Source organism: Mytilus edulis, chromosome 11 (assembly GCF_963676685.1).
Source record: "Mytilus edulis chromosome 11, xbMytEdul2.2, whole genome shotgun sequence".
Taxonomy (NCBI): domain Eukaryota; kingdom Metazoa; phylum Mollusca; class Bivalvia; order Mytilida; family Mytilidae; genus Mytilus; species Mytilus edulis.
Genome location: NC_092354.1, coordinates 4,581,600 through 4,725,778, shown reverse-complemented (window position 1 = coordinate 4,725,778; position 144,179 = coordinate 4,581,600). Strand labels below are relative to the sequence as shown.

General features: G+C 32.4%; 1 protein-coding gene across 1 annotated transcript; it reads left to right on the top strand.

Annotated features, from left to right (window-relative positions):
* The first annotated feature begins 34,784 nt into the window (after nucleotides 1-34,784).
* LOC139493903 (uncharacterized) lies at nucleotides 34,785-124,117 on the top strand. Its single transcript, XM_071282065.1, has 20 exons — nucleotides 34,785-34,880; nucleotides 46,684-46,867; nucleotides 48,039-48,062; nucleotides 50,521-50,607; nucleotides 56,825-56,923; nucleotides 57,554-57,652; nucleotides 58,426-58,527; nucleotides 79,520-79,597; nucleotides 89,421-89,496; nucleotides 94,220-94,462; nucleotides 94,946-95,425; nucleotides 103,175-103,281; nucleotides 105,472-105,925; nucleotides 112,017-112,789; nucleotides 113,420-113,450; nucleotides 116,442-116,710; nucleotides 118,899-118,926; nucleotides 120,029-120,355; nucleotides 121,947-122,231; nucleotides 123,297-124,117. The coding sequence occupies exons 3-20, from the start codon at nucleotides 48,045-48,047 to the stop codon at nucleotides 123,629-123,631; spliced, it is 3,891 nt and encodes a 1,296-aa protein (XP_071138166.1). The 5' UTR covers nucleotides 34,785-34,880; nucleotides 46,684-46,867; nucleotides 48,039-48,044; the 3' UTR covers nucleotides 123,632-124,117.
* Nucleotides 124,118-144,179: the final 20,062 nt, after the last annotated feature.

Below are 144,179 nucleotides of genomic sequence, written 5' to 3'. Positions count from 1 at the left end.
CCTGTCCTAAGTCAGGAATCTGATGTACATTAGTTGTCGTCTGTTTATGTATTTCATACGTGTTTCTCGTTTCTCGTGTGTATATAGATTAGACCGTTGGCTTTGCCGTTTGAATGGTTTTACACTAGTAATTATTGGGGCCCTTTATTGCTTGCTGTTCGATGTGAGCTAATGCTCCGTGTTAAAGGCCATACCTTGACATATAATGGTTTACTCTAATGAATTGTTACTTGGATGGAAAGTTGTCTCATTGGCACTTCTACCACATTTTTCTATATCTTATAAGAAAATATTATACTGAAACAAGAAAAAAACAGAAACATAACTGAAATAATGCTGTTAACAGTAAAGAATTTAAATACGTGTAAACGAATGGCGTTAAAATCCCTTGAACAAATGAAATAATGGATTCAAAACCCTTGTTTGATAAGTTCTCAAAACAAGTTGTGTTTATAGATGTAGCATATGGTAATAACCTTTTATTTTCATAGTACCCCTTGATAAATTAAAAATGCACTACACTCATAATAAAATGTATTGAAAAGTACAATATATAAGGTTAAAATTAGCTTTTGTATAGAATATAACGTGTCTACTTTAAACCTACGGATGATGTCAAGTGTAAATCTCTAGATTTACAACCTATGTCTTCCTGTTATGACGAGTCAACATTCAACTTATAATGTTATCACGGAGTACTTATCCTGCTTACATTTACAACCTTGTGTTCAAGGTCGAACTTAATGTAATATGAGAGAATATATGAAAATATACTTTTAAATTACCCGAGTAGTCATTTGTAGATTGGCCGAGTGTCATCATCTATATGTCCGAGTTATTGGTCGAGTTTATAAAATATACAACATGAGTAGTCATCCCGTAGATTTGCAAATAGTTATCTTAATTATTGCTCGAGTGTTGTTTTTTTTTGTGTAGATTAGTTGAATGCTATCTAATGTATTACCTAAGTAATATTTTTTGGTATATTTGCCGAGGTTTATCTGATTTTTTTCCCAAGGGGTTAATTTGCAGATTGACAGAGTATTGTCTATTAAATTACCCAAGTGGTAATCAGGGAGATTGAAAGACTGTTATCTATTACATTACCCAAGTGGCCATTTTATCAGATTGGCCACTGCTCATCTTATTTATTACGAAAGTGGTAATTGTTTAGATTGGCCGATTGTGATTTTTGTAGATTTGCCAAGTTTGACTTATATATTACCGAGTAGTCAAATGTTATCTTACATATTGCATGACTGGTTTTTTTTGCATTTTGGGTGTTGTCTAATATATAACCTACGTGGTTGTTTTACAGATGACAACGTGTTGCCGTATATAGATATCAGACTTAAATCGACATCCGGTCTCTAATCGACGTCCGGTCTCTAATCGACGTCCGATCATCAAATCGATGTCCAAATCTGACGTCACAATAAAATAACATTGCAAATCGACGGCCAATTGTATGATCCTCTATTCGACGTCTTTTTTTTTGCTGTTCTCAAATCGTCGTCCAATATTTGGCTTCTTTAATCGACGTCCGTTTTATGGAGTTGTCGCAGTGAAATCACAACTTTATTAAAGGGTTGGTTGAACCTAAAACTCAGAAAGTTGTTGAAAAACAAAAATAATACTTCTCAACAATTGGTTGTACGTTTTTATTGTTTCTATTATTCGAGTCTGTATACTGTCCTCTAAACGTCTTTCGATTATCTTTGTCTTTGACAAAACGAGACAGATAATATAAACAAAGATCAATTCTAATATGACGTTCTTGCCGTACTTTGACCTATATTTGTTTATTATTTTATTTATTGTGACTTGTCACATTGGCACTCATACCACATCTTCTTATGTATATATAGTTTATGTAAGCACTTCACACAAAAAAAAAACGATAAAGATAATATAAAAAGATAAATTTAAAAATAAATGATTGAATGAATTTAAACATCGCGATAAGAGTCTCCTAATCGATGGGACATCGTTTTTAGGATTCATCATGATTCATTACGTCACATTGGATTAGAGGGCTAAAATATTGGACACTGATTTGAGAACGTGACGTCGTATTTGGACGTCGATTTGAGGAACGGGCGTTGATTAGAGTCCGGACGTCGATCTGAGTCTTACATATATTACCAAGCGGTAATTTTGGTAATTGGCCGATAGTTATCAAAAATATAACCTTAGTGGTTGTCTTGCATATTAGAGATTTCCAATAAAATGACTTTACTCGACATAACCGACCTAACTCAACGTATTTCGTCCTACTGCATTGAAGCATGAAGGAGGGGAGCATACAATGCATGCATGTTTTGCTCTTTGAATATGCATTGTTTGCTGGAATATACCTTCAGTAAAACTCAACCCCAACTATTTTTTTTTACTCTTTAAGTATTTTGTCATTAAACTTTGAATGATTTTATTGACACAAATAATATAATGGAACAATTAAATTAGCAACTTGTAATCAAACACACCCATTATTTCTTGTCATTTCACTTGACCCATATTTTAGTTCTTCTCAAATTATGAATTTCAAAAACTACCAAGACGAAATTTAGCATGCAAATATTAAAATAACGAATTCCGAAGCGATAAGGTTGCCTTTTTATTGTTTTAAAAAGATTAAACGTTGAAAGCAGATTCCAACACACCCGAATGTAAAAGGTATACTCGACTTTTAAAACAAAATAGTATTTTTCTATAATTTAATTAAAGATAATTTGATGTGGGCAGAAATTCATATCAATGATATATTTTTCAAAAGTACTTTTTCGTCTTTACCTATACCAAATTATGGGGCAAGGTTTTTGTTTAAGTATACCTAAACTTGCATCCGAGGATACAGGGGTAGAGGGCGTACTCCCCCTTTTCGATGCCTAAATAAGTTTTAAAATCTCATGTTTTCCACAATATCATTTTTAGCGTATAATTGTTTTTTGCATCGCTCCGCTCGTCAGTATAAATTCAATTATCGAAAACTACACCCTCTTTCAAATATCTTGGATCCGGCCATAATCACAAACTGTATTGCACGAAAAAAAACTTATAAATGATTGTCGTTTGACTTTGATAAAGACTTTTTAAAAACAACAATGTCTGAACATTAGGCATCTCGCATGTGATTTAAAAGTTTAAGAATACATACTGAATTGGATTTTTTCCCGTGATTTAGTAGCTCACTGAACACAGAAATGTGATACTGACGTGTAATCTAATGGACACATGGGCACTACATAAAATCTATACAGTTATGACCACTAATGGTCATACAGATACTCTGTACTTTTGACATGACAAAAGGTCTCGCTTTTCTAGACTGTCTATGATTTTTTTATTCTTAATTTGTGATATGTACAATAAAAAAACAAGGTGTAGTATGATTGTCAATGAGACTACTCTTTACAAGAGACCAAATGACACAGAAATTTTAACAACTTTAGTCAAACGAAGGGCTTTCAACAATGTAGTCAGCTATAAGAGGCTCCAAAATGACAAATATAAAACAACTAAAACTAACAGACAAATTAATGTTAAAAAAAATCCACGAAAACACAACAACAAACGATAAGCACTGAATTAAAAGCTTCTGACGTTGGACAGTCACGGCGTAACAAAATAAGAAATGGCTAGCTGTTTTTATGCTTCGTTTCAGTCTCACGAGTCAATCCCTTTCTATCTGTTTTAATTGTGACATGATCGTTTGATAAACATACTTCTATGATCTCCATTGGCTTTAACTTGGATATTTATAAAAACTATGTATCATAGAGATGCATGCGTAAAATAAGTTCTCGACATAAACTGGCTAAAATATCAGATAAGAATTAAGCCTCACGTTATACTTACGACGAAGAAACCTCAAGCTATATATAATACATGTACTTACGACGAAGATTAGGCCTCAAGCTATAGTACATATTATGATGATGATACTGATGTATGTCTTATATCCAGCGACAAATATTACATATATACTGAGGATGATGAAAATTAATTATAATGATGAATACATATACCTTTTTAAACATGCCCGACAATTAAGAGTCGCATTTTCATATGCTAGGTAACAAGAGAGCGTAACCATGCACTATAAAGAAACACTTGTCTTTCTACGAGTAAACCAATACCTGCTCTTACTCGTGAATGCGTCATGATTGGTGGAGAAGCCGAAAAATACAGTCTTCAAGTCATTCGATCAGGGAGTCCAACAAAATAATTGAATTTGTATTCGAGGCTATCCTGCTACCAGTCAATCCCATATACAAGTATATAATTATGAATATAAAATGTTTTTTTTTTGTTTTGAAATGATACTTAATAAAGTATAATGCAATCCCAGTTATCAACTTTAACAGAGACACATTCTGATTAACAGTTTGAGTTCATTTTTTTTCTGAAATTACGACAAAATCTATGTAAATTAATACCCACGGAAATTAAATATTATAAAACATTAAAAATCGAAAAGAAGAATCTATCTGAAAACGACAAACAAAATCAATACAAATATCAAATAATAAAAGGTTCATTAAATTTTACAAAGTATATCTGAAAATCAAAGTCATTGTCAAAACCATGAAAGACAACTCAAATGAATCGTATGATAGGTAAGGATACGTATATATACGTGGTCTTATGACAGTAAGTTTAGGCGGGATTCTCAATAATCACGTGATATATAAAAATCATGATTTCTTTCGTTTTTCAGCATCTTAGAAATATTTGATATTAATAAAATTTATTATGAATGGGTTTCATAGTTTAGGAATACTTAGTTAAAACTTGAGAAACGCATTTAACAAAATTAATTGGTTAGCAATAACCGGTCCCGTTACGTGCGTACGTCGAGTTAGGTACGTATGTCATTTTATTGGAAATCTCTATTGGGCGATTGTGACCGTATATATTACCGAAATGGTCATTTTGTCTATAAGTCAATAACAATCTGCTATTACCCGAGTGGAATTTGTGTTTAAATGACGAGAACTTGCAGATAAAGGGATGAATGATCAAATTAATTCAAGTATTGATATTATTTTCCTAGCTCCTAGTAAAATCTCAAACACGATTCATGATTATTGCTAAAAACTTTACACACTTCTTAATAATATTAATCTAAAGATCTGTATACTTTTTGGTGATGATTCAAAATTTTATTTTAGAGTTATTGAGTTTTTGTAAAGAAATATTTAAATGTTTCATGGAAGGGCAGACTAGAATTTCTCAGAATGAAGACTAGATAACCTAGATAACACGCACAAAATTTAAGATTTTTTACGTTATGCTTTTTAAAGATCCATAAGTAAAGTCTGTTGTCAAGGATTTTTGATAAAGCATTAAGGGGGAGTAAGTGAACGATATGTCACACTTTTCTATTTTTAAATATATTTCATGAATAAAAATAAAAATAAAGTATGCCTAAATTTTATTAAAAATGAGTGAACGAAAAAAAAATATACCAGAATAAGAAATACACTTTTAGTTAAATATTTGTAATAGCACGAGGCTTTTAATTATTGTTTTTCAAACACACCTTCTCTGTAGTAATGACTCGTTACAAAGGTATTTCATTTCACCCATTTATTTCATTTTTTATACTGTGAATTCTCAGTATTATTATATTAACATGTAGCCTTAATATATATTTAAAAAATCGAATCTATAGCCAGATATATCAAACATTTATTATTATTTTACTATTATACGTTTTTAGGACAAAACAATCAACTCAAACACGCCTTGGACGTAAAATATGTACCCGACTGTCTCTTTACGATAATATAATTGCCCATTTTTAGACACACCCCCCCCCCCAACACACCACCAAAAATACTGTTGCCGGGGACACACATGCAAATTAATGCTTTTTAAGATTAATATAAAAAGTAAAAACACAAAAATACCGAACTCCGAGGAAAATTCAAAAAGAAAAATCCAAAATCAAAAGGCAAAATCAAAAGTCCATACACATCAAACGAATGGATAACAACTGTCATATTTCTGACTTGGTACAGGCATTTTCTAATGTAGACAATGGTGGATTGAACCTGGTTTTAAAGCTAGCTAAACCTCTCACTTGTATGACAGTCGCATCAAATTCCATTACCTTGTCAACGATGTATGAACAAAACAAACATACTCAAAGAGTAAAAATGTCAAAAATAGGGGTACAGCAGTCAATATTGTGTTATCATCTTAATATCACTATAAAAACAACAAATGTACCGAAGAATCACAAAAAGGCATACATCAAATTTAACATACTCATTTTGCTTTTCTTGTATCAATTATTTATGTATATAAAAAGTACCCGACTGTCTCTTTACGATAATATAATTACCCATTTTATCTTTTCGTGTATTTTGCAGTTGAATGTATGCTTATGCATCTCAAAAATCCAGAAGTATTTGCACCTACCGAAATCAGCTGTTTTGTTAAATGTGCCTGTAATTAATAAAAACAAAAACAATAAAAAAAAAATATCTCGTAGCTTCATACTACCAATTGAGTATAAACAAGTATATAAGATTCAAAAAATCTTAAATCATACACCTACATTTAACTTTTAAAAGCCATAAAAACAGTTTTAAACAATCCAAATATTCAAACTTTATAAAACTTGGTTTAATTTCAGCTGGTTATCAACCCGTTTCGCTATAAGCTATTGACTTAGCGTCCGTAATTTAAAAAAAAATCTTCTCTGAAATTACTTGACCAAATGATACCAAATGAATTTGTCTGAGTGAATCTAGGAAAAACAATATTTATCAACAAACATGACCACTGTCTGTTAAAATATATTCGAGTTTTCAGTTTATATCGCAAAAGTTCAAGTGGTTAGAGCAAAACTTACCGAGTAAAAATATTCAACAGGCCAATTTCTATCTACCTTGCACTTTTCAGAAAATTCAGATCAGATGCCAAAACTTGGTCTTGCAACATTTATCAGCCTTTAGTTTGTTTAATTACATATGTATATGAATATATAATGGTAGCAGGGTCACCAGAGTGTGAAATCCATGTCATTTGAAAAAAATACTAAGCATAGATCTAGAAATTGACAGATAATAATGACATTTAAAAAAAAATACTATCTTGTATATGAAGTTTTTGCAGTTTTGTTTTGTCTAAACAAATTGACACACAAAATGAATATAGTATTGTGGAATTTTCTTAACTTAAAATGTTCGATACATTGGTAACACTGATTACTAGGATAATAATCCTGTCACGTATGAATTAGGTAAAAAGCTGGAAATGTGAAAGTTTATGGACGTTAGGTGCAACAGGATACCGACAGGTCGCATTGCTCGTCAGTTTGGGAGAGCTAAACAAATGATCCATGAACATTTATTTTAAAACCTTTATTCATTCTAACAAATTAGTGAGATTTAATGGAGGATTATACCATTTACGGCAACAAGAAAACTATCAGAATATAATGAAGATTTAAAGTCTTTCCCAAAAATTACTATCAATTTCTTCTTATCCTATGTTAACCTCCATGCAATCTCCATCCCTTTATGATAAATGAATTGAACTGTAAAAAATAATGCTTAGTATCTTCCACATGCCTTTATAACGTCTGCTGGATACATATGTATGCCAATGACTGTTGTGAACACAAGATTCACTGCACAGTTTTAAAGTTCTGCTAAACCAAAAATTAAAATGTAAACGTTTTGCGTTTGTTTGATGTGTACCGATTGAGTTTTAAATCTCAGAGAAAATGGTTTATCTAATAGTTAAACATGTGGCTTTGAACTAGCTTTCAGTAGCCACGAGTACACGTGGTTCAAAAATGTGTGTCTTTATGTTATTATTTTGTGTGCTAAGTGTTGTGTTGTTACCACTGTACCAATGAAGGGATAAAGGAGGAGGGATTTGGTGGGGTGTGGAGCGCAAACAAATCTGTCAAGCCTTGTCACGAGTGCTCAAAACCAGTGGTTGTCGATGTTTGCTATCTGTAATAATTTTTTTTGGTTCAAAGTTGTATTTTAAATCAGTCCGAATGTCTTCACTTTTTAATCGTTTACATTTTTATAGCTAGTATTCGTTATGGTTTTTGCTCCTTGTTGAAGGTCACACTTTGACTTGAAAATGTTCACATCGTGTTTCAGTGTAGTAAGTGTTTATCAGTCATGTATGAAATGCAAGTATAGGTGGGTTTTTTATTCAGTTAAAATGTATTATAGAAATTAGAGGCACCAGTAGGTAGATCATATAACCTCGTATATTTAACTGAATAATCCAGTCAATAGTTATCAAAAGTACCAGGTTTATAATTTTATACGCCAGACGCGCGTTTCGTCTACATAAGACTCATCAGTGACGCTGAGATCAAAATAGTTTAAAAGTCAAACAAATACAAAGTTGAAGAGCATTGAGGACCCAAAATTCCAAAAAGTTGTGCCAAATACGGCTAAGGTAAATTTACTCCTGGGGTAAGAAAATCCTTAGTTTTTCGAAAAATTCAAAGTTTTGTAATCAGAAAATTTATAAAAAATGACCATATAATTGATATTCATGTCAACACCGAAGTGCTGACTACTGGGCTGGTGATACCCTCGGGGGCGACACATCCACCAGCAGTGGCATCGACCCAGTGGTGTAAACGTTTATTGTCGTTATACATATCGCTTAACCTTAAGCACCTTTTAAAACTGTTTTAGTTATCATATTATGTAGAGAATCATCAATTTTAAGGGCATTTAATATCTTAAATTAAACTAATTAGATATATTTTCATTTGATATTGGACGGAAGATGTTGCCCTTTTATGTAATATACATTTGTAATTTACGATTATTTGAAAACGCTTACTAAACAGCCAGATTGATGCACAAAAGTAAAAATAGGAGTCACAAATTCGATTGTATACAATTATCTGTCCAATTTTATTGATTCTGTAACGATTGTTTCAAATATGCCCAACTGTTTACCCAAAAACACCAGCACAGAACATTCTCTCGCAGGACAACCTTACACACCGTGTATTCGGTTATTGGGACACAGATTGGACATATACCAGTCAGGGGCATTACTGAAACAAGTAACAATTAAAATAACCTATACAAGTAATGTTGAAAACGAGGCTAATTTAAATATAACTTACATAAGTTATTTTTCTGAATATTATTTTTTATAGGTGTCGAATAATACAGATTTTACTAGTTTTAAATAATTTTCACAGTCATCTGGTTATTTTTCCCTTGATGTATAAAACTTAGGCCGTGTTCACACCAAACGCTGTGTACAGTAAACATGTTTACATTTGGTTTAATGTAATGCACACTAGTTTCACATTAAATTTGTTAACATCTATACACCTTGTTTAGCTACCTGTACATAAGTTTTGTTCACACTTGTAAACTATATGTCATTTAAATGTTCATTACGTAGAACAGAATTTAAATTTTCAAACAACTTAGCAGTTCGGGATCGACCATTTGACTTTAAAAAAAAGGGGGGTTATTTTACCGCAATTTGATTTTTAAAAAAATCGGGTCATACAGATGATTAGAATGAACAAATGCTCTGAATCCAAAGTTTGCCCATACATAATAGTGTCAAATATTGAATTTGTGCCATAGAAAAAAAAAATATAAACTTTCGCCCGTTATTTTAACGGACTTGAGATACTGCACAAAAAACAATTAGCCTCACCCGTTTGCAGTAATGCATTTATGAGTGAATCGTTGTTTGAGTAAAGACCAGTGGCAAGTATTTCTGTCATTGTGTACGTCCAGTCGATTCGGGAAGACCTTTTAAAATGAATTATGTGTTCGGCAATGATGATGGATGAGTCTTTTTTGTCTTGATTAGGGGTTAATAAGGCTACGTTAAAAAATTTATAACAAATAAATATATCAAGTTAAGACAAATGTTTCTGCAAAGAACTTTATTAATAAGTGTTATAAGTATCAATTTTATATAAAAATCGCTTCTTTTTAAAATATACATGGGAAAATTAAAGTTCTGAATGCCTAGTTTTGTGTACACTTAACCTACACAAGGCCTACATCCACTATCGACTGCATGTAGACAAAACATGATTTACACTACATGTAAACATTGAGTTTTATCAATGAGAACGTAATGATGTTTAGTTTATGTGTGAGTTACACTAACACAATACCGAGTTAAGGTCAATGTGAACACGGCCTAATTCTTCTGAAACACTAATTAACTTTCTGACCCACAAATCTTTTATACCGACGCTTCTGGGTCAAGTATTGGTCTCTTGGGACTATCAAATTATGATTTTCATCTAAAATCTTGAAGGTAGACTGATATAAATAGATAGATACCTGCGAATTAGTTAGGACCTGAAGTTATTTATAATGTGTAACCCAAATCAATTACCTATGTGCATTAGATAAGTGTAATAGCTATTTTTTTCAAAAATGTATTCAAGTAATATTGTTGTCTTTATTTTTAAAGTAACCCTTTATCGCTATACTCCTCTCAAATCTTATAAATTCGTTGTTTTATGATATAAAATGTTGTTTAAAATCATGAAAACTACATTTCATCTATGTTTCTATTGTAAATTAAAATAACTCTATTAAGTAATTTTATTATTTTTAAAAACAAAAATAACTTATATAAGTAACTAAAAAAATAACTTGTTTAAGTAACGCCCCTGACTGTATACCATGTACACGTGCGTGTTCATTATTTTATTTTGAACTGCCTAAAACCCAGTCTTACGATAAAGATAAATGCCACTAGTCCGACCTTGAACACATGAAGTAGAACTAAAGAAAAGTACTCCCTACGAATCATAAAAGAACAAATATATGGATTAAACATTCAAACCTTATCAAAGTTTCGGAATGAACTACACGCTTCAGTTTTCACTCACATTTTATGCCGATCATGTCGAATGTGTATTTTACATTGATTGATACTTATAATTTTATGTTCACTTGACAACATTAATGAACATAAGCAATCCTAATCATTTAGCATGATTTGGTAACTGTACATTCAGAATTAATTTCAATGTTTTTATTATTGAAATAAATGCAACCGAGTTATTATTGCAACATCTTAAACTCGCATTTTGAAAAATGGTATATGAAGAAAACAGTATTTTTCTCAATATCGCAGAAATTAAAATCAAATGTTAGTGTTAAATAACATAATTACAATAATAAATGTACGCAATGATTTCTGAATTTACAGTATTCAAAGCTTGAATAACGAAAGGTTACACAGGACCTTATAGTATTGAACATAACAATTGAAGTTTAAAACTACATAAATGTTATCTAAATAACCTGGTACTCCTCCTATATAAATAATAATACTCATTTGGCATGCATATCATAATACTTTTACCACATACATCATTATCCCCCTCTCGCTTTTTAATTGTGTTTGCTTACACAAAAAAAATCAGCTTGACCTTTGATGGATAGTGGTTTCGTTTGCAATTCATTTATTTTGTATTGATTATCTTCAGATGCATTTATATGTTGTAAAATGTGAGATATTTTCAAATCCTAACAGTTAATCAAACTTCTGGTTACTTGTTCCAAAATCGATTAGCATCATGTATATAAGGTGTCGGGAAGAGCCTTAGCTTGAATTTGTAACGTTTGATGTCGGCACTATAACAGTTAATTTGGATAACAGTAATATATTATTTTAGTATATTGTTATATTATTTCTTCGTTTTTCAAAGAATTGCGTTAACACACTATGAAACAAAATGATGTTTAGATATGTTTCCTCAATTTTATATACGTAACGTTTTCACTTGAGATCGTCCCTAGTTTTTGGTGGGGTTCGCGTTGTTTATTCTTTAGTTTCCTTTGTTTGTATCATGTGTACTAATGTTTATCTGTTTGTCTTTTTCATTTTTAGCAATGGCGTTGTCAGTTTATTTTCGATTTATGAGTTTGACTGTCCCTTTGGTATCTTTTTTAAGACGCATGCACAAAATTTTAAAATGTTGTTAAATGTTAAAAAAACATGTCACTTAAACATTTCTTTGAACATGTTTCAAATTATGTTGATAACTTAAAGAAACAACATTGCCTAAGAATGATTACTTATAATACTTTGTTAATGTTTCTTGTTTCACAAGTAGAACCTTGTTATCGTACATATAACGCTACCTGTAAATGTATAAACGAGGTTTATCCACTTATTTAGTTACTTATACAGTAGGAAATTCCTGTATTTTTTTTTTAGGATTTTGACAGTTGTTTTCAATTCGTAAATAATATTTGAGCTTCTGCTTTTGCTATTTCATAAATCACTTTTCGATTTGTGAATATGCGTTGGAGTTCGGTATTTTCGTTACTTTGCTTTCTACATAACATCCGATTTTTTTTTAAGAACGATTGAATAAGTAGCCTTATTGACATTTTTTTGAAATATTATACGATTCCCTAGATTTATCAGAGCATACATACGTTGAATACTTAGTTCAAACACTTGCATAGTCTTAAGTAAAAACAAACCCTTCTTTTTATAAATTGTTACTTGGATGGAGAGTTGTTTTATTAGCACTCAAACCGCATCTTCCTATATCTACCTTCTGAATAATTATATAAAAAAACATACTTGCAGTAAATTTTAAGTGTTAATTGGTCATAATCCACTTATTTAGTCAAATGTCGAGTTAATAAAGCTATGTCTGCCTAACTGTTCACCAAAATAACTGTTCATTACCAAATATGTCATGATAAAATGAAATGTACTAACTGCATCATACTGTGTCACGTTAAATAACTTACTTATCTGTACGATACAATTGAATCGAAGACAACTGGCTACATTAAAAAATAGCCCAACTGAACTGATGGAGAATAGTTTATCTGCTGATGCTAAATAAAGATATGTCAACTCGTTCCTCACATGTATAAAAGTTTAATCTTATTAAATTTAATCTTATTAAAAAAAAGACCATCAAAAATTAGTTTAATACCTGTATGTAAAGACATTAAGCACGCAGGACACATAAAATCTGACGAAAGAAATTCCAACTAGCCCCAATAGTTAAAACTTTAGTTATAACAAACAAGATCCAAAACTTGATTTACTAATGACAATTATACAGGTATGCAACCCTTGCTTTTTGAGTTAATGAAGCTATGTCGACCTAACTGTTCACCAAAATATTTGTTCAATGACAAATAGGTCATGATATAATGAATGTACTAACTGCATTATATTGTGTCACGTTAAATAACTGTTCGATACAATTGAACTACAATTGGATACATTGAAAAATCGCCAACATTGAACTGATAGAGAATAGTTTAAATATAGATATGTCAACTCGTCCTTCACCTGCATAAAAGTGTAATGAAATTAAGAAAAAGACCCACTGGTCAAGCTAATACCAGTTTAATACCTAAATGTAAAGACATAAATAGGCAGGACACATAAAATCTGACGAAACAAATGCCAACTAGCCCCAATAGTTAAATATTATTAACCATACTAAACAGGATCCAAACCTGATTTACTAATAAAAAAATTACATGTATGCAACCCTTGCTTTTTTCTAGATATCGAAACATGTTGTGTTTATCACATTGCGTGATTACCGTTATTACTTAAGATTAAAATAAAAACGTGTACAAATTCTCAGCCTCCACCATCCGTAATTTAGTTAATGTATACTACATTCAAAATTGAAAGCACTGAATAATACAATGAAAAAGGTCGAATCAAGCGTATGTAGAGATAATCATGTTTCCACTTGTAACCTCCGGATGATGTCAAGTTCAAATCGTTAATAATCACACCCTTCATCTTCCTGTTATGATGAGTCTACATTCAATTTATACTTTGACCACGTAGTACTTATCTTGTTTATATATATTTTCAAGGTCGAACTAAATTAAAAACAATAACAGAAATGTACCGTCTGACTTATTACATATATTTCCCTAGTGTGGTCTTTTTATTTGGGTGACGGGTCGTGTTTAATTGATGCATTCTGTTGAACTCTTTTAAATACAATTCAGTTGAATACAAAAAATTAGCTATCATTACATGATCATGATAATTAGAAACAACAACGTTTTATTGAGACAGCCCCCCCCCCCCCCCCATCATAATTTTGTTTGCAGAGAAATGTGAACGACACACACCAGCAAAAATTGCAATACTATTATTTCAATAATGTTTTTGATATGAACAAAATTGTTTCACATCAGATGATTTTAAGTATGTATTGATGTATCGAATAGAATTGATATATGTAAGAGGCGGTACCAAATTAATTTGAAAAATTATATACGTAGTGACTAGTTGCTCTTTTTGTCCACGGCAGGGTAATCTTTTATAAAAAATAATTGTATATTTCAAGATGATGATGTAAACTTGCATATGAAGGATACCTCGTTCTAACTAGAATTACCACTGACAACAGGTTTCAGTTGCTTGTTGGTAATTAGGAGATAGCTGTATTGTATTTTAAGTTCGACGGCATCAATTGGTGATTTTATGGTCGCAAATTAAGTTAACTGGTGACATGTTAGTGGAGTATCAAATCACTAATTGATGCCGTCGGCGATTAAAACACATTATTGTTATCTACATTCTTAAGAAAATGATGGAAAACAACGTAAAACCACACATTCAAAATATGTCATACGTTGTCTGATTTTGACGAACGTTTTCGAAGCATCAACTATTAATTGATGCCATAAAAATTGGTGACGTTAACCAATAAAAAACTTTACCCACAATGTTGCATCATTAAAATGTTTGATATACTTTCATTTCGTATGTCTTCCTATCAGTTTAGCCCTATATACAAACCTGCACAAATTGCCGTCTAAACGGTAAATATTTTGTTTTAAATTAAAATTCAGATCATAATATCCCATGATAGACTGCATTGGGGAAACAACCAAACACAAACCCAGCAAATGTTAAAAATGTCACATTTCTACTTGTATATGAAGATGTCAAGTTAAAATCGATTATATTCACAATCTATATCTTCCTGTTTTGATGAGTCAACATTCAAGTCATACTTATTATCACGGTGTACATGTAGTGCTTATATAAAAATATGTTTTCAATATTGTAATTTCAAAAGCAAAATGTAGAGTTGGCCGATTGTTTTTAATCAGAATCTCTTATATTCTTCAATGTTTTTTTTTCTGGTCAGATATATCGCTACATATTACTGCGTGTTGATGCGCCCTGTTGAGATCTTTAATAAATTAATACTTATTACATGCACAATTATTTAAAAATCTATATCTTCCTGTTTTGACGATGCCTGTTGAGATGTTTAAGACGCAACTCTATCAAATAAATTAATTCGACAGTATTGTCCACATTATTATACTTATTACATGCACAGTTATTTAAAAAAAGGGAACATTTAATAATTTATTTTTACGTTTTACTATTTCAAGACTATGCCATGTAAAATAGATGATTGACGTCTTTTAACCGCCACATTGTTGGTGATCCCGTCCATAGTCAGAAGCATGTAGTTCACTGATTATTCATGTTTGTTGCAATTGCTTTTCTTAAAAATTGGTTTGTTATAGATTAAGACAGTCTGAATATTCTGAAAAATGTCATGTAGCGTAGGCAAAGAACACAATTAAAGCCCAGTTGTACATTTATCTGAATATCATAAAGAATGTCACGTAGCGAAGGCAAAGTACATGATGAGAGCCCAATTGAACATTTATCTGAATATTCTAAAGAATGTCATGTAACGTAGGCAAAGTACATGATTAAAGCCCAGTTGTACATTTATCTGAGTATTCATAAGAATGCCGTGTAACGTAGGCAAAGTACATGATTAAAGCCCAGTTGTACATTTATCTGAATATTCTAAACAATGTCACGTAGCTTAGGCAAAGTACATGATTAAAGCCCAGTTGTGCATTTATCTGAATATTCTGAAGAATGTCATGTAGCGGAGGCAAAGTACATGATTAAAGTCCAGTTGTATTTTTATCTGAATATTCTAAAGAATTTCATGTAACGTAGGCAAAGTGCATGATTAAAGCCCAGTTGTATATTTATCTGAATATTCTAAAGAATGTCACGTAACGTAGGCAAAGTACATGATTAAAGCCCAGTTGTACATTTATCTGAATATTTTAAAGAATGTCACGTAGCGAAGGCAAAGTACATGATTAAAGCCCAGTTGTACATTTATCTGAATATTCTAAAGAATGTCACGTAACGAAGGCAAAGTACATGATTAAAGCTCAGTTGTACATTTGTCTGAATATTCTAAAGAATGTCATGTAACGTAGGCAAAGTACATGCTTAAAGCCCAGTTGTACATTTGTCTGAATATTCTAAAGAATGTCATGTAACGTAGGCAAGGTACATGATTGAAGCCCAGTTGTACATTTATCTGAATATTCTAAACAATGTCACGTAGCTTAGGCAAAGTACATGATTAAAGCCCAGTTGTGCATTTATCTAAATATTCTGAAGAATGTCATGTAGCGGAGGCAAAGTACATGTTTAAAGCCCAGTTGTATATTTATCTGAATATTCTAAAGAATGTCACGTAGCGTAGGCAAAGTACATGATTAAAGCCCAGTTTTACATTTATCTGAATATTGTAAAGAATATCACGTAGCGAAGGCAAAGTACATGATTAAAGCCCAGTTGTATATTTATCTGAATATTCTAAAGAGTGTCACGTAGCGTAGGCAAAGTACATGATTAAAGCTCAGTTGTACATTTGTCTGAATATTCTAAAGAATGTCATGTAACGTAGGCAAAGTACATGCTTAAAGCCCAGTTGTACATTTGTCTGAATATTCTAAAGAATGTCATGTAACGTAGGCAAAGTACATGATCAAATACCAACTGTACATTTATCTGAATGTTCTAAAAAATGTCACGATCTGTTTGATTGGATGTTGTAAACCAAGCTGTTTTTTAAAAACTAATTGTTGGAACAGATTTATAGTACTTTTTTTTTTCTTGTTGTCTGGCCTTCAAAAAACTATTTCCGGATTACATTACTGATAGATTAAAAAACATCAAATATATATGACAAAAAGTTCTTGTGCAGAATATTTATTGGCCAGTTGTACATTTTGTCTATTTAGGGTTTTAATAACTTATGTAAGAAATAAATAATTATCTTTTGATAATTTCAAGTTCAAAAATATGAAATTACCTTTCATATTAAAAAAAAAAATCCCACAGTGTTGATTCGGATCTAAACTATTGAATAATTATATTATGTAATCGTTCCGTTTTCTATACAAACTATCATTTGTATATACTATGTAATGGAAAAGTTGAGCACTAAAAAACATGTTTAACCCTGTCACAATCTGTATGTGCCTGTCCCAAGGCAACATGAGCCTGTAGTTCGGTGGTTGTCGTTATTTCATGTCTTATTTGTGTTTATAAATGGCTTTGTTATTAGTATGCTTGCATTGTTTCACATTTGTCATGTCTTGGCCTTTTACAATCGACTATACGATATTGGGTTTTCTCATTGACAAAGGCCACACGGTTGCCTATAATTTTACACATTTGTCATGTCTTGGCCTTTTACAGCCGACTATACGATATGGGTTTTTCTCATTGACAAAGGCCACACGGTTGCCTATAATTTTACACATGTGTCATGTCTTGGCCTTTTACAATCGACTATACGATATGGGTTTTAAATTATTGACAAAGGCCATACGGTTGCCTATAATATTACACATTTGTCATGTCTTGGCCTTTTACAGCCGACTATACGATATGGGTTTTTCTCATTGACAAAGGCCACACGGTTGCCTATAATTTTACACATGTGTCATGTCTTGGCCTTTTACAATCGACTATACGATATGGGTTTTTCTCATTGACAAAGGCCACACGGTTGCCAATAATTTTACACATTTGTCATGTCTTGGCCTTTTACAGCCGACTATACGATATGGGTTTTTCTCATTGACAAAGGCCACACGGTTGCCTATAATTTTACACATGTGTCATGTCTTGGCCTTTTACAATCGACTATACGATATGGGTTTTAAATTATTGACAAAGGCCATACGGTTGCCTATAATATTACACATTTGTCATGTCTTGGCCTTTTACAGCCGACTATACGATATGGGTTTTTCTCATTGACAAAGGCCACACGGTTGCCTATAATTTTACACATGTGTCATGTCTTGGCCTTTTACAATCGACTATACGATATGGGTTTTTCTCATTGACAAAGGCCACACGGTTGCCTATAATTTTACACATGTGTCATGTCTTGGCCTTTTACAATCGACTATACGATATGGGTTTTTCTCATTGACAAAGGCCACACGGTTGCCAATAATTTTACACATTTGTCATGTCTTGGCCTTTTTCATCCGACTATACGATATGGGTTTTTCTCATTGACAAAGGCCACACGGTTACATATAATTTTTAACTTTCACTTCTTTTAAACTCTGGTTGATATCTGTCTCACTGACAATCAACCCACTTCTCCGTATCTTTATACTAAGTACTGTTTACCTGTCTCACTGACAATCAATCCACTTCTCCGTATCTTTATACTAAGTACTGTTTATCTGTCTCACTGACAATCAACCCACTTCTCCGTATCTTTATACTAAGTACTGTTTATCTGTCTCACTGGCAATCAACCCACTTCTCCGTATCTTTATACTAAGTACTGTTTATCTGTCTCACTGGCAATCAACCCACTTCTCCGTATCTTTATACTAAGTACTGTTTATCTGTCTCACTGGCAATCAACCCACTTCTCCGTATCTTTATACTAAGTACTGTTTATCTGTCTCACTGGCAATCAACCCACTTCTCCGTATCTTTATACTAAGTACTGTTTATCTGTCTCACTGGCAATCAACCCACTTCTCCGTATCTTTATACTAAGTACTGTTTATCTGTCTCACTGACAATCAACCCACTTCTCCGTATCTTTATACTAAGTACTGTTTATCTGTCTCACTGACAATCAACCCACTTCTCCGTATCTTTATACTAAGTACTGTTTATCTGTCTCACTGGCAATCAACCCACTTCTCCGTATCTTTATACTAAGTACTGTTTATCTGTCTCACTGGCAATCAACCCACTTCTCCGTATCTTTATACTAAGTACTGTTTATCTGTCTCACTGGCAATCAACCCACTTCTCCGTATCTTTATACTAAGTACTGTTTATCTGTCTCACTGGCAATCAACTCACTTCTCCGTATCTTTATACTAAGTACTGTTTATCTGTCATATGAATTGAATCCTATTTAAACTTGTCGTTTATAATGCAAATGTTGTTTCTATAACTTTCTTGAATTTTTGACAGATTTCAAGTCAGTCAAAGTTCAATGATTAGTTAATATTGACAATAAAAGACCTCCACACAAAATAGGCTGTTGAAAGTACCCCGCCTCTCGGGTCGCGGGATCTGCAAATCCCTTCTTGTTTGGAGGTCTTTTAATGTCAATATTGACTTGCCATTGAAATTTTACTATCAAAGGAAGTTTGCATTTTATCAAGAAAGTAACCTCTTGATTTTAAGTTCACCTCTTTTCTTATGAAATTAATGTTTTGTATCGTATAAGCTAGGTGATCGTGGCGCAGGATTATGATTGAATATTTTACGTGTACATCTTTATTTTAGCCTCCTTACTACTATAACAATGGATGAATTCATATTTAGGAAGAGAACATGTTAATGTGATATGAATATAACCCGTAAAACCCAGTGGGAAATCTAGTGACAAAATATTACCTCCCCTGTAAACACTGAAAGCTACTAGATCTTCTCTATGTTGTCCCATTTTAGCAAGGACGCTATCGATTATGGTATCACAGAAAAACATTCTGGTAAATAGTAAAAATAGAAATTAGTTGAAATAAAAACAAAACTTCCACTCAATGTTATCAGTTTCCTCCTTAAGTAGCAAACGGCAAGTACAGTAGGCTAAAGAAGCGTGGTGTAAAATTGGTTCAAAATGTTGCTAAGCGAATAAATTCTTGGAGTACCTACTTTATTTATTTTTTTGACTGTCTGTTTCTCTCTGGAACAAGCTAATTACTCGTATATATGTAGGACTCGGAGGTGCAACGGGGACGCTAAAGTGCGATTGTCTACGACGAAGTGCGATGGTCCATAAGCTGATGCGCGATGGTCTATATATGTTCTTATTTATAGTTTCATGCTAAATGAGAGATCGTTCTTTTTAACTTTGCTGCATGAGGATATTTGTCGGTGTTAACAGTTTGTCTTGTCCTTGTCCTCATCTGAGATTACTATATGTGTTATAGTACAGATGAGTGCGGTCCTAACCTTGACAAAAGTTAACTTAGATTTAACTTGTTGACCGCTTTTTAAGTTAACTTGAGAATTTTTAAGCAGACCAGCAAGTTAACTTCGTCTACGGTGGACCAGACCTACGGTCCGCTTTTTTATGACTGCTGCAGACCTATCAACGGGTCTGTTCCAGACCAGACCTGTGGACAAGTCTGCTTTTGACCAGTCCTGAGGACAGGTCTGCCCCAGACCAGACCTGTGGACAGGTCTGCTCCTGACCAGACCTGTGGACAGGACTGCTTCTGACCAGACCTGTGGACAGGTCTGCTTCTGACCAGACCTGTGGACAGGTCTGCTTCTGACCAGACCTGTGGACAAGTCTGCTATTGACCAGACCTGTGGACATGTCTGCTTATGAAATGTTATCGTTTTTGCGACTTTTCATATCAGACTTGAGCTTTATTAAAATATGTATAAAAAACTTTCGCATTGTTCTTCCCAAGAAGGCCTCTGATAGCAAATTTCTTTACTCGCTATACTCTACTAGACATTATTAATAACAACACAATTCTTTTTTTTTTTTTTATATATATTCTTATAAACATTAGTCAATTACATAGAGCTATCATATTTTTTTAATTAGAAGGCGGATAGAAATTAGTGTTATCCAACGCATCGGAACAACATTCGTATATCATGGGATATCAACATCTTAAAAAAGTTTGTCGACGTTACTTCGTTCCCCGTTTTTTACCTGTCCCTTCATGATTTTTACTTTACGCATTTATACATGCATGGATATTTCATTGTTATTCTACTTATTTGGATTGGATTTACTATTCTTTTTCCGCAGAATATTCTAACGAAAATTGTGCAGTTGTACAGTGTCCGGATATGTACGATGTGGTAAAACAACCAACAATCTCGTCAAAGTCATCAGATTTGTCGAGAGATTTGTGCACATGAATGAAATAGTTGACGTTTAACTACAAACAAAATCAATCAACCGACATAATAGATTAACAGTATACTATTACCAGAAGAGAACCTCAAATACATTTTTTTATTTATGTCAGTGTTGGTACATGTACTTGGATGATGCGTCCTAATAGTTTCGTTTTACACACCTTAGTGACTGTTCAATATTATGAATACAGAGATGACACGCTGACATTCTCAATGTATGCGGAAAAAAAATTGCATTAATTGTTTTCTTTATTGCTTACATTTCCCGTCCTACTAACATGTTCACAGGAGTGCCAGGAGCAGACATAATTAGGCGCCATCCCAACAACGGCCATTTATTTTATACATTGAATCCAGACATCAAAAATATGGCTGATTTACTATGCGGATATATATAGATTTTTAAATTAAAGTGCACATATGCAGGTCAGTTTTTGGTCGATGCAGTCAAATAATTTTGTTGTATAAGTCAGCATGAGGTATCAAATCTACTGAAATTTTGTTGCGTATCAATATTTTGAATAAAAGGAGGACATGCTGACATCCAAAATAAATGCGAACAAAAATTTGTTGTTATTATACTGCAATATTACTGTCCATTGTATTATACATTGAATCCTGGCATAAAAAATATGGCTTATTTACTATGCGGGTATACATGGTATATAGATTTACAAATTAAAGTGCACATATGGTCAGTTTTGGTCAATGCGGTCAAATCATTTTGTTGTACAAGTTAGCATGAGGTATCAAAACTACTGAAATTTTGTTACATATCAATATTTTGAATGCTGGCACCCTAAATTTATGCGAACAAAAATTTGTTGTTCATGTTGTTATTGTATTGCAATATAGCTGTCCATTGTATTATACATTGAATCCTGACATAAAAAAATATGGCTGATTTACTATGCTGGCATATAGATTTACAAATTAGAGTGCACATATGGTCAGTTTTGGTCTTGGTCAATGCGGTCAAATTATTTCATTGTACAAGTCAGCATGAGGTATCAAAACTATTGAAATTTTGTTACGTATCAATATTTTGAATATAAGGAGGACATGCTGGCACCCTAAATTGATGCGAAACAAAAATTTGTTGTTATCAGCTGGTTATTGTATTGCAATATTGCAATCCATTGTATTATACATTGAATCCTGACATAAAAAATATGGCTGAATTACTATGCGGGTATATATGGTATATAGATTTACAAATTTAAGTGCACATATGGTCAGTTTTGGTGGAAGCGCTCAGAATATGTTGTTGTACAAGTCAGCATGAGGTATCAAAACACTGTAATTTTGATACGTATCAATATTTTGAATAAAAGGAGGACATATGCTAGCACCCTAAATGTATGCGAACACAAATTTGTTGTTATTGTATTGCAATATTGCTGTCCATTGTTTTGTACATTGAATCCTAACACAAAAAATATGGCTGATTTACTATACAGGTATATAACTTTACAAATTAAAGTGTACATATGGTCAGTTTTAGTTCATGCGGTCAAATAATTTTGTTGTACAAGTCAGCATGGTCAGCATGAGGTAACAAAACTACTGAAATTTTGTTACGTATCAATATTTTGAATTAAAGGAGGACATGCTGGCACCCTAAATTTATGCGAACACAAATTTATTGTTATTGTATTGCAATATTGCTGTCCATTGTATAATACATTGAATCCTGACATAAAAAATATGGCTGATTTACTATGCGGGTATATAGATTTACAAATTAAAGTGCACATATGGTCAGTTTTGGTCAACACGGTCAAATAATTTTGTTGCACAAGTCAGCAAGAGGTATCAAAACTACTGAAATTTTGTTACGTATCAATATTTTGAATAAAAGGAGGACATATGCTGGCACCCTAAATTTATGCAAACAAAAAAATGTTGTTATTGTATAGCAATATTGCTGTCCATTGTAATATACATTGAATCCTGACATAACAAATATGGCTGATTTACTTACTATGCTGGTATATAGATTTACAAATTAAAGTGCACATATGGTCAGTTTTAGTTGATGCAGTCAAATAATTTTGTTGTACAAGTCAGTATGAGGTATCAAAACTACTGAAATTTTGTTACGTATCAATATTTTGAATAAAAGGAGGACATTCTAGCACCCTAAATGTATGCGAACACAAATTTGTTGTTATTGTATTGCAATATTGCTGTCCATTGTATTGTACATTGAATCCTAACACAAAAAATATGGCTGATTTACTATACAGGTATATAACTTTACAAATTAAAGTGTACATATGGTCAGTTTTAGTTGATGCGGTCAAATAATTTTGTTGTACAAGTCAGCATGGTCAGCATGAGGTATCAAAACTACTGAAATTTTGTTACGTATTTTTTTTGAATTAAAGGAGGACATGCTGGCACCCTAAATTTATGCGAACACAAATTTGTTGTTATTGTATTTCAATATTGCTGTCCATTGTATTATACATTGAATCCTGACATAAAAAATATGGCTGATTTACTATGCAGGTATATGGATTTACAAATTAAAGTGCACATATGGTCAGTTTTGGTCAACACGGTCAAATAATTTTGTTGCACAAGTCAGCAATAGGTATCAAAACTACTGAACTTTTGTTACATATCAATATTTTGAATAAAAGGAGGACATATGCTGGCACCCTAAATTTATGCAAACAAAAAATTGTTGTTATTGTATAGCAATATTGCTGTCCATTGTAATATACATTGAATCCTGACATAACAAATATGGCTGATTTACTATGCTGGTATATAGATTAACAAATTAAAGTGCACATATGGTCAGTTTTAGTTGATGCAGTCAAATAATTTTGTTGTACAAGTCAGTATGAGGTATCAAAACTACTGAAATTTTGTTACGTATCCAAATTTTGAATAAAAGGAGGACATGCTGGTACCCTAAATTTATGCGAACAAAAATTTGAAAAAATATGGCTGATTTACTATGCGGGTATATAGATTTATAAAAAAAAGTGCACACATGGTCAGTTTTGGTCAACACGGTCAAATAATTTTGTTGCACAAGTCAGCAAGAGGTATCAAAACTACTGAAATTTTGTTAGGTATCAATATTTTGAATAAAAGGAGGACATATGCTGGCACCCTAAATTTATGCAAACAAAAAATTGTTGTTATTGTATAGCAATATTGCTGTCCATTGTAATATACATTGAATCCTGACATAACAAATATGGCTGATTTACTATGCTGGTACATTGTGTATATAGATTTACAAATTAAAGTGCACATATGGTCAGTTTTAGTTGATGCAGTCAAATAATTTTGTTGTACAAGTCAGTATGAGGTATCAAAACTACTGAAATTTTGTTACGTATCAAAATTTTGAATAAAAGGAGGACATGCTGGTACCCTAAATTTATGCGAACAAAAATTTGAAAAAAATATGGCTGATTTACTATGCAGGTATATGGATTTATAAATAAAAGTGCACACATGGTCACTTTTGGTCAACGCGATCAAATAATTATGTTGTACAAGTCAGCATGAGGTATCAAAACGTAACTAAATTTTTTTATGCATCAATATTTTGAATTAAAGGAGGACATGCTGGCACCCTAAATTTATGCGAACAAAAATTTGTAGTCATGTGTTAAAATGATGCTTCACTCTAAAATACATCCTTTCATAGATATACATATAAATAAAGTGCAAATATGGTTGAATTTGATAGGTATTGGAATATATATTCAGTGCCCGTTATCATTGTAACCAAGATCGTTTTTTTAATTTATAGATTGGCAGATCACAGATAAATTTGTGTTTCGAGCAACGTTTTATGCGAACTTTATTTTCAAATATTTGTATTAAATCCTGTTTATATAACGGAAGTATTAGTTTTACTTTATTTTAGATGTTTATAGTACGAAACAAAGATATTATAAAATATTTTTAAAAAATCGATGTAGAGCGGTCCTGGTTACAAGTTAACTTAGTGTTGAGCAGACCAGTCAAAAGTTAACTTGGGAACAGGTCTGGTTTCGATCGGATTTGTCAAAGCAAAAGTTAACTTTGTGGCAGTACTGGTCTCGAAGTTAACTTATGTTAACTTTGTGGCAGGACTGGTTTCGAAGTTAACTTATGTTAACTTTACGGCAGGACTGGTTCGAAGTTAACTTATATCAATAGCGGACCTGTTTCCAAGTTAACTTTTTGGCAGACATAAAACCAGTCCTAGGACCAAGTCTGCTTTTCAAGTTAACTAGATTTTGGTCCTAGGACTGGTCAAAGCAGTCCTAAATTTGGTCACAGGTTAACTTTGACCAGTCCAAATGACTGGTTATCAAGTTAACTTGCTGTACAGGTTAGGACTGCACCCATCTGTACTCTCACCTCAGTCCCAGCTTCCCATTTACCGTAATATCATAACACAAAGAGTATGTCAGCGGACCCATATATAGTTTAAAATTTCCAAGCACAATCGTACGTAAAGGTACTTATTATATTGCGTTTTAAGCTAGTTAGCAGCTATCACATTTTTAGTCATTAAAATGAGCACTAGTTTTGTCCAAAGTCTGAGAGTAAACTTAAACGTTACAATTATGACTTGAAATATTCTTATTTACTTAATAAACAAGAAAGCTTCTGCTAGCACAGATATTTACTTCTTCATCGACATGACATGAAAAACACTCAAAATATGCAATTTATGTAACCCATCGCACTGCAGCGTAACCACCATTGTACTTATGCGTAGTTATCAACAACACAGCGTCAAAATGCCACCATCGCACTTCAGCGTCAAACCATCGCACCTCAGCGTGACCATCGCGGTTTATGTTTACCCCAGAAATTCTTTACCTTCCCGGTGTAGTACTATTCAATAGCTGTTGTTTAGAGCAGAGTCTATAATCTAATCCCTAGACATACAGAACTGCCGAGGCAATAGGTTGGAAAGTGCTCAATGAGTATATTATCAAACTTGACTTTTTCTCCGTGTTACGGACGAAATTTTCGGCCTTTCAGAATGCTTACACCAGAAATTCTTTATCCTCACGTTGTAGTACTATTCAAATGGTAATAATTTGTGGAGCGTCTATAATCCCTAGCCATAAAGAACAAATGAGACAATGGGTCGGAAAGTGGGTGTCCCCAACGCATATTATATCGAATTTGGCCCTATTTCTATGTTTCGAGCGAAGTTGTCGGCCTTACAGAATGCTTTCCTCAGAAATTCTTTACCCTCCCGCTGTAGTACTATTCAATAGCTATTGTTGAGAGTATATTAATACTATGTGCTGATATTTGACATTAGTTTTTATATATAACTTGCAATTGCTTTACTTATATTCTGCATGTGCTATCTATGTATTCATACATATATGTGCTGTCTGTCTGTCTGTATATGTGTGTTGTATGTGTATCTGATGTTATTACATGTATACTTTTTTTTTATTAATATCAGTCGGTGAGTCAGTTAAATTTACTGTCTAATGGTAGGGTGCACGCGAGGGTACAATGTATCTTATCGTCGAGTTGCAAGTTGCGAGTTAGGAAAGTCGAGTAGCGAGTTACAAAGGTCGAGTTGCTATTTACAAAAGTCGAGTTGCGAGTTACAAAAGTCGAGTTGCGAGTTAAGAAAGTCGAGTTGCGAGTTAAGAAAGTCGAGTTGCGAGTTACAAAAGTCGAGTTGCGAGTTACAAAAGTCGAGTTGCGAGTTAAGAAAGTCGAGTTAAGAGTTACGAAAGTCGAGTTACGAGTTACAAAAATATTTTTGAGGATTGATTCACATTTGATAAACAAAGCATTCATGAGTGTACCCGAACTAAGTTATTCCCGTGATGGGGGGATTTGAAAGAGTTACATGTGATACTAATTTACATAAGAGTCTAATATAAGTCAAGTTCTGGAAGTATTTGAAAAAAAAGTGGATCCTTAATGGACGATATCGATCTTATTTAATCCAGTGCGTTTACACTACAACATAAAAATTAAGAACCGGTCTGACCATAAATTATCTTATATTTCGTAAACAAATAATCTTAAAAAAAAGAATAGTAAAGGAAATATTACATCTCGCGCGAACTAAACACACTGCAAGATCTTTGTAGTTTAATTTGAATTTCGTATGGATTTATTACTAATTATTTTGGTTCATACATCACAAGTCATTAAACATGTGTGTAGACTATCGCTAAAAATAACGAACGGTCAATGCGTTTGAAGATGAGGATTTCATGGCGTAGCGACCACTGAAGCAAGGACGCAAGGTTAACAAACGGAATGGCCCAATAAACAATCATAATTAAAATCATAACAGTCAAAGATAGAAAAAGTTCGAATGGCTGTAACTATATATATATATATAGGTGTTTCAATTTGTCAGAAAGGTTTCCGTGTTTTCTATCAGTTTAGTTTTATTGTGCGTACATCGGTATATACAATTTTTAGACCATCTACTAAACGATCTACGAGATCGTCTTGTCAATCTGGAAGAATGTTTTCTTGCCCAGATGCTTCTTCCAAACAATCTGAAAAGTTTGAATCGGGACCATCAAAACTCTCATATTTCGCGCCTACGAGTCCGATCTTCAATCAGAAGATCAGTTTCTTTTCGAAATTAACGGTCTTATTCTTTAAAGCAATATTAGATTCGGTCATAACACACTTGCTTTTTAGACTATGTACATCAGACTCCACGACGTCGTTGCTTACTTTCGTTTTAAGCTCACCAAAGTTAAAAGCTACCATTTTATTTTTATGCGGGGGGGGGGGGGGGGAGGGGGATGAATGTAACATTTTGTTCTACAAATTTTTTTTAGCTGTAATCTCTGTCCTGCCTTTTTATTTTTCAGTCTGTTCGGTCCTGTCTATTTTTTAAAGTTTATCCTGACTTTTTTTTACCTAAATTGTCATCATGACTTTTTTTTAGCAAGTGTCTCATCCTGCCTTTTTATAAACATTTTTTTTCAATATTTCATAAAAATCAAATGGTATCTCCCTTACGTACCATTGTAGTTAGAGTTCTCTTTATCTGTGTGGCTTGTGGCAACCCCCTTTCAGTTGTGGTTAATCGTTCGTTCATTCCAACCATAAGTTGATACACGTTTTCAAGTGTTACACATTCCTTAGCCATACAATACTTCTCTACTTTTATTGCTCAATTCCGCTACTGTGTTTGTAATATCCACTTTCGCACTCGTATAGAGCCTCAAATCGACTCAAATATGGATTGTATTGTTTATGTATTGCAAATACCACGGGGCTCAGGTGGTATAAGGTAAACAATTATGGTATATAAACAAGCACTTTCGGGTATTATCAATAACCTTAAGTAATGTCACAAGATTATCTAAGTTTTCCCCAAAAAATATCGTCTTTCAGGAGAAAGTGAAAACGGGAGCTGGGTCCCACATCCATCGTTCATCATGCTATCAGTGAGCCCACGACACATATATGCAGCGACACGACATAAATTTGGTCAAATCGTGGGTTATCTGTGATCGTCAGTCGCACGATTTTTTCAGCATTGTGGCGCTGTCGTGTGTCGTGGGACGAAAATTGAACATGCACCTGTTTTGCTCTACGATATTTTGTCGTGTCTCTGTCTTGTGGCTGTCGTGTGAGTGTCTTACCACAGCCGTGCGACTGTCGTGCGATAAACACATTGTCGTGGGTACCAAAATAAACCATTAAAATAAAAACAATCATACGACTTTCGCATGACTGTCGCACGACAATCTCGCGACTGCAGCAAGACACTAGTAATACAGTCGCACGATTGTCTCAAGATTACCGTATTTCGTACGATGCTCGCAAAACATTGATTGTCTGTCGTACGACAGTAGTACGTTCGTCGGGCAACATATTTTCGTTTTATTTAGAAAAAATACAATCTGGCGGGAATGTCCACGTCTCCCGTCACAGTGACGATATTATGAGTAGGGTCGTCTCCAGCAGTTTCCGAATCGTCATATGTTTCAGCTTGTGGTAGCGGGTCCTCCGTCTGGACAATATCACCCACGTTTACTGCCACCACATTTCTTTTGTTTCTTTTTTCTTTTCGGGGGCATTCTGGTTTAAATTCGCTGACAGTTATAATATAAACTAAGTATGTTATATACGTATACACATTCATGGATCTACAATCTGTCGATACTTGTAACTTGGCATTGCACAAGGTCATGTTTTTCTCGAACTGTTTATTACGTCTTTACACTAAATCCATTGGATGCTGGATGTGTTCGGATTGATAATTTAGTCTTAGATGCATGCTTTTTTTTTTATTAGTTGTTAGTGGCTTTGAACTAGCTGTCCAATAACTGCAAATACTCTCAGATCTGTTCCTAGTGTTTTTTTGTTGTCGGGATGTACAAGTACCCGGCCACGTCCATTTGTATTTTTGTCCATGTGATGAGTTAAGCCTTTTTCAACTGATTTTTATAGTTCGTTCTTATGTTGTACTGTTATACCAGTGTCCCAAGTTAGGGGGAGGGTTGGGATCCCACTAACATGTTTAACCCCGACACATTATGTATGATTGTGCCTGTCCCAAGTCAGGAGCATGTAATTCAGTGGTGGTCGTCTGTTTATGTGTTACATATTTGTTTTTCGTTCATTTTTTTTATACAAATAAGGCCGTTAGTTTTCTCGTTTGATTTGTTTTACATGATCTTATCGGGGCCTTTTATAGCTGACTATGCGGTATGGGCTTTGCGCATTTATGAAGGCCGTACGTTGACCTATAGTTGTTAATTTCTGTGTCATTTTGGTCTCTTGTAGACAGTTGTCTCTTTGGCAATCATACCACATCTTCTTTTTTATATAATACGAATAACGTCGTTTATTTGGACCAAACTTATGATGACACTGAACAATATTGAAAGCAAATGGCAAATGGCACGCAATAAATCGGGCCTTCTTTATATACTATCAGTTCGGAGTCAAACATACGAGTGACACACGACTGTTGTGCGACAGTCGTTCGACAGTGGCACGACAGTGACACGACGGTAACACGCATATTTCCATGACATGAAAATTTGAAAAAATAGACCCAACAACTCCCGACAGTCGCACGACTTTCACAAGACTCACTTGCGACAAACCCACGACAGTACCGTTACAATTCTTTTTTCCTGTACTGTACCCATCGTGGAAACATCGTAGACATGTCGTAGCTGATGTGACCTCTCGAAATATTTTTTTGGCATTTGATTTTGCACGACAGTGCCACGACAACTTTTTTTATCAATCTTCCACGACAAGAAATCGTACGATCTGTTGTGATCGGGGCTTTACATTTCGAACATCTCTATGGACGTCATGTCAGTATGGCCGTTACATCCTGCATCGGGTGTTATTACAATCTCAAACGTGTGAACACTTTATAATTTTAAACTAAGTGACTCAGTTTTATAAGTTACCCAATACCCAGGAGGGATACTTAAAAAAAAATCTTATTCACGATGTAGGCTAGCACTGAGCATTTTAAATTTTCCAATTAAACCTTACCTGTAAAATGGCGCAAAAGTAGTTTTTACAATAGTATCTTTGACGGCTACATGTATAGACTAAATAATAAAATCGGGGAATGAGTCAAAGAGACAGCAACCCAACCAAAATATGCAATTCAACCGAAGGCCATTTGGTCTTCAACACAGCGAGAAATCACACACCTAGAGGGAGCCCCGAGCAGGCTCCGAAACACAGTGTTATATATCGTTAGATCAAGAATATTTATGCCATTCTATGCTCCTAAATATAATGATGAACCAAAATAAAAAAAATATACAAGAGCAACAAAGGCTGAAGATTCCTGACTTAGTTCAGACACAAAAATGCAGCGGATTTAAACTTGTTTTATGCACGCCCATCATTTCCCCTGTATCTCTAGCCAATGTAGACATATATAATTCTAACGTCCACAATTTTGAGTGTAACTGCCAAAAAATAAATTTTGCGGTCCTAACGATTATTGCCAGTATCGGCAACTCGACTTTCGTAACTCGCAACTCGACTTTCTTTTTCGTAAATCGCAACTCGACTTTCGTTACTCGCAACTCGACTTTGGTAACTCGCAACTCGACTTTCGACTTTCTTAACTAGCAATTCGACTTTCGTAACTCGCAACTCGACTTTCTTTACTCGCAACTCGAATTTCGGAACTCGCAACTCGACTTTCGGAACTCGCAACTCAACTTTCGTAACTCGCAACTCGACTTTTGTAACTCGCAACTCGACCTTTGTAACTCGCAACTCGATACTCAACAACAAGCGAATCTCGGTGCACGCGAGGGTGGACGATCAACGAAGTAACAAGAAAATAATTTCTTAGTATATAAACAGATGATTTGACGTATCAGAAAGTGTTAAGACTTTTGTATGCGGAAGTGAAAATTTCTGCATTTTCCAAGGGAACAGGTTAGTTATTATTTCTTGAAATAAAGCCACCAACAAAAGTTCAAATGCCTGTGTTCGCCACCAACAAAAGTTCACATGCCTGTGTTCGCCACCAACAAAAGTTCACATGCCTGTGTTCGCCACCAACAAAAGTTCACATGCCTGTTTTCGCCACCAACAAAAGTTCACATGTCTGTGTTCGCCAACAACAAAAGTTCACATGCCTGTGTTCGCATACAAGTTGAACTTGTACAAAACAAATGTAATATTCTACACAAAAACATTGCCAATTGACTTTCTGAAATTATATGTGTCCGGTCCTACTAATTAGCGACCGGGAGCGCCCGGAAGAAAGAAAAAGCGTCCGGGGAAGAAAAAACAGCGCCCGGGGAAAAGAAAGGGCGCCAGGGAGAATAAAATAATAATATGTATGATAACAATAAATGTTTTCCTGAATAAAAAAAAATGATCCGTAATATAAATGGGGATTTTACTGAATTATATGCATCATGCACGTGTCACTGAGGTGAATCAGTTTGTAGATACGACACTCCTCCCCAATTCTAGACCCTCACTGAGGTGAATCAGTTTGTAGATACGACACCCCTCCCCCAATTCTAGACCCTCACTGAGGTGACATATGAAAAGATCCTCCTGTTGGGGAAATGGTAGCATTCAGTCAATATTCATTGGCAAATTTATCAGTGACGTAGCTAGGTCATTTTTACGTGTACGCCCGCACTTCGCCAAGGGGTCTGAGGGCCTAAGTCATAGCACCTGTTGGTAGTTGGTTCAACGTGGCGAAACCCCCGTAAGCTAACAGGTTACCAAGAATGAGATACCGTTCCCGTTATTGAAAATTCTCATCAATAGCAACATACTTAAAGAATTTAAATGGTTTATTTTTAATGTTTAGTTTATTCGTGAAATTTTGGAATCTAAAGGTCATTGGATAGCGAAAAGTCTAAAACAGTTTCTTAAAAATATGTTTAAAAGGACGTAGCAGCCATTGGATAATTGTCGTTAATGAACATAAAATAATTAATGTTCGGAAGGTTTCTGTTGAATCCTGGTTCTCGGCTGGAATTGCTTCCCGCGAAAAGTGAATGCATTTATCTATCTTTTATAGGATTTAAAAAAAATGTTTTTACTTTTCTTGGAATATCGACTCAATCCAATTTTAACGAAAATCTATTAAGGTTTATATATCATGTGAAAAAGTTCCAGATCGTTAAATTGCGCAAAGATAAGTCCTTCTGTCAGATTAATACTGAAAGTGGAAGAAAAAAATGCTTTCAAAATTTTGATTCAGACATTAATCAGAAAAAAACCTTCTTCCATCATAAAATCCAAGAAAGGTTTGACAAAGTAATTGATATATAACATCTTTTATCCCAGACTGTATCTACTTGTGCAACAAGATGTTTCTTATTCTAAATATGGCAAAATTAAACAAATAATTTCATCATTATGCATTAGATATATAGTACTCTTTTTGTCATGTATAGCTTCTGTCCAACTTCCATACAAAGGTTTTCTTAAGGTATTGATGTCATGTATAGCTTCTGTCCAACTTCCATACAAAGGTTTGCTTAAGGTATGTCATGTATAGCTTCTGTCCAACTTCCATACAAAGGTTTGCTTAAGGTATGTCATGTATAGCTTCTGTCCAACTTCCATACAAAGGTTTGCTTAAGGTTTTGTCATGTATAGCTTCTGTCAAACTTCTATACAAAGGTTTGCTTAAGGTATGTCATGTATAGCTTCTGTCAAACTTCCATACAAAGGTTTGCTTAAGGTATGTCATGTATAGCTTCTGTCCAACTTCCATACAAAGGTTTGCTTAAGGTATTGTCATGTATAGGTTCTGTCCAACTTCCATACAAAGGTTTGTCATGTATAGCTTCTGTCCAACTTCCATACAAAGGTTTGCTTAAGGTATCGATGTCATGTATAGCTTCTGTCCAACTTCCATACAAAGGTTTGTCATGTATAGCTTCTGTCCAACTTCCATACAAAGGTTTACTTAAGGAATTGTCATGTATAGCTTCTGTCCAACTCCCATACAAAGGTTTGTCATGTATAGCTTCTGTCCAAGTTCCATACAAAGGTTTGCTTAAGGTATTGATATTTAACTTTTTGTCATGTATAGCTTCTGTCCAACTTCCATACAAAGGTTTGCTTAAGGTATTGATATTTAAAATAAACACCTTTTAACCGCACACTTATCATAAAGAGGGGGGGGGGTCAAGAGATACACCACCGACGAAGTTTCGAATCGCATATGTCTTGCTTTTGCAACATATCATGCATATAGAAATGTCACAGGCTCGACAAAAATGCAAACCACATATCGAATCACAGAATATAATGAATTCATTTAAATAAAAGGAAAGTTGGTAGAATTCTCTGAAGATTCACAACTAGTAGATTCAGACTTGGAGAGATAATACACCTTATCGCTAATCCCGGCCAACCCGGCCGCTTGAACTTTTGACGCATTCAACAATCACTTTTCCATTTTGGCATCAATGTTTTGTTTTGTGACGTCAAAATTTTACGGGAACCTGTGTGATATCCAGTAATGGCGGAAAAAATAGCGATAAGGTGTATTTTAACAAATCAATATAATATGATATCTTTTGTTCGAAAAGTAAAATTCGTCACTTTTATTCGCAATTGAAAAAAGATTTACAGGGCTGATGTTCTATTTATAAGTAATTTCTATTTTATTTAGGTAAAATCTTTTTTTTTTATCAAAATTCAAGTGTACGCCCACGGGTACGCGCCTGTTTATGTGAATCAATGGCTCCATTTGACTTAATTTTTTTAATATACATCGGCATGATTAAAACAACGAAATTTTGTCAAAATCATGTTTTAAAAGACAAATCGGTCCGGACCAGTTTTTAAGACAATTAAATAAAATTAATTTGTTTGGACGTTTTTGTACTAAAAATCCCCCCCCCCTTTTCCCCTTAGAATCAACCACTGAGAAGAACCTGAAAAGCGTTCTTAAATGGACCCAATCAGTGTTTCACATTGTTTTGAGGTGTCTTTGAAATTGTTTAGAGTCGATCTTAAATGAGCCCAATCAGTGTTTCAAACTGGTCAGATCGTTCAATTCTTTAAACCTGGTCCGAGTTTTCCTGGTCCGACTTGTCCTAATCCGTCATTCAGTGTCTCGTTTTGACAAAACTTCCTGTTCTCAAACTACAGACAATTATTTTTGATTTTTAACCAAGAAGATGTCATTTCAATGACTTTAAAGGGTAAGTTTTGAATATTTCTGTTATATCTGACTCACGTGAAGAAATGACATAGGTAGCTATGTCAGGAAAAAAATTAAAGTTTACTTTCCATGTATTTTTTCTAAATATTCAATAATGTATGACCTTCACCTGTCTCAAAACACCAAGCAATTTGATTGGTTGTCTCTTGAAACTATTAAATTCCCCTTTCCAAAAATTTGATATCAAAGGGACTTTCCATTCAAAGTGTTTTAGCCAAGAGAGGTAACTCTAATTTGTTTTTGTTCAAATCATTGAATGATTGACACTTTGCTTTTATAGTCTGTTTCTTCAAATTAGTTCTGCAAAGTTAAGGTAACATTTTATTGATAACAATATATATATTGATTGTTTTAAATATATATTGAACAAATATTAAAATATGATTTTTACAATCCTAATTGCGTTTTTTCTTATATTTGAAAAATATGTATCTACATTTTATCACATGATTGAAACCCAACTGTCTTTTTTTAAATACTGGTAGAATATATCTATTTCAATACCCTTTATCATGTTTATAACTAATTGTTCGGTGTGAGCCAAGACTGTGATGAAGAACTTACCTTGACCTATAATGGTTTACTTTTATAAATTGTGACTTTGACAGAGAGTTGTCTCATTTGCACTTATACCACATCTTCTTTGATCTATTATGTTATAATGCACCTTGTATTATAAAAAAGAATGTAAATAAGGAAGCGCCGTTTCTTGTTGTATATCACTTCTGCTTTTTATTTATTATTTTGTACATAAATCAGGTTTATTCTTTTCTTCATTCTTATAAATCATTTTATAAGTATCAATTAAAGGCATTTCAATTACTATGGAGTATGGATTTTCCCCATTGTTGAAGGTGCTATGATAAATTGCTCAATAAATATTGAAACCATGAATTAAAAAATGCAATCACATACATTTTTTCTTTCATTATAGAGGTCTGTTCCTTAATACTGTTTAGTTGAAACGGTTTTGTTATTTAATATAAGCCAGATCTCCAATTATATACTTATAAACGAATGAGAGCTGTGTGGAATTTATGGATTAATGAATAAGTAAAAATAATATTGTATTTTTTTTTACAACATTGACTACACATGAGAGTGTTGCAAATACGATAATACTATAAATATCAACAATAGTGACAGATTAGCCATGCTTGACTTCAATCGGAATATATAAAATACAAGATGTGGTATTATTGCCACGGTGATATATCCACCAGACCCCACAATGTCACAGCTATATTCATTCACAACTGTAGGTTACTATTTTTTTTTTTCATTAACTGTAGGTTACTATAGAGCCTTTAGTTTTCGCAGTAGTGTAGTGTTAAAAAAATCTTAACTCTATATAAAAACATCAAATGTTCCAAAAATTGGTGAGTCAAAAATTTATATATTTCAAAAAAGACAAAAAATAACCAAATGTTGATAAATATTTTCTTGAACCTAATTGTAAATACTACTATTTATTAATTGTTGTGTAATTTATCATAATTAAATATTAGGTTAAATAATTATTAGTATAATTGAAATAACAAGCTTATTCAAGGGAGATAACAATTGCAGTTCTGGTCAATTCTTGTGTAGATTTCGCTCACAATAAATCACAATAAATCTATTCATTCATTAATATTTACATCATGTACTATTATTATTGTTATTGTAACAATTTATTTTTTACACAAACATGTACACCCCCCTCTTTTAACGAGGATCAATTGACAGCTGTTACTTTTGATTAAATAAACACTGTCGTTATTTAAAAAAACAGATTTATATTGACATGATGTGTATTGAAGTTCACTGAATACATGTGTGGTTGAATCAGTATTTGACCCCATACTACACATTACAACCGATGGAGTCACCTAATATATCCACCCCCCTTTTTAAACAAAGCTAGTTACACACACTAGTCTATTCAAATATCTTAAATTATGCTTTCATACTAATATATTAACTGATTACATTAATAAGGTGAGTTGTTATTATATCAAATATATTTCAGCCATTTACACATAACCAAAAAAAAAATAATGGACTATAATGTCAAGGGAGACAACTATCGACATCTTTTTGAAAAAGATTCATTTAGAGATAATTACACATTTTACTTAAAATTAATTGATATGAAATGTCTTAGATCATCATTTAGTACATGTCTTTAAAAGGTTTTTGAAGGGAGAAACGATAAACAAATTAATTTGCCTATATAATTCAACAACGTCACCGTTGATTCATTTCAACAAAAAGTAAACCTTAATAACAACACTTTGACACTTTTGTTTGTTACAAAACATATTTAAATCGTTCATATTATGCTTAAAGATTGTTACAAAAGTGTAATTTTGAGAAAGTATCGCTTGCCTACCTTAGTTTAGTGATCGGTCAAAATATTCCCTGTGGAAAGTAAAACACGTGGTATCGTAAACGGTTCAAGGCCAAATTTGTTATATAGTTATCGTTCTTGAAGAACTCTTTTGTGTACCTCCTTTGGTCTCCTGACGATGCTAACATAGGCCCTACTCATTTTATCTCATTTTAAAAACATTTTGAACACAGTAACAGGTCGATGGAGACATTTCCGGGTTTCTATTTCTCTTCTTCTTTGGACGAAACTTTCTAAATGATGACTGAGAAGAAATTTTCAATTGAACATTTAAATGAGTATTTTTATTTTCTTCGAGGTTAAAGAATTTATGAAACCAAATTTGAAAGTTAAAAGACAGTAAAACTTGGTGCGCTGAATTTGAACTGTTAGTGTTGAAGAGATTTTAGCCACCAGGCGGCGCTGCATGATGTTTGTCAATTTTTTTGTGACAATTATTATACCCCCGCTTTAAAAAGGGGGGGTATACTGTTTTACCTCTGTCTGTCCTTTCGGTCCGTCCCATGAATATTTTTCGTCGCATTTTTCTCAGGAACTACAATTAATACAAGGATTTCTGAAATTTGGTTTCAGGGTTTATCTAAGTCAGCCGGTCTCACTAATTAGCGACAACAAGAATTTTAGCGACAACAAGCGTCAACAAGCCACAACAAGCGTCAACAAGCCACAACAAGCGACAACAAGAATTACTTTAGCGACAACAAGCGACAAGCGACAAGAAACTATTTAGCGACAAGAAAACATTATTTTTTAATGAAAATTAATTATTGCAATAAATATTAAAAGAATATGCGAAAGAAAATTATAATGTACGTCATAAGATCTCATAAAGATTTTGTAAAAACGCAATGAACCCCATATTCGAGAAATATTTGCCACTGATGCTCTCATGAAGCTTAGAAATTGAAATTTGACAATTCTTCACCATACTTTTCATTGATCAAATTGAAAAAAGGATTTTTATTATTAATTCAAAATTGTTTTTGTTCTAGACAATTCCTGTTAATATAAAGCATTTCGTTGTAAATGTTGCCATTAAACATAAGATTTTGAAACAAAAATATACTATTTCATCTATTTATATAGTTCACTATGGTATGGGTTTTGGTCATTGTTCTAGGCAGTTCGATTTCGGAATTCCTCAAGTTTACTTCTGTGTTGTTTGGTCTCTGAGGAGAGTCTAATTACTTACCTTTTATCTTGATTAGAATGTTCTTTTTCTTAAATGGCCATGGAAACCAGAAACGGAAGAATAATATAAAAAAAGAAGATGTGGTATAATTGCCAATGAGACAACTGTCCACAAGAGACCAAAATGACACAGACATATACAACTAAAGGTCACCGTACGGCCTTCAACATTAAGTATTGTCACACTCGGGCCACTGATATATGGCTTGACGTTTGGATTGACAAGCACCTGCGGTTGCTGCTTCTTTTGTAGTTTTTTGCAGTCTTTGCAGCAGAGACGTAGTCATCGTCAGATTTAATATTTGATGCAGTATAATCACTGGGTTAAAGATCAAGAATTGAGATCGCTTTCATCCCAAGATAAAAAATAATCATTGTGAATTTGAAAATAAAAACGACGGCGATTTTTGAGGAACATTTATTCATAATTTTAATTTGTATGGCTTAATTATGTGTAAACTGGCCACATGCTGATTGATACTTCGACATGATTGAAGATTGAAACAACAGCAGGGGTCCAGTTTAGCTTATGTGAATTTATAACCTCTTTTCTGATCTATTACCCAAGGAAATTATTCATTTGACTTTTATAAAGAAATTTTGTGTTTCTACTGTAATTGCCGCAAAATACATTGTTTGCAAAATCTTTATCTAAATTGATTGAATAAGGAAATCTTTGAATTATCATTTATTATCAACTATGAAAGGCATCCTTATTAGCTGAATCTTAAATAGAAAGCAATGACTATATGTGATCAGAAATAAACCGCACCACCTAATGATCAAACCGAAAATAAAAAAAAAGACATAAGAGAAAGGGGGTTGAAACCGAAAAAAATATGGGTTCAAAAATAAAATTTACGTAGGATAATCTGAATGAGGTTCTTGGTGTTTTTTTTTTTATTAACTATAACATGTATAATAAAATATTTGATTTGATTATTTCTGTGTTATTATTCTCTATTCTTTAAATTGTAACACCAAATTAGTTTCTAGTCTCTATTATTTATTTGACAGTCCATTTTTCTCCATTCTCTACATGTTTTTGACTATTGTTAAACCCCATTTATGCCCTCCTGAATCCTACCTCCAGTGCAACGACGGTAATTGACAAGGTTTACTGCAATAAATATGTAACTTGGGTAGTCGTAGTCAGCTGTAAAAATACCTTGTACAAGTATACAAGTTTCAATTGCAATAAACGGAGCCCCGTGTATCTTGATGGCACCCAGCTGTGAAACAAATTCATCTCCCATGCTATTGAGACTACCTGTCTTTACAGGTAAAATTAAATATTTGTATATTAGATACAATTAACGGACCTGTAGCAAAACAATGTACCTAACTTTAAGATGGATAAGATTAATCACATTTGCATTTTCGCCGCATAATTACAATTTATTAACGATCAAACTGATTAAAAAATATCTAGATATGAATAGTGATAACAAAGATATTTATAAATTATTTTCCTTTTCCCTCTAATTCATTTTTGTTTTAAATTTATTTTTAATTATATCCGATACTGAAATAGACAATCAGTAGTCTCGGTGATTAGGTGGTGACATATGTCGTCTGCTACTGATAAATACGAAACTATGGTTAAATACGAAACTACGTTATATTAACGTAGCTGAAAAAGTGGAGACTCACACTACACGATAAATCGGTAGTGACCAATCTCTGTGTTATAGTAGTCTCAGCATGTATATATGTCTCTGTTATGAATAACAGCCAGTATTACGTTTAATTATTGTATTATGAGATTACTTTTCCTTGTGTTTTAGAACATATTATTTATCTTATAATTTGTTTTTTAAAACTCTTTTCGTGCAATATATATTAAGCTTGCAAAATGAATTATTTGTGCATCATTGTCCTGAAAATATTGACACAAATTGTGAAATACAAAGAACTGAAATCAAACAGGAGGAAAAGAAAATTGAAATGTGAATGTTTTCATCTTTTTAATTGTTTATTGCCTCATGAAACGATATTTATCATGTTTATGCATATTGATTGAAGGTGAACATGATGAAAGGAAATTAATGACAATCTTGAGTTTTCAACAGGTGTTCACTATTTACAATGATTGTATATTCTGGCGCGTGTAATTGTATAGTATGATGCGTGTACAAAGTTGAAGGTGTTAATTGGATGTTATTATAGCAATAAAACAGGGGACACGCGACTCGTTAATCTCATTTGATGTTCCACATTCATGACATTGTGTGTACTGTTATTACCTTAGGGTGAAGCCACATCTAATGTTGTTCAAGAACAATGAATTATACTGTTAGAAAGGAAATAATATTTCATGTTTTTCAAAGGAAAGTTGACCTTTTTTTTGTTTTTGTTTCAATTGTATAGCGTGTGCATAGAAAGTTAAACGCAATCCCAGAGTCCACCACTTCAACAGATGGTGGGCTGACAATCCCCAAAACAAGTGCATGTGCACGTAAACCTTGCCAACGGAAACGTATTAAAAATGCTAAAACTATATCTATATAATAAAACATTTTAATTAGACATATCTGCTCGTATATTTAAAAAAAAACATTAAATACAAATTTCTTTATATCTAATAAAAAAACAATGTTTTCTTGTCGCTGAATAGTCTTTTTGTCGCTTGTTGTCGCTAAAATAATTCTTGTTGTCGCTTCTTGTCGCTTGTTGACGCTTGTTGTCGCTTCTTGACGCTTGTTGCCGCTAATTAGTGAGACCCAAGTCAGCTATACCGTGTGATGCGTTTTCAGATTGATCACTTGACAACTTCCTGTTTACCAAACACTTGTATGATTTTTATACCCCCGCTTTAAAAAAGGGGGGGTATACTGTTTTACCTCTGTCTGTCCTTTCGTCAGTCCGTCAGTCAGTCCGTCCGTCCCATGAATATTTTTCGTCGCATTTTTCTCAGGAACTACAATTAATACAAGGATTTCTGAAATTTGGTTTCAGGGTTTATCTAAGTCAGCTATACCGTGTGATGTGTTTTCAGATTAATCACTTGACAACTTCCTGTTTACCGAACACTTGTATAATTTTTATACCCCCGCTTTAAAAAAGGGGGGTATACTGTTTTACCTCTGTCTGTCCTTTCGTCAGTCAGTCCGTCCGTCCCATGAATATTTTTCGTCGCATTTTTCTCAGGAACTACAAGACAAGGATTTCTGAAATTTGGTTTCAGGGTTTATCTTAGTCAGGTATACCATGTGATGTGTTTTCAGATTCATCACTCGACAACTTCCTGTTCACCGAACACTTGCATATTTTTACACTATTTAAATATTATCCACTTGCGGGGGTATCATCAGTGAGCAGTAGCTCGCAGTTTCACTTGTTTTTTTTTATAAAAAGCTTGTCGTGAACCTTTCATTTAGACTTTTATAAATGCATTTAGAATCAAAATTGTGCATACAATATAAACAGGTCATGAATTACCATTAATTGGTGGATTATAACTCAATTCAGGTATAATCTACCATCATGATAGTGACCACTAATGAGTGATGACATGTAATTGATTCTGACACTTCATGCTGCAATTTGTTAGGTTTTTTATACGACCGCAAAATTTGAAAAAATTTTCGTCGTATATTGCTATCACGTTGGCGTCGTCGTTGTCGTCCGAATACTTTTAGTTTTCGCACTCTAACTTTAGTAAAAGTGAATAGCAATCTATGAAATTTTAACACAAGGTTTATGATCACAAAATGAAGGTTGGTATTGATTTTGGGAGTTTTGGTCCCAATATTTTAGGAATTAGGGGCCAACAAAGGGCCCAAATAAGCATTATTCTTGGTTTTCGCACAATAACTTTAGTTTAAGTAAAAAGAAATCAATGAAATTTAAACACAATGTTTATGACCACAAAAGGAAGGTTGGTATTGATTTTGGGAGTTTAGGTCCCAACAGTTTAGGAATTAGGGGCCAAAAAGGGACCCAAATAAGCATTTTTCTTGGTTTTCGCACCATAACGTTAGTATAAGTAAATAGAAATCTATGAAATTTAAACACAAGGTTTATGACCATAAAAGGAAGGTTGGTATTGATTTTGGGAGTTTTGGTCCCAACAGTTTAGGAATAAGGGGCCCAAAGGGTCCAAAATTAAACTTTGTTTGATTTCATCAAAATTGAATAATCGGGGTTCTTTGATATGCCGAATCTAACTGTGTATGTAGATTCTTAACTTTTGGTCCTGTTTTCTTATTGGTCTACATTAAGGTCCAAAGGGTCCAAAATTAAACTTAGTTTGATTTTGACAAAAAATGAATTGGTTGGGTTCTTTGATATGCTGAATCTAAAAATGTACTTAGATTCTTGATTATTGGCCCAGTTTTCAAGTTGGTCCAAATCGGGGTCCAAAATTAAACTTGTTTGATTTCATCAAAAATTGAATAAATGGGGTTCTTTGATATGCCAAATCTAACTGTGTATGTAGATTCTTCATTTTTGGTCCTGTTTTCAAATTGGTCTACATTAAAGTCCAAAGGGTCCAAAATTAAACTTAGTTTGATTTTAACAAAAATTGAAATCTTGGGGTTCTTTGATATGCTGAATCCAAACATGTACTTAGATTTTTGATTATGGGCCCATTTTTCAAGTTGGTCCAAATCAGGATCTAAAATTATTATATTAAGTATTATGCAATAGCAAGTCTTTTCAATTGCAAAGTATTGCACAATGGCAAGAAATATCTAATTGCACAATATTGTGAAATAGCAATATTTTTTTTTAATTAGAGTTATCTTTCTTTGTCCAGAATAGTAAGCAAGAAATATCTAATTGCAAAATATTGTGCAATAGCAAGATTTTTTTTTAATTGGAGTTATCTTTCTTTGTCCAGAATCAACTTAAATCTCTGTTATATACAATATACAATGTATGTTCACTTTTTACTACCAACTGATAAATTAAAATAATCTTTACCATTCAGTGATACCCCTGTGAGATGATAATGAATAATTCATGAATATGCATGAACATTTCATGAACAGTTCATCATATCTTCATGAACATTTGATGAGCAATTCATGAACTGAAAATCGACAGTAATGTTCATGAACTTTAATGTTCATGAACAATTCATGAACAAGAAAGGTTCATGAGCATTTAAATGTTCATGAACAACAATGATCATGAACCCTTTCTTGTTCATGAATTGTTCATGAACTTTGTTCATAAATTGTTCATGAACATTGAAGTTCATGAACACTTAAATGTTCATGAACCTTTCTTGTTCATGAATTGTTCCAGTAGATTCCACTGGAATTATCACTGGTAAATCCACAAACTGATTAACTAATATAAAAATTATGTGTGATATATAAACTTCTCTTCCTTTCTGTAATTCAAAACTTGCTGTCTCTGTATTTCCAACAATAATTGCTGAATAAAGGTATTAAAATGGAGTCTGCATAAAATCTGTTTCATATCATTGCTGGCAGCTCATATTTAATCCCCTAAAAGTACAAAAATATCCACAAAGAATCAATTGTTCAAGAGGTTATGATTGTATGAAGCAATACATTCAATAGAAACAGCATTATGCATCTTAAATTGCATTGGAAGTTTAAGTTAAACTCAAATTTAGTACCCCCCCCCCCTCTTTAACCCTTGAAGATGAAACTGGCGACTTAAATTATTATTAACGTTTCACCAAGTTAATTTACGATGAATATTATTCACACAATTTAATTTCTACATATCAGATTATCATATATACCCATGTACCATTTACATGTCAGATTACGATATGTCTGTTATGAATGTGACAACAATATATCAATTTATCATTCTTCAATAATTTATTGTCTGCCTAAACTTTCTGATGTTTTGCTCAGATTAAAATCCTAAATGTTTTATATTGCCTCAACAAATTGTATTTCATAATCATTATATGTTAAATCAAATACTTATCTGAAAACATCTGCGTTTGGATTCTCCATTTTTGTTATCCAGCGTAATCATATTACGTCATATTTGCAAGTGCGTTTATGTCAAGGTGTCAATCTCGTCCCATATAATATCGGCCCGAAGTTGATTCGTCCCTGTTATGGTATTTCAGTGAACTTCTCAAAATCGGTCGACCGTTGGACTACGGAAACAGCCGATTTGCGGGGTTTACCGGTTTGTAGAAATTTAAAATCACAAGAGTTACTTCCCCTTAATATGGGTGTTTGAGAATGTTTTGAAAATGTATTTCACTTTCATTAAAATATACGTTTTCCTTTAACATTTTTAGTTTTGTATATAATATCTATCTTAAAATACAGCTACAACTTCTATTTCATCTTATTTTATTTTTTTATTTTGCAGGAATAAAAAAAATAAAAACACCATACATTTATGATATTTCACGAATAATTAGGTAAAATGTTCTACTCTTAACAGTCGAAACGGTACCTATGATACTCATTTATACGTGTGATGTAAGTTATAAATGTTACACCTAGTGATTCATCAAAACTTCATGAACATTCATAAATACTTTTAATGAACATTTCATGAATTTTTATGAGCAGCTAGTGATTCATCAAAACTTCATGAACATTCATAAAATACTTTTAATGAACAGTTCATGAATTAAATTCATGAACCTTCATTTATGAATTATTTATGAATTTTCATGTACCATTCATGAACATTCAGGAACCATTCATGATAGTTCATGAAGTCATGAATTTCTTCTCGCCGGGGTAACAAGCATTTTTTTACATCTTAATATTTTATGATGTATTTAAATGAGTAGTTATTGTTGAAAACTCCATTAGAAATTTTAATTGAGATTAGTTTTTGAATAAGGGAAAGGGGGATGTGATTAAAAAAATTGGGTTCAATTTTTCTCATTTGAAATTTCATAAATAAAAAGAAAATTTCTTCAAACATTTTTTTGAGAGGATTAATATTCAACAGCATAGTGAATTGCTCTAAGAGAAAACAAAAATTTTAAGTTCATTAGAACACATTCATTCTGTGTCAGAAACCTATGCTGTGTCAACTATTTAATCACAATCCAAATTTAGAGCTGAATCCAGCTTGAATGTTGTGTCCATACTTGCCCCAACCGTTCAGGGTTCAACCTCTGCGGTCGTATAAAGCTACGCCCTGCGGAGCATCTGGTTTTTAGAGAAACCTAAAAAATAATGTAACCCTCCTTTTCCTACTGATAAATTCTGAGTTTTCATCTATTAAATCTGTAGTCTCTTCCTGTTCATCTCGACTAACAAATTTTAAAGTTAGAACTGATGCAGACTTAAGGAAACCAATTGTGAATATTTTTCAAAACACAGCAGAGGAAGTCAGAAGCAATTACATGTCACTAATGCAGCATTCACGATTAACTTTAGAGTCCACAAGCCCGAAGCTCAATTAAAAAAAAAATTTAGTTGGATTCTGTTGTCTGACAAATGTCTGAAGTCTGAAAGCAATTTTAATTACCAGCCAATGCCGTAGGACTTGTGGTTAAGCGTGAAGACTGCTAATGAGTACTCATCATAGCTTAAGATGGTATATGAAAAAAGATGCTCGTAGGACTTGTGGTTAAGCATGAAGACTGCTAATGAGTACTCATCAAAGGTATATTAAAAAAGATGCTCGAATATCTCTTTAAAATTTTTTTATGATAAAAACTGCATTATACCTCAACATGCATCAGTGACACTCGAATAAAAAAAAAAGTTTAAAAAGGCCAAATAAAGTACGAAGTTGAAGACCATTGAGGACCAAAAATTCCTAAAAGTTTGCCAAATACTGCTAAGGTAATCTATTCCTGAGGTAGAAAAGCCTTAGTATTTCAAAAATTCAAAGTTTTGTAAATTTGGTGTATTTACTGTCTTCTGATTGGTTAAAAGTATTAGTTTTATTTTCAATGTTGTCAATTTTTATGGCGACACGCCCACTCTAACCTTGTGTATTCATACGCCAACATGTGTATACGTTGTTATTGTTAATATAAATAGTATAAAAAGTTCTTTGAACCTTATTTTTGATAGAAATTTATTTATAATCATGATAATGAATGGCAATAATTTATTTTGAATTTATTGAACCATTAAATTAATTTTTGACTCTTTTCACATTTTACATAATCCGCTAAATAAATTCAAAATAAATAATAGCCATTCATTAATTATGACCATATCAATGATAATTTACATGTTTAAGTTAACATTTTATATAAATAAATCTTTATTTGCAGATTCTTATCAGGCTAATTGACTGGTGGCAGATAGGGTAAAAATGTATGTAATATAAAGTGGCATTAAGGCCATGAGGACAGACAGTACAATAAAATGCTGAAGTTGCAGTAAGAGTTTGACGAAGGCCCACGTGTAATCCCTTATTGACAGTTGCAGAACTCTGACCAACAGATTTCACATTGGGTATTTAACATGTTTCATCATTTAATCATATTGATAATTAAACAGAGGCTTTACCTAAACAAGTTTCTTTCAAAACAACGTAAAGGCAAAGTGTACACAATTAACTACTCCACAGAATTTTTTATGCACCGGCCGTAACGGAGGGGGAATTAAGTTTTACCCTTGTCTGTCTGTACGTACGTACGTCCGTACGTCCCAAAGTTGGTTTCCGTTCTCTTACTTTAGTTTGCCTCAACTAAATGTTATGAAACTTATACACAATGCTTATTACCACAAAACACAAATCAAGTATGAGTTTTGGTGGCGTCACTTTAACGGTTCTAGAGTTATGCCCCTTTACAAATGGACAAATTGCTGAATTTTCATTTCCGTTCTGTTACTTTAGTTTGCCTCAACTAAATGTTATGAAACTTATACACAATGCTTATTACCACAAAACACAAATCAAGTATGAATTTTGGTGGCGTCACTTTAACGGTTCTAGAGTTATGCCCCTTTCATGCCTTTACAAATGGACAAATTGCTGAATTTTCATTTCCGTTCTGTTACTTTAGTTTGCCTCAACCAAATGTTATGAAACTTATACACAATGCTTATTACCACAGAACACAGATCAAGTTTGAATTTTGGTTGTGTTGCTTTAACCATTATAGAGTTGTGCCCCTTTACCATGTTTACAAATGGAAAAAATTGCTGAATTTTTCGTTTCCGTTCTCTAACAAGTTAGCCTCAACCGAATGTTATGAAACTTATACACCATGCTTATTCATGTTATTACCACAAAATACAGATCAGGTTTGAATTTTAGGGGTGTCAATATTACTGTTCTACAGTTATGCCCCTTTATAACGTTATATGATATGCAAGCGGGGGCATCATCTGTGTCCCATGGACACATTCCCCATTTATTTAATTATCACATATTTGGATTCTGCTTGTAAAAATACACCAGAAAAATTTTGAATGTGTTTTTCACTGTAATGGTCAAATGTCATGTAGAACCCCCTTTAACAAACTTTAACAAAACAGAACCGATCAAACTTTCATTAATTTTCATGATTATATTTTATGTTTTTTTGTTTCTTTTAGTTAATGCCCCTTAGAAATATTTCTCTTCAAATTACAACTCTTGTGTACAAACATGATAAAATGTTGTGTTTTTCTTTTACAGGATATAATGGCAAGTTGGGATCAGGTAAGATTTTCTTCTTTAAAGTCAATGGTCATGTGACCAGTATGTTGCCTATAAACTGTACATAAAGATACAGGAGTGTAGTATTCTCAGAGTCAGTCAGAGGGAGAATAGGAGAAATTAGATTGACTATAGTTATGGTCATGACAGTGAACAGAATTTCCATATATATACAAATTATCACTATTTTACGAAATTTTCCTTTGATCTTACTAACTGATAATTTCCTTTCTCAGCACTGTAGAGTGATACCAAAAATTATCGATAGATACTAAGGGTGCACATGCCGTTGTCAATGAAATTGTGTTTTTCTTTTACAAGATATAAGGCCAACATTAAAAATATCTTTGTTTCCCCTCTCCCTCTCCCGACTGAGGTTGTTAGAGTATGGGTAGGTAGGTAGGCAAATTATTTTATTTTATTCCTTGATATGGTTTTCTATATTGAATTTGTACAAAATTCAACAGGTAAGGCTCGTCAAGAAAAGTGGGGTATTCCCTGTATTCTAATTCAGTGTACACCACAGTTTTCTGGTGTTCAAAAAACAGTATACAGGGACCTTCTTTTTTTTCCCTATTCATTTAATGTAATGAAATCTACAAAAGCGCACATTCTACTTGTGATAACAATGCTTAATGATAGCAAGTGTTTTTTTAGTTAGAAAATCAAACGTATTTCACGTCTAATTTGATGCATAACTCACAACAAAACAATTCCTTTGTTCACTAATTCATACCTTAATCATCAATTATGAGATGACAAAAAGATACATGTATGTTAATCACTTGGGAATTAAAATTCAATGAATTTAGTTATGTTCAGTTACACCTGGATCATGCAGCTTGGTCAATTGATTTCTAAACAAAGATTTGTATGTACTTTTCGAGTTCTAGAAGAAACAAGGCTTCACTTTATATTCATGTTTTGTATTTCCTAAAATACTTTTAATAAGTATTTACGAATTCTACTGATGCAGTTATAACGTTAAAATGTGTCCTTTTGTAATGTTCATGCCATAAATGAAATCCCATTTAAACTGGTTTTTTTTTACACCAGAAAACAGGGACGTTCCCTAAAAGCAGGGAAAACATGTATCACACATTTCCTGACTTGTGCCCAACCTGTTCAAAGACAAAGTAGATAGATTTTAAAGCACGAGTCAGACCATTTTTACTCAAAGTCTTTAAGATTTTATCCTTTAAACAGGAACAGAGGTTAGACACAAAGCAAATCAAGATGCACTCAGCGGGTTAAAAGATGCTTCAGTTTTTTTTATTTTTAAAAAAAGATCACCCTTGCACACAAACAAATCGTGTGGAAAGCATTTTGTTTGTTTTCCTCGAATCATGTAGACGCTTCAATGCAAAAATACCTTGATTTAAAACGCTCGTTGACTACAGCATCGGTAAGGTATCACCAAAACCCAACGATCGTTGACTACAGCATCGGAAAGATATCACTAATAACCAACATAGCAAAAAAAAATAGTGGACAAGAATGGCCAATAAAATTTTTCGGGTCGCGTTGATTTTACCGGGTCGGTTGTGTGAGGGGTAACAAACAATATTTTATTTTTGGCCTAATGGCAAGTTGGAATAAGGTAAGATTTTCTTCTTAAAAATCAATTGTCATGTGACATATGTTGTCTATAAACTGTACATAAATATAAAGGTGTGTAGTATTCTCAGTCAGTCAGTGGCATGTGACCTATGTCATGCGACCTATGTTGTCTATAAACTGTACATAAAGATACAGGAGTGCAGTATTCCTAGGGGGAAGTCAGTGTCATGTGACCTATGTTGTCTTATAAACTGTACATAAAGATACAGTGTGCAGTATTCTCAGGGGGAGAACAGGAGAAATCAAAAGGACTACAGTGAACAGAATTTCAATATACAAAATTCCAGAAGACAAAAAAAAAGGAACGTAAGATATTGTAGGACAGTCACAACTTTTTAAGTCGAAGAGAATCTGACATCGCCATGGAAAAAAATGAAAAACAATCAAAATTCAACAGTCTACATTAGTCATTTCAGGGCCTTTTATAGCTGACTATGCCATATGGGCTTTGATCATTGTTGAAGGCTGTATGGTGACTTATAGTTGTTATTTTCTGTGTCATTTGGTCTATTTTGTATAATTGTCTCATTGGCAATCATACCACATCTTCTTTTTATATTCAAAACATTACATAGACAACTAAAGACCGAGCAACACAAACCTCAACAAAAACTTAGGCTGATCTCAAAACTGATGCATAATACAATCATGACAATTGTCTACAGACTTTTCTAAAAAAACTCTGAAATTATAGACAACAATTTCACTCCTTCTTGGTAATCACTGTATTTGGTATAAACTGTTGAAACTGTAAAAATGTAGCTTGTTAAATTCAATTATTACATTTATAATACATTTGTATGTTCTAGAGGAAAATGTAAAAGCTTTGTTTTGCTTACAGAAACTTCTTACAGCTGCAGAGGAGGGGAATATAAAAGAGGTGGAGTTATGTGTAAAGAACAGAGCTAACTTGGAATGTAGAGGATTTGTAAGTAAAGTAAAATGTTTAACACATTTACAGATATTTAATGTATAGTACACATAATGTGGATCAGTTAAACACTGCCCTTGTAAGTGTTCAGTGATTCAGTGTACATTCTATTTATTATACCCCATGCAACGGGTTCCGGAGGGTATAATGTTTTTGACCCGTCCGTCCGTCAGTAAAAAAAAATTCTAGGAGTTACGCCCCTTTGAAATTATTTACTTTAATGTACTACTGCAACAGTTTGTCATCGCAACTCCTCTCAAACCACACAACAGAATTTCACGAAACCTTTTCAGAAAATAAGGACATACTATATAGTTGTGCATATCGACAGGAAATTGCGATTCAATTTTTTTTCTAGGAGTTACGCCCCTTTGAACTTATTTACTTTAATGTACTACTGCAACAGTTTGTCATTGCAACTCCTCTCAAACCACACAACAGAATTTCATGATACTTCATATCTGCATACAACTGAAATATTGTGATTTACTTCATTACACTGATGAATACCACTCCAGTTTGTATGTCAAAGAGTTGCTGTCTGATACTTCATAACTGTATACAATTGAAATATTGTGATTTACTTGATTACACGTAACATAGTATTCTACACAAAAAACATTACTTTGGTTAAAAAAAAATCTTGCATGACCATGACTTGAGACATGACACCTGATGATACAACTTTTATTTACCACTCTTGTACTGAACATGACATGTGACACCTGATCATACAACTTTCATTTACCACTCCAGTACTGAACATGACATGTGACACCTGATTATACAACATTCATTTACCACTATTGTACTAAACATGACATGTGACACCTGATCATACAACATACATTTATCACTCCTGTACTAAACATGATGTATGACACCTGATCAAACAACTTTCATTTACCACTCTTGTACTGAACATGACATGTGACACCTGATCATACAACTTTCATTTACCACTCCAGTACTGAACATGACATGTGACACCTGATCATACAACTTTCATTTACCACTCCAGTACTGAACATGACATGTAACACCTGATTATACAACATTCATTTACCACTCTTGTACTAAACATGACATGTGACACCTGATCATAAAACCTGCATTTACCACTCCTGTATTGAACATGACATGTAACACCACATCATACAACATTCATTTACCACTCCTGTACTGAACATGACATGTGACACCTGATCATAAAACATGTGACATACCAATGACACTCTTTACCTCAACACAAACATGTGACATAGCAATGACACTCTTTACCTCAACACCAACATGTGACATAGCAATGACACTCTTTACCTCAACACCAACATGTGACATAGCAATGACACTCTGATAGTCAACACCAACATGTGACATAGCAATGACACTCTTTACCTCAACACCAACATGTGACATAGCAGTGACACTCTTTACCTCAACACCAACCTGTGACATAGCAATGACACTCTGATAGTCAACACCAACATTTGACATAGCAATGACACTCTTTACCTCAACACCAACATGTGACATAGCAATGACACTCTTTACCTCAACACCAACATGTGACATAGCAATGACACTCTGATAGTCAACACCAACATTTGACATAGCAATGACCATATGACACTCTTTACCTCAACATAAACATGTGACATAGCAATGACACTCTTATAGTCAACACCAACAAGTGACATAGCAATGACACTCATATGCTCAACACCAACATGTGACATAGCAATGACACTCATATGCTCGACACCAACATGTGACATAGCAATGACACTCTTATAGTCAACACCAACATGTGACATAGCAATGACACTCATATGCTCAACACCAACATGTGACATAGCAATGACACTCTTATACTCAACATGTGACATAGCAGTGACACTATTATACTCAACACCAACATGTGGCATAGCAATGAAACTCTTTACCTCAACACCAACATGTGACATAGCAATGACACTCATATGATCAACACCAACATGTGACATAGCAATGACACTCTTATACTCAACACCAACATGTGACATAGCAATGACACTCTTTACCTTAACACCAACATGTGACATAGCAATGACACTCTTTACCTTAACACCAACATGTGACATAGCAATGACACTCTTATAGTCAACACCAACATGTGACATAGCGATGACACTCATATGCTCGACACCAACATGTGACATAGCAATGACACTCTTTACCTTAACACCAACATGTGACATAGCAATGACACTCTTATACTCAACACCAACATGTGGCATAGCAATGACACTATTATGCTCAACACCAACATGTGGCATAGCAATGACACTATTATGCTCAACACCAACATGTGGCATAGCAATGAAACTCTTTACCTCAACACCAACATGTGACATAGCAATGACACTCATATGATCAACACCAACATGTGACATAGCAATGACACTCTTATGCTCAACACCAACATGTGACATAGCAATGACACTCATATGCTTGACACCAACATGTGACATAGCAATGACACTCTTATAGTCAACACCAACATGTCACTTAGCAATGACACTCTTATACTCAACACTAACATGTGACATAGCAATGACACTCTTATAGTCAACACCAACATGTGACATAGCAATGACACTCTTATAGTCAACACCAACATGTGACATAGCAATGACACTCTTATACTCAACACCAATATGTGACATAGCAATGACACTCTTATAGTCAACACCAACATGTGGCATAGCAATGACACTCATGATCAACACCAACATGTGGCATAGCAATGACACTCTTATAGTCAACACCATCATGTCTCTTAGCAATGACACTCTTACAGTCAACACTAACATTTGACACATCAATGACACTCTTATAGTCAACACCAACATGTGACATAGCAATGACACTATTTACCTCAACACCAACATGTGACATAGCAATGACACTCTTTACCTCAACACCAACATGTGACATACCATAACACTCTTATAGTCAACACCAACATGTGACATAGCAATGACACTCTTATAGTCAATACCAACATGTGACATAACAATGACACTCTTTACCTCAACACCAACATGTGACATAGCAATGACACTCTTTACCTCAACACCAACATGTGACATATCAATAACACTCTGATAGTCAACACCAACATTTGACATAGCAATGAGCAGATGACACTTTTTACCTCAACATAAACATGTGACATAGCAATGACTCTCTTGTGACATATCAATGCCACCCTTATAGTCAACACCAACATGTCACTTAGCAATGACACTCTTATAGTCAACACTAACATGTGACATATCAATGACACTCTTATAGTCAACACCAACATGTGACATAGCAATGACACTCTTATAGTCAACACCAACATGTGACATAGCAATGACACTCTCATAGTCAACACTAACATGTGACATAGCAATGACACTCGTATGCTCAACACCAACATGTGACATAGCAATGACACTCTTATATTCAACATCAACATGTCACTTAGCAATGACACTCTTATAGTCAACACTAACATGTGACATAGCAATGACACTCTTATAGTCAACACCAACATGTGACTTAGCAATGACACTCTTATAGTCAACACTAACATATGACATATCAATGACACTCTTATAGTCAACACCAACATGTGACATAGCAATGACACTCTTATAGTCAACACCAACATGTGACATATCAATGACACTCTACCTCAACACCAACATGTGACAGCAATGACACTCTACCTCAACACCAACATGTGACATAGCAATGACACTCTACCTCAACACCAACATGTGATATAGCAATGACACTCTTATAGTCAACACCAACATGTGACATAGCAATGACACTCATATGCTCAACACCAACATGTGACATAGCAACGACACTCTTGTAGTCAACACCAACATGTCTCTTAGCAATGACACTCTTATAGTCAACACTAACATTTGACATAGCAATGACACTCATATGCTCAACACCAACATGTGAAATAGCAACCACACTCTTATAGTCAACACCAACATGTCAGTTAGCAATGACACTCTTATACTCAACACCAACATGTGACATAGCAATGACATTCTTATACTCAACACCAGCATGTGGCGTAGCAGTACCTCTCTTTACCTCAACATCAACATGTGACATAGCAGTGACACTCTTATACTCAACACACATATGTATGTGACGTAGCAGTGACACTCTTATACTCAACACACATATGTATGTGACATAGCAGTGACACTATTATACTCAACACCAACATGTGACATAGCAATGACACTCTTATACTCAACACCAACAGGTGACATAGCAATGACATTCTTATACTCAACACCAGCATGTGGCGTAGCAGTACCACTCTTTACCTCAACAACAACATGTCACATAGCAGTGACACTCTTATACTCAACACACATATGTATGTGACGTAGCAGTGACACTCTTATACTCAACACACATATGTATGTGACATAGCAGTGACACTATTATACTCAACACCAACATGTGACATAGCAATGACACTCTAGTACTCAACACTAACATGTGACATAGCAATGACACCCTTATACTCAACACCAAGATGTGACATAGCAATGGCACTCTTATACTCAACACCAACATGTGACATAGCAATGAAACTCTTTACCTCAACACCAACATGTGACATAGCAATGCCATTATTACACTCATCACAAACAAGTGACAGATCACACTTATAGGTAATGCAAACTTTAAAAAAATAAACTTGGCTTATTGCAGTCCTTTACTTATACTCACCACAAACATACGCCATTGCTATATTACCCTTATACTTCACCACAAACATACACCATTGCTATATTACCCTTATACTCACCACACACATACACCATTGCTATATTACCCTTACACTCACCACAAACATACGTCATTGCTATATTACCCTTATACTCACCACAAACATACACCATTGCTATATTACCCTTATACTCACCACAAACATACACCATTGCTATATAACCCTTATACTCACCAGACACATACACCATTGCTATATTACCTTTATACACACCACAAACATACACCATTGCTATATTACCCTTATACTCACCACAAACATACACCATTGCTATATTACCCTTATACTCACCACACACATACACCATTGCTATATTACCCTTATACACACCACACACATACACCATTGCTATATTACCCTTATACTCACCACAAACATACACCATTGCTATATTACCCTTATACTCACCACAAACATACACCATTGCTATATTACCCTTATACTCACCACACACATACACCATTGCTATATTACCCTTATACTCACCACAAACATACACCATTGTTATATTACTCTTATACACAACAACACATATGATATGAAGCAGCTGGTAGACACCCAACATTTTATACGGAAATACCACTAAATATTTTCTAAGCTTTGATCATTATTTTGAAACGACACAAAATACTGTTAATCAGACAGGTTTAATGGACAACAAATATTTGTTAGAATTATATAAAGTGGGGTCTCATTTTATTTGTAACATAGAACTGAATCGGATAGTAAAGGTTTTATTTTGTTTCCTGACGAAAAATTATTTTGTTGACATTTGATTTTAAGAAGTTGATGAGAACGAGTTGTGTTAACATCTTTAGTCAGATAATGTTAATTCTACAGATCTAATGTAAAACATCTTTTAAAAATAACAAATACTTGACAGAATTATATAAAGTGGGGTCTTATTTTTCTTGTCTCTTCGTACTGAATCAGAAAATATAACTCGTTTTAATGTTTCTTGAAATTTTTTTTTTTTCAACTTTTGATCATTCTATGTAATCATTGTTAATCAGACAGATTTAATGGACAACAAATATTTGTTAGAATTATATAAAGTGGGGTCTCATTTTAATTGTCTTGTCCAGCTGAGTCCATTGATATAAATATTGTTTATGTTTCTAGAAAAAACTTGTTTTTTTAACCTGACAGTTCTGATGGAAGTTTTGACATCTCACAATAAAACATGTTGTTTATTTGTTGTTTATGTAGAATATAAATACAAGTGTGACTGGTCATTTTATTCAGTTTTGACCACTGATTCATGTGATATATATTTTGTTTATATTTATTACACAACATTGTCCAGTTTATGACACAAGTTTTGATGTCTGTTATATGTTGATATTACAGATTGGAAGGACACCATTAATGTGGGCGGCTGTGAGAGGACACCTGGAGGTGGTGACTTTCCTAGTTACTCAAGGAAGTCAGTTAGAAGTTACAGACTGGGTAATGATAGAAATAATGACCTTACTATGACCAAACACCACTTTATACACAATCTACACAAAATCATGTTGTTAATCAGACAGGTTTAATGGACAACAAATATTTGTTAGAATTAAATCAAGTGGGGTCTCATTTTATTCGTAACACAGAACTGAATCAGATAGTTAAGGTTTTTTTTTGTTTCCTGACGAAAAATTATTTTGTAAACATCTGATTTTAATGAGAAGTTGATGAGAAAAAGTTGTGTTAACATCTTTAGTCAGATAATGTTAATTCTACAGATCTAATGTAAAACATCTTTTAAAAATAACAAATACTTGACAGAATTATATAAAGTGGGGTCTTATTTTTCTTGTCTCTTCGTACTGAATCAGAAAATATAACTCGTTTTAAGGTTTCTAAAAAAAAGTTTTTTTTTTAACCTGACAGTTCTGATGGAAGTTCTGACATCTCACAATAAAACATGTTGTTTATTTGTTGTTTATGTAGAATATAAATACAAGTGTGACTGGTCATTTTAATCAGTTTTGACCACTGATTCATGTGATATATATTTTGTTTATATTTATTACACAACATTGTCCAGTTTATAACACACGTTTTGATGTCTGTTATATGTTGATATTACAGGGAGGAAGGACACCATTAATGTTGGCGGCTTGGTTTGGACACCTGGAGGTGGTGACTTTCCTAGTCACTCACGGAAGTCAGTTAGAAGCCACAGACCAGGTAATGATAGATATAATATAATTACCTTACTCTGACCAAACATCAGTTTATACAGAATCTACAAAAAATCATGTTGTTAATCAGACACGTTTAATGGACATCAAATATTTGTTAGAATTATATAAAGTGGGGTCTCATTTTATTCGTAACACAGAACTGAATCAGATAGTTAAGGTTTTATTTTGTTTCTTGACAAAAAATTATTTTGTAAACATCTGATTTTAATGAGAAGTTGATGAGAACGAGTTGTGTTAACATCTTTAGTCAGATAATGTTAATTCTACAGATTTAATGTAAAACATGTTTTAAAAATAACAAATACTTGACAAAATTATATAAAGTGGGGTCTTATTTTTCTTGTCTCTTCGTACTGAATCAGAAAATATAACTTGTTTTAATGTTTCTAGAAAAAAGTTTTTTTTCAACTTTGGTCATTCTACTGAATCAGCATAAAATCATGTTGTTTATCATACATGTTAAATGGACAACAAATACTTGTAAGACTTAAATAAAGTGAGGGTTGCTATTATTTGACTTGTTACACATATAATTAAGACTTTACTAATCTTTGTTTACCTTTTTTGTTTCACTGAATCAGAAAATATACATTGAATTTATATATCTTAATCTACCATTTAATAGTTTATACACAAATATAATTGGATATTTTCTTACCCGATGTTATATTTCTTACATTTGGTAAATCCTTTGACTCCTCTCATGATTTTGTTATCACACACCATTAACATGTTTATATTTTTATATTGTTATAGGATGGAGGAACAGCTTTACATCTTGCTGCTCAGTATGGAGGGATTGATGTAACAAAATGGTTAACAGATAAAGGATGCAGTCCTTGGGTGAAAACAATATGGGTAACATTCAGTTTTATTCTTATTAGATAGATAGATATTTTATTCTCTAAAAACTAAATACAAGTCAACAGAGAAAGTACAATTACAATATAAATACAAATACAATAGTTGAGGATAAACAGCTGCAGATAAAATATAATAAAGTACAACTTTTAAGTTTATGATGAAATACCTGTATAATAAACAGGTTAAACTAAATATGAAGAAATTAGTTTGTGCTTAACTTTTACATGGAGGGACAAACCTTTTTACTAATACACTTAATGAATGAGCACAGTTTTCTTAAGGAGGCTTGCGGGTACAAGATTTTCAGAAAAAAATTAAACAATAATTTTTCATTACAAATTTCATTTATTACCTTAAAGGGAAATCACTATTTATACTACTAATAATAATTCATTGAAATTTTGCATGTAGACAGATCATACTTATTACGATATTTTAGGCGGAAAAAATTTTGGGGTCACCGATGTTGTTTTCGAGATATGACGTCATTAAAACTTAAAAGAATCGCGTTATACCAAAATATAGAAATAGCGCTCTAAATTGCTTTAAAATGGCAAAATTATTGAAAAACGATTTTAAACTGAAATATCAAATACAGCCAAATGTTATTTGTACCTTAAACACATTTAATTGTCTCTGTTTCCTTATTTTTGGAGGCCTTTGAACATTTCCCGCCATTTTTAATTGCTATTTATAATAGATTTTTCTTGAAATAAAAAAAATCTACTAATGTTTTTCCCTTCAAACTTATGCATAAGTTGCAGCTTCAGGGAAGATTTTAAAAGCATAAATAAAAAAGGGGGGTCACCGATGTTTTAAATCCGTTAAAAAAGGAAATAATCTTATCATCGAATTTTGGCGGGAACTATAAACTTTTCTGTTAACGTTATAGAACGACGTTGCTGGCATTTTGATAACAGCATTTCTTGCAACGCTTGGGCTGAATTAAAATATAATAACTATATCATGATTGGTATTTTGATTATTCATTAATATTTTTAAAAATCTTTTGAATCGTTAAATATAGATACAGTAACATTTTATTGTAAAGTAATTGTCAAAGTTGAAGTCATCTTTAGTATTTCTTAATTGCATTTGTTGTATGGGAAAAACGAATGTTTGTCTCCGATGATGCCGTATTATGCAAATAAGTTTCGGCTTCCAGGTAAAGAATCTTCTATCTCAGAAGACCGAAGGTATCCGTGCTAAAAAGTAACACGTTCCATTTAGACTGCAGACAGGATAATTTCACGAGCTTGTCCATTCGCACCGTGTAGTTAAACCTGAAATGCCGTGTTTAAAATGCCATAAACTCAAAACGTAAATAAAAACTATTTTCGTAAGGAATTAAAAAATGGTTAACATTTCCGTAATTACACAACGCTTCATAAGTCAGTTATTCGAACTGTGGAAACCAATTTTTTGTCTGAGTTCTATCATCCCGCACCCATTTTTCATACATCGTTTCGTGTTCATTGTACATAATATGTTCAGTGTTCATCGCCTGGGTATGAAAGCTTTATGTATTACTTATATATATATATGATATTTCCGTTCGATTATTCGCGCAACCTTGGTACGTTATGAGAAACTAGTACAATGCATCTGATAATTCAGTGCTATTACATATTGACAATAAAAGACACATTGTTATATTGATATCAGGAACATATAATGTTCCCAGTTGATATGTAATAAAAAAATCTTTTAACTTATAATACAGGGATGATTCCACTATATAGTTTAGGGCCGCTTGGCGGCCCGAAAATTGGCCAGCGGCCCCAAAAAATATTTGTGAATATAAATTCCCAATTCATGAAAATAAAATAAAATTCGGTTTTCCAGGAAAGTTTAGGATTTTATTCGTTATAGGTTGAAAAATATAGGCAAAGTATAGATGTTTACAGTGTCCTATATTTTGACTTTAGTGGACGATTTGATTCTGTCAAAGATATCTATGATTATGTCAACATTTGGTAAACAATTTTAGCAGCCAGATTCAATTGATTAAAATGTTATTGGATTATTTGATCTCGTAAAAGTAGATCGCCTAGCAGGTTGATCATAAACATGTTTGTCAAAATTGGTGTGAAAGCAGACCTCGGCTAAGAGCAAGTTCAAATTTTGATATAATATTGATTAATCCATTTTTATGGGCGCTGATCTCGTAAAAGCAGATCGCCCAGAAGGGCTGCATGGTTATATAATTTGATGAAAATACCGGTAAATTATTTTATATTTGGCTCTATTTCATCAAAAGACAAAAGTTTGAGCGTTTTTGAATAGTAATGTTGATGATTAGACCATTCATGAAATACGATATGTCACCATTTAATATAGAACTGTTTCAAAAGTTATGAAAATGATCCTTTCTTCTTCTTTAGAATACCATCAACTTTTTGAGAATTACTTTCCGGCGCATGCATAAATAGTTTTAAGTTAATTCAAATATTCTTTTATTTATTTATGAAATTTACAATTTTTCCAAATAATTTTAAAGTTCACTGGTCAATTGCTTTAAATATCTTATATATTAAGTATATATATAAACTTTTGTAATTGTCTTTCTGAATACGAGAATGGACCAGTTCAATTTGAAATCCATTTTAATCAAGGTAAACTTATAAAGATGACCTGTTGAAAAATACCAAATGGATGATTTTTTTTTCATTGGTTTATATGGCAAGCCATTTTGCTATTTAATTAAATTTCAAGATATCTTATACACTTTATAAGATATCTTGTATAGTTTATGATATATTATGAAATATCTTACAGATTATATAAGATATCTTATAAAGTTTATGAACTTTACAATTTTTAAAATAATTTCATAAAATGTGTAAGAGATATCTTATAAACTTTATGAAATTTACAATTTTTAAAATAATTTCATAAATTATATGAGATATCTTATAAACTATATGAGATATCTTATTAACTATATAAGATATTTTATAAACTAAATGTATTGTTTATAAGATGTCTTATATGAAAGATGTTCATAAGATATATTAATAACTTTAGGAGATATCTTTAAAAGTATATGAGATATCTATAAAATATATAATTTATAAGATATCTTATATAAATTTCTTTATAAGATATCTTATATAAATTTCTTTATAAGATATCTTATATAAATTTCTTTATAAGATATCCCATAAACTATATAAGATCTCTAAATCTAACTTATCTAAATTATAAAAGATATTTATAAGATATCTCATATACTTTATGAGATCTCTAATAAACTTGACATTTGATTAAATAGTCAAACGGCTTGCCATAGATTTATGTAAGCTGGTATATATGTTTATGTATATGTTATATGCCCAGGTTACTTTGAAGTAAGGCGTCAAAGTAAAAAAAATATAATAGCCTTTCAAGATGTCATAATTATTTGGACTAGTGGATCATGTGCACTGATATTCATGTAATACAACTTCCCTAGTCATGCTAGTCTCAATCCAATAACTTTCAAGTAATCTGGTGATCATATCTATGTGATCAGAATCATATATATCATAATCAGTAGCCCATCCATAATTATTCAAAATGTTACAACTTCTTAAATCAGTGTAGAGGTTAAACTTAATATACATTTCCGTTTTTACAGGAAAATGATATGATTTCGTCTTAGATTTTATGCATAAAAAAAATCCCAATTGAGAAAAAAGTTCCCAATTCGATGTTCAAGGGACCTATTTGAAAACACCTGGAATCATCCCTGTAATAAACGGAACTAGTTTTTTTTTCTTATTCTGTTACATCTTTCCGTGTTTCTGTGGAAAAGTTGATATATTTGATCTAACTCTAGTTTTTTATCAGATGACAAGTGAAGTGTGATAACATTTATAGACATTTTAATGAGTTCGAGTTCCAGTTAGATTTTGAGTTGAAGTTCGAGTATCATTTTGAGTTCGTATATTAACTCGAGTAAGAGTTCTAGATAAAGCTCGAGTTCCGCATAGCCAGAAATTAGTAGTGGTTTTGCTAATTAATATTCATAATATGTAAATGAGAATTGTACCACTTGATAGTACTTTGAACTGGACTGGCTTGATAGGCTTGATATCATTAAAATCTTTAAAACACGGATATTATAAGTTGCCCGTCACAGAGTTCTTATTTACAATCACTTTGATATTTCCGTAGAGTTGTCAGGCGGTCAAAATCAAAACAATGAACGCGAATTTAGTGAATTTTTCGTGCTTCGTGAGTTTATTCTTCTTGAAATAGTGACATTTTAATTGTACGTGGGAACCTAGAGTTGAATGACTACACATACAAGGTTTGGACTTGTTTATTCTTTGGAAATTCAAGTTTCATATTTCACCCCGGCAACCTGTTTTTGTAATGACCTTGTAAGCCAATTTTCAACACGAAGTTTGCAAATTTGACGTTTCAGCCATTTTAGCCTGTATTTTACACTGCAATGTTAAAAGCCTCTCGCTTCGATTTTTAAAATAGCTCAGGAACCTGTATTTTTGCAACAACAGTCATTATGTTTCGTTTAAATGGTGTATATTGTTGTGTATATTCATTTTCTGCCCCGGCAACCTGTCTATCACTTAAATTAAAATTAAAACAGACATTTTTTTCAAAATTCCCTATCATTTTAATGTAATTTCCGTAACCCGTATCCGATTTCTTTAGTATAATATTCAAATAAGCAAAGTGGCGTTGATTCAGTCTGGATATGCGCTTAGAACTTCCAAGTTATAGTATTACTGTGAGATAGTATGAGAAATTTTGGTAAAAGTTAAAATTTTGAGATCCGATATTTAAGAGAAAGATTGCAATTTCTAGTTTCTGTTGGTGCACCTCTTTTTCTTTGAATGCATATTCTTTTATCACATTTATGTTTCAATATGGTATATATACTTTTGTTTCCCAATACGGATTAATAATAGGTAATTTGAAAATAACTGATTAATTGTGTGTGCCATTTTCAGCACTCTGATATATCATGTTGGCCATTATTTTTAAAAGAACCAAGGTATCAAGAGAAAATCAGCTGCCTTTCATATTCCAGTTTAAAAATCGTAAGGGTTCCAAAATAGTTTAAAAAAGTTATTCAGATTTCAAAAACTTTAACCACAGAGTGAATATTTGTGGACGCCGACAGAATGTAGGATCGCTATGTCTCCCTTTTTCGACTAAAGTCGAAGCTCGACAAAAATTGTTGTCCTTTTCAGTCATGATCGGATTCCGACAATCTCTATATGTCACTGTTTTTTGAAAGGCAAGTGATCACATTGAGAGATCTGAACACGCACCTACATCTGAACTACTAGTATTTGTTTTGTTTTTTTCCCCGTCTTTTTCTTAATTTTTGCAAATATTTCAGTGGCAAATATTACACGAAATTCAGCACAAAAACATGTTTCTATATGAGTTGAATACTCTTTTACAAGACGGACCCTGGTGTGATGGTTACAGTTTAGCACTCTGAAAGATATGTTACTCTACATACATACAAGTCATGTATTTGTGTGTTAAATATTTCTCTTGTCGGTGACTTGTAAAGCCAAATATACAGTGTGGAACTTTTGTTGTTGTGATCATCAATAGGCATAGTGTATGATATTCTCATATTGCTATGACGTCTAGCGGTCGTATGTTTTAATCTGCTGGTCGTACAGTTTGCTGCATGTAGCTACAGTTTGAAGAAATACAACAACATATATATTTGGTGCTTAAATTATGTAAGCCTTTACAAAGCATTAAAGAAAGATTGAGTATGATTCATTTTATAATACGGTGCTAAATTTTCATTGATTTCGACAGCAAGCAACCGATGTAAAATTTTGTATGTTTCTTACAGTGATTTTTAAATGGCGTTTTTCTTAAATAACGTTTGATATTTCAACAAATATATGATTACTTTACAAATCACTCATGTTCATGTATTTGTGCTCCACCTCCCCAAAAGATAAAAAAAATAGAGGGAAAGAGAGACGTAAGATACCAAAGGAATATTTTAGGAAAGATGGATGACACTCGGATAATTTCTGTCGTCACATGTGAAATAAATAATATTTCAAACACTTCACACATTAACGGCCAGTGGCAAGTTAAATACATATTCAGAACTAGAACATATTGACTTATGAATTTTGACCCTGCTTTGTATAACCCGACAGACTAAGCCGGATAAATAAAAATGTGAAATTAAGTTTTGATGAATTGTTTATACATGTAGTATAGAAGACTATATAGTAATGACGTTTCATGTGATATGAGAAAACTTACAGTCGACAGAAACTCCTTGTTCTTGTTAACAACTACAAGTTCTGGAAGCTGTACGCTTACATGCTGTTTCTCTTGGTAATAATATATTGTTATTTTTTTCCGGAAAATATACGCTGAATTCCGCATACCGCATCGCGACGATACGCTGCCAACAGCTGGGTTACATTAATGACAGGACGATTGCCGGGATTGTGACAGGATATTCACCGGAACTTTCTTGTTATTTGATAGATTATTTTAATATTTGAATACCTTAGAGATACAAGACTATTTTTTTATGAAAATCTAACAAAAATAGTTTAAAAAGTATTTTTGAGCAACAAAAAAAATGACCGGACGGATTTCACTCTATGTACGCTTTACGTATATTGAACTGATCGACAAAAAGTGTTAATATCTCTTTTGATTTACAATATTTTTTCATACCACTAAGAAATCTGCGAGATTAATAGTTATCTTATATGAAAATTTAAACTTTATAGTAAAACAAATTAATGTTTTTTTCTACAAAAAAAAAATTTGACAATTTACGTGTTGATTATATTGAACTGATCGACAAAAAGTTTTAATATCTCTTTTGAAATTAGCAACCACTGCGACGGAATCGAAAACGGCGACGTCATAATACGACCACGACACTATAGCGGCGCCGAGAGTGATGCGTATAAACAATAGTGTGATTTCCCTTTAAGTAGTTATTACTTTATCATTATGGTACAAGAATCATTCCAAAAAATCAATTGGTGTGGGCCTCAGGTGACTTTTAAAATGTAGATATCATTTGAAAAGTTCCAAATTATCTCCCTTTTGTGCAAAAATGCCATTTTTGGCATTAAAATTGAAATATCTTTTTTAACTCATTGGTGACCTATATTTTTAGCTCACCTGGCCTAAAAGGCCAAGTGAGCTTTTCTCATCACTTGTCGTCCGTCGTCCTTCGTCGTCGTTAACTTTTACAAAAATCTTCTCCTCTGAAACTACTGGGCCAAATTAAACCAAACTTGACCACAATCATCATTGGGGTATCTAGTTTAAAAAATGTGTCCGGTGACCCGGCCAACCATCCAAGATGGCCGCCCTGGCTAAAAATAGAAAAATAGAAGATAGGGGAAAAATGCAGTTTTTGGCTTATAACTCAAAAACCAAAGCATTTAGAGCAAATCTGACATGGGGTAGAATTGTTAAACAGGTGAAGATCTATCTGCCCTGATATTTTCAGATGAATCCGATAACCCGTTGTTGGGTTGCTGCCCCTGAATTGATAATTTTAAGGAAATTTTGCTGTTTTTGGTTATTATCTTGAATATTATTATAGATAGAGATAAACTGTAAGCAGCAATAATGTTCACCAAAGTAAGATTTACAAATAAGTCAACGTGACTGAAATGGTCAGTTGACCCCTTTAGGAGTTATTGCCCTTTTTAGTCCATTTTTAACCATTTTTCGTAAATCTTAGTTATCTTTTACAAAAATCTTCTCTGAAACTACTGGGACAAATTAATCCAAACTTGGCCACAATCATCATTGGGGTATCTAGTTTAAAAAATGTGTGGCGTGACCCGTCCAACCAACCAAGATGGCCGCCATGGCTAAAAATAAAACATAGGGGTAAAATGCAGTTTTTGGCTTATAACTCAAAAACCAAAGCATTTAGAACAAATCTGACAGTGGTAAAATTGTTCATCAGGTCAAGATCTGTCTGCCCTGAAATTTTCAGATGAATCGAACAACCCGTTGTTGGGTTGCTGCCCCTGAATTGATAATTTTAAGGAAATTTTGCTGTTTTTGGTTATTATCTTGAATATTATTATAGATAAAGATAAACTGTAACAGCAATAATGTTCAGCAAAGTAAGATCTACAAATAAGTCAACATGACCAAAATGGTCAGTTGACCACTTTAGGAGTTATTGCCCTTTATAGTCAATGTTTAACCATTTTTCGTAAATCTTAGTAATCTTTTAGAAAAATCTTCTTCTCTGAAACTACTGGGCCAAATTTCACCAAACTTAGCCATGATCATCATTGGGGTATTTAGTTTAAAAATGTGTCTGGTGACCCGGCCAACCAACCAAGATGGCCGCCATGGCTAAAAATAGAACATAAGGGTAAAATGCAGTTTTTGGCTTATAACTCAAAAACCAAAGCATTTAGAGCAAATCTGACAAGGGGTAAAATTGTTTATCAGGTCAAGATCTATCTGCCCTGCAATTTTCAGATGAATCGGACATTCCGTTGTTGGGTTACTGCCCCTGAAGTTGTAATTTTAAGGAAATTTTGCTGTTTTTGGTTATTATATTGAATATTATTATATTATTGGGAGTTTTGGTTCCAACAGTTTAGGAATTAGGGGCCAAAAAAGGGCCCAAATAAGCATTATTCTTGGTTTTCGCACAATAACTTTAGTATAAGTGAATAGATATCTATAAAATTTCAACACAAGGTGTATGACCACAAAAGGAAGGTTGGTATTGATTTTTGGAGTTTTGGTCCTAACAGTTTAGGAATAAGGGGCCCAAAGGGTCCAAAATTAAACTTTGTTTGATTTCATCAAAAATTAAATAATTGGGGTTCTTTGATATGCTGAATCTAACTGTGTATGTAGATTCTTAATTTTTGGTCCCGTTTTCAAATTGGTCTACATTAAAGTCCAAAGGGTCCAAAATTAAACTTAGTTTGATTTTAACAAAAATTGAATCCTTGGGGTTCTTTGATATGCTGAATCTGAACGTGTACTTAGATTATTGATTACTGGTCTTTATGTCAAGTATAAATAAGACCATTCTGCATTGTCTACTTTATATTTGTTGTTGGTTAAGGTTCACTGGTCTTTATGTCAAGTATAAATAAGACTAATCTGCATTGTATACTTTATATTTGTTGTTGGTTAAGGTTCACTGTTCTTTATGTCAAGTATAAATAAGACCATTCTGCATTGTATACTTTATATTTGTTGTTGGTTTAGGTTCACTGTTCTTTATGTCAAGTATAAATAAGACTATTCTGCATTGTATACTTTATATTTGTTGTTGGTTAAGGTTCACTGTTCTTTATGTCAAGTATAAATAAGACTATTCTGCATTGTATACTTTATATTTGTTGTTGGTTAAGGTTGACTGTACTTTATGTCAAGTATAAATCAGACTATTCTGCATTGTATACTTTATATTTGTTGTTGGTTAAGGTTTACTGGTCTTTATGTCAAGTATAAATAAGACCATTCTGCATTGTATACTTTATATTTGTTGTTGGTTAAGGTTTACTGGTCTTTATGTCAAGTATAAATAAGACTATTCTGCATTGTATACTTTATATTTGTTGTTGGTTTAGGTTCACTGGTCTTTATGTCAAGTATAAATAAGACTATTCTGCATTGTATACTTTATATTTGTTGTTGGTTAAGGTTCACTGGTCTTTATGTCAAGTATAAATAAGACTATTCTGCATTGTATACATAATTGTTGTTGGTTTAGGTTCACTGTTCTTTATGTCAAGTATAAATAAGACTATTCTGCATTGTATACTTTATATTCGTTGTTGGTTAAGGTTCACTGTTCTTTATGTCAAGTATAAATAAGACTATTCTGCATTGTATACTTTATATTTGTTGTTGGTTAAGGTTCACTGTTCTTTATGTCAAGTATAAATAAGACTATTCTGCATTGTATACTTTATATTTGTTGTTGGTTAAGGTTCACTGGTCTTTATGTCAAGTATAAATAAGACTATTCTGCATTGTATACTTTATATTTGTTGTTGGTTAAGGTTTACTGGTCTTTATGTCAAGTATAAATAAGACTATTCTGCATTGTATACTTTATATTTGTTGTTGGTTTAGGTTTACTGTTCTTTATGTCAAGTATAAATAAGACCATTCTGCATTGTATACTTTATATTTGTTGTTGGTTTAGGTTCACTGGTCTTTATGTCAAGTATAAATAAGACTATTCTGCATTGTATACTTTATATTTGTTGTTGGTTTGGGTTTACTGGTCTTTATGTCAAGTATAAATAAGACTATTCTGCATTGTATACTTTATATTTGTTGTTAGTTAAGATTCACTGGTCTTTATGTCAAGTATAAATAAGACTATTCTGCATTGTATACTTTATATTTGTTGTTGGTTAAGGTTCGCTGGTCTTTATGTCAAGTATAAATAAGACCATTCTGCATTGTATACTTTATATTTGTTGTTGGTTAAGGTTCACTGGTCTTTATGTCAAGTATAAATAAGACTATTCTGCATTGTATACTTTATATTTGTTGTTGGTTAAGGTTCACTGGTCTTTATGTCAAGTATAAATAAGACTATTCTGCATTGTATACCTTATATTTGTTGTTGGTTAAGGTTTACTGTTCTTTATGTCAAGTATAAATAGGACTATTCTGCATTGTATACTTTATATTTGTTGTTGGTTTAGGTTCACTGGTCTTTATGTCAAGTATAAATAAGACTATTCTGCATTGTATACTTTATATTTGTTGTTGGTTAAGGTTCCCTGTTATTTATGTCAAGTATAAATAAGACTATTCTGCATTGTATACTTTATATTTGTTGTTGGTTTAGGTTTACTGTTCTTTACGTCAAGTATAAATAAGACTATTCTGCATTGTATTGTTTATATTTGTTGTTGGTTAAGGTTCACTGGTCTTTATGTCAAGTATAAATAAGACTATTCTGCATTGTATACTTTATGTCAAGTATAAATAAGACCATTCTGCATTGTATACTTTATATTTGTTGTTGGTTTAGGTTTACTGTTCTTTACGTCAAGTATAAATAAGACTATTCTGCATTGTATACTTTATATTTGTTGTTGGTTAAGGTTCACTGGTCTTTATGTCAAGTATAAATAAGACTATTCTGCATTGTATACTTTATGTCAAGTATAAATAAGACCATTCTGCATTGTATACTTTATATTTGTTGTTGGTTAAGGTTCACTGTTCTTTATGTCAAGTATAAATAAGACTTTCTGCATTGTATACTTTATATTTGTTGTTGGTTTAGGTTTACTGTTCTTTACGTCAAGTATAAATAAGACTATTCTGCATTGTATACTTTATATATGTTGTTGGTTAAGGTTCACTGTTCTTTATGTCAAGTATAAATAAGACCATTCTGCATTGTATACTTTATGTCAAGTATAAATAAGACCATTCTGCATTGTATACTTTATATTTGTTGTTGGTTTAGGTTTACTGTTCTTTACGTCAAGTATAAATAAGACTATTCTGCATTGTATACTTTATATTTGTTGTTGGTTAAGGTTCACTGGTCTTTATGTCAAGTATAAATAAGACTATTCTGCATTGTATACTTTATATTTGTTTTTGGTTAAGGTTCACTGTTCTTTATGTCAAGTATAAATCAGACCATTCTGCATTGTATACTTTATATTTGTTGTTGGTTTAGGTTTACTGTTCTTTACGTCAAGTATAAATAAGACTATTCTGCATTGTATACTTTATATTTGTTGTTGGTTAAGGTTCCCTGTTCTTTATGTCAAGTATAAATTAGACCATTCTGCATTGTATACTTTATATTTGTTGTTGGTTAAGGTTCCCTGTTCTTTATGTCAAGTATAAATAAGACTATTCTGTATTGTATACTTTATATTTGTTGTTGGTTAAGGTTCACTGGTCTTTATGTCAAGTATAAATAAGACCATTCTGCATTGTATACTTTATATTTGTTGTTGGTTTAGGTTCACTGCTCTTTATGTCAAGTATAAATCAGACTATTCTGCATTGTATACTTTATATTTGTTGTTGGTTTAGGTTCTCTGTACTTTATGTCAAGTATAAATAAGACTATTCTGCATTGTATACTTTATATTTGTTGTTGGTTTAGGTTCACTGGTCTTTATGTCAAGTATAAATAAGACTATTCTGCATTGTATACTTTATATTTGTTGTTGGTTAAGGTTCCCTGTTCTTTATGTCAAGTATAAATAAGACTATTCTGTATTGTATGCTTTATATTTGTTGTTGGTTAAGGTTCACTGGTCTTTATGTCAAGTATAAATAAGACCATTCTGCATTGTATACTTTATATTTGTTGTTGGTTTAGGTTCACTGGTCTTTATGTCAAGTATAAATAAGACTATTCTGCATTGTATACTTTATATTTGTTGTTGGTTTAGGTTCACTGGTCTTTATGTCAAGTATAAATCAGACTATTCTGCATTGCATACTTTATATTTGTTGTTGGTTTAGGTTCACTGTTCTTTATGTCAAGTATAAATAAGAATATTCTGCATTGTATACTTTATATTTGTTGTTGGTTAAGGTTCCCTGTTCTTTATGTCAAGTATAAATAAGACTATTCTGCATTGTATACTTTATATTTGTTGTTGGTTTAGGTTCACTGGTCTTTATGTCAAGTATAAATAAGACTATTCTGCATTGTATACTTTATATTTGTTGTTGGTTTAGGTTCACTGGTCTTTATGTCAAGTATAAATAGGACTATTCTGCATTGTATACTTTATATTTGTTGTTGGTTAAGGTTCCCTGTTCTTTATGTCAAGTATAAATAAGACTATTCTGCATTGTATACTTTATATTTGTTGTTGGTTAAGGTTCACTGGTCTTTATGTCATGTATAAATAAGACTATTCTGCATTGTATACTTTATATTTGTTGTTTGTTAAGGTTCACTGTTCTTTATGTCAAGTATAAATAAGACTATTCTGCATTGTATACTTTATATTTGTTGTTGGTTAAGGTTCACTGGTCTTTATGTCAAGTATAAATAAGACTAGTCTGCATTGTATACTTTATATTTGTTGTTGGTTTAGGTTCACTGGTCTTTATGTCAAGTATAAATCAGACCATTCTGCATTGTATACTTTATATATTTGTTGTTGGTTAAGGTTCACTGGTCTTTATGTCAAGTATAAATAAGACTATTCTGCATTGTATACTTTATATTTGTTGTTGGTTTAGGTTCACTGGTCTTTATGTCAAGTATAAATCAGACCATTCTGCATTGTATACTTTATATTTGTTGTTGGTTAAGGTTCACTGGTCTTTATGTCAAGTATAAATAAGACTATTCTGCATTGTATACTTTATATTTGTTGTTGGTTTAGGTTCACTGGTCTTTATGTCAAGTATAAATAAGACTATTCTGCATTGTATACTTTATATTTGTTGTTGGTTTAGGTTCACTGTTCTTTATGTCAAGTATAAATAAGACTATTCTGCATTGTATACTTTATATTTGTTGTTGGTTAAGGTTCACTGGTCTTTATGTCAAGTATAAATAAGACTATTCTGCATTGTATACTTTATATTTGTTGTTGGTTTAGGTTCACTGCTCTTTATGTCAAGTATAAATAAGACTATTCTGCATTGTATACTTTATATTTGTTGTTGGTTTAGGTTTACTGTTCTTTATGTCAAGTATAAATCAGACCATTCTGCATTGTATACTTTATATTTGTTGTTGGTTAAGGTTCACTGGTCTTTATGTCAAGTATAAATAAGACTATTCTGCATTGTATACTTTATATTTGTTGTTGGTTTAGGTTCACTGGTCTTTATGTCAAGTATAAATAAGACTATTCTGCATTGTATACTTTATATTTGTTGTTGGTTAAGGTTCACTGGTCTTTATGTCAAGTATAAATAAGACTATTCTGCATTGTATACTTTATATTTGTTGTTGGTTTAGGTTCACTGGTATTTATGTCAAGTATAAATAAAACTATTCTGCATTGTATACTTTATATTTGTTGTTGGTTTAGGTTCACTGTTCTTTATGTCAAGTATAAATAAGACTATTCTGCATTGTATACTTTATATTTGTTATTGGTTTAGGTTCACTGGTCTTTATGTCAAGTATAAATAAGACTATTCTGCATTGTATACTTTATATTTGTTGTTGGTTAAGGTTTACTGTTCTTTATGTCAAGTATAAATAAGACTATTCTGCATTATATACTTTATATTTGTTGTTGGTTTAGGTTCACTGTTCTTTTATGTCAAGTATAAATAAGAATATTCTGCATTGTATACTTTATATTTGTTGTTGGTTTAGGTTCCCTGTTCTTTATGTCAAGTATAAATAAGACTATTCTGCATTATATACTTTATATTTGTTGTTTGTTAAGGTTCACTGTTCTTTATGTCAAGTATAAATAAGACTATTCTGCATTGTATACTTTATATTTGTTTTTGGTTAAGGTTCACTGTTCTTTATGTCAAGTATAAATAGGACTACTCTGCATTGTATACTTTATATTTGTTGTTGGTTAAGGTTCACTGGTCTTTATGTCAAGTATAAATAAGACTATTCTGCATTATATACTTTATATTTGTTGTTTGTTAAGGTTCACTGTTCTTTATGTCAAGTATAAATAAGACCAGTCTGCATTGTATACTTTATATTTGTTGTTGGTTTAGATTCACTGGTCTTTATGTCAAGTATAAATAAGACTATTCTGCATTATATACTTTATATTTGTTGTTTGTTAAGGTTCACTGTTCTTTATGTCAAGTATAAATAAGACCAGTCTGCATTGTATACTTTATATTTGTTGTTGGTTTAGATTCACTGGTCTTTATGTCAAGTATAAATAAGACTATTCTGCATTGTATACTTTATATTTGTTGTTGGTTTAGGTTCACTGGTCTTTATGTCAAGTATAAATAAGACTATTCTGCATTATATACTTTATATTTGTTGTTTGTTAAGGTTCACTGTTCTTTATGTCAAGTATAAATAAGACCAGTCTGCATTGTATACTTTATATTTGTTGTTGGTTTAGGTTCACTGGTCTTTATGTCAAGTATAAATAAGACTATTCTGCATTGTATACTTTATATTTGTTGTTGGTTTAGGTTCACTGGTCTTTATGTCAAGTATAAATAAGACTATTCTGCATTGTATACTTTATATTTGTTGTTGGTTAAGGTTTACTGTTCTTTATGTCAAGTATAAATAAGACTATTCTGCATTGTATTCTTTATATGTGTTGTTGGTTTAGGTTCACTGGTCTTTATGTCAAGTATAAATAAGACTATTCTGCATTGTATACTTTATATTTGTTGTTGGTTTAGGTTTACTGGTCTTTATGTCAAGTATAAATAAGACCATTCTGCATTGTATACTTTATATTTGTTTTTGGTTAAGGTTTAATATTCTTTATGTCAAGTATAAATAAGACTATTCTGCATTGTATACTTTATATTTGTTGTTGGTTTAGGTTCACTGGTCTTTATGTCAAGTATAAATAAGACTATTCTGCATTGTATACTTTATATTTGTTGTTGGTTAAGGTTCACTGGTCTTTATGTCAAGTATAAATAAGACTATTCTGCATTGTATACTTTATATTTGTTGTTGGTTAAGGTTCCCTGTTCTTTATGTCAAGTATAAATAAGACCATTCTGCATTGTATACTTTATATTTGTTGTTTGTTAAGGTTCACTGGTCTTTATGTCAAGTATAAATAAGACTATTCTGCATTGTATACTTTATATTTGTTGTTGGTTAAGGTTCACTGGTCTTTATGTCAAGTATAAATAAGACTATTCTGCATTGTATACTTTATATTTGTTGTTGGTTTAGGTTGACTGTCCTTTATATCAAGTATAAATAAGACTATTCTGCATTGTATACTTTATGTCAAGTATAAATAAGACTATTCTGCATTGTATACTTTATATTTGTTGTTGGTTAAGGTTTACTGTTCTTTATGTCAAGTATAAATAAGACTATTCTGCATTGTATACTTTATATTTGTTGTTGGTTAAGGTTCCCTGTTCTTTATGTCAAGTATAAATAAGACCATTCTGCATTGTATACTTTATATTTGTTGTTGGTTTAGGTTCACTGGTCTTTATGTCAAGTATAAATAAGACTATTCTGCATTGTATACTTTATATTTGTTGTTGGTTAAGGTTCACTGTTCTTTATGTCAAGTATAAATAAGACTATTCTGCATTGTATACTTTATATTTGTTCTTGGTTAAGGTTTACTGTTCTTTATGTCAAGTATAAATAAGACTATTCTGCATTGTATACTTTATATTTGTTCTTGGTTAAGGTTTACTGTTCTTTATGTCAAGTATAAATAAGACTATTCTGCATTGTATACTTTAGTTCCCTGTTCTTTATGTCAAGTATATATAAGACCATTCTGCATTGTATACTTTATATTTGTTGTTGGTTTAGGTTTACTGGTCTTTATGTCAAGTATAAATAAGACTAGTCTGCATTGTATACTTTATATTTGTTGTTGGTTTAGGTTCACTGGTCTTTATGTCAAGTATAAATAAGACTATTCTGCATTGTATACTTTATATTTGTTGTTGGTTTAGGTTCACTGGTCTTTATGTCAAGTATAAATAAGACTAATCTGCATTGTATACTTTATATTTGTTGTTGGTTAAGGTTTACTGGTCTTTATGTCAAGTATAAATAAGACTATTTTGCATTTTATACTTTATATTTGTTGTTGGTTAAGGTTCACTGGTCTTTATGTCAAGTATAAATAAGACTATTCTGCATTGTATACTTTATATTTGTTGTTGGTTTAGGTTTACTGTTCTTTATGTCAAGTATAAATAAGACTATACTGCATTGTATACTTTATATTTGTTGTTGGTTTAGGTTCACTGGTCTTTATGTCAAGTATAAATAAGACTATTCCGCATTGTATACTTTATATTTGTTGTTGGTTTAGGGTCACTGGTCTTTATGTCAAGTATAAATAAGACTATTCTGCATTGTATACTTTATATTTGTTGTTGGTTAAGGTTTAATATTCTTTATGTCAAGTATAAATAAGACTATTCTGCATTGTATACTTTATATTTGTTGTTGGTTTAGGTTCACTGGTCTTTATGTCAAGTATAAATAAGACTATTCTGCATTGTATACTTTATATTTGTTGTTGGTTAAGGTTTAATATTCTTTATGTCAAGTATAAATAAGACTATTCTGCATTGTATACTTTATATTTGTTGTTGGTTAAGGTTCACTGTTCTTTATATCAAGTATAAATAAGACTATTCTGCATTGTATACTTTATATTTGTTGTTGGTTTAGGTTCACTGGTCTTTATGTCAAGTATAAATAAGACTATTCTGCATTGTATACTTTATATTTGTTGTTGGTTAAGGTTCACTGGTCTTTATGTCAAGTATAAATAAGATTATTCTGCATTGTATACTTTATATTTGTTGTTGGTTAAGGTTCACTGGTCTTTATGTCAAGTATAAATAAGACTATTCTGCATTGTATACTTTATATTTGTTGTTGGTTAAGGTTCACTGTTCTTTATGTCAAGTATAAATAAGACCATTCTGCATTGTATACTTTATATGTGTTGTTGGTTTAGGTTCACTGGTCTTTATGTCAAGTATAAATAAGACTATTCTGCATTGTATACTTTATATTTGTTGTTGGTTTAGGTTCACTGGTCTTTATGTCAAGTATAAATAAGACTATTCTGCATTGTATACTTTATATGTGTTGTTGGTTAAGGTTTACTGTTCTTTATGTCAAGTATAAAGAAGACTATTCTGCATTGTATACTTTATATTTGTTGTTGGTTTAGGTTTACTGTTCTTTATGTCAAGTATAAATAAGACTATTCTGCATTGTATACTTTATATGTGTTGTTGGTTAAGGTTCACTGGTCTTTATGTCAAGTATAAATAAGACTATTCTGCATTGTATACTTTATATTTGTTGTTGGTTAAGGTTGACTGTTCTTTATGTCAAGTATAAATAAGACTATTCTGCATTGTATACTTTATATTTGTTGTTGGTTAAGGTTGACTGTTCTTTATGTCAAGTATAAATAAGACTATTCTGCATTGTATACTTTATATTTGTTGTTGGTTTAGGTTCACTGGTCTTTATGTCAAGTATAAATAAGACCATTCTGCATTGTATACTTTATATTTGTTGTTGGTTTAGGTTTACTGTTCTTTATGTCAAGTATAAATAAGACTATTCTGCATTGTATACTTTATATGTGTTGTTGGTTAAGGTTCACTGGTCTTTATGTCAAGTATAAATAAGACTATTCTGCATTGTATACTTTATATTTGTTGTTGGTTAAGGTTTAATATTCTTTATGTCAAGTATAAATAAGACTATTCTGCATTGTATACTTTATATTTGTTGTTGGTTAAGGTTCACTGTTCTTTATGTCAAGTATAAATAAGACTATTCTGCATTGTATACTTTATATTTGTTGTTGGTTTAGGTTCACTGGTCTTTATGTCAAGTATAAATAAGACTATTCTGCATTGTATACTTTATATTTGTTGTTGGTTAAGGTTCACTGGTCTTTATGTTAAGTATAAATAAGATTATTCTGCATTGTATACTTTATATTTGTTGTTGGTTAAGGTTCACTGGTCTTTATGTCAAGTATAAATAAGACTATTCTGCATTGTATACTTTATATTTGTTGTTGGTTAAGGTTCACTGGTCTTTATGTCAAGTATAAATAAGACTATTCTGCATTGTATACTTTATATTTGTTGTTGGTTTAGGTTCACTGGTCTTTATGTCAAGTATAAATAAGACTATTCTGCATTGTATACTTTATATTTGTTGTTGGTTAAGGTTCACTGGTCTTTATGTCAAGTATAAATAAGACTATTCTGCATTGTATACTTTATATTTGTTGTTGGTTAAGGTTCACTGGTCTTTATGTCAAGTATAAATGAGACTATTCTGCATTGTATACTTTATATGTGTTGTTGGTTAAGGTTCACTGGTCTTTATGTCAAGTATAAATAAGACTATTCTGCATTGTATACTTTATATGTGTTGTTGGTTAAGGTTGACTGTTCTTTATGTCAAGTATAAATAAGACTATTCTGCATTGTATACTTTATATTTGTTGTTGGTTAAGGTTGACTGGTCTTTATGTCAAGTATAAATAAGACTATTCTGCATTGTATACTTTATATTTGTTGTTGGTTTAGGTTCACTGGTCTTTATGTCAAGTATAAATAAGACCATTCTGCATTGTATACTTTATATTTGTTGTTGGTTAAGGTTCACTGTTCTTTATGTCAAGTATAAATAAGACTATTCTGCATTGTATACTTTATATTTGTTGTTGGTTAAGGTTCACTGGTCTTTATGTCAAGTATAAATAAGACTATTCTGCATTGTATACTTTATATTTGTTGTTGGTTTAGGTTCACTGTTCTGTATGTCAAGTATAAATAAGACTATTCTGCATTGTATACTTTATATTTGTTGTTGGTTTAGGTTCACTGGTCTTTATGTCAAGTATAAATAAGACCATTCTGCATTGTATACTTTATATTTGTTGTTGGTTAAGGTTCACTGTTCTTTATTTCAAGTATAAATAAGACTATTCTGCATTGTATACTTTATATTTGTTGTTGGTTAAGGTTCACTGGTCTTTATGTCAAGTATAAATAAGACTATTCTGCATTGTATACTTTATATTTGTTGTTGGTTTAGGTTCACTGTTCTTTATGTCAAGTATAAATAAGACTATTCTGCATTGTATACTTTATATTTGTTGTTGGTTTAGGTTCACTGGTCTTTATGTCAAGTATAAATAAGACCATTCTGCATTGTATACTTTATATTTGTTGTTGGTTAAGGTTCACTGTTCTTTATGTCAAGTATAAATAAAACTATTCTGCATTGTATACTTTATATTTGTTGTTGGTTTAGGTTCACTGGTCTTTATGTCAAGTATAAATAAGACTATTCTGCATTGTATACTTTATATTTGTTGTTGGTTTAGGTTCACTGGTATTTATGTCAAGTATAAATAAGACCATTCTGCATTGTATACTTTATATTTGTTGTTGGTTAAGGTTCATTGTATAGATAAAATTGATCCTATTACTTTATTATTTATTGCATTATACATGTTATATAGGTAACATTAATGCAACAACTACCTATTATTTATCGTTTTACATTGTACATGTTGTATAGGTAAAATTTATTCAACAGTTACCTATTATTTATTGCATTATACATGTTATAAAGGTAACATTAGTGCAATAATTTACCTATTTTTTATCGTTTTGAACTATATAGGTAACATTAATGCAACAACTACCTATTATTTATCGTTTTACATTGTACATGTTGTATAGGTAAAATTTATTCAACAGTTACCTATTATTTATTGCATTATACATGTTATAAAGGTAACATTAGTGCAATAATTTACCTATTTTTTATCGTTTTGAACTATATAGGTAACATTAATGCAACAACTACCTATTATTTATCGTTTTACATTGTACATGTTGTATAGGTAAAATTTATTCAACAGTTACCTATTATTTATTGCATTATAAATACATGTTATAAAGGTAACATTAGTGCAATAATTTACCTATTTTTTATCTTTTTGAACTATATATATAGGTAACATTAATGCAACAACTACCTATTATTTATCGTTTTACATTGTACATGTTGTATAGGTAAAATTTATTCAACAGTTACCTATTATTTATTGCATTATACATGTTATAAAGGTAACATTAGTGCAATAATTTACCTATTTTTTATCGTTTTGAACTATATAGGTAACATTAATGCAACAACTACCTATTATTTATCGTTTTACATTGTACATGTTGTATAGGTAAAATTTATTCAACAGTTACCTATTATTTAATGCTTTACAGTTTTTGAAATAAAAGATATATATGTGTATAATTAATGAAAGATTATTTGATTGTATTTCAGGGTAAGACTCCTTATGATCTGGCAATATCAGGGTATGGTTCTGAAGAGAAGAAGAAAGAAGTGATAGACTTCCTTAAGGTAAATAGTCTTGTCTTACTTTAAAAGATATTTACAGATTATGAGAGACAAAACAGACTTGGTAAAAAGAAATTACAATTAAACATTTGCCTGTAGTTTTCAATGTCATTGTAGTAATTTTTGTCAGTTAACAATGTAAGTTAGATTTATGAGTTTGACTGTCCCTTTGGTATCTTTCGTCCCTCTTTTTAGCTCACCTGGCCCGAAGGGCCAAGTGAGCTTTTCCCATCACTTGGCGTCCGTCGTCCGTCGTCCGTCGTCGTCGTCCGTCGTCGTTAACTTTTACAAAAATCTTCTCCTCTGAAACTACTGGGCCAAATCAAACCAAACTTGGCCACAATCATCATTGAGGTATCTAGTTTATAAAATGTGTGGCGTGACCCGGCCAACCAACCAAGATGGCCGCCATGGCTAAAAATAGATCATAGGGGTAAAATGCAGTTTTTGGCTTATAACTCAAAAACCAAAGCATTTAGAGCAAATCTGACAGGGGTAAAACTGTTTATCAGGTCAAGATCTTTCTGCCCTCAAATTTTCAGATGAATCCGACAACCCGTTGTTGGGTTGCTGCCCCTGAATTGGTAATTTTAGGGATTTTTTGCAGTTTTTGGTTATTATCTTGAATATTATTATAGATAGAGATAAACTGTAAACAGCAATAATGTTCAGCAAAGTTAGATTTACAAATAAGCCAGCATGACCAAAATGGTCAGTTGACCCCTTTAGGAGTTATTGACCTTTATAGTCAATTTTTAACCGTTTTTCGTAAATCTTAGAAATCTTTTACAAAAATCTTCTCCTCTGAAACTACTGGGCCAAATTAATCCAAGCTTGGCCACAATCATCTTTGGGGTATCTAGTTTAAAAAATGTGTGGTGTGACCCGGCCAACCAACCAAGATGGCTGCCATGGCTAAAAATAGAACATAGGGGTAAAATGCAGTTTTTGGCTTATAACTCAAAAACCAAAGCATTTAGAGCAAATCTGACAGGGTTAAAAGTGTTAATCAGGTCAAGATCTATCTGTCCTGAAATTTTCAGATGAATCAGACAACCTGTTGTTGGGTTGCTGCCCCTGAATTGGTATTTTTAAGGAAATTTTGCTGTTTTTGGTTATTATCTTGAATATTATTATAGATAGAGATAAACTGTATACAGCAATAATGTTCAGCAAAGTAAGATTTACAAATATGTCAACACGAACGAAATGGTCAGTTGACCCCTTTAGGAGTTATTGCCCTTTATAGTCAAATTTTAACCATTTTTTCGTAAATCTTAGTAATCTTTTACAAAAATCTTCTCCCCTGAAACTATTGGGCCAAATTAAACCAAACTTGGCCACAATCATCATTGGGGTATCTAGTTTAAAAAATGTGTGGCGTGACCAGCCCAACCAACCAAGGTGGCCGCCATGGCTAAAAATAGAACATAGGGGTAAAATGCAGTTTTTGGCTTATAACTCAAAAACCAAAGCATTTAGAGCAAATCTGACATGGGGTAAAATTGTTTATCAGGTCAAGATCTTTCTGCCCTCAAATTTTCAGATGAATCCGACAACCCGTTGTAGGGTTGCTGCCCCTGAATTGGTAATTTAAGGGAATTTTTGCTGTTTTTGGTTATTATCTTGAATATTATTATAGATAGAGATAAACTGTAAACAGCAATAATGTTCAGCAAAGTTAGATTTACAAATAAGTCAACATGACCAAAGTGGTCAGTTGACCCCTATAGGAGTTATTGACCTTTATAGTCAATTTTTAACCATTTTTCGTAAATCTTAGAAATCTTTTACAAAAATCTTCTCCTCTGAAACTACTGGGCCAAATTAAACCAAACTTGGCCACAATCATCTTTGGGGTATTTAATTGAAAAAAATGTGTCCGGTGATCCGGCCATCCAACCAAAATGGCTGCCACGGCTAAAAATAGAACATAGGGGTAAAATGCAGTTTTTGGCTTATAACTCAAAAGCCGAAGCATTTAGAGCAAATCTGACAGGGGAAATATTGTTCATCAGGTCAAGAATTATCTGCCCTGAAATTTTCAGGTGAATCGGACATTTCGATGTTGGGTTGCTGCCCCTGAAATGGTAATTTTAAGGAAATTTTGCTGTTTTTGGTTATTATCTTGAATATTATTATAGATAAAGATAAACTGTAAACAGCAATAATGTTAAGCAAAGTAAGATCTACAAATAAGTCAACATGACCAAAATGGTCAGTTGACCACTTTAGGAGTTATTGCCCTTTATAGTCAATTTTTAACCATTTTTCGTAAATCTTGGTAATCTTTTAGAAAAATCTTCTCCTCTAAAACTACTGGGCCAAATTTAACCAAACTTGGCCATAATCATCATTGGGGTATTAAGTTTAAAAAATGTGTGCGGTGACCCGGCCAACCAACCAAGATGGCCGCTATGGCTAAAAATAGAACATAGGGGTAAAATGCAGTTTTTGGCTTAAAACTCAAAAACCAAAGCATTTAGAGCAAATCTGACATGGGGGTAAAATTGTTCATCAGGAAAGATCTGTCTGCCCTGAAATTTTTAGATGAATCGGACATTCCGTTGTTGGGTTGCTGCCCCTGAAATGGTAATTTTAAGGAAATTTTGCTGTTTTGGGTTATTATCTTGAATATTATTATAGATAGAGATAAACTGTAAACAGCAATAATGTTAAGCAAAGTAAGATCTACAAATAAGTCAACATGACCAAAATGGTCAGTTGACCACTTTAGGAGTTATTGCCCTTTATAGTCAATTTTTAACCATTTTTCGTAAATCTTGGTAATCTTTTAGAAAAATCTTCTCCTCTGAAACTAATGGGCCAAATTTAACCAAACTTAGCCATAATCATCATTGGGGTATCTAGTTTAAAAAATGTGTCCGGTAACTCGGCCAACAAACCAAGATGGCCGCCATGGCTAAAAATAGAACATAGGGGTAAAATGCAGTTTTTGGCTTATAACTCAAAAACCAAAGCATTTAGAGCAAATCTGACATGGGGTTATATTGTTCATCAGGTCAAGAATTATCTGCCCTGAAATTTTCAGATGAATCGGACATTTTGTTGTTGGGTTGCTGCCCCTGAAATGGTAATTTTAAGGAAATTTTGCTGTTTTTGGTTATTATCTTGAATATTATTATAGATAGAGATAAACTGTAAACAGCAATAATGTTCAGCAAAGTAAGATCTACAAATAAGTCAACATGACCAAAATGGTGAGTTGACCACTTTAGGAGTTATTGCCCTTTATAGTCAATTTTTAACAATTTTCTCAAAATTTGAAGATTTTCAATAACATTTTCCACAGAAAGTACTGTTATAGATAGAGATAATTGTAAGCAGCAAGAATGTTTAGTAAAGTAAGATCTACAAACACATCAGCATCACCAAAACACAAATTTTGTCATGAATCCATCTGTGTCAATTGTTTAATATTCACATAGACCAAGGTGAGCGACACAGGCTCTTTAGAGCCTCTAGTTTTGACAATTCCAAGCTTGTTGCCTGATATACATGTTGGCATATGTGAAAGACAAATGTTTAAAATCTGTGTTCTCATCTGTTGGATGTCTCTTATTTTTAGCTCAGCTGGCCCACAGGGCCAAGTGAGCTTTTCCCATCACTTGGCGTCCTGCGTCATCCGGCGTCGTTAACTTTTACAAAAACTTTGGCCACAATCATCATTGGGGTATCTAGTTTAAAAATTTTGTCCGGTGACCTGCCAAACCAACCAAGATGGCCGCCATTGCTAAAAATAGAACATAGGGGCAAAATGCAGTTTTTGGCTTATAACTCAAAAACCAAAGCATTAAGAGCAAATCTGACGTGGGTAAAATTGTTTATCAGGTTAAGATCTATCTGCCCTGAAATTTTCAGATGAATCGGACAACCCATTGTTGGGTTGCTGCCCCTAAATTGTTAATTTTAAGGAAAGTTTACTGTTTTTGGTTGTTATCTTGAATATTATTATAGATAGAGATAAACTGTAAACCGCAATAATTTTCAACAGTGTAAGATTTACAAATAAGTCAACATGACCGAAATGGTCAGTTTACCTCTTTAGGAGTTATTGCCCTTTATAGTCAATTTTTAATCATTTTTCATAAATTTTAGTATTCTTTTACAAAACTTTTCTCCTCTGAGACTACTAGGCCAAATTTAACCAAACTTGGCCACAATCATCTTTGTGGTATCTAGTTAACAAAAATGTGTGGCGTGACCCTGCCAACCAATCAAGATGACAGCCATGGCTAAAAATAGAACATAGGGGTAAAATGTAGATTTTGGCTTATTACTCTTAAACCAAAGCATTTAGAGCAAATCTGACTAGAGGTAAAATAATCTATTAGGTCAAGATCTATCTGCCCTGAAATTTTCAGACAAAACAGAAAACCTGTTGTTGGGTTGCTGCCCCAGAATTAGTAATTTTAAGGACATTTTGTAGTTTTTGGTTATTATCTTGAATATTATAATAGCTAGAGATAAACTGTAAACAGCAATTATGTTCGGCAAAGTAAGATCTACAAATAAGTCAACTTGACCAAAATTTCAGTTTACCCCTTAAGGAGTTATTGCCCTTTATAGTCATTTTTTAACAATTTTCATAAATTTTTGTAATTTTTAGAATATATTTTCCACTGTAAATACGGGGCCAAGTTCATTATAGATAGAGATAATTGTAGCAAGAAGAATGTCCAGTAAAGTTAGATCTACAAACACATCATGATCACCAAAACACAATTTTGTCATGAATTTATCTGTGTCCATTGTGTAATATGCACATAGACCAAGGTGAGCGACACAGGCTCTTGAGAGCCTCTAGTTTTATATGCAAGTCAACATTTTGACGGGACATATTATGGGATACAAATGACCGGTGTCTGTCCGGCGTAAACATGTCGCACCATAACTTGAGAACACCTTATTTAAATTTCATGAAACTTAATATAGTTGTTTCTTATGATGGTCAAATGATCTGTATACTTTTTGGTGAAAATAAGATTTAAACTTTATGAGTTATGGCACTTTGTAACTAAAACAGTGGTGTGATTCTTTTTCACATGTAGCACCGTATCTCAAAAACGATTCTTGATTATTGCTTGATTATTGCTTAAAACTTTACACACGTCTTAGTTACATTAATCTTAATATCTGTTTATCACTTTTTGGTGATGATTCAAAATTTCATAGTATTTTGTAAAAAAGGGGGAGTTTTTTTTTACATGTTGCGCCGTATCTCAAAATTAATTTATGATTATTGCGTAAAACTTTACACACCTCTTTGTTATATTTATCTAAAGATCTGTATACTTTTTGGTGATGACTCAAAATTTTATTTTGAGTTATTGAGTACTTTGTAAAAAGGTTCTGTTGTAAATAGACTATTTTCATATTACTGACTCTTGACTCCGGATATATGTTCCATTTTTGTCTCGCCTGTGACGAAAGTCGTAGAGTGAGACATGGGTATTACTATCCGTTTGCGGCGTGAACTATTTGTATAAAACTTTATATTTCAGAAGGTAGAAGACCTGGATGCTTCATACTTTGTATGCAGATACCTTATGTTAGGAAGTTTCCCTCTGTCATATGTCCATTGTCCTTGTCCTCATGTTCATGGTTCAGCGACTGCGTGAAAAAAAAATGAATTTTTTGTTATGTAAATTTCTCACTTATGAGTAAAAGGATAACTATATTTGGTATATGGGTTCCTTGCAACGTCTACATGTCCGTCAGATAGGGGTCACCTGACCTCCACCTCATTTCATGGATCAGTGATCAAGGTTAAAGTTATGTGATTAGGTCCATTTCTCGGATACTATAAGCAGTAGGTCAGCTATGTATGGTGTATAGAATGATTGTAAGGGGTACATCTGACCTTGACCTCATTTTCACGGTTCATTGATCAATGTTAAGTCGACAATACTTGGTGTATGGATTAATGATTGTAAGGTGTACATGTCTGACTGGCAGGTGTCATTTGTCCTTGACCTCATTTTCATGGTTCATTGGTCAATGTTAAGTTTTAGTGTTTTGGTCTGTTTTTCTAATACTATAAACAATAGGTCAACTATGTTTGGTGTATGGAATGATTGTAAGGTGTATATGTCTGTCTGTCAGGGTTCATCTGACCTTGACCTCATTTTCATGGTTCGTTGGTCAGTGTTTAGTTTTCCTGTTTAAGTCTGCTTCTTAGATATTATAAGCAATAAGGTCAACTTTATTTGATGCATGGAATGATTGTAAGGTGTACATGTCTGTCTGACTTGGTTTATATGACCTTGACCTCATTTGAATGGATCATTAATAATTTTAAGTTTATGTGATACTTGTAGTGAAACTTTATCTTTAAGACTATCAACATAAAACCAATCATGGTTAGTAAAGCAGGCGAGACATTTCAGAGGTGCACTCTTGTCAGAATTATTCCGTTTTACTTTTCTAAAAACCATATATATACTTATATTGGGTGAATGCCCCCCAGACTAGGCAAGTTAGTCTGGGTCAACAGACCCTTTGTCTATAATTTTGAAAACCATTATAAAGAGAAAATCTGACAAGATCTAAAATGATCAGGATACTGAGCTCTGCCAATTGTCTATACTTGTCAAAACCGTCAGATGACTTCTTATAGGATTTATTGCCCTCAAATGACAAATTTAACCATTTTTTTTGTTTTTGCCTACTATCTTGAAAACTATAATAGATACAGCGGTGAAGATGATGAACAAGACAAGTTCTACAGATAGGTCAACATGGTCAAAATTGTCTATAGACTCCTTATTAGAGTTATTGCCCTTCGCTGACCAATCTTTCCGTTTTTATGCCCCACCTACAATAGTAGAGGGGCATTATGTTTTCTGGTCTGTGGCTCCGTTCGTCTGTTCGTCTGTGCGTCCGTTCGTCTGTGCGTCTGTTCAGGTTAAAGTTTTTGGTCAAGGTAGTTTTTAGACTTTTGACCCCAATTTCACGGTCCACTGAACATAGAAAATGAAAGGGGGAGTTTCATGTTAAAAAGTTTTTGGTCAAGGTAGTTTTTAATGAAGCTGAAGTCCAATCAACTTGAAACTTAGTACACTTGTTGCTTATGATACGATCTTTCTTATTTTAAGGCCAAATTAGACTTTCACCCCAATTTCACGGTCCACTGCACATAGAAAATGAATGGGGGAGTTTCAGGTTAAAGTTTTTGGTCAAGGTAGTTTTTGATGAAATTGAAGTCCAATCAACTTGAAACTTAGTACATATGTTCCCTATAGTATAATCTTTCTAATTTTAATGCCAAATTAGATTATTACCCAATTTTTACAGTCCATGGAACATGGAAAATGATATTGCAAGTGGGGCATCCGTGTACTTTGGACACATTCTTGTTTGCCTTCTATCTTAAAACTATATTAGACAGATAGAAAATTAGCTAGACAAAAAAAATCAGCAAAGCAAAATCTACAATGAAGACAATATGGAGGAAATGGTCAGACGACTCCTTTTTGGAGTTATTGCCCTTAAAAGATGATTTTCACCTTTTTTTGCGTTTTGTCATAAATGATAGAAAATTATAATAGATAAAGATACACTTTAAATCACAAAATGATCAGCAAGTCAAGATCTACTTACAATTTAAATTTTGCTGATATAGTTAAGTAGACTGACTCTTTATAGGAGTGATTGCCCTTAAATGAGAATTTTGTTTATCTTCTTTTGTGTTTTGAGCAAAAACTAAAGAAGTTAGATAGAAAGTAAACAGGTTAAATGATAAGCAATACAAGATCATCTAAACTGATTTTTGTCGTGAATTCTATTCTTGTCTACAATGTTGGAGAGTGTCAGTTGTTGAATATGCACATAGACCAAGGTGAGCGACACAGGCTCTTTAGAGACTTTAGTTAAAAGTTATCTAGTAAATAAATCTAGTTAATCCTGCAGCCATATTAATTTTTATGGAAGGAGAAGTATTTAGATATATATTGAAATTCTCAAAACAGAAAGAGTTGTTCAACATGTTCAACAAGAAAAAACAAAGATATAGCGGGACGGCTGCAGTGCAGGCGATTTGGTGTCACGATATCACAGTAGCATGGGTTCGAATCCCGGCGAGGGAAGAACCAAAAATTTGCGAAAGCAAATTTACAGATCTAACATTGTTGGGTTGATGATTAGACGAGTTGTATATATATATATCTGTCATTTGTGGATAGATGTCTTATCGGCAGTCTTACCCCAGATATCTATAGTTTTATACCATATTCATTATATATGTACTGGTATTAGAATATTCTTATTAGTATATTAGTAATACTTTATAAAACAAATTCTCTTAATTATAAAATAAATATGTCTCCTGTCTTACACACTTGATAATATATAAATTAATGCATAAATATATTGTCTAAATTTTTTCTTCACTGTAAAAAGTTAAGAAGACACTTTAAATATCACTATTTTGAACTAAATGTGCATACACACTTATTCAAAATGGTGGAAATTCTAATGCAATGTACTTACCAAAAGATGTTTCCATAAATATTTGTTAAAACATCAATCTTCCTTAATCCAAAAGTCATGCCATCAGAAGAATACACTGCACTATTCAATGTCTATACAGTTATTAGTAAACATTCATTGTAAAATTCTTATTTTATTCATGATAGCTAGAAGACATCTTTGCTTGCCATGTGCATGCTCAAGCCCAGTTCAAATTTTAACTTTGATTGAGGTTTTTTAGGGTATTGTGACAGTGTGATCCCTTTAACATTTGCTCCTAATAATAACTATTTTAATTACCAAAATCGTGAATATTTGATCTTATAATAAAAAAATACTGTTTGTTTTTTTATTTTTATGTTATGAGTTATGGTTAAGTAAATACCTGAAGAAAAATGTATAAAAACATGTGCTTCCCTTAATTTTGCCTCAAACTCTGTGTACATTTACAATACAATTTCCTGTCTTCTTGTACTTTACACATGTACACAGAGATAAATTGAAAACAGATGGACCACATAACATTGATATCACCAGCTCATATTTCTAATTGCTCAACTTTTGCTCAACTTTTGCTCAACTACATGAAAAGTTAAATCAAAGATCAATTGCTCAACTTTTCTTCAACTACAAAAAAAAAATCAAAGTCTGAATGCTCAACTTTTGCTCAACTATATGAAAACCAAAGATCAATTGCTCAACTCTTCCTCAACTTAATGGCCAGGTTCAGTTGAGGGCCAGTTGAGCGACATCTATCAAACATACAGTGCTTGGCAAGGTTTGAGTTGAGCTATAAAATTGAGAATGGAAATGGGGAATGTGTCAAAGAGACAACAACAGCAGAAGGTCACCAACAGGTCTTCAATGCAACGAGAAATTCTCGCACCAGGAGGCGTCCTTCAGCTGGCCCCTAAACAAATATATACTAGTTCATTGATAATGAACACCATACTAAACTCCAAATTGTACACAAGAAACTCAAAGTTAAAATAATACAAGACTAACAAAGGCCAGAGGCTCCTGACTTGGGACAGGCGCAAACATGCGGCGGGGTTAAACATGTTTGTGATATCTCAATCCTCCCCCTTTACCTCTAGCCAATGCAGAAAGGTAAACGCATAACAATACGTATTAAAATTCAGTTCAAGAGAAGTTCGAGTCGGATGTCAGATGATGTAACCAAAGAAAGCTGCTCAACACCTAGCCCTCAACTATTTTGCTTAAAACAGCTAGCCCTCAACTGGCCCTCAACTTTTTGTTTTCTGTAGGGGTATTAAACTATTTGACAAGTTTTCACATGGGACATGATAGTCTATAGCATATTTTTCTTTTGTAGACTGTCATGTCAAAGACATCCCCAGAAGTAACTCCTGACACCCATTTAGAGGAACCTGCAGCACCAGTAGTTGAAGGTAATTATCTAATGTCAATCATTCAGATACCGGCTGAAATGATTTATAATTACTTGTTTCTAATATACGGATATTTGTTGTCCCAAGTACATCCATACTTTTCTGAGAGTATTGCCACAGTGGGATATAGCTGATCTGCCTAAGACAAGTAAATGGATGTTTTATGTTCTGCCTACAATAGTAGAGGGTCATGATGTTTTCTGGTTTGTGTGTCTGTCCCAGTATCAAGTTAAAGTTTTGAAATAAACATGTAGTTTGTGATCACATCAACTTGAAACTTAGTTAATATATAACTCAAGCAATTGAATATTTGATTAAAATTGAGAATGGAAACGGGGAATGCGTCAAAGAGACTTCAACCAGATCAAAAAGCATTAAACAGCCCAAGGCCACCAATTCGTCTCGAACACAGCAAGAAAATCCCACACCTAGAGGCTGCTTCAGCGGACCCCTAAACTTTAATGTATACAAGTTCAGTGAAAATTGATGTCTCACTAAAATAAACTATCAGTATTCACAAAGTGTGGATTAATAAAATAAATTAAGTAAAAAGACAGGATATCACATACTTATGTATTGAAGGGTTTCTTTGCAAGTACAAACTGATGGACGCCACTAGTGGATCAATAATTGTTCTCATGGACGTAAGATTTGTTGCTCTATCTGCAATTTCATGTTTAATGTTTATAATGGATTTGTGTTTGTCTTGATGTTGATTCTAATGCGAATAAGAGGAAGTTGAATTGCTGAAAACCAGCTATCGGCTTAACTGGATTATACAGAATAAGTAGTTTTTTGGCATATTAATGCATTGACACATAGACAGACAGACACATTGATCAGTTGACCTATTAAAAAATCGACATATTAATCAATTGACATATTAAAACATTGACAGATCATCATCTCAAAATTGAGGTATCAAAAGAGTATCAAATTCAAACATTGACACAGACATATTGACACATTGACCAGTTGACAAATTAACATATTGACATATAAATACATTGACAGTTCTAAAGCTTTTTACACATCAACACCTTGAAAGATCAACACTTAAACAGACTCATATACTGACACATTGACATATCCACACTTAGACAGATCAACACAATAACAGACTCATATATACATCGACACATTCAGGCCTCTACAATAACTTTTTTTTCAACTTGTCCAGTAGGACAAGTACATACCAAAACTTACCTGTCCAAATGAAATTGTTACTTGTCCAAAAATTTTTAACTAAAAATAACCTTTTTACATTCTAAGTTGATTAAAGGAACAAAACGGATTTAAATAATAGAATAGAATTTGATGAATTTCTTTTGAAATACTTTTCAAAAATATGAGTCAAGTACAACTGAATCTAGTCATGTCACAGGACTTAGGTTCTAGTTTTCACCAGTGCCAGTCTCATCAGAATCTAAACATTAGGCACCATCTGATAGGCCTGTACACTCATCATTGCTCATTGGATTTGTATCCTGTTTTTTTTAGTTGAAAAAAGTTTTATTCAAATGCAATCACTAAAAAGAAGATGTGGTCTGATTGCCAATGAGAAAACTCTCAACAAGAGACCAAATGACACAGAAATTAACAACTATAGGTCACCATATTACAAGTATTGTTTTTTTTCTACTTATGATCAAATATGATTTTGTGAATTTTATGAAATTATGGTAAATAAAAAAAATATTTTTGTGAAAAAATTACCGGTATGGTATTTATTATAAAGAACATAATAAGGTAAGAAAATGAGATACTGATTAGCCTTGGTCCCAAATTGTTTCCTGTCTTGCCAAACTGTCTTTCAATCATGTCTACTAAATATGTGTCCTACAGTGCCAAACTGTCTTAAACTTTGAGCTAAACCTGTCCAAGTGACGAACTGTACTGTAAAGTTACCTTATCTATAAAGCGCAGCATTGATTCGGATCAGTATGACTGGTTTCCGAGAATAGTATACTTTTGACTTGTTAAAAAGTACCTGACAAAGAACCAGTTAAAAATTATCGATTGCAAGTAAACATGTCGAAGAAAAAAGTTTTGCATTTGAATAGACAGAATACAGAAACATGTCAGATTAATATTTGTTTTGTTTGTTTGTTGTTTATAATTATACTTTGTTCATCAAAGTTGGATGAAGTTTATTTTCTGCAGAATAATTGTACTTGTCCCAACGGACAAGCTTGATACAGCTTTTACTTGTCCGACCATTTTTCCCTCTGGTACCGGACAATTGGACAAGCGTTATTGTCGAGGTCTGCACATTGCTATATTGACACACTGACAGATTAATACTTTTACAGATTCATACATTAGCACATTGACATATCGACAAACTAACAGATCAACACAAAACAGACTCATCAATTGGAATATTGCTTCACTGACAAATCAACACATAAACATATTCATACATCAACACATTGTCATATCGATACACTGACAAATCAACACTTAAACAGATTCATGCATCAACACATTACCATATTGACACACTGACAGATTAGAAAAAATAACAGACTCATATATCGACTCATTGACATATTGAAACACTGACAGATCAACACATCAACTGACTCATACATCAACATTTGATATATCAACACATTGACAGATCAACATATAAACACACTCAAACATCAACAAGCTGACATATTGACACACTTACAAATCAACAAATAAACAGACCCATACATCAGCACATATACATATTAACACAATGACATATTGAACAGACACATTGAAATATTGACACACTGACAGATCAACATATTACCAGACTCCCACTTCAACAAATTGACATATCGACACACTGACAGATCAACACTTTAACAGACATATATCATCACGCTTGATAGATCAACACATTGATAGGCTCATACATCAACACATTGACATATTGACACACTTACATATCAACATATAACCAGATTCATTCATCAATACATTGACATATTGACACACTGACATATCAACATATAACCAGATTTATACATCAACACATTGACATATTGACACACTTACATATTTACATATAACCAGATTCATACATCAACACATTGACATCTTAACACACTTACATATCGACATATTGACAGGCTCAAACATCAACACATTGACATATTGACACACTGACATATCAACATATAACCAGATTCAAACATCAACACATTGACATATTGACACACTGCCAGATCAACACTTTAGCACACATACATCATCACGCTAATAGATCAACACATTGACAGACTCATGCATCAGCACATTGAATATTGACACACTGACATCAACATATTACCAGACTCAAACATCAATACATTGACACACTGACAGATCAACATGTTACCAGACTATAACATCAAAACATTGACATATTGACACATTCCCTGACTCAAACATCAACACATTGGCATATTGACACACTGAATTTCTACATCTTAGCAGACTCAAACATAAACACATTGGCAGATGAACACATTAACAGACTCATACATTGACACATTGACAGATCTACACATTAACAGACTAAAATATTCACACGTCGCCAGGATCATACATCAATACATAGACATATAGACACTCTTGACATATTGAACCACAAACATATTGAACAACGCATACATTAACACATTAACATATTGACACACTGACAAATCAACACATTAACAGTCTATCATCCACAAGTTGACATTACAACACATTAACAGACTCACACAGCAACACATTGGCATATTGACACACTGACAAATCAACACATTAACAGTCTCTAACATCAACAAGTTGACATTACGACACATTAACAGACTCACACAGCAACACATTGGCATATTGACACACTGACAGATGAACACTTCAAAAGATTCATAAATCTACACATGACATATCAACACATCAACATATCAACACATTAACATACTAAAACATCTACACATTAATACATCGACATACTGACAAATCAACCCATTAACACTCATACATCAAGACACTGACAGATCCACATATAACAAGACTCATACATCAACACAATGACATGTTGATACCTTGAGAGACTTAAAAATCAATGCATTGCCATATAAACACACTGACAGATTAACACATTAACATATTCAAACATCAACACATTAACAAACTCATACATCAACACATTAACACTCATACATCGACATATAAACATATTGACACACTGACATATTAACTAAAATTTCAGACTCATACATACACCTTGACATATTGGCACACTAACAGATAACAAATTAACAGACTTGTACATCAACATGTAGACATATCAACACACTTATAAATTAACACATTAACAGATAAATTCATCCACACAGAGATATCGACAAACTGACATTTTAACACATTATCATGCAGACTCATACATCGACACAGACATATTGACACACTGAAATTTCAACACATTAAAATATTTATATATCAACACATTAACATATCAAAACACTAACAAATTAACACATTAACAGACTTCTACATCATTACACCAATAATTCAATACATAAACAGGCTAATACATAAAAACATAGACATCAAGACATTGTGACATATTTAACGCATTGACATATCGAAAAGATGACATATCAACATATTAACCAACAAATGAGGAGAAATTATCTATGAGTGTTTGTATGGATACATTTTTTTTTTCACAACATGAACAAATCAAAACTTTCCAATTTTTTTTATTTTTTTTTAGATTCCATCGGAAAAGGGCAACAGTCTGCCATGTTAAATCGTTTATTAGGGAAGGGCAGCTATGAATCTTTTGATATGAGATGCATGGTAACTGGCCAATTTTCTGTTGGGAAGTCGACTCTTGTTAAGCTGTTAGCTGGAGAAATTATACCTGATGGTCGACACCCGACAGATGGGATTTCTCTGGTAGAAGGTCGCTGTGGCCTAGATATTCTTACAAAAGAGTGGATTCTTGTTGATCCAGGTGAGAAAAGGCATAAGTACAAACATCTGACCACATTTAAAAAAAACTCTATTGCATGGACTGCGCTATCAGCAGAGATGTTATAGCACTGATTTGAATTAGTTTCACATTGTAGCCATCTTTTTTGTGCCTTCTATTCACGCACCATATTAATTCAATATCAAATCTTATTTGTGTATGAAAATCTTAACATCATTACTAATCTCATTAGAAAGATGTTAAGGTTTTTATATTTTGAAATTGAATTTAAATGTTAAAATTATGCAATGAATTAACATTTATTTTCCATAATCAATAATTTCATCAATCAATCAGTTAAAATATGACTCTCTTTAAAATGTGTTAATAGCATTATATGAATGTTACACCTGATAAGATATGATTCTTATCTTAATTCTGATTTTTCTTACATTCTTCACTTGGTTTTGACAGCCTGCATCTGTTTTGGATTTGATTTGCCTGATGTATTAAATATAATTTCAGACTCTTACAATGCCCTGGATGTTGTGTATCATAAGGTTTTAATGACCTCTCTGGAAGAAGAGGAGGAGAGTGAACTTACCAACAAAGCTGCAGATACAAGCTCAACTGGTTATGCCAAAGCTACACTTTCCTCTTTGCCCTCAGAACAGTCTGCAGCAGCACAATCTCTACCATCTACGAAATCCTCCAATGTGCCTCACACGGTAAAACAGATGGAAAAGAAAATGAGAACAAGAATGACTAAAGAAGAAATAAGAAAGAAAATGGAAAAGGTCCTCAAAAGTGGGAAGTATAAGATGAAAGTTGGACGTCTTATCTTCTGGGATTTTGGTGGACAATATGTTTATCTAACAACACATCAGACCTTCATGACATTCCGGGCATTGTTTCTTGTAGTATTTGATGGGAGCAAAGATTTGCATGAACAGGTCCCTGATGTGATGTGTTTTCCAGGGCAGCACATGACACCAACTCCAGCAGGTAATATGCATGTTATTTACACTCAGATAATGAAAACAGGATACATTTCTATTACAGCAAGGGGATAATTAAAAAAAACAATTAAAATTGTCTAAATATTTACAGCTAATACATTAATGCTATCAAGACAAATCTTTGTTTTGCTTGCTTGCTTTGCTTGTATCAATGTTTGCTCAAGCATGGCAATTAAGATAGGCGGGGCTTCAGCTTGTATACATCATACTTAAATTTTATTGGACGTTATGTTTGAAGTTAAGGACAGTCACACTAAATTTTAAAACATCACAAGATGACAAATATAAAGCGAAATCGTAGAAATGGAAGCCAAAAAATTTGTTATTTTTCTCGAAGATATGCATTTTTTATCATCCAACTGAAAAGACTGTCGTCAAGTACTTTTATTAAAACAAAAAAGCTATTCGAACACACCTACTCTGATTTCGAGTGATTCATTACATAGGTATTTCATTTGACCCATTCATTTCATCTTTTAGTACTGTGATTGTTTTTATGTTATAACGTCAACCTGTAGCTTTGCTATATAAAAATGATAGAATCTGAAGCGAGATGATGTATCAAATATTCTTTCTTTGTACGTTTTCAACACAAAACATTCATCTCAAACACACCCTAACATAAGAAGGTGCACTTGATTTTCTCATAAAAGGGATAAATTAATTAGGGGGGATGACTTAATTATTTTATTTATTATGTCTATTTTTATTGAATATTGCGCACTTTGGATTAATTTTTGCTTGTAAACCTTCAAACTGATTATTCTTTGTTTATAGAGAAGGCGATAAGTGCTTTCTGTTATGTTTACTTTAGTGAGAATTTTTTTAAAAGTGAATAGAAACAAATAAAATAACAATTTTCTTCTCAAAATTTTATTGTAAAAAACAACCATTTGCATAAGTTTTTAATTTATCTATTACAAAGTTAAGTAGAACAGTTAGATATCAAGTCGACGACATGGTTATCTATCAAGTTGGATGAAGAAAATTCTTCCTTTTTTTTTAATTAATACAGACGGAGAACATATCAATCTATAAGTTTACCTATTTCCGTGTCTGTCCTTCCATTACGTGACTCAAGAAAAAATATCAAAAAATTGGAAACAATTGTATCAAAAAGAGAAAATCGAGCGAACCTCCTTATGTTAGGGTGTGCTTGAGATGAACAATTTGTCTTAAAAACGCACAAAGAAAGAACATTTGATACATCATCTCGCTTCAGATTCTATCATTTTTATATAGCAAACCTACAGGTTGACTTTATAACATCAAAAAAAATCACAGTACTAAGGCCACGGTTTTTTAATTTGTTGGGTTTATGGATTTTCCCCATGAAAAAGTCGGGTCGGTCGGTTGGGAAAAAAAAGAAAAAAAAATATCTTTCAAGACAGAAAAAATAATGCAAAATAAATATACATTTCACCTTTCTAACAAAATGTTTTTTATGCTATTTTGTCATCATTTCAAATTTAAGTTCGATGAAATATTCTTGCTGAGCTCAGCTGTCATAAATATCGCATGACATTGTCTAATGATTTGCCGTAAAAAAAGGGGGGTGTTCACAGACAAAGACGAAATTAAATCGTCTTTTTACAAACAAGAAAAACAAATTCTCGTAGCTCTTAATCAATTCCAGAAAACTTGGTGAGTAATGTTCTTCAAAAACGAAAACTGATAAAGAAAAAAAATGTAAAAATCGTCGTACGAAAATAAGTTTCAACACAAGTGTCAAAAACGTAATAGACTCGTCCACGGAAAAAACGAGAATATCGGGTTAATCTAGTGTCATGCATTCCCGTTTTTAATCCAAATGGACGATACTTTTTTTTTATCCATGAAAAAAGAAAATTCTAAATGACTTGTTGATATTCAGAACTTTTACTTCCAAGGTGCTTTCCACCTGTCCACATTTGGACAAGTCTATTTCTATGAGATAATGCATCTTACAAACTAATGACAATTAAGGGAAACGAACTTATTGTGTAATGGGTTTTAAACACAGATTTCGTTCCGCAAAATTATTTGCGTAAACAACATTTCAAGGTCAGTTATAATTGATTTGTCTATTTTTAGAAACGTAAACTGGAAGTTTTATTTTTTCACAACAGAGAGTGTTATCAATTTTGTTAGTGATTCATGCATTTCATTTCATAAAAAAAGAAGAATTTAATTATTTTTCAGGGATATTGTATTTGTTTGGGTCGGCGGGAATAAAAAAGCATGAAAAGTCAATTTTATTTTTATTCTAAGAATCAGCAAAATCGGGTCGGCGGATCCGTAAACCAACAAATTAAAAAATCCTGGCCTAAAAGATGAAATATATGGGTCAAATGAAATACCTATGTAATGAATCACTAAATCAGAGTAGGTGTGTTCGAATAGTTATTTTGCTTTTCTAAAAGTACTTGACGACAGTCTTTTCAGTTGGATGATGAAAATGCATATCTTCGAGAAAAAACAAATACATTTTTTGGCTTCCATTTCTACGACTGCGCTTTATATTTGTCATCCTGTGATGTTTAAAATTTAGTGTCCTTAACTTCAAACTTAACCGTCCAATAAAATTTAAGTATGACGTATACAAGCTGAAGCCCCGCCTATCTTAATTGCCATGCTTGAGCAAACATTGATACAAGCAAAGCAAGCAAGCCAAACAAAGATTTGTCTTGCTAGCATTAATGTATTAGCTGTAAGCCAATCTAAAGGTTTACGTAACTTGTTTAGATTGCCACTTTGAGCTTCCATATCACAAAGGAAATGCTGGGATTGGTGTTGGGGGTAATTGCCTCAAAATTTTTGGAATTAGTGGCCAAAAAGTGTAAAAAAACATGCATTTTTTTAGTTTCAGGACAATAACTTTTGTGTAAGTGTATGGATCTTTCTGAAATTATACTACAAGGTTCCATATCACAAAGGGAAGGCTGGGTTGGAGTTTTGGGGCAATTGCCCTAAATGTTTAGGAATTTGGGACCAAAAAGGACACAAAAAGCTTTTTTTTCTAGTTTCCAGACAATAACTTGTGTTCAAAAGTATGGATCTCTCTGAAATTGTACTGCAAGGTATTATACCACAAAGGGAAGGCTGGGATTGAGTTTGGGGTGATGAATCATAAGGGGTTCAAAAAATTTTGGGGGGGATTTTTTTTTTTTTTTTTTTTCTTCATTTTTTTTTTTTTAATTTGTTTATTTCTGATATATATATATATAAAAGCAAATAATAATGATATGGCAGGAGATACACACCAAACAGGATATGTGAATTATTATATTAAGTATTGTGCAATAGCAAAAAATTTTCAATTGCACAGTATTGCGCTATAGCAAGAAATTTTCAATTGCACAGTATTGCGCTATAGCAAGAAATCTTCAATTGCACAGTATTGTAGGTGTGATCTGACCTTAACCTCATTTTCATTTCATTGAGGTTTAGTATTTTTTCTAATACTATATGTAATAGGTCAACTATATTTGGTGTATGGAAATATTTTATGATGTACATGTCAGTCTCCATGTATCATCTGACCTTTACCTGATTCTCATGGATCATTGATCAATGTTAAGTTTTCATGGTTAAGTTTGTTTCTTAGATACTACAAGCAATAGTTCGACTATATTGAATGCATAGATTGATTGTACGGTGTACATGTCTGCCTGGTATGGTTTATCTGACCTTGACCTCCTTTTCATGGTTCATTGGTCAATGTTAAGTTTTCTTGGTCATATCTATAAATTAACTGTTTACAAAACTTTTGAATTTTTGAAATACTAAGGCTTTTCTACCTGAGGAATAGATTACCTTGGGTATATTTGGAAAAACTTTCAGGAATTTTGGTCCTCAATGCTCTTCAACCTCGTACTTTATTTGGCCTTTTTAACATTTTTGGATTCAAGCGTCACTGATGAGTCCTTTGTAGACGGACCGGTCAACTACATTAAGTGAATTAAATGATTGTTAGATGTACATGTATTTCTGTTTAGTTTATCTGACCTTGACCTCATTTTCTTGGATCATGCTAAGTTTATGTGATACATATAGTTGTAGTAAAACTTTATATCTAGGACTATCAACATAATATAAATGGTTAGTAAAGAAGGCGAGATATTTCAGTGTGTGCACTATTGTTGTTATTCCTTAAATCTATTTTTGTTAAAACTTCGTATTAAATAGCTGCAAAACAAATGTTATCCTTAATTGTGTCAAAATATGTTATTTGTTGTAAAAGTAAGTTAAGCAATGTATTGTCAAATTCACAATTAATGGCCTAGTCATTAAGCAATGTTAAAAAAAAATGTTTTCCTATAGAGATTCTTATTGTTTTAAATGAGTAAACCAGAAAACATATTTAATGTTAGAATGTTTACATACTGATTTCTCAAAATATCTACCCAAAGACTAAAAATAGTAGTTTTGATGAGAAGGATTTATCACGTAGGTATTTTGAAGGTGTTGCTTTGCTTGAACCAAAACTGAACACATTTATAAAGACAAAACATAGCATTTGATATATTGTAGTTTGTCCGTCCATCCATTAACATTTCAGACAATTTTTTTTTTTTTTTAATCAGTTCTTACTTTAACGATCGTTTTAATTGAAGGAATAAAGCTTCTTTTTGATTTATATAATTTTCAAATGATGCAATTCCAGATTTACAGAACTTTGTTAACTACATAATTTCAGTATGATTGAATCTGTTTTGAAGGACATGCATCGTAAGAAACCCACTTATCCGCATCTCCATTTATTGCATTGAGTTAAACATTTCTATATAATGTAACCTTCTTAGAACTGATTGAAATTAGTCCTAGTTTATATTATGTATTTCATTAACATCAAAATCTGGAAAAATGAGGATTTTTTTAGTTTTCAGTTTTGACTTCTTTAGAAAACTAATTTTGAAAATAAATCTTAGGAAATGTGGACTACTTTTCAACAATACTACCTGGCTTTAAATGTCTGTTGTAAGGTCCCGGGACACAGTTATCATCGTTTGATTTTCCTTGTCTACAAATAGTGACCCTCATGTGACAGTGTATAACTTGCAATTTTTTTTTCTTACACCATCCAGATTTATTTCTTTATATTTTATGCCTAAAAAAGTAAGTAGGAGAATGGAATTACTTGTCAAATTGGGACAGGAATTTGTATACGACCGCACACATTTTTTTGAGGTTCATATAATGCTAGTATGTCGTTGTCGTTCGACGACACATTTGGTTTCCGGACAATAACTTTAGTTGAAGTGAATGGATCTCTATGAAATTTTACAAGAAGATTCAATACCACAAAAGGAAGGATAATTTTGGGGGTTGTGGTACCAATAGTTAAGGAAATAGGGGTAAAAAAGGGACAAAAAAACAAGCATGTTTGTAGTTTCAGGAGAATAACTTGTGTGTTAGTGTACTGTTCTCTCTGTCATTGTACCATAAGGTTCCATATCACATCATTTTGGATAGAGCAGGTGTGATTTTTTAATTTGCATTTTAAAAAGAAATGCACTACGGAGTAACTGTGTTCTCGGCCATAAATGATAATTAAAAAAAACAAGATAGTGATTAGAACAAACACAAAATCCTAGGGCTGTTCCATAAAATCTTACACAGGACTGCAACTTGAACTTGCCATTATTTTGGTGGTGTGAAATATTAGTTTGTATACGTTTTAATTGTATGCAGGTCTTGAGCATTGTTACCTTTTTTATACGACCGCAAAATTTGAAAAATTTTTCGTCGTATATTGCTTTCACGTTGGCGTCGTCGGCGTCCAAATACTTTTAATTTTCGCACTCTAACTTGAGTAAAAGTGAATAGAAATCTATGAAATTTTAACACAAGGTTTATGACCACAAAAGGAAGGTTGGGATTGATTTTGGGAGTTTTGGTCCCAACATTTTAGGAATTAGGGGCCAAAAAGGGCCCAAATAAGCATTTTCTTGGTTTTCGCACTATAACTTTAGTTTAAGTAAATAGAAATCTATGAAATTTTGACACAAGGTTTATGACCACAAAAGAAAGGTTGGGATTGATTTAATGAGTTTTGGTTCCAACAGTGTAGGAATTAGGGGCAAAAAAAGGGTCCAAAATTAAACTTTGTTTGATTTCATCAAAAATTGAATAATTGGGGTTCTTTAATATGCCGAATCTAACTGTGTATGTAGATTCTTAATTTTTGGTCCCGTTTTAAAATTGGTCTACATTAAGGTCCAAAGGGTCCAAAATTAAACTTAGTTTGATTTTAACAAAAATTGAATCCTTGGGGTTCTTTGATATGCTGAATCTAAAAATGTACTTAGATTTTTGATTATTGGCCCAGTTTTCAAGTTGGTCCAAATCAGGGTCCAAAATTAAACTTTGTTTGATTTCATCAAAAATTGAATAATTGGGGTTGTTTGATATGCCAAGTCTAACTGTGTATATGTAGATTCTTAATTTTTGGTCTCGTTTTAAAATTGGTCTACATTAAAGTCCAAAGGGTCCAAATTAAACTAAGTTTGATTTTAACAAAAATTGAATTCTTGGGCCTCTTTGATATGCTGAATCTAAACATGTACTTAGATTTTTGATTATGGGCCCAGTTTTCAAATTGGTCCAAATCAGGATCCAAAATTATTATATTAAGTATTGTGCAATAGCAAGAAATTTTCAATTGCACAGTATTCAGCAATAGCAAGAAATCTTCAATTGCACAGTATTTTGCAATAGCAAGAAATCTTCAATTGCACAGTATTGTGCAATAGCAAATATTTTCAATTGCACAGTATTGCACAATAGCAAGAAATATCTAATTGCACAATATTGTGCAATAGCAAGAAATTCCAATTGGATTTCAATTGGAGTTATCTTTCTTTGTCCATAATAGTAGTTGAATCAACTTAAATCCTTGTTTTATACAATATTCACTTTTACTACCAACTGATAGATTAAAACAATCTTTACCATTCAGTGATAACAAGCACTTTTTTTACATTTTAATATTTTATGATGTATTTAAATGAAGTTATTGTTGCAAACTTCATTAGAAATTTGAATTGAGATCAGTTTTGAAATAAGGGAAAGGGGGATGTTAAATAAAAATTGGGGGGTCAATTTTTTTCATTTCAGATTTCATAAATAAAAAGAAGATTTCTTCAAACATTTTTTTGAGAGGATTAATATTCAACAGCATAGTGAATTGCTCAAAGGCAAACAAATTTTTTTAAGTTCATTAGACCACATTCATTCTGTGTCAGAAACCTATGCTGTGTCAACTATTTAATCACAATCCAAATTTAGAGCTGAATCCTGCTTGAATGTCAATGAATGTTGTGTCCATACTTGCCCCAACTGTTCAGGGTTCAACCTCTGCGGTCGTATAAAGCTGCACCCTGCGGAGCATCTGGTTGTAATATGCCCTTCTTTAACTATGTGTTAATGAAATAGTCTGAAGAACAAATACAACAATATAGAATAAACATATTCACTGAAACAGTTGTCACTTTTTGACAGAGAATCCAACTTAAACATTGTTAAAGGAAGACTATTATCATGCAGCTGTTTAAATAAATCAGGTTCATAAAGTATTGATACTTTATCAACCTCATTTATCAGCAATTCATCCAGTTTTTTTTTAAATAAGGGGTTAACAAGACAAAAGACAATGAAAAACTTTTAAAAGTGTAGTATCACAAATATGAAAAATGCAGAATGTATATACTTGTTTATACTTTTTTTATGACAGATTTTTTTTTTTTTTTTGTAGTATTCTTGCAATATTGGGTCAATTCCATCCTGACGTATTGTAAGGTTGTATATGCAGGCATTCCAAAGATCTTGTTTGTTGCAACTCACAAAGACAAAGTACCAACGGTGAGTGATCTAATGTTAGATATATAGTAGTAAGTCATTGCCATTTGAAACACTGCTTCATAAGAGCTCTAATGCTTACATAATGATAATATGCCGATATGTCTTAACTTGACCAAACTTCGTGTAAAGCTACACTTTTGAAAGAACAAGATCCTAATTGATTGGTGGGTAATAGACTTAAGATCAGATTACAGGGCCTATAACTAGAGTAGAATATATGAAGAACCACTTATAGATAAGAAAATGATATTTGGTTTGCATTTGTATTAATATTCAATTTGATACATCTCAGTGTCATGGAAATTCTTTGCCGTGTCACTCTCTGTCATGATCTATTGACTTTAAACAATTGCTCAGTTTAAATGTTAAAGTTTGTATTTAAGTCAGTTTTAGTTCAACACATATGTTGACAATATGAAAGTTAAGCATTTAGTGGGTACTGCACCAGATGAAGGTCTTAACAATAAATGTATCTTCAACGATGTTAGAGGCCAAACTATTTGAAATTCCAAAACGTAATACAAATGTTGAGGAGTTGGTCAAATCAAAAATCGGGACAGGGAATGCGAGGGGACAATTCATGCTAATTTTTTATCAACAAAAAATTTAACTTCAACAATATTCATATGTTCATGCAAATACAATCTCGACCTGTTTTAGATTGATTGCCAAATTATTAAATGGGACTCATTTTGTTAACTTGTATTTCTTTACTAGGTAGGTAAAGTGAATTACCAAACAAAAATATCAATAGCAAGTTTTTCTTTCAAAATACACTTTTCATTTTATTTCCCTTGGAATGTAAGATTTAATAACTGATAACAGTTGCAGTCTGTTATCTTTGAAAGTATAAGATCTAGGTTAAAAGTGTAAAATTAAGAGAAAATGTATGTAACATGAAAATTTGAGATAAATCTAATTGTAGAACGCGTTATGAATGATGGTGAAATCAACTTAGCAGTCCTGTTGGATTTTAAGAAAGCTTTTGATGTAGTAGATCATGATATTCTCTGTAAAAAAATTGAAATTTATGGATTTTATAATACTGCTATTTCTTTTTTTTAAATCCTATTTGAATGAAATAACTCAACAAGTACAAATTGTTAATGCTCATTCTGAAAAACTTGATATCAAGTATGGTGTCTCCCAAGGCTCCATATTAGGCCCACTTCTGTTTATATAATATTATACATAAACGACCTTCCTTTTTATATGAAAAATTGTTATTGGAACGAAGCAAAGAGCAATGCCACATTACAATGAGAGTAGTTTAACTATTAACAATCAAGTGATACAATCTTCCACATGTGAAAGTCTTTTAGAAATTAAAATTGACCCTTCCCTCACATGGACAAACCAAATTGATGTGATCTGCTCAAAATTATATCATCTAGACTATATCTACTATTAAAAATTATTCTATATTGGTTTTATCTTGCCCCTTATTGATTATTGTTGTTAAGTGTGGAGTAGTTGTAGCAATGAGGATATTAAAATTAAAAAAGAGAGCTGCTAGATTAATACTAGAAATCGACCCTTTCGCTCCTTCTTCGCCCTTATTCAAACACTTAAACTGGTTGACAGTTGAACAGAGAATAAAATATCACAAGTTTGTGATGACATTTAAGTGCATTAAAAATTATGCCCCATCATATCCAACTGACAAGTTTCATTATGTTTCAGACAGAAATACATACCCCTTGAGAAATGCTGTTCAAGGAAACCTCATACTCCCTAAACCAAAAACAAGAATTGTTCAAAATCTTGTTTACGTATTGGAGACCATTCTTGTGGAATAATTTGCCAATACCGTTAAGAAATATTACAAATGTTTATTCTTTCAAATACAACATTTATAACAGATCATTTATTGAAATCAACCTAGCTGTATAAATAACATTAAAAACTGATTATGTCATCATGTTTATTTATTCATCACATTTTATCAAGTTGTATTGAACAATATTATCATACTTGACTTTTTATACGAATGTATGCAATGTATATGTTTGCGTTTTGTTTGATTTTTCATGATGAGGGTCTCAGAGAAGATTAGCTAATTGTGTAACTCTCTTTAACTAAAGTATTGTTGTTGTTGTTATTCCACCATTGAAGATGCATTTAAATCACCAGGTGTGCGATACAGTATCTTTACAATGTATTATTCTGTCAACTTTTTATATTTATCAGGAGAATATTGAGACCAGACGTGAAGAGCTTTACAGAGGAATTGAGGAGTTGTTTAAAGACCATGAGGGAAAACATCATCTGGTCCTTAGACCTCTAATATTCGTCAATGCCAAAGATCAAGCCGACCCAGAAATAGAAGTTCTGAAGAAAACATTAACAGAACTTACATTCAACCACCCATGCTGGGGTGAAAGAATGCCCAATGCTTGTGTTCCACTAGAGCTAGAGATCGCTGAACTAGTGGCAGAAGGAAAACAAATAATGTCATTGGCTGAAGTTAAAGAATTAAATGCTATCAGCGAGGTGTCTGTCCTGTCCCCTGAGCAGTTGACTGATTTCCTACATTTTCATCATTCTCTGGGGAAGATTGTTTATTTCGATACCCCCCAGCTGAGAGATAATGTAATGATCAACCCTCTTCTTATGGTGGAAGTTATGAGATCTTTTATCACAGGTGTGTATGTATTTTCATTGTGTGGTGAATATATATATTGCAGGTACAAATGTTCCAATATCCAAAAAGTGTTTACCTACCTTTTATTAGAGCGTGACAGACTGTTTGATAATATCCTTTACTATAAATATTTGTGTTGGTATGTGAGAACTTTTATGTAATATGATTAGTAAAAAGATAAATCTTTTTTTTATCCAGTGTTGTGAAATGCATGCAATTTTTTAACAGATTTCTGAATGAAAATGTTGTTTTTTAATTGGTGATGTACGGCAGCAGGCAACCGACGAGTTTACTCAGATACTTAGATAAAATTTGAATTGTGTGGCGTCACTTTTATTATACTACAGTTATGTCCCTTTAAATTATAAATGGGAAAATTGCTGATTTTTTTGTTTCCGTTTTCTTACTTAAGGTTGCCTCAACCAGGGACTTTCTATACTAACGGGACTCGTTTTTATTGATTTTAACTGATTACTCAGCCGCCTGTTTAAAGCTACCACCCAACAATAAACTTAGTTCTGATATACAATGCTAGTATATATTTGCGTACTTCACAGTACATTGTAATTGTATAATTATTATTAGTTGTATATATAAAATCTGAATAAAAGCGATTTAAGATGACAACAAATATAAGATTTGAAAGAATGATGAATTATTTAACTGAGACGTATCGTTTTGAAGAACACCCCAGTTGTGTAAAATGGTTACCATATCACACAAGATGGCGGCCACTAAAAATTCAATGTACAAATTCCTCAAAGTTTAAAGATCAATAATTAAAAGACGAGAAATATTTTGAAAAACATGAAAAGCAGTTTGCAATGACAAAATGTATAAAATTTCATAAAAACGATTTTTTTTAAACTTAAACATATACTTGTAGTTTACTTGTAGTTATGTAAAATACTTCGTAAATGTGAAATGATTTGCTATAAAGTCACGTGACATCAGCTACGGCCATAATCAGTCTGATAATATGTATAGATATCGTTATAAGTGACAAGTCCCGTTAGTATAGAAAGTCCCTGCCTCAACCAAACTTTATGAATTCTATACAAAATGCTTATTACCACTAAACAAAAATCAAATTTGAATTTTGGTACCTTCCCTTTTACCATTCTAGAGTTATGCTTCTTACAAATGGAAACAATGGGGAATTTTTCGTTTCTGTTCTCTCTCTTAAGTTTACTTCATAAACATTTTATGAAACTTCAATATAATATATTTTTTTTCAAATTAAACTGAAACTGACATTTATTAAGTACAAAGGTATCGGTATAACTATAGAACTACATGGTGTCAAAATATAAAATATTTTTGAACAATGCTAAAAAACTTTGAGAATACAAGTAGTTCTATCTTGTTATTAGTTGGTTACCAACACAATTATGTTTTGAGACAATGTGTGAGTTGGTTACCAACACAATTATGTTTTGAGACAATTTGTACTTGTTATATATATTTAAACTGAAACTCTTATACTAAGCTTTTTTTATAGAAGGTGAATGTAGACGTGGTTAGTGTGACATTCAGTTTCACTAAACTAACATACATTATTGTTTAGGGACAAGCTGATGCACCCCTAGGGTTGCGAGTTTTTTTCGATGTGTTGGTGTCCTTTGACTGTTTTCTACATGTTGGTCAGGTAGTTGTCTCTTTAGCGCATTCCATGTTTTTATTTTCAATTTTGTTGCAGGATCAATGCATTTTGACCACAAATGAAACACAATTGCAAAATGGTATAAGTGCCCATATTGATGCCTAGTGTTATAAATTATTCATTGGTTCCCATTTTTGTCGAGCTTTCGACTTTAGTCGAAAAAGCGAGACTAAGCGATCCTACATTCCGTTGCGTCGTCGGCGGCGGTGGCATCCACAAATATTCACTCTTTGGTTAAAGTTTTTGAAATTTTAATAACTTCCTTAAACCATACTGGATTTCTACCAAACTTGGACAGAAGCTTGTTTATGATCATAAGATAATATCCAGAAGTAAATTTTGTGAAAATAAAATTCCATTTTTTTCCGTATTTTACTTATAAATGGACTTCGTTTTTCTGCGGGAAAACATTACATACACTCTGTGGTTAAAGTTTTTAAAATTTAAATAACTTTCTTAAACTATCCTGGATTTCTACCAAACTTGTACAGAAGCTTATTTATGATCATAGGATAGTATCCAGAAGTAAATTTTGTGAAAATAAGATTCCATTTTTTCCGTATTTTACTTATAAATGCAGTTAGTTTTTTTGCGGTAAAACATTACATCACTCTGTGGTTGTAGTTTTTAAAATTTTAATAACTTTCTTAAACTATCCTTGGTTTGTACCAAACTTGGACAGACGCTTGTTTATAATCATAAGATAGTATCCAGAAGTAAATTTTGTAAATGACAAATCCATTTTTACCATATCTTACTTTAAATTGACTTTTTTTCTTCCAGGAAACAACGCATTCACTCTGTGGTTGAATTTAAAAAAAATTGATAACTTTCTTATACTATTTTTTATTTGTACCAAACTAAGACAGAAGCTTGTTTATTATCAAAAGCTAGTATCTAGAATGAAATGTTGTTAATATTTTGTACCTGTGTATCTGTATTTACTTCTAAATGGACTTAGTTTTTCTTCCAGTTAACATTACATCCAGTCTGCAGTTAAAGTTTTTAAAACATTTTTTAGATTCATAAACTATCCAGGATTTTTTACCAAACGTGGACAGAAGCTTCCTACTTACCAAATATGCTATCAAGCGGAATACTTTTATTGATTTTTCCCTCATTTTTGTTGATCCTGCAATTTACAGCAAAAGTAGGCGAGACACTGGGTTCCGCGGAACCCTTACAATTTTTTGAAATATTTGTCAATTTAAGATAAAACAAGTTTTATACACCAATTTAAATGAAACTTGTATTTTGATGGAAGATATCCTGGATAAATCAATTGTCTGAAAGTCAGCAGACATTTAGTCTTCATAATCATGAAATATCAACTATTAATAATTAGTTCTCCCATCATGTTGTAACTGCGTCACTTTCTATTTATAAAAGGGAACACATTTCATCCGGAAATCTGAACCTCACCAATAGAGCAGAAATTCCTGCTAAACTAAACCAATAGTTCCAAACGGTGAAGTTGAAAGTAATGTTTACAGACACCATCACGAGTTGGTTGACTGTTATGAAATATTCGTTTCACAGATGATAACGGATTATGTCGTATCTATGGCAATGTCAGTTTTTGAGTTTGAATGTCCCTCTGGTATATTTCGCCCCTATTTTATAATATCATATTTGTCTGTATGTCATTTTCTTTGTTAGCCATTGCAATGTCAGTTTTTGAGTTTAAATGTCCCTCTGGTATATTTCGCCCTATTTTATAATATTTTATTTGTTTGTTTCTCTTTTTCTTTTTTAGCCATGGCGATGTCAGTTTATGAATTTGAATGTCCCTCTGGTATATTTCATCCCTATTTTATAATATCATATTTGTTTGTTTGTGTTTTTCTTCGTTAGCCATGGCAATGTCAGTTTATGAGTATGAATGTCCCTCTGTTATATTTGGCCCCTATTTTATAATATCATATTTGTCTGTTTGTCTTTTTCTTTGTTAGCCATGGTAATGTCAGTTTATGAGTATGAATGTCCCTCTGTTATATTTGGCCCCTATTTTATAATATCATATTTGTCTGTTTGTCTTTTTCTTTGTTAGCCATGGCAATGTCAGTTTATGAGAATGAATGTCCCTCTGTTATATTTGGCCCCTATTTTATAATATCATATTTGTCTGTTTGTCTTTTTCTTTGTTAGCCATGGCAATGTCAGTTTATGAGTATGAATGTCCCTCTGTTATATTTGGCCCCTATTTTATAATATCATATTGGTCTGTTTGTCTTTTTCCTATTTTAGCCATGGCAATGTCAGTTTATGAGTATGAATGTCCCTCTGTTATATTTGGCCCCTATTTTATAGTATCATATTTGTCTGTTTGTCTTTTTCTTTTTTAGCCATGGCAATGTCAGTTTATGAGTTTGAATGTCCCTCGGGTGTATTTCGCCCCTATTTTATAATATCATATTGGTCTGTTTGTTTTTTTCTTTTTTAGTCATGGCAATGTCAGTTTATGAGTTTGAATGTTCCTCGGGTGTATTTCGCCCCTATTTTATAATATCATATTTGTCTGTTTGTCTTTTTCTTTTTTAGCCATGGCATTGTCAGTTTATGAGTTTGAATGTCCCTCTTGTATATTTCGCCCCTATTTTATTATATCATATTTGTCTGTTTGTATTTTTCCTTTTTAGCCTTGGAGATGTCAGTTTATGAGTTTTATTGTCCCTCTGGTATTTTTTTGCCCTATTTTATGATATCATATTTGTCTGTTTTTCTTTTTCTTTGTTAGCCATGGCAATGTCAGTTTATGAGTATGAATGTCCCTCTGTTATATTTGGCCCCTATTTTATAATATCATATTTGTCTGTTTGTCTTTTTCCTATTTTAGCCATGGCAATGTCAGTTTATGAGTATGAATGTCCCTCTGTTATATTTGGCCCCTATTTTATAGTATCATATTTGTCTGTTTGTCTTTTTCTTTTTTAGCCATGGCAATGTCAGTTTATGAGTTTGAATGTCCCTCGGGTGTATTTCGCCCCTATTTTATAATATCATATTGGTCTGTTTGTTTTTTTCTTTTTTAGTCATGGCAATGTCAGTTTATGAGTTTGAATGTTCCTCGGGTGTATTTCGCCCCTATTTTATAATATCATATTTGTCTGTTTGTCTTTTTCTTTTTTAGCCATGGCATTGTCAGTTTATGAGTTTGAATGTCCCTCTTGTATATTTCGCCCCTATTTTATTATATCATATTTGTCTGTTTGTATTTTTCCTTTTTAGCCTTGGAGATGTCAGTTTATGAGTTTTAATGTCCCTCTGGTATTTTTTTGCCCTATTTTATGATATCATATTTGTCTGTTTTTCTTTTTCTTTGTTAGCCATGGCGATGTCAGTTTATGAGTTCCAATGTCCCTCTGGTATATTTCGCTCCTGTTTTATAATATCATATTTGTCTGTTTGTCTTTTTTTCCTTTTGAGCCATAGCGATGTCAGTTTATGTGTTTGAATGTTCCTGGGGTGTATATTTCGCCCTATTTGATAATATCAAATTTGTCTGTTTGTCTTTTTCTTTTTTAGCCATGGTGATGTCAGTTTTTGTGTTTAAATGTCCCTCTGGTGTATTTCGCTTCTATTTTATAATATATGATATTTGTCTGTTTGTCTTTTTCTTTTTTAGCCATGGTGATGTCAGTTTATGAGTTTGAATGTCCCTCTTGTATATTTCGCCCCTATTTTATAATATCATATTTGTCTGTTTGTCGTTTTCTTTTTTTAGCCATGGTGATGTCAGTTTATGAGTTCTAATGTCCCTCTGGTATATCTCGCCCCTATTTTATAAATATCATATTTCATGTATTTGTCAAGGAAAAAAAACATATTCAGTGTGTTTAACATAATTTTCTCCATTATATATACGATCACAGCTTGTGAAATTACCTCAAAATTAATAAATAACCCACCGAAAAGGAATGTATTTAATCATGGTAATAAACATTCAAAATAGTTGTTTACTTCATGTACTTAGAATAAATAGTACTTGAGGAGTAAACTTTATGTGCTAAATGCCGGTAAATAAAAATATGAATGACAGTAATTGACTGACAAGATGTCATCATGGATGACTGCCATACATCATTCTTAGTGTTTCTTCTACAGAAAACATGTAGAAACCATGCAAACATTTGAAAACTCACAGTTTTCCCACAGCACATGCAAGCCTTGTTTCAGATTATTTTCTTCCAAATGGGAAATGATTCAACTTTGATAATCAAATCCTGTTAGAACAGACTAAACAAAAAAATAATGTGTTCTGATATAAAAAACATATGATTTAAATATTAGGATACATTGTTTGTTCCATTGTGGATCTAAGTGAGCGATACAAATTGTTTTATCATGTAGCTTTTATAGACTGGTATTACCTCATAATATAAACTATATTTTAAGTCTGATAACATCTTCTTCATTTCATTTTTATAGATGTTGCATTTTGGCCCAAAGAAAATAAAACAAGGAAAACCTTCAAAAAGATGTCTGAAAATGGAATGATACAAAAAGTAGACCTCTACCAGATTTGGGAACAAGAAGAATTCCGTCAGATTTTACCATTTAAAGAGTACATATTTGATATGCTGATACATCTAGATATCGTATCCGAACAACAGAGATATCATACAAAAACAGGAAGTCGTCTACCAATAGAAAACTTCTTTGTACCCTGTATGCTTACACAAAGAAATAATACAGATTACTTGACACAAGAATGTACACCAGAGAGGACTGTAAGTTTGGCCTTTGTTTTTAAAGGAACCATCATACCTCCAGCCTTACCCAACCGTCTAATATGTGCATGTCTGAGTATGTGGACATTAAAAGAATACCAAGGACGGAAACTTATGTTTTCTGGGTTTGTTGGGTTATCATTTGATAAAGAGCATGATATTGTTGTCTGTGTAGAAGGAAATAAGATCTTACTGTACCTTGTCCACAAGCGCTCCAAGGGCCTGATAATACCTGATATAGCCAGCAGTGTCCGGAATTGTTTGTTTGTTACTTTGGAGAGAATATCTGAATTTTATCAGTCAACTATCCATTGTAAAGCCAGCAGCAAGTTACCCTTCCTCACCGAGTACTCCTGCTCGACATTAAACTGTTTCACTTCAGAAAATAAGTTGGTCTCTGAGACTGAGGAATGTTTTTGTAAACACGGAGAAAACATTAAAAATAACTGGCGTACTTGGAACAAGAAAAAGGTATGTAAATAATTTTATAGGTACATCATTGCGATAAATTAAAAAAGGATTTCTAAACCTGGGCATATGTGGCCAAGTTCCCTTATTGGATAAGATAGTTACTTTATTTGCATTATATGTTAGACATTCAATCTTTTAACATTATGTTAGAAATATGATATGGTATATGATTGTCAACGCGACAACTCCCCACCATAAACCAAATGACGTAAAATTCAGAAACCTATGTTACATATCAAGCTCTTAAAGTCGTTACGTAAAAATGTTTGTACATTCACAGACAAATTTATATCTGTACAAACTTTTTATGTTGGCATGATAGTAAAGAGCAATAGACGAATGTATCCGACAGAGGGACAAAGGATAATAATTTTTCTACGGCACCTCTATGTTTACACGTTTTTTTTGTAAGGTAGAGGAGTGGATTAATATTTATAATATTTACCTGACTTTGCTTGTAGTAACTGTCAGCATTTGTCAATATTGTATTTGTTTTATCATGTGTGCTTTTGTCATTAGTTTCACACATTTTACAAAGTGAAATGTTCTTTTGTGGACCGATGAGCAAGTAGTTTGTTTACATGGAATTATACAAATACTTGAATTGTAGGGTTATTTTCTATTTTACAGGAGCAAAAGCAGTGTGATGCTAATTGTCCAGGTAAATGTATCATTAATCTCTCTGCACTTCCATATTATTGAGTTATCATTTAACTATTTCAATATCCAATTTAATTCCAATCTCATGACATAAACCATGCTACTGATATGCTTTACCTTTGTGCTGTTGACAATATTTCACATAATTCAGATTGAAACTTCTTTGGAAAAGTAATGGATTTTAACCATCTGTGTTTATACAACAACAAAAGATATATGTATTAGAAACTTTCAATTTAGAATATATGATTTGCATGTTAAGTTAAGATTAATTGCTGTAAATTACTAAAATATATCCTATATGTCATATGTGTAAATTGTCTACTTTTGCTGTCATCAAATACAACTATGTGCTGTACATAAGGTAATACATGTAGGTGTATTTTGTGAAGATAACTTCGAAGAATTTAGAATTAGATTACTGCATATGTTGCTCAAATTGCGAACTTCCAATGTTGAATAATTATATCATCTTAACTCGGTATATAACATACTCTCTTTACACATGCTACAACTTATCTTTCAGTGCTTTTAACAAGTTCATTCACTGCTATCAAATAGCTTATTATAAACTATTATAATACAATATATGCACATAGTTAAATGAACTATTTTTGGAGTGTAAAAAGTTCTTTGGATGTTTTAAATAAATTTCGTGTTTTTGATCGTCCCTTTGATTCTGGTTTTTTTTCTACTCTTTACACTACACTTCTACACTATCTTATCAAACAAAAGTGTTCCTATTTAATTAAATAGTATTTTGGTAAATATGAATGCAAATATATGTGCTGCAACTCATTTAAAGCCTTCTTCTCTAAAGAGAAAGGTACATTATATATGCTAGGTATACTTAATGAGGGTGTGATGAGATGATTGAAGCTGTTATTTTCCCCCTTGATAACAATTATGTACGATTCGGAAACAAAGTTTGTCAACAGGTTGTAGGTATCCCTATGGGCATTAATTGTGACCCTTTAATAGTTGTATTGTGTTTGTACCGTTATGAATCACAGTTTAAGACCAATCTCAGTAAAGACCCGTCTAAATTGCATTTAATTGATAAATTCAACAACACTTATCGTTATCTTAATGATATTTTGTCATTAAATAATCAAGTATTTTATCAATACACTGCTTAAATTAACCCAAAGAAACATACTTTTTGAATAAATCAAATTTAAATGGTAATAACTTTCCTTTCCTATATTTAGATATTTCGGTTTTAAACGGGAAACTCCACACTAAAATTGTCAATTTTCCATTTCTAGATGGTGATGTTCCTTTGGCACTATCTTCAGTGTTTATATTTCACAGCTCGTTCGCTATGCCCGTGTCTTTTGTTACGTATTTGATTTTAACGAACATAATCTATGTATTACTGGTAAATTATTAAGCCAGGGATTTCGTTACCATAAATTACTTAAATAAAATTGAGAATGGAAATGGGGAATGTGTCAAAGAGACAACAACCCGACCAAATAAAAAACAACAGCAGAAGGTCACCAACAGGTCTTCAATGTAGCGAGAAATTCCCGCACCCGGAGGCGTCAAAACCTTTACTAAATTTGTCCATGAATATAAAGACTTGGTTTTGAAGTTTGGTAGTACCTGTAGACAACTTATTTGAAACCGGATTAAGCACATCCTTATTTTACGGAAATTTTGTCAACCGAAATTTAGAAACGATCCTAGTAAACTTATCGATCCTTCAAATAAACTTATTCTAAAAGGTTAACAATTCAACACTGTAATAAGATAATTGAATATTGTTTGTATTGGTATTAATATTGATTTTGTTATAAATCAGTAAATTAGAAGCAAACTAAATATTACTGGTATGCTATATACATAAACACATTCATGGATCTACGATATGTCGATACATGTACTTGTCATTGCACAATGTTTTGTTTTTCCCTGACTATTTAGGACGTCTTTATACTAAATCCATTGGATGTTGGATGTGTACGGATTGATAATATAGTCTTAGAAGCATGATTTTTTATTAGTTGTTAGTTGCTTTGTATTAGCTGTCAGTTAACTGCGAGTACTCTCAAATCTGTATTAGGTGTCGTTTGGTTGTTGGGATGTACTAGTTCCCGGCCACGTCCACTTGTATTTATAGTATTTTTATTTTTATCCATCTGATGAGTGAAGCCTTTTTCAACTAATTTTTTTTAGATCGTTCTTATGTTGTACTGTAATTCCGTGGTTATCGTTTGTTTATGCGTTACATATTTTTTTATCTTTCATGTTTGGTAAATAAATTATGCCGACAGTTTTCTTTTTTGGATTGTTTGACATTGTCATTTTATAGCTGACTATGCGGTATGGGCTTTGCTCATTGTTGAATGCCGTACAGTGACCAGCAGTTGCTAATTTTTGTGTCATTTGGTCTTTTGTGGAGAGTTGTCTCATTAGCAATCTTACCAGTTTTGTGTTTCTCTTGTGTTAAGAGAGAAATGGAAATAACAGCACAAACATTATGTGTGGTAAGTTATTACTGCAATGGACTTGTACTAATTTTTTTTTTTTTTTTTTTTATATATTTGGTATATGGTATGGTTTTAAGGTGTGCATGTCTGTCTTGTAATGTTCATCTGCAATTGACCAAAAATTGCATTTGAAAGTACCATGACCTAATAGAGACATGCAATGTCATATTAAGTTGACTTTTCAGCTACATTTTGGGATTATTTTTTTTTTACATGCTTAGTTTGTAAGCCTTTATATGTCATATGTCGTAATTCTCCTCTTATTTTGAAGTGTTTTCCTTAGTGTTGGTTTGTAACCCGGATTTGTTTTTTCTCTCAATCGATTTATGAATTTTATGAATTACAATATACTATTGTTGCCTTTAATTATATACTACATATCCTAATATATATATAAAATTTGCGAAGGCAAATTTACAGATCTAACATTGTTGGGTTAATGTTTAGACGAATTGTTTATATATACATATATACATGTGTTTTTATTTTCATTTTAGGTTTGAGTGGAGATGCGTTATCTCAGATCCCAAGTAACACAGAGTTGCTTCGTCTGTCTGTTAATTGTGAGACACGCATGGTACACGATTTGGCTCTCCATCTTGGAATGGAAGAAATGGTATGGAGTGATATGGTAGAAAATTACCCAACAAATACACAGATGGTTAAATTTTTGACACTGATGCATTTGAAAGAGAATGAAATAACATTCACAGAATTGGACAATGGATTGAGAGAAATGGAAATAACAGCACATACATTATGTGTGGTAAGTTATTACTGCAATGGACTTGTACTAATTTTTTTTTTTTTTTTTTATATATTTGGTATATGGTATGGTTTTAAGGTGTGCATGTCTGTCTTGTAATGTTCATCTGAAATTGACCAAAAATTGCATTTGAAAGTACCATGACCTAATAGAGACATATGCAATGTCATATTAAATAATAGATTCTAGTTTTTATGTTGTGTTTATTTATTTCACTTTTCTTCAGTTTCCCTTTATTTGTCTTCAAGATATCATGTTTCTTTTGATTTGATTAACTTTGAATGACTCTCTATCTGAACATACTACCATCAGGTTGTCATTGAGCCTTCAAAATTAATTTTGTGAAAGTGAAACATAGCAATCCTTTATTCTGGTTTAGGCATCGGCTGCAACATCAGCATTTAGGTCCAGTCTGAGGTTATGGTTTAACTAAATTAACTTTTTCAATCCTTTCTGGAATTATTATGAAATGTGGATAGATCCTTATTAATGACTAAAACACAGTATCCAGTTCTTGTTAATATCGGGTTATATGACCGTAGGCAGTTTTAGGAGGTCACCTCGATGGTTAATTAAATAGCATCTAGACTAGAATACACACAAAGTAGTGATAAATATTATCGACCACATGCATCGTGAATTGTTTATTTAGGACTTTTTTTATAATTTAAATATACATGTTAATAGATCTAATTTATATGTTATAATTTGAGTCAAATCGATAAGCATGCATTTGACAGCTAATGTCCCTTTAATGATACATAGACTTTTAACAGTTAACAAGTAGATAGAGTCTAAGGTTAAAGTTTGCTTCACATCAAATACTTTGTCAAACCTTCCTAGAATTTTATGAAACATTGGCAGAAGTTTTTTAATGATTACGGGTAAAAGATAATGTCTGATGCAACGTTTTGAAAATATATTTTCATTTTCAGTATCCTTTTAAAAGATGGACTTACTTTTTAGTTAACATTTACCGACATTTTGGGATTATTTTTTTTACATGCTTAGTTTGTAAGCCTTCATATAACTTGGACCGAAGTTTATCTTCTTGACCGAGAAGTAGCATTTAAAGAGAGACAATCGAAAAATTCTGTATTTTACTGACAAATGGACTGAGTTTTATTAAGTCAACATTACACTTTGACACGCAGCAGCAATCGGAACCGAGACAAAGGGTTCCGTGTAATCCCTTAAGAATATTTGAAATAATTTTTACGTTAGGCATTTCTGGTCCAGGAGGACCGTGGGGTTTGATTTGGATACAAAAGTTGTTTGTATTTATATTTCCTTTGTTTTCACTTATGAGAAATTGTTGATATTGTTTACTATATACGGTACGTGATATATATATAACTTAACACTTTTTTGTTGATGTTATAGTGAAACTCAAAATTCAGTATCGACTATTTTGTTTGTTATGTCGCTTTGCTACATAAGTTGGTCTTTTTGTAGGAATTGTTTAGTAATTTGACCTGTTAAATCTGTCTGGGTTACTCACCCTATGGTGTTCCTTTAAACAAACAACTGTCATACAAGTGTGAGGTTTAACTGGCTATAAACCAGATTGAACACGCTTTCTTTTCTGAAAATGCCTGTACCCAACTAATGAATATGGCCGCTGTTGTTCACCTTTTCAGTTGATTGATTTCGTATAAATTGGTCAAGTTTTGATAAGCGTCCTGTTTTTCACCTTTTCAGTTGATTGATATCGTATAAATTGGTCAAGTTTTGATAAGCGTCCTGTTTTTCACCTTTTCAGTTGATTGATATTGTATAAATTGGTCAAGTTTTGATAAGCGTCCTGTTTTTCACCTTTTCAGTTGATTGATATCGTATAAATTGGTCAACTTTTGATAAGTGTCCTGTTTTTCACCTTTTCAGTTGATTAATATTGATATAAATTGGTCAAGTTTTGATAAGCGTCCTGTTTTCGAATTTGTCTTTGAGTTTGGTACTTTTGTTAAACTTTTTACATTAATGTTTGCCAAGGTTAAGTTTATATGATATTAATCTTTGACCAAAACCGTCATAAGCAATGAGTAATTTGAACATGTCTTTATGATTTTGTCTGGACCCTTTACTTCTGTAATAACTGTACGAACTTGTTTCCACATAACATGGATCAATGGTAGATGTAACTTATCACCCTGAAATAAATTAATGTTTAATATTATCATATTTGCAGGTACGTCAGAGAAAACAAGTGAAATCTAGTAAGTACTTGGATATCTAAAGTTTTTTACATGGTATATTCAAAAGTGTTATGTTTTTCATACTGTTCTGATTCGAGAAAAAACATCATAAATGTAATGCTTACCTTGGTACAATATCTAATTAAGGGTAGTTAAGGTAAACAAAAGGTCATCTTGATTCCTTTTCATCTAACTGTGCAACTTGTTGGCTCACCTGGCCAAGTTAGCTTTTCTCGTCACTTGGCGTCCGTCGTCGTCCTTTGTCTGTCGTCTGTCGTTAACTTTTACAAAAATCTTCTCCTCTGAAACTACTGTGCCAAATTTAACCAAACTTGATCACAACCATTATTGGGGTATCTAATTTAAAAAAATGTGTTCGATGACCCGGCCAACGAACCAAGAAATACGGTAAGGTATACATTTTATTTAATAGTCCATTGGTCAATGTGTTGTTTGGTAGTTTGCCGGGAAATAATGGGGCAGTTGTATTTGGTTTATGGGATGATTGTAAGGTGAAGATGTCCGACTGGTAGGTTTCCACTGACCCTAATCCCATTTTTAGGATTTATTGTTCAATGTTCAGTTTGATTGGTTTGCTTTGTTTCCTTAATACTAGTATTCTGAAATGTATACATTGAAAATGTCTAAATTTAATTTTCGACTTTAACCACCCAGTGAATGAAATGACACTAATAATAATCGATCTGTAATGCTCTTTTAAATGCCGGTCATGACCCTTTAAGAATTAAAATAATTTGGATGAGACAATAATTAAAAGTTGGTAGTCCAATAAGGGGGAAAATATGCCCTTGAATAATTACAAAATTACAATGAAGTAACGGGGGAAATATTTAGGTTCGATTTTCAGCTTCAGCTATTGTCTCATTTCCAGAGAGCATGAATTGAATCTAGAAACTGTATATATTACCATATTTGATTTGTAGCGCCAACTGGAAAATAAATGCAATTGTTTACCCTTGTGTCTCACAAGCATAACACGCATTTGACTGTCCAGGATAAACAATATGCCATTGTTTAAAAAAGCATTCAAGGTAACACTGCAATATGAGTCTTTGATTAGTTTTTAATAATTCTCTGTAGATATATTTTTTTTTTATTCCAGGTATTTCTGATGATATTCTAGACTGTATTCCATCAGATGAAATTGTAGACAGATTAGCACCGCTGATTGGCAAGATAGTTTTTCAACTAGGAATAGAACTTGGACTGTCTGTAGAAGAAATAGAGAGTATCAAAGAGAAATGTGATCGTGATTTGACAGCACAGAATAAGGAAGTCTTGTTTACATGGAGGAAAGATAGAACAGTGAAACCTACAATACGGGTTCTTGAGCAAGCTTTTGTAAATATTGGTAAAGGAGCCAGGTGTTTAAAGGAGGTTGTAAAGGATGTTGATCCAAATACACTTAAAGCAGTAGAAATTGTAACAGGTAATGCTACATGAACGGTCTAAGTAAATAAAAAAAAAGACACTATATAAGGTATTATGTAAATAAGTTATTCAGTACAGGGAATATGTATATCATAGATTCATAACAGAAATACATAGAATCAGTGCTAAAATAGTTTTAATACACAATGCCACTGAAATTACGTGCAATCAGGGAAATATTTAAAACAAAGTGTTTCTATTGTACTTCATCATATGGTTAAGCACAAATATCTTTCTACTGCCTTTGTCTGACCTATTAATTTAATGATTAACCAGACCTTGGTCACTATTTTCCTAATAATTGCTAAGTAACGCCAAGTGATGACAGCTCCGAAAACATTTGCTGCAGGAAAAAGTAGTGGGAAAAAATCCAAAACAGAAAGATACACAAACTGGAAGGGGTGTGTTTTGTCAACAGTCCAATCCAAACTGATAATTTTACATGATGATTCTTTCTTAACTTATTGAAATCAATGTACATTGTAATATACTGACATGTTTTGTATTTCCTCTTTTGCAATAAAATTGAGAATGAAAATCGGAACTGTGTCAAAGAGACAACAACCCGACCATAGAGCCACACTTTACTTTAAATTACAATTACACTCAACTTGATTTAATCTGTGTATTATGACACTTCATGGCGGTTTTCTTAAAACTAATAATATGTTGTTCGAGAAACAACATTTAGGAAGAAAGATAAGAAGTTAGCAATATTATTTAACTCACTTTCCGCTATATAGATGACGTTCTTTCACTAAACAATTCAAAATTTGGTGACTATGTGGAACGCATCTATCCCATCGAATACTACAGATACAGTCAAGTCGGCTTCATATCTTGACTTACATCTAGAAATTGACAATGAGGGTCGGTTGAAAACAAAACTATATGACAAAAGAGATGATTTCAGCTTCAATTGTGAACTTCCATTTCTAAGTAGCAACATTCCAGCAGCACCTGCATACGGGGTATATATCTCCCAATTGATACGATATTCCCGTGCTTGCATTTCCTATCATGATTTTCTTGATAGAGGGTTGCTGTGTACAAGGAATCTATTAAACTAAGAGTTCCAAATGGTGAAGTTGAAATCATCCCTTCGTAAATTTTACGGACGCCATCACGAGTTGGTTGACAGTTATGGAATAACCGTATCACAAATGATATCGAATATGTTCCTTACGTCGTAACTACAATCCCCTTACCTTTCATGAATGTGACCTACCAAATTAGACTATTTACCGGATTTGAAATCACATAAGCAACACGACGGGTGCCATATGTGGCGCAGGATCTGCTTACCCTTCCGGAGCACCTGAGATCAGCCCTAGTTTTTGGTGGGGTTCGTGTTGTTTATTCTTTAGTTTTATATGTTGTATCATGTGTACTATTGTTTTTCTGGGTTTTCTTTTCATTTTTAGCCATGGCGTTGTCAGTTTGTTTTAGATTTATGAGATTGACTGTCCTTTTGGTATCGTTTGTCCCTTATTGATGCACAAACACAATGTAAGAAATTGTAAGCATTCTTTTACTTGACGATCCACTAAGCTTCTTCTTTGTTAATAAACAGATCTGTTCATTTACAGATAAAATCAGGGAAAACGAAAACAGCATCATACAAGATATACAAATCAGTCAGATTTTAGACCATATGATGACACATCTGGTGATATCAGCAGACGACAGACGTTATATTGAACATTATCCTCGACAGGATGATCAGAACAAAGCATTGCTGGATATTGTGATCAAAAGGAGGGAACCTGTTTACAGTGTGTTTGTTGATGGATTACGTATTTATGGATACGAAGATATTGCCAATGATTTGAAATGTGATTTCAGTCCAAGACCAGTATCTGCTGAAACTAAAGGTATGTCTGAAGGGTTTATTATAAACACAAACAAAGAAGGATTTTTACTGAAATCATTTTGAAAACTTGTTATATATTTATTCAAAATAGATATAATGTATTTGATTCTAAAGACTATCTTCCAGATCAATTGCGTCGTATTTAATTTATCATAAGTATACTACTTTTCTTGCATACCAAAGTAGGTCACTGGTATATATGATGAGTCTTTCAGGACGAATTTCAGTTTGTGTTAAGTAACTTTCATCTTAGACATTGTGACATTGAGTAATTATGATCTCAGACATTGAGATCAAGATTCGTTTCTACAGTTATAATGAAGTCACAGTTCATTAAGTACCTGTTACGAATCAGGCAAATATGACCTCGGATGAATTTCGCTTCTTAGATCCAACTGTAGAAAAGAATAGTGAACATATATAATGCAAAGGCATTAGTTTTGGTCAACTATAAAAAAATCAAAGTGAGAGAAAATAGAATAACAAACAAATTGGCAATTAACTATAAATTGTAAATATGTATGTTTACCATGTTTACCAGCTCTGTTTAAAATATCAAACACTTATCATATGTGTTTGATAAATTCAGAGCATACATCATCAATTTGTATGAAGAAATGTAAGATCTATCAATACTTCATTCTATGTGGATATTCAATTTATTCATGAGACATTTGATTTAAGAAAAGGGTGAATAAAACCAAAACAGTAGAAGGGCTACACACCTGAAAAGTACTAAAAAATGGCCAAATCCATCCAATGCCAACTTTGCCCGAATGAGTTGAAACCTTAGTTTCTGCATAATTTTAAAATTTATAAACGGTAAATTTAAGAAGGGTTTGTTTTAAATCATGTGAGTAGCAAAGTACTGAATACTAAGCTAATGATACTCTAGGAGACATATAATCCACCAGCAGAGGTATCGACCAAGTGGTGTAAAAAAAAAATGAAAACACGTTATAAATTTCATGTGGTCCAAATCGCTTTTCTGAATTTAACCTCATCTTTAGTCATAAAAGGTCAATAGCACTATCTTAAGAAAAAAATATTTTTTGTATTTTTGTAGGCTTATCAGTTTGGAATTTTCCATTATATAAAGTTCGTCTACAAAAGAACTACCTCAAGGTCATCACTGATATACAACACGAGAACATAGTAGATCATCTAATATCAAAAGAGGTATTGTCAGTTGATGATGGGAAGAAGATAGAATCTGGTAAAACCCCACAGGAAAAGAACAGGAATTTAATGGACATGCTGTTGCATAAAAATGAACAGGGATTTAATGAATTTCTCAAAGCCCTTCGAAAAGACTCAATTTATGCAGATCTAGCAGATCAAATAGAGAAGACAGAAGTTACTAGCACAGATATGGCAACCCTTCATAAATGCTCAAAATAAAAGAAAAACTTTATACAACAAGTTAAAGACAGCTAAGACTCACACATGTAAACAATAAATAGAAAGAGGTATTGTCAATCCAATGTTCAATGATTTGGTCACTTAAACCGCTAAGACAAACACATGTAAACAATGAATAGAAGGAGGTATTGTCAATTCTATGATCAATGATTTGGTCACTTAAACCATCAAAGTGAATGAATAACAATATATTATTGATAACAATATTGTATATTAAACATATGTCATGTGTGAGTGTCATGCTTGGCAAGGAAAAAGATAAAATATGTACCCCTTTTACGAGTATTCATTCCTGTAAACACAAATCCCCCTACGAGTGTTCGTTCCATACCATATATGTTAATTATGAAGCAGTCATGACATATTTTATATTCATATAAACTAATTTTAATGTATCTTAATATAATTATTGGGAACCAGTAATTGGAAAGTTCATATGCACTACTGTGTTTTCAAAGGTCAAAACATATGCATTTAGGTTATTATCAATTTCTTTTCAGTCATAATTGTGTATGTTAATCTCTTAAAGCTGTTCGATGTTACCTTAATAGTCAATTTAGGTCTAAATTTAAAGTCTAATGAATAATAAAGTTTGCAGTAACTAATTCAGTGACCGAATCTTGTCCTTAAGGTGTTTCTGAATTTTTTGTCATTAACTTGTTGTATATTTTGTTTATCAAACAGCTGCTTTTATATGTACATTTGTAAATAAATAAGCCTATTCATATATATAGTTTTGAACAAAAATAACATGTTATTTCACAGGAATGTTTTTGACATAAAGCATCTGTTCTGTTAAATGAACTTATCTTTCATCCATCAGAAAAAAGGATTTTAAATCTAAACAGATCAGTGATAATTGTTTGGTTATATTATATTTTCAAATAGTTGAGAACATATCAAATGTCAAAAAACATTTGAAAACCTACTACCAAGCAAATGTTTGGCCTCTTTCAAGTCAGGCTATCTGCACCATGTGTTGTTTAGTGGTGTTTTAGCGCAGTGCTATACAACTTTCTGCTTGATTTGCCTTTTTAACATTTTTTTTTCGTCACTGATGAGTCTTTTGCTACAGTTCTTCAGAAGATACCAAGACCTTGTTGATACATATTCAACTTCACAAATAATACATGATGGTCTGGAAGTATAGATTTTAGTCACTGACGTTGTTTATCATCCTAATTACGTGTTGTAGTGTTCTTTTATTTCTCTTTGTAAATTACTTTTACTGTTTAGCCCTTTTTGGTAATACCCTTTTGGAATCTTTTGGTGTGGCTCAGTACTTAAACATCTTGCCATTGTGTTATTGTGCTATGATCATTTTTGTATTCTTGTATATTTTTGCCTATGTGCTTTGGTCTATATGTCATTTTGTTTTTCCTTGTTGACATATTTGTCTTTTTGTTTTATAGAGATTAAGATTATAACACAATGTTGACTGCTATACCTCTATGTTTGACATTTAAATTTTGTTTTGTTCAAACATTGTTGTGAATATAATGGAATTTTATGCGACTGTCATACAAGTGAGAGGTTAGGCTAGCTATAAAACCAGGTTTACTTCACCATTTTCTACATAAGGAAATGCCTAAAACAAGTCACGAATATGATTTTTCCATTTGATAAGGGAATTTTCCGTTTTGAAGTTTCCTTGTATTTCTGATATTTTACTGTTTTGTAAACAAAAAATACAATGACGCTCACAATGATAAGCCTGGAATCTTTTATGAGTTTTTTTTTATTTTGTACGTCTGTTAAGGGGGCTCCTGGGTATAAATCAATTTTTATTCTAATATAGGATTTCGCTATATTTTTTCATAAATGAACTTTAACATATACTTAAAAGAAAAATGAAATAAAAAAATGGGGTCACCGTTCATTTAAGCTCACAATTTGCCTCTGAAAGAAGCATACATTTTTGTTAATGTCCTTTTTTCTGTTGAACTAACAGGAGAAATAGAGGTAATATCGAAATAAAAAAATAACCTAATTACAGAAATCGCTTAAATTTTACAATTATTTAGTTTATGTACAGCTTATTTGAAAAGACTAATGAAAAAATATAGGTCACAGATGAGTTAAAAAAGATATTTCAAATTTAATGCCAAAAAATGGCATTTTTGCACCAAAGGGAGATAATTTGGAGCTTTTTCAATGATATAAACATTTTAAAAGTCATCTGGGGCCAAACAGAATATTTTTTTTGGGTTGATTTTTGTACCATATTATAAAGTAATAACTAGTAGTGTAATAAATAAAATTTGTAATGAAAAAATAAAGGTTTATTTTTTTGCTGAAATTTTTGTACCCACAAGCCACCTTAATGATTTGAAGGAGTCGAGTGTGTAAAATTGGAATTTAAATATTCATTGTCAGTTTTACAAAATTTAACCCCCTTTTCCTTTCATCGCCAGTATCAAAATTTGTATATAAAAATAAGGAGATAGGATAAGATTGCAAATGAGACAACTATATATATCCTCCAAAGTTCAAATAAAGTTGAGGTAAGCAAGTATAGGCAACTGTATGGGCTTCAACAGTGAGAAAAACCCATACCATAAAGTCGGCTATAAAAGGTCCCAACATGACAAATATGAAACAATTCAATTGAGAAAACTAACAGCCTAATTTATGACAAAACAATTTATGAAGAACAAATTTGACAGACTTAAACCAACGACAATCACTGAACTACAGGCTCCTGACTTGGGACAGGCACATACATAATCTGGCGGGGTTAAACATATTTATGAGCCCTCAACCCTCCCCTAACCTGGAACAGTGTTTCATAGTTATTTCATTGTCTTCAACTTATTCCTTTATTCCATTATTAACTATTTCTATTGATTGTATGTGAACATGTTTATATATTCTATAATATTTAATACTGATTAGATTATGACAGAATTTGTTTGGCAACAATGATAGTCCGATTTCCTGCTTGATAATGTTCTCTTTGTACTCAATCACTCCATACGTGAAAAAAAATCCAAAGCCAGATTTGTATCAAAGTCAAACTGTTTTCATAAGCACAACTGTTTTGTTTTAAATGCCTAGTAACTTAATTTACAAATTAAATATGTTATGATACCGTTGTGTTTGTTGTTGATGTGATTATTGTGGCACTATTTGCGTTTTAGTTGTATCTTCTACTTGTATATATGTATAAACTGTTAATGCTGTCTACCTTCCTTCAAGATAAAAACAAAACTACATACATGTTCTTGTTCTTATTGATTATACGACCGCAATAAAATTTTGGGGATCGTAAAATGCTATCATGTCTGCGTCAGGGGCGTCTGAAGACATTTGGTTTCCAGACAATATCTTAAGTTTCAGTGAATGGATCTCTTTGAAATTTAAGCAAAAGGTTCAATACCACATAAGGAAGGTTGGGATTTTTTTGGGGTGATGGTCTAAACTGAACAAGCATATTTTTTGTTTCAGGACAATATATATATGTATTTTGATTTGCTCTGAAATTGTACCACAAGGATCAATTCCTCAAGTAGAAAGTTGGGATTCATGTTGGGGGTCATTGCCCAAACAGTCAGGAATTAGGGGTCAAAACGGGTCTAAAACAAGCATTTTTCTAGTTTTCAGACAATAACTCGTGTTTAAGTGTATTGACGTTTCTTAAACTGCATCACATTTTACAAAAAAGAAAAACAAATTCTGCAAGATTTAAGAAATTGTCAGTTTTCCAAACAAAATTTGGGGGTCACAATTGCTAATTATTTGTATATAGTCTGAAAACAGATTTACTAAGTAATGCACAACATCACAGGGCACAGTGTATTGCACAATAGCAAGAAATCTTCAATTGAATATAAATTCAAATCATATAACCAATTTTAAGTTCTTTGACTACATTCATTCTGTGTCAGAAACCTATAGTGTGTCAAATATTCAATTACAATCCAAATTCAGACGTGTATCAAGCTTGAATATTGTGTCCATTTTTGTCCCAACTGTTCAGGGTTGGACCTCTGCGGTCGTATGCAGCTGCGCTCCGTGAAGCAGTTCATTGTGCAATAAATCCAAGCAGCATCAACACGGTGAGTTTGACAGTCCAACCATTCGAAAAATCAGAACCGAGGTGAAAGAAAGTCATATTCAAACTCATAAGCTGACAACGCTAATCAACCAATAGACAAACAACAGTTTAACAAATGCAATATAAAAAACTAGACTGAACAGCACAAAGCCTACTAAAAACCGGTAGCTGGAAGCTCTTTTTCGAACAATGAAAGGGATATACTGTTTATATCAGCAGACACATTTATTCAAAGATGAAGGAAACCTGATTAAAATAAAGGTTCCTTTGCGACAAAATATCATTGTATATCTTACAAGTCCCTAATCAAACAATTGCCAAGATAGCAGATGTTTGAAATCATCGATCAAACCAATAGCAAATGTACAAAATGCCGCTCAGAATATATTCAAACGATTATCTATAAATAGGTCTGTATACTTTAGAGATAACTGTATTGTATTTGAAGCTTTTCGGACATGCGTCTGTAGTTTTACGAATATTTGCGACAATGAAACTACCGATAGACGTCCGCAAAGCTTCGCATATACATTACAATTAGCAGTAATCATACATAATTATCATTTGATAATTAATCATCAAATTAATATAAAAAAAAACTATATAGTAATTCCTCAATTTTTTTCCAGAAAATAGAATTATTTGATATATACATATATAAATGTTTTAATAATTCAACTGAAATTCCAATAAAAATTGTGCGCGAACGTGTAGGGTGCGAACGGACTTCGGGGCGAACATCTGAGGTGCGAACGTGTAAGTGCGAAAGTGTATTGGGCGCAAACGAACCTGATACCATTCACATATAGTACAATTATCACTATACTAATGCAAAATAAACAAATTATTCAATTATAGTCATTATTCCAGTTTATTTTACTTTATATTGGTGAAATTGCATATCAATACATACTGGTATTCAAAATGTCGGCGTCATTAGTTGCTGACAGGGAAATACAGAATTGTATATTCCAAAGAATTTGGTATAGCACAAGACTTTAAAAGATATCGCAAAATAAAGTTTTTGCACCTGAGATTACCCCCAGTTTTTAATTGTCCATCTGATCAATTCTAGAAAAAATATATGTTTAAATAATTACGTGCTATTTGGAACATATTCACCAAAAAGTGATAATTAGTTATACTGTTTGATTAAAAAAAGAGGGACAAAAGATACCAGAGAAACAGTCAAATTCACAAATCGAAAAAAAAACAACGCCAAGGCTAAAAAAGAAAAAGACAAGCAGACAAACAAAAGTACGCATGTCACAACATAGAAAACTAAAGACTAAGAAAAATGAACCCCACACAAATCTAGGGGTGATCTCAGATGAACATGTGGCACCCGTCGTGTTGCTCAAGTTATCAAAATCCGGTAAATAGTCTAATTCGGTACGTCACATTAATGAAAGGGAAATGACTTGTAGTTTTTTTCTGTTTGTCCTTTTCATTTTTAGCCATGGCGTTGTCAGTTTGTTTAAGATTTGTGAGTTTGACTGTCCCTTTGGTATCTTTCGTCCCTCTTTTCTTTTCCAGATGTAAGTCAAGATATGAGGCCGACTTAACTGTATCTGTTGTATCATTTATCTCTAGTTCGAATGGATAGATGCGTTCAACAGAGTGACCAAATTTTGAATTAGTTAGTGAAAGAACATCTACTAAATAGCGTAAAGTGGAGTTAAAGGGTATTGTTAACTTCTTATCTTTCTTCCTAAAAAGTTCCTAAATGAAGTCAGTCTCGTGATAATAAAGATAAAAGTCGGCAAGAAGAGGGATACAATTGGTTCCCATTGGAATGCCGACAGTCTGTTGAAAAACACGTCCTCCGAACGGATCAAATAGGTTGTCAATCAAGAAATCAAGCATCTTGATAATATCAATTTTAGAGAATGTTTTGTTTGAATCAGAGTGATCCTTGACAAAGTAGGATGTATCCCTCTCTAAGACAAGATACTTGTATCTGCGTTGGCCAATCTTTTTTTTATGAAATTAAGCAATACCAACTCTTTCAAATTCTTTTTTAGTTTGGATGCGGAATACTTATGTAAAGTGTAGAAAAGTCAAATGTTTTAATAATACTGCAAGATGAAAGAGAATTAGATTGTACATACTCTAAAAGAACTTTGGAAATGTTTAGTATCCACATCTGATTCACGCCATCTAGAATAGGCAGCTTCACAATAACTTTGTAGCCTCGCTTTGATCGCTGATACAATGAATGTTAAGAGGTTTCTTGGAGCACTTATTAGACCCAGCAATACACCGATTTGTAAAGAAATAATATAAAAATCTACAAATTCGGATACTTTAAAACAAAATTGGCTTTTTCTGTGGAAACAAAATTGGCGTTTTCTGTGGAAACAAAATGTGTTCATAGACATACTTATGCAGTTATAACACAACATGTGCACTTCATATCACAAATGATTTCATCTTTGTATGGTTTCGGAGGATGTGCGGCTTAATGAAATTTGATTCCTCCTTTAGTAGTATCTATATTATTGTTAATACATTTGTCAAACTAAAATTGTGATAATAGTTTAGATGACGTTTTGTTTACTTAATATTTATCTAGATCAAGGTAAATGAATGTACAGCGGATGTATATACGATGTTAACAATACCTGTGCTAGTATCAGTTATTTAACATAACGGTGTCATAAAAAGGATTCATATCACTGAAAGATCACAACGGGAGTTCCACTTAAATGTTAACTTGTTCACGTTTTTAAAAGATGACTAAAAATAGTTCCACAGGTTATCTTTCATGTTCTACAGTATAGTATAAGGTGATTCATAAAAAAAAATTACAATGATTGTATAATGCTCCCTCTATAAAATTATATCTATAATAAAGTGTGTTCACTTCTTTTTTTGACGTTTTAACTAACTGAATTAAGATTTTTAAAATGAAATATCTGCACATTTCTGCAATGTTTAACCTGAAAACAAGTAACTCGATGGGGTTATTTCTTCCTCTTGCAATTCAAACTATGATTGGTAAAAAAGAAACGAACAATCTTTTTTATAAACCATTCATGGCATATTTAATCACCAAAGGTTATATCACAGATATCTTAGATCCACACAAAAATTCACATCTTCATGACTTATGAGTTAAAATTCAAAAAGTTTTCAAATACATTTACCGGCTGTGATCAATTCTAAGTACGTCTCATCTCAGTCCCCTCCCGCTTTAATGTGTGGTAAATGTTGTGTTTGATGTTGTATTAAAATTTAAATTGATATTGAAAGTTTTTATAACGATTTAAAAAAAACATTTTGCTGTTTAATGTCTGACATAAATCGTTATAGTTTATACCTTTTCTTATAATGTTATTTGATAGTAGAAATAAGAAAAAAAACTCACGAAAAACAAGTATTGACGGCCAATTCCCAAAGATTAATTGTGTTGTGATTATAAATAATGCAGTGTTACCATATACATGTAAGTTGCATGGAAGCGAAATAAAGCAGAATGATTCCTAACATTTTGTTACTTTTCATCCTATTGACTTTCTATTTCGCTAAGACACAAGATTACTAAACAACCTTTATATCTAATTTTAGATTTATGAGTTTGACTGTCCCTTTGGTATCTTTCGTCCCTCTTCTTTTACGTCATTTTAAAAATGATTATGATATTTATTCATCTTTCATCTTTTGTATACAGTGTAAATCTTTTCAAGCATACTGTACATTTTATTTTGAAATAATTTTTCTTTCAGAGTTTTATCCAATAATTTTTACCAACACTTCTCTATAATTTAAATAAAACAAAATGTACATTTTATTTTCAAAACAATGCGTTTGATCAAATAATGTATTTTCCAAACACTTTTCTATACTTTTATTAATTGCTTTGCCTAACCGTTATTGATTTTATAATCCCACATTTAATGATGTTAAATTATTTATTTCAAATGTATATAGATTAAGCAATATGTTTGAGACGTAAGATATATCAGCAGACCCTATGTCCTTGACATTAAAAGTGCATGCTCGTGTCATGTCCAGATGTTTATTAAATTATCATCTATCCACCACGACTTGTTCAGGTATTTAACCTATCCAAATGGCTATATATTTGCTGCATTAAACCTATCCAAAAGGTATATATACTTTTAACATATAGCCTATCTGAATGATATTGATATTTTCTGCATTACACCTATTCTAATCTAAATACTGAAATGGCTATGTGAATATTATACTTGAGATATATTCGGTTGTTTTTAAAGCAAATTTGCTTCTTCAATGAGGTTAGCAAAGTTTGATTCGCAGTTTAAAATTTGTTTAATAAATTTGATACGCTTGTTCGCATGGTGAGAATTTAATTAAGATATATAAGTTGTATTTAATTTTTTTCTTCAAAAAGGTAAATAAAGTTTTGAATGACAATATAAAATCTGAACATATTTACGGAAAAAAATTGACTAAGTTGCAAGACACTTTAAAAAATAAACGTAAAAAAAACCCCCAAAATTGGCTTTTGCTAAAAGTGAATATTGTAAAATCGTAATTTGTCTGCCTGTAGATAAATGGAAAAAGAATGCTTCAATAGGATATTTGATTCATGTAAAACTTTTCAACACTGATGCTGTGAGTACAAATATTACACGTTACAGGTACCTTTGACCCCACTAAAGATTGACTCCACATGTGTCACCCGTCGTGATGCTTACGTTATAACATATTTAACAGTGAATAGACTAATTCGGTAGGTCACATTCATGAAAGGAAAGTGGATTATAGTTACGACGTAATGAACATATCCGATATCATGTGTGACACGGTTATTCCATAATGGTCAACCAAATTGTGATGACGTCCGTAAAATTTACGATGGATTGATTTTAACTACACACTTTAATAGCTTCCTTGTAAGTAGAAACCTTTTATCAAGAATATCATGATAGGAAATTCAAGCACGGGAATATCGTATCCATTAGGAGATATTTACCCCGTGTGCAGGTGCTGCTGGAATGTAGCAACTTAGAAATGGAAAGTTCACAATTGGGAACCTGATATCATCTCTGTTGTCGTAAAATTTTGTTTTCAACCGATCCTTATTGTCAATTTCTAGATGTAGGTGAAGATATGAGACCGACTAAGTCACTTAACCGTATATGTTATATCCTTTATATATAGTTCGATGGGATAGATGCGTTCAGCATAGTCGTCAAATTTTGAATTATTTAGTGAAAGAACGTAATCTATATAACGGAAAATAGAGTTAAAGGATATTTCTAACTTCCCGTCTTTCTTTCTAAGAAGTTCATGTATGAAGTCTGCTTCATAATAATAAAAAAAAAAACAAGTCGGCAAGAAGAGGGGTACAATTGGTTCCTATTGGAATGCCGAAAGTCTGTTGAAAAACACCTCCTCCGAAAGTAATAAATATGGTGTTAATCAATAAATCATCTTAATAATGTCTCTTTCAGAGAATTTTTTGTTTGATTCAGAGTGATTCTTTACAAAGTAAGATTTAGCATTCCCTAAGACAAGATACTTGTTTCTACGTTGGCAATTCTTTTTTTAGGAAGCAAAGCAATACCAACTCTTACATTTTTTTTTAGTTTGGAATGTGGAATACTTGTGTAAAGTATAAAAAAGTCAAAGTTTTAATACTATTGCAAGACGAAAGAGAGTTAGATTGTATCTCTTTTAAAAGATCTTTGGAATTTTTAAGTATTCGCATCCGATTTACGCAAGAGATGGAGAACTTAGATGACCCAGCAATGTATCGTTGTTTGTATGGACACTTATGTAGTTTAGGTATCCAATACATTGATGGACGTTCCAGTTCTTCATCTTTGGTTGAAATTATAAAGGAACATAGAGCTGACATATGATTATCCAGGATCTCATTTTTGGTAAGGGTATAAGTTGAGTTTCCAAGTGAAGTCTCAATACCTAATTCGTTTATCAGCCAGTTATTGTAATGTGTTTCACACACACAAACGATGTTGTTTGGGACTCTATCTGCGGGAACAACAACATATTTGTCAAGGAGGTAGGACAAGTGTTTTGCAACCTTTGGAACCTTAAAGGTTGACGAAGCATGGGCATTGATAGACCCACTCAGTTTCATTATTGTGATGTGTACCAATGACCTCACAGCCTTTATCCATGTGGAAAGAGTGTCTACGTCTTCCTTCTCGCGCTTAGCCCATTGGCTTAGCCTATAATCCTCGACTAAATCCATCAAAATTTCCAATTGATGGATTCAGGCTCACGATATTTTGAACCTTTCGAGTGCAATCAGGAGGTTTAGACTTGAAGTCGTCAGTATTGAGAATTTTAGTTGCAATAGGTTTGGTATAGGTTTAAGGAATAATTAGTACATACTGATCTTTGAAATGATGAGGTATTTTCGATTAAACTAATTTATGATAAAGGTTATTGCCTAAGTTGACGTAATCGAGACCATTGTTTGCAAAAGAAAGATTAAGAAATTTTGTTTTCTCTTAATCATATTTTCAAGTGCGGACTGTAATGTATTAGTAAATGTACGTTAACGTTTTTATGTAAGGCTACAATCTAAAATAAAGTGTGTATTTATTAAATCCATAAGCACTGTGAAGATTTTTAGGATTTTGGAAATAATATATTAGTTCTTCTTATTTCTGATACAAGAGATATAAAATATATGTCTATCTCGTGTATTTTCGACTGAATACATCGATCGCTATGCATTTAACTATTTATACAACATCTTGTATCGTGACGTTATAACATTATGATAAAAATGGACAACTTTATTGTAAAGAAAACATGACATAACGTTGGTGAAATTTCCTTACATCAGAAATGAACATATGTATATATACCGAGGGGGTTTGATTCGGTAACACACCCAGATACATTGTAGCGTAAGCAGCTGGGTTGAAAAGGGGAAACCATTCGGTAATTTGATCTTGAGATATTTATTCAACATGACAATTATAATTGATAAGTTATCAATTATAATTGTCATGTTGAAAAATATCTAAAGATTAAGTTACCGAATGATTCCCCCTTTTCAACCCAATTGTAACTTCATGGCAAACACAATGAATGGAATATTTTTTTTTTATTTTTCGATTCCGCATGATGGATCAAGCTGGGTCATTATGATTACAACTCTTCCCTAGTTGGAGAGATGGTATGCGCCTTCAACACGTTTAAGTAATGTAATCAAGCCTTGTGCATTATGTATGTGATGTCCCTAGTAATGAGTCTGTAATTCTGTGGTTGCTGTATAAAATATTTGTTTTTCATAATTGTATAATTAGTCATCAGAGGTACCAGGATTATAATTTCATACGTTAGACGCACATTGTGTTTCGTCTACACAAGACTCATCGGTGACGTTCAGATCAAAATAGATAGAAAGCTTAACAAGTAAAAAGTTAAAGAACATTGAGGATAACAGTTTTCATTTCCTGGCCTTTCTAGCTGACTTTGCGTTTGTATTTAGCTCATTTTCGAATGCCGTACAATGACCTATTTTTGTAAATTTTTATAACATTTGGTCTCGTGTGGGAAGTTGTGTCATTTGCAACTGTTTCATATATTCTTATTGTTATATTATATGTACATGAATCATCTTTTTGTATATATACATGTATATCCATGTAGGGCTTTATTATGATTAGAAGGAGAATGTGGATAGTCATTGTTGATGCCATATGTTGATACAAGATATATTATAAATGTCTATCTCGTGTATTTTCGATTGAATCTACTATCCAACATATTGTATTGTGACGTTATAACTTATTGATAAAAATGACAACTTTATTGTAAAGGAAAACATGACTTAACGTTTGTGAAATTTCCTGACACCAGAAATGAACATTTGTTTTTACCGAGGCGTTTTGATTTGGTAACACAACCAGAAACATTGTAGCGTAAGTAACTTGGTTGAAAAGGGGAAACCATTTTCAACATGACAATAATAATTGAATTTTTGTTCACCATTGTAACTTCATGGCAAACAAAATAAGTGGAATATTTTTTTTTAATTTTCGATTCCGCATGATAGATCAAGCTGGGTCATTATGATTACAACTCTTCCCTAGTTGGAGAGATGGTATGCGCCTTCAACACGTTTAAGTAATGTAACCAAGCCTTGTGCATTATGTATGTGATGTCCCTAGTAATGAGTCTGTAATTCTGTGGTTGCTGTATACAATATTTGTTTTTCATAATTGTATAATTAGTCATCAGAGGTACCAGGATTATAATTTCAAATGTGGTCATTTTGATAAATTTCCTGTTACTAAACTTTGAATTTTTCGAAAAACTAAGGATTTTCTTATCCCAGGCATAGATTACCTTCGTCGTATTTGGCACAACTTTTTGGAACTTTGGATCCTCAATGCTCTTCAACTTTTTACTTGTTTGGCTTTATAAATATTTTGATATGAGCGTCACTGATGAGTCTTATGTAGACGAAACGCGCGTCTGGCGTACTAAATTATAATCCTGGTATCTTTGATAACTATTTACACCACTGGGTCGATGCCACTGCTGGTGGACGTTTCGTCCCCGAGGGTATCACCAGCCCAGTAGTCAACACTTCGGTGTTGACATGAATATCAATAATGTGGTCATTTTGATAAATTTCCTGTTACTAAACTTTGAATTTTTCGAAAAACTAAGGATTTTCTTATCCCAGGCATAGATTACCTTCGTCGTATTTGGCACAACTTTTTGGAACTTTGGATCCTCAATGCTCTTCAACTTTTTACTTGTTTGGCTTTATAAATATTTTGATATGAGCGTCACTGATGAGTCTTATGTAGACGAAACGCGCGTCTGGCGTACTAAATTATAATCCTGGTATCTTTGATAACTATCATACGTTAGACGCACATTGTGTTTCGTCTACACAAGACTCATCGGTGACGTTCAGATCAAAATAGATAGAAAGCTTAACAAGTAAAAAGTTAAAGAACATTGAGGATAACAGTTTTCATTTCCTGGCCTTTCTAGCTGACTTTGCGTTTGTATTTAGCTCATTGTCGAATGCCGTACAATGACCTATTTTTGTAAATTTTTATAACATTTGGTCTCGTGTGGGAAGTTGTGTCATTTGCAACTGTATCATATATTCTTATTGTTATATTATATGTACATGAATCATCTTTTTGTATATACATGTATATCCAAGTAGGGCTTTATTATGATTGGACGGAGAATGTGGGTAGCCCTTATTGATGCCATATGTCACTGTTTTAATGACTTCGGTTTATTATGGGGTCTTCATGGCCATGGTTTTCCTGTCAACAGCATATCAGCCACCTTGGTGGTATAATCTTTTATGGTAATGCGTTGTGTCTGAATACAAGAGGAGGTGCATTTAACAATTGCCGGCTTGGAAATTAGTCTTTGCTGCTCCGCCACTCATCATTTACCTTTCAGAGTAAGTATGGAACGCCCCAGCTGTATTATTCGTCATAATAGACTGTTGTCAGAAAAACTATTCAACAACGTCAATTGGTGTGGCGAAACATATTAAACATGTTCCTTGGCTTATACATTGTTATAATAAACGCCAACGAAAACTTTTTGGCGTTTCAAAGCATTAGGATATTTGTATGGCGTATACACCTAGTCAGTTTTGAGGTTAAAAGAATGCATGCAAATATTAGCATAATGAAGATTATGAATACCAGACAAAATAACACAACAAAATGCAATTACAGACAGACTTATGAAAAAATAGACAGACGGATGGATACACAGTATGGTAGACATATAGACCGACTGGTAGACAGGTATATACAGACTGTTGGGAACATACACAGACTGTTGGAAACGTAAATTGGCTGGTAAAAATGTAGATACTTGTATAATTAATAATTATGCAACAAAGAGACAAAATGATACACATGTAGACAGAATATTAAACACCAAGACGGACTAGTGAATATGAACTCAGACTATTGAACATGCACACATAGACAAACCGGTGAAAAAAATGTAAACGGACTAGCTAGTGGACAAATACACACTTGTAAACACTTAACCAGACTGTTGAGAATAAAGACAGACTACGGGACTATTCAAAAGACTGGTAAAAATGAAGACAAACTTTTGGACACATAGACAGAATGATGAACATGTAGACAGACTTGTGTTATTGCAATTTGACAAAAAATAATTGCCAGTGTATCAATCTTATTGTAACTCTATTCTAGATTTTGCCAAAATTGAAACTATATATAATACTGTGGATCTACTAACAGATGACCATGTTAACCTGAATAATATTAATGATACTGTAAAGGATATTGGTGATATATTTTCAACTCCTCAAAACATACGTTTGGAACTTACAATCCGAAAAAATCTGATAAAGATAAAATTGAGAATGTACATGGGGAATGTGTCAAAGAGACAACAACCCGACCATAAAAAAAACTACAGCAGAAGTTCACTAACAGGTCTTCAATGTAGCGAAAAATTCCCGCACCCAGAGGCGTCCTTCAGCTGGCCCCTAAACAAATGACCTACAATGCGCAAAAACGGAAATCGAATGAACCATGATTTGACAACAAATGCAGGCAAAAACCAAAAAGACAAGGCGCACTCAAAGACTATACAGACTATGTAAATCATAATTTTGTACTTTTAAAATATCTTACTGTATTTGTTTACCTTAACTATTCTATTTGTATTTATGTTATATGTTTCTCTGTAAACTTGTATTTAGTTTTTAGAGAATAAAGTATCTATCTATCTATCTAACTTTGTTGGGTTTAATATTCAGACTTGTGTAAATATAGTAAAACCAATACAACGGGGAACAATATTGGCATGGGGGAAAATGACTTTATGTCAACGTATCACCAAATTTTCGTGGGAGAAGAATGGCAATTATCGTAAATTTCCCCTAGGGAAGAATTGGTTCATACTAGTTTCCCCCGGGGGAAAAATGGCATGGGCTCAAAATGGCTATATACCATCGGCCCAATGACAGTTAGTATTTGCTGTTCCACTTACTCAACATACAGTAACAACCTGTGAGGAGTAAGGGTAAAGACAGATAGGTTTGAGTCAAAACAGTGTATCTGTGCGAAATGACATGTATTCCTGTGGACTGTTTACTTTGTGAATTAGCACTTTTAAAATGCATGCATAGCTTGTCTGTCTGTAGTGTATATGCGTATAATGCCGTGCCCTGAAAATGCACTGAATGCGCCATTGGACGTTAATACCTAGCCATCGACAGCAAATCTGATGGAAAATAAATTCCTATTGCTATATTGGATGAATACTACTGATTTTATCTATACATGTATTATATTATCTCTCCACTATGTTTTTGTTGTACAGTCTTGACAAAGAATGTTAAAATTAATAGAGCAAATAAAAAATGCAATAATGTCATTATTTTCACATCATTCACGTGTATCATCAGTCTAGTTTGAAGTCTGAAAATATGTGTAGATGTTTTAAATTAATATAATAAAATGTTTGTGATGGTCTGTCCAGTACCGTGTATGATTGTTTGACTCTTTACACTAAACTATCGCCCAATAATGACGTTTCTAACAAACATACATTTTCCTATTTAAATCAAACTTCTTTTTATTATTTTACAGATTTTGTTGTTGCCACAAATATAAAGAAATACGATGTATACAAACTTGAACTGCTATTAGATGATTAAAGCATTAGATTCCTGACATAATGCATATACAAAAAAGAAGATGTGGTATATAAAACTTATATAAAAAATCCGAGAAACCCGAAAAAAAGTAAATAAACAAGATGGCTACAAATAAATCGTATATATATTTCTTTCGCCAATGACGAATTTTAATCGCCACAATGATTATTTTTTCGCAAATTGCGAAAATGGCGACCACCAGCGGAAACCCTGATATAAAGGCTACAAGACATTTCTTCAACAAGAGACTCAATGACACATGAATAAACAACTCAACTAAAGGTAACCGTACGGCCTTGAACAATGAACAAACCCATCCCGTATAGTCAGTTATATAAGGCCCAGAATAGAATCATGTAAAACAATGCAAACGATAAAAGTAACGGCTTAGTTTATGAACAAACAATGAACGAATACCAAATATGCAACAAACGGCCATTTCGAATTACTGCCTTCTGACTTCGGACACAACATGCATAATGAAGCGTGGTTGTTATCCGTTCGTTTGATGTGTTTAAATCTTTGATTTAGCCATTTGATTTGGGAGTTTCTGTTTTTAATTTTCCTAGGAATTCAGTATTTTTGTGATGTCACCTTTTTAAACATCTTACCGAATAAAAAAGTACCTGATGATTTGTATCTGAATAAATTGTCCTGTATTCTTTTAAATAAAGGCAACAGTAGTATACCGCTGTTCAAAACTTATAAATTTACCGCTGTTCAAAACTTATAAATCCATGGACAAAAAACAAAAGGCAACAAGTTAAAATTGTAATACGCCAGAAGTGCTTTTTGTCCACACAAGACCTCCTAGTGACGCCCAGATACAAAAGTTTGAAAGCCGAAACAAGTACAAAGTTGAACAGCATCGAGGACCAAAAGATCAAAGAAAGTTGTGCTAAATAAAAGCAACAGTAGTATACCGCTGTTCAAAACTCATAAATCCATGGACAAAAAACAAAATCGGGGTAACAAACTAAAACCGAGGGAAACGCATTAAATATAAGATGAGAACAACGACACAACACCGAAACGCAACACACACAGAAACGGACCAAGCATCAGACAAAATACCACGAGAATATCAAATATAACATCAAAACCAAATACATGAATTTGGGATAGACAAGTACCAGGCCACGTCTTATCTTAATATCTCAAAAATAAGAGAAACCAAACGACACAACGTTAAAATGCAACACACACAGAAACGAACAATAATATAACAATGGCCATCTTCCTGACTTGGTACAGGACATTTTTAAATGGGAATAAAAATGGTGGGTTGAACCTGGTTTTGTGGCATGCCAAACCTCGCACTGTAATGGCAAAGTTAAATATAACATTGAACATACAACATAATATTACAGGACTACAATACAAATAAATAGGAGAACATATTAGACAAAGAAACACATGTTTTAGAGATAACAAAAAGCATCAGGTTTAAAATTCAATACGCCAAAAACGCGCCTCGTCCCCACAAGACTCACCATTGACGCCCATATATAAAAGATCGAAAGTGAAAAAAGAACAAAGTTGTACGGCACTGAAGATCAAAAGTTGAAAAAGGCAATGGTTTTCTGTTAGTTACCAGAACATCCCTTTTATTTAGAATAATTTATACCTTTGCAAACAGTAAATTTTATAAAATGACTATACAAAAGATGTTCATGATAAAACTGAAGTATTAACTAATTACTGGAACCATTTGAAATACATTACATAACCAAACATTTGCATCACTAGTAGGTACATCCGAATAAGTTTAAACCTCAACGCCAAGTGACGTCATATTTGAAACGGTAAAAAAATACGAAAAAATGACGTCAATTGAATTTGTAAAACCGGCTATGCCTAAAAACCTAGATAAACAATGGAATTTGTGTATTTATCTAAAAACAATCAATTAAATGTATCATCATAAAACCAGCGTTGTCAGATACAATCACTGATTAGAGCATATAAGTGTTATATACCAAGAAGGTAATACTGGCAATCAGGACAAATGCATGCTGACTGATAACGGTTTACTTGTCGAACCTGTTTCAATAACCAAGCTTATCATGTTGTGACAGATCAAAATTAACGCACATACTACACATAAGTAGTCATAACTCTTGAAACATATTGAAAACGTTTCAAGGTGAACAACTGTTTAAATAAGAAATACCATTACTGTATGATATGTTTATATATTATTCCTGCCAAAAAAATGAAATAAGACGAAATAGAAAATTGTACCTGTATTTTATGATACATACACTATAGAGTAAAGCGGCCGTTTTCAGGGGTTCGACGAGCGGCCAGTTTTTGAGACGTTTCACTGTTACAAAGTGTCGACTGCTATAACTATTTTTTCACATTTTTCCTAATATGTCTGTTTGTTTTGCGCACAGATTGTTGTCAATGTAGTTGAATTATTTGCAACTGTCATACAAATGAAAGGTTTAGCAAGGTAATAAACTAGGTTTAATAAACCATTTTCTAAACAAGGAAATGTTTTTACCAAATAAGGAATATAACAGTTGATTTACAGTCGTTTCATGTGTTAAAGGTTTTGATTTTGGAATTTGATAAAAAAAACTTTCCGTGTTGAATTTTCCTATGAGTTCAGTAGTTTAATAATTTTTTATGTTGACAGTGCGCACAATTCGGATAAATACGTACAAAGACTGTCTACAGCTGTAACCATATTATATTTTCTTTTTTTAAATACCTAAGGTAAAATATAACCAAGGACATTGTATGTTTGTTCAAGCGGATATATTTTAAATAAAAAGACAAATAGCGTGTGTTTTATCTTTACTCAGTGTCTACACGCGACGGTATGTAGTATGAAGTTTAAATTTTAAAATGGAATATAAGTGAACGGTTTGAAAGTGAATAACTCTCTTATTGATATTGACGGATGTTTGAGACAGTTTGAGGTAAGAACATTTTTTTTCTGTCTTCAGACAATAGTTTGTCTTTAACAATTAACTTCTTAATATTTAACAATTGAAAGTCATCTATATTTAAATGAGATATGTATTTATTTTTTCTAAAAGTAAAAGGTCAGGTTGTTGAAAACTTCGCTATTAAACACTTCTTTAAGTTCATAACATCATTCGGTCAGTCAGAATGTTTTTGCTGATCGTCGATCGTTTTCCTTTCATAGAAAACATCTTATAATTTCTTAGTTTTAAGGTTATAAGTAGAAGAAAACATTATTGCATCCTCAGTGTATGTCAATCTATGTCGAAAAATGAGTTCCACAACGACACCCTCTTTCCCCTCAAGTCTAGAATACGTATACGTAGGAACTTAACACATTCACAGACCCTCAATTGTTTTAACAAATTAATGTCAATGCAGAGAAATTGCAAGAAGGTTTTTGGGCTGTATGGTATAGTTTCAAATGTTGATGTTAGTAATAAGCAAAGCAATGTCAATCAACTAACACATATACCAAGATTTTAATTGTATATTTGCACCAGACACGCGTTTTGTCTACACAAGACTCATCAGTGAAAATAGTAAAAAGGCCAAATTAAGTACGAAGATGAAAAGGGATGATGAGATAAAAAAAAAACAGAAACAATTAAACATAAATCTAAAACAAAAGAATATATATATGAAAATAAGGATATATGGACTGATTCCAAAGTTCAAAAGAAGTGGATGTTTTCCATTATATCCCTATTGTTTGCCTACTTTGTAAGTACCATGTATAGTTGAAGTGGCACTACAATATAGATAGCAATACCTCATTTCGAGGGAAAAAAGTCTGTCAATCTATTTATCATTTAGTCTGTACCGCGCGAGATTTCAAACAAGCCGCAGAGCAGGGTAAATATAAGGGTAAAATAAGACCATCGACAGCCGTTATGAATTTGTTACAACTCGCAGAAATAAAAAATAATATTTTAAGTGTACAGAAAATATCTCGATTGAAATCATTTAAAGTTTCTCAAATGTTCACGTAACTCAATACTTCTTTTAAATACTTAAGGTGCAATATAACTGAGGCATTTATGTTTATTCATGCGGGGACCTTTAACAAAAATCACAAAAGGCACACAATGTGTACGTGGTCGATAGTTTAGTCACGACACTATTGTTAGGCTAGGATATAATATTTAAAAATCGGGTTTTGATGAAAAGGTTTCATATTTTGTTTTCGTATTCATTGTTGAAATATGTTATAAAAGTTTTTACAATCATAAAAACACAATAGCAGAAAATAATGTGTTTATAATATTTACAAAATCTTCGATATTTGGTTATTTATTCTAATTAAATATGGAATGCAGTTTAGTTACTAACATATAAAATCAGTCTGATTTTTTTCATTTGTTTACCCCCTTTTTGGGCCCTGTTTTTGACCTTTTAATCTTGCAGATACGATGTTCACTTATGAGACTTTTTGTCGACCTTCTGATGTTTTTATAAATCTGCATTATCTACTGCACATTAACAAATTAAGTAGTTGTTATAATTCAAGAAATATAAATGACTATTGAGTAGACACGTTTTAATGTTACACAACAGTAAAATAGTCTTCTTACTAGTTACTAGTTATTGTCATTTCGGGACCATTTATAGTGGTATGGGTTTTGCTCATTGTTGAAGACCCTACAGTGAAACAAAGTTGTTAATTTCTGCGTCATATGGTCTCTTGGCAATATGACGCATATTTTTCTTTGGCAATCATACCACATCTTTTTTTTTTATATGACATGGAATATATTATTGATAGTCAGTTGTATCATGTTACATGCCATTCAATCCTTATATACACGATAAATATTCTGTGTAATACG

Excerpts from the sequence above, each read along its gene's own strand:
- LOC139493903 (XM_071282065.1), top strand. Across the intron at positions 50,608-56,824 it reads ACTTGGAATGTAGAGGATTT|ATTGGAAGGACACCATTAAT; the intron begins GTAAGTAAAGTA and ends TTGATATTACAG. Across the intron at positions 112,790-113,419 it reads GTACTTGGAACAAGAAAAAG|GAGCAAAAGCAGTGTGATGC; the intron begins GTATGTAAATAA and ends TCTATTTTACAG.